Genomic DNA, 144,179 nt, shown 5'->3' with positions numbered 1-144,179 from the left:
TGTAATGTCCCATCCTCCACCATGACTCATGAGGCAAACCATGAAAAGTAAGAACACATTTGAGCTGCACTGGACATTTTCCTTTGACATTTTGCTGGGAAAAGGGCATTTTAAGCGGAAAATGCTAAATAATCTGTTTTTGCAGGAAAAGCTTCCCAATGTGGTGTAACTATAATGTTCATAACTTTTCATTTGAAGGAAGCCAATCTTTTTAATAAAAGGAGATGGAGGGAGAGGAAACAGATCTCAGTTTCCCTTCAAGTCTTTACATCTTGTAAAAGAAAGGATTCCTTTTGATTTTTCTTTCTTAAAAAACCTATAAAAAGGTCTAAATAATAGTGTTGCAGTGCAGAAATAGCCTCATTTCTAAGCTTCCTGGAGAATTTACCTCTTTCAGGGACAAAAATGTTCTAATAAGATTTGGAAAAAAAAAAAAAAAATTAACTGTCAGCTTTAATCATAGTAAGGTTAGTAGGAATTCCTCTTGAGCAACAAAATTCTGTTACACCGCACCTCAGCATTTTGGTAGTAAAATAATTTGTTTTTCTCTTTAGTTATTTGAAACCAGTCTTTCACAAGACATACAACTGATAACACGATTTACTGTAGACAACGCTAGTGGGCAGAAAGAATATTTTGATTCAGGTTCTCATACATTTAAGTGCCTGCAAGGCAGATAGAAACACCTTCATTTTTTCCAACAAAAAATGTATCATACAAGGTAATTTAGGCTTCTCATTTATGTCCCAGGATATGCCTAGGCCAGCTTTGAACAAGTTCTAACCATTAAAGTACAGCATTTTCAGAACACTTGAAAACAATCATAATATTTCTGATTAAAGACCATGTGAGCTTCTTATCTCACATCAGTTGGTGTGAAGCCTAGGACTATAAAAAGAAGAAAATTACTGCAGCCATTATTTTGCAATTTTTTGTTTCTACATTGCTCCAGATTCCTTCAATACACCTTATTAGTGGTTAAATGTTTAATAAGCACAACATATTCCATGAACGGCAGTAAAAGGACATTAAACAGCTTTATTTTCAATGACCTATGCCTCCCAAATGAGAAGTATAATTCCACTACATTCTGAAACCAGAACAACTCATTTGAAATCAGTGGAACCCTACTGTCAGAGAGAAAACTACTGTTCGTGGGAGAAACCTGTTGGGGTTTTTCCAGGACACATGAGTGCACTTGGAGATCTTGGGAGAAAGGAATAATGAAACTACTCTCTACTGCTACCCAGAACAGGTATTCACAGAATCTCAACTTACTGAAGTATCCTACTGCAAAGAAGTGTTTTTAGGTCCAAGTGGGGCATGCCAGTTGGCATCTACTACATTCTTAGAAGTATTTTCTTTCTAATACATGTATAAATACGAAGTTACCTGATATTAGAAATGCAGGAAATAAAAATATATACATTTCTAAAACAATGAAAAGTCTTTCCAAGATTCATGAAGCAAATAAGCAAGTACAAACTGGAACACAAACTATTCTCAATCCAAATTACAAGGCAACGTGTTGTACTGGGCAACCAACCTGATTTCTCATCCCAGCTCTGCCCTTTACATACTGTTTTCTTTCAGGTAAATTGGTTCATTTCTCTGACTCAAGTTCTTACATCAATTATGCATTTTTCTTTCTATATTAAACCTACAGGTTGACTGTTTTGCAGATGAGAGTTATAGAAGTTAATCCGAGATGAAAATTTGAATGTTGAGCTATCTAAAATTGTTGAGCTATCTAAAATTGTTATTTTCTTTGGAGGTCTCACAGCACGTCTTACGGATCACCTCCACAGATTTTAAAAACATATTTTTGTTTTTCAGATTGAAGCATCATGTTGGAGTCTCTTAACATCAAGATAAACAGACCAAGGGGAAAAACGATGAGTTTTTGATAGTTTTCCCTTGAAACTCAACATTTTAATATGTCTGAAACTTTTTAAAAGAGAGTTCAGATGTTATTTTAAAATGAGGAATTGTAGGCTGAAGTAAGTCCTGATCCTGTAAAGATACACTACATGCTTAGCTTTCCATGTTTTGAGACATTTCATTGAAATCAATAGGACTATTCACAGGACCAAAGTTGAATTTACGGTCAAGCCTTGGTAAATTTAGGTCTCTAGATAAAGGGAATGTAGTTTCTTTGTGACTTTGTTAATATCTTATCTTTTTTCCACTTTTTCTCTTTTTAATAATTACTAAATAGTTCGTTTCAGACCTGACCGGGTAGATTAGAGTCCTATGGGATATTGTTCAAGTAGGGTTGGCAGATTTCTTTTCTCAATTAATTGAAACTGTTTTTATGAGACTGTATATTTATTACTGGAGTCTTATATCTCAATGCAATTCCGCTAATTACTGGATAGGAACATAATACGAGTAAAATCAATCACAAAGGAGAGAGATTCAATGCTTCTATATTCCTCTTGTAGTTCTGTTCATTATGCTCTGTAGAATGATGAACTACAACTACAATTCAGTCAACAACATGCATCGGTGCAGTTGCTGGATAATATTCTGGAATAGCTTTATAGCCAGATTCTACCCTAGACATATGCAGACAGGGGCCTCCCACTGAGGTCCATCACATCCAGAAAGAGAATTCAATTTTCTTACACTCATGTCATAATAATATTCCTGTTACAAGCTACAAATCTATATCCACAAGCTAAATCTGCTGGTCACAAATTTTAAAAGCATTATATTTTTAATTAAACAGAGACTTTATATCTGATCCCATTTACAGAATTTGCTCTGTTACTTTGATCCAGGCTAGATGATGAGATTGAAAAGAGTGGTAACTGATATAATTTAAATGTTTCTGTCTCTTAAGTTGTCTACATGGCTTTAGAAGATGCAACTTGTTAGTTAACTGCTAAAAACAGTCTTTTTGGGTTGGATCCATAGAACATATTCCTGTTGCTATTAAGAAACCCAGAAGATTTACTGGGGCACAGACCTGTTCAATGAACTTACTTGGTAAGCTCCTTCTCTCCAAAGCTCTTCTCATATCTTCTCTGAATAAGAGTATGGTAACTTTTCCTCAAGCACCAGTCAGATAATTACTGTCTTTCAGGGATCAACAAGGACAGACTGCTTCTGAGGGGAAGATGACTTCAGCTAAGGCAGTGCCTTACAGATGGAGCACAGACTCCAGCACCTGAGCTAGGTGGACAGAGTCAAGCACTGTCAGTAAGTTCAATTGACAGCCCCAGGCACTGCAAGAGGATGAACCATGGCCAAGGTCCAGCCAAGAACAAAAGGGGACTAGGTCAGTAAAGAGGCTGGAGACAAGGCTACTACAGACATCTAAAGGGTCTATCCAGGAGAGAAGCTATTTTGGGCATGGGTCTGAGGTCCATCCAGAGGCAAGGCCAAAAACCGGCAGTCCTGTAACATATCAGGGAAGGAACATGTCCCAGGCCTGGGTTTAAATGGAGCCCTGGAGTAGTAGGTGTGGATGGACTCCCAGGTGAAGCTGGTCAGGGCCATTAAGGCAAATCAGTGTCCTGACAGTATCATTCTTTTCTGGATTCAACTGCAGAAAAATATATGGATTCAAAGTTATCATATTAAAAGAATGTCTCTGATTAAACTCATCCCTGCTGTTCCACTATTGTCTAAAAATGGACAACATGATTACCAGAGGTCCTTCCAACCCCTACCATCCTATACCACGAACTATGGTGGGCATAAATGCTTGCTGATGATACGTTTGCTCCAGCTTGTTTATATTCATTTTATGTTCTTTCTTCTTGTAAATATTAGGAGGGTTTATTTCTAGGAAAACTTCCATTAAGCTTATTTCATTGTAGTACACAGAAAGCTAAAAAAAAAACCACTTTAGAGAAGATGAAATAGAGCAAGAAAGCATTGCTGCTTAAGCTGCTAACTAGAGCTATAAAAAGCCCCCAGATTTAACTGCTTTCTTTGCAGCAAGGTCTGAGTTGGTCCATAACCAAAGACATTAGTAAGGTTGTTTCTTAAATAAATTACTAATATTTAACTGATTAATACTCCTACTTCATTTGATCTGCGGATATACCTGTGGCACATACAGAAGTGACAAAAAATGTTTACTTTGTTCTTTACTAATATAAGGACTTCTTACAATATTGATTAAAGACCCAAGTCACTTCTTCCAATAAAGTTTATAGAAAACTTATGTGAGTGTTGGAAAATACTAATCTTCCACAACTGTAGACAGAAAGCAGGGCTGCAAAGATATTCCTCTTTCCAGATGTTATTCAAGCTCAAAATTGGAAATAATGCTGATGCTCTTTTTGTGCATACCCTAAGAAAGATGTGTGAGAACACTCCCTACTATCTGTGAGTTATATCCTTTTCAAAATGTTCCAGTGGTGCTAGTAGTTTGGCAACACCTCTAGCTATTATACCAAGAATTATATCCCTAATCGATACGAGGCAGTTACTGATAGAGCTTCTTACCAAGGAGAGAGCAGAAAGACTCACATAAACTAGGTTGTGATTAGAGCTGATTATTAAGCTAATAGGGGAAAAAAATATGAAAAAGAGCTTAGGTTGGGTTTTCCTATTGAGCTAGTTCCTAAATCCCACTGAAATGGAGTAGAAGTTTGGTCTATAATGAGCTTATGCTCATTTGAAGATTCTGTTATTGCTGGTCTAAGTAGAAGTAAAGCAACAATCTTAGTCAGCTTCCAAAAATCTAAAAGCCCTGTGGCATTAACATGGAGATAGCCAAGAAGAACTACAGGAATACAGAAAATAAAAATTAATCTTTATGCTACTGTAAGCTGTAAGAGTTCTTTCCGATAGCTGTATTGATTTTTCCATTTTTCCTTAAGGGTGTTGTCAAACTTTTGGAGCCCTCACTATAGTATTTGAAAAACAACCAGACCAGATTTTATGTGAAAAAGTTTTTTCACTGTATTATGCTCAAATCCTCTTATTATTTGCTTGCCAAAGATTCTAGTAAAATTTCTTTACCTCTTTAGGATACATGGAAATCCTTGTCAACCTTTTGGTCCATCTGTTTAATATGAAGCATAATTTTGCCCATTATGTTCAAATTTCCTTGGAAGCGTTGTCTGGTGGAAAAAAAAAAAAAAAACACAAAGGAAAACAAAACAAACCAATGCCTTTTTTATTTTTCTGGTTTTTTGTTTGTTTTTTTTTTTTTATTTTATTGTTATCTTACTTCAAAGAGGCTGCAAACCAGAACAACTCTTATTGCCAGTCTAGCATTTTTTTCCCTCCTATCTGCCTAACCTGTTTACACACTAGCAGTCCAACTATCTGTCACTTCTGTTTAACAACAAAGACACCTGTACAAAGTATATTTTAACTAAGCTGTGCTTTCCTCCTTCCTTCATCTACTCGAGTCCCACAGCACATTCTTTCACTCAAGTCTTCTGCCTCACAAATCAGACTTTAATTGGCAAGTTGGAGATTCAGACACAGAATGGAAAAAATTAGCTGCCAAGACAACATTCTGTGTTTTTTCTGTTTCATACTACAGAGTAGAGTCATCCTAATGTATTTAGCATAGTCTTAACAATAAGAAAAGCTTCAAGAAATAAAAATAAATAATTTGTGTAAGAAGAAACAGATGCCAAAGCAGCTTTGCTTAACAATTGACTTGTGTAGATTTAGTAAGAGACTTTATTTATTTTTTTATTGGTAAGCACTGTCATAAAGAGGGGAAGGCACTGAGGCATTATTAAAAGGGTCCAGCAAGTCTCCAATCATCGGAGTGGAGAGAAAATCTGTATTGAAGAAAGTGTCAAAATGCCATAAAATCCTCCCAAAAACTAACAGAGCACAAACACAAATTATCTATACAAGGTCTGATAAGATGTTATGGCTTAACCTGGTCTTCTTCATGATCTGGAGGAGGCCCTCATGCTGTAGTTCCCAGAGTAGACGCATGGGCATTACTGCCTCTCCTTGTAGCAGCTGCAACTCTTTTCACTGGCAGCAAAGCTCCAGCGGAGATCAGGGAGGAAATAGGTGTACTCCCCTCCTGTCAGCTCAGCAGCTGTAATGAATGGGCTCTCTGGGAAGTAAAGTTGCTTTAGGATGTTCTTGCTGTCAGTGAGACTACTCTTGAGAGATAAGCTAATTAAGCATTGGAAACATTCATGGAGATTAGCCTCTAACCCCCACGATTGCTTTACTCCTGGGTTATCTGAAAGAGGCCGAGAAGGGGACATAGAGCACTGCCGACTTTTTCATCTATCATGGAAAATGTGGGCTTTGGTCCTTACTGAGTGCACAGAGCCAGTGCTCTCTAGACTTACCACTTTCTAAATATCTTGTCATATAAAACAGGGTCTTCATAAAAAAGGTTGCAGAACCAGAATGGCCAGTTGAAACAATTCTTTTATGAAGATTGTGAGAAGCAAGAACCTCTGAATGTGCACCTTGCAATGCCTAAAACAGTGCTGGGGAGCAGCCACAGACAGTAACATATGGAACAGTGGTTACTGCTCACAATGGAGACATCCTGGGTTCCTGGTGCCCTTTCAGTCCCAGCTACTCGTGAAGTCCACAACCCAGCACCATAGGGGCTTGGGGAATGGGGAACTAGAAGAGACAGACTTTACTATCACAGTGCAACCATAATGGCCGTCCTCCAAGTCTCTGAGTAGGAAATGAGCAGTGGATGGTCTATAGACAAAGGAGGCACAGTAGAGATTTGTTAGACCATATTGTTCCTCCAACTAGATGCAGCTATTCAGCTAATTCTTTTAAGCGGAACTGACACTGACAGAAAATTATATGTATCATGTTGTGTCCTCGGGAAGTTTTAGTAATTACCTGAAGCTGAAGTATATAAAGAACAGGGATTAGTTAAGCTACTTCATGGAAAAGTGTGACCAGTCAGAATACCAGTCCAAGTAAAACATCATTAATGACTGAAGCCACGTTGGGCTATTGAGTTTTGAATTGAGCATTGAAAATCCTAGTTAGGCATTCTTGGGATTCAGATAAAGGCTTAGATTGGAGAATTGAAAGGAGGCTGTAAGCTAATCAAATTTATGAATTATTTAAAGGTTGGGAAATGAAACATTAAGTATATTTCAGGAAAGGAATAATAAGAGCCTGATAAATTGAAAAAAATAGATTGGCATCAATTATGTTGTTGAAAAAAGAGGTATACAAGCACTTAAATAGAGACAAATAATGAGATGTGAAGAAACAGTAAAAAATAGAGGATAACTATCTCAACTCCAATATCTTGGATAGTAGATTATACTTCAAAACGGATAACAAGAAAATAAATGCAGACTTAAATGACATTATTAGGTGCACTATGTGTAAAATGAGCAATCAGTATACTTCTTTATTTTACACTGTTAAGGGCCCAAATTCAACATTTTTGTCACACTTCAAAAAGAGAATGGACAAAGTAGACAGTTCACAACCTTGAATGACAGAGAGTGATTAAAATTTAGGAAAGTGAAGCTGATGATAAAAAAGCATGCTTAGACTCAAGAAAAGATAACTCAGAGAAGACAAAATGTTCAGGAAATATCAATAAAGATGCTATAAAAAGACAAGCATCAATTATTCTGACTTCTCAGTGAGGACAAGAACAAAATAGAATGTGCTTAACTTAAACTGCAAGACAAATATTCTCTTTAAACATTAAGAAAAACAATTGCCAAATGCCAAAAAGTTAGCATGTGCTAGATATTATGGTAAAAATGTCATATATCTACCCATAGTCTTAGAGAGAAATCTGAATACCAAACGAATGCTCTGTGAGCATTCTCACTTGAGATTGCTGTTAACATGTCCATTCTAAATGGAAGAGGTATATCTTGTCGCTAAAAGGAAGACTAATTCATCATTTAATAAGCTAACTTTTTAAATAAAAAGTGAGAACAGGGACACATACTCTCTCAATGAATATTTATGATTCATTCAGAAAGTATTTTAGAATTAATCTAGATGAATGGTATATAGCTTTTTATTTGATTGATCATACACGACTTTTATACAGTCTGTTCTAGTTATCTTGCACAGTTGGTAAGGCAAATCTTAGGAAGTTAGTATAAAAAAATCTAACTAAACAATTTCCTAACATGCAAGATAAGTCTGAATTCAAGTGTAACTTGCAAATATTTTTCAAGTGTTCTGAAAAAAGAAATATGATGAGCTGTATTTATTTTAGGGGTGACCACTTGATCATTGGTCACTGCTAATATAACTTCTGCAGGAACTGTATTATTATTTTGACATAAACAATGACAGCCTTTGCTCCCAGTGTGTCCTTTTATGAAACAACTTGGACGCAAGAAGTCCACAGGTACCTGACCATAATTAACAAATAAACCTGCATGATTTCTTAGGAATTTAATACTGATTCTTTTAAACATCAGTTCTATCTAGTATCTTAGCTTAAGGGAATTTTGTTAAGCATCCACAAATAATTTTATTTCCATTCATAATTCTATCTTTAGTGTTGAGGTATTCCATCCTAATTCAGAAACTATATTAAACACATATTTTGTCAATTACATGCCTATATGTGAAGCTACTTCTGCCCAGATACTTAGGAGCACTGCAGTGCTGCAACTTCTAGTGTTGACCTGTCTGTACTTTCACTAATGGCATCGTGACCATATGATGGCTGCCAAAGTAAATGGATTGTTCTTCCTTGCTCATTTCATCTGATCCATGAATACTGGAATGTACAGTATACACATCCATAGAATTCTGTGATTCTATGATTCTATAACGACAAATGCAATCTCTTGAGACCATCATGACCTTGCAGTGATTTCAGCTAAAAGCTTTTCCTTATAATTTTTTTTTTTGTTAAATATTCAACTAATACATCTTTTTAGTTGACAACAGGTTTTACAAAGCAGTATTAATTGCTTTTGACTAAAATAAGTAGCAATGTTTATATTTTCTGGCATTTAGATAACTCTGTCTTCGCAGCGCCTTGCTTTTTTCCCCACAAAACCATGCAGCTGGGAGTGGTTTAAGCTTAAATCCTATTTAGTGTTTGAAATCCAGGATACAATTCCTGAGTGCATTTGTACAATAAAATATGCATGAAGCATTAGGTGGACCAGAGGGTCTATGAAAGTAAGTGAACTAGAGAGGGTCTATGAAAGTTTTGATCTGATGTCACTTTATAATATATGTATCTCTATAGTAAGCAACTGTCCTCTAATGGATTCTCTCTTGTAATGGACTAGTAATTTCAACCTAAGCAGTACTCAGCTGTGCCTTCTAATTTTAAGTGAAAGCCCTAACAAATTCTCAGAATTCCAGATTAATCCCATCCTGAAATGGAGTTTACAAGTCCTAAACACAACTAGTTCAAATATCCAAAAATGTAGGGGGGAGTGGGAATCATATCCATAAATCTCGGTAAAAATTTCTGCAAGCAGAGATTCCTGATCGAAGAGCCATCTTACACCCACAATTGTCTAGAATTAGTTTTTCTGTAAGACTAAAAAAGAAGACTCTCACAAATAGTTTTACCAGTAATTTACAATTAAACAGATGCACTATGTAGCTTACGCACAACTATACACAAAGCTATAAAGCCCTAAATCTTGTTGAGAAGTTTATGCATAGGTTCTGCAATAAGGAATGAAGAATTCTGTGTGGTAAAGCTGTATGCTTTCAGTATCTACTGAGGTATCCATATATTGTAGCAAGAGTAGAAATTTATAAATTTATCAGGCATCAAAGCAGAACAGAAAATAAGGACATATGTCACATGTCAACTATCTAATATTGTACTTTATCCTAATAAGTACATATTCTAAAAATAATGACATCCCAGCAATACATGAATCGTTCTCTCAGCACTTTTTGCTAATCTTAAATCTTTGCTCTGTGGAAGTGAAAACACTGCCAATTTTTTTTGTTCAGATTCATAAAGAATAAGGATTAGCAAAACGTCAGTTAAGAAGGTTATACTATACTTTGTGAGATGCTGTGAAATCAGAAAGGACCATCTGCCATGCTTTGCATAGCTACAAAATGGGTTTGGCCATAATCACCCAAAAGACTGTTAGAAGTCCAATTATAATGCTAAACATTATTTCATTTTGTCTCAGAAGTGTGACTTCCACATAATAATATCTCTTCACTTTTTTTTCACAACTGTGAAATCGTTTCATTGAAATTCTGATTTAAGCATTCTTATTCTTCTTCTTCTTCTTAATAATAATAATAATAATAATAATAATAATAATAATAATAATAATAATATAGGGAAGTATTTTAAAGTCATAGAATGTCACCCTAGAGATTGAAGTTCAGTTTACCTATCATTATCTTTAGGAGAGGCGAGTAACTACTTATTATTGAACAGAATATTGACACCGTATATTCTACTACTGAGACCAAGGCGATTTTTGCAATTAATCAGAAATTGTTATTTTTATGAACATTTAACAAGGTTTTATTAGTTTTATCGTAAACTACTGTATGGTGAACAACACATAAAATTCGTCTAGTCCTTCAAGTTCCATGTAGAAATACTGTGCAATGTATAGGTGCCAGCAAAAATACACAATGTGAGGACCAAACAAGGTAAAATACCTACAAGTTGAAGAAATGACCTGTAGAAGGTTATTAACTATATTCTTTTACTTGCTGATAGAATCAAAGATTTAAGCCATCTCCTGTAAATTTGAATTTGTTTAGTCATCAAATAGGCATATTTCTTTTAGCATCTCACACTAGCATGTCATAATTTACTACAGGAAATAAAGAAATTCTGAATAACACATCTGTTACACCTGCCAGGCTAATTTAGGCAGCATTTCATGCCACAGAACTTGCAGATTTAACCAAGATTTGTTGAAATGTAACAGAGAATCTGTAAAGATGACAGCTTGCCAAGAGCAAGCTTTCTGCTTTGTCCAGAAGCTGACAAATTTCAGAAGCCCCGCTTCTGTTGTCATTGTGCAATGACATTGTTCCAGGCCAGAGGGGAGGGAAAGGAGTCTTTGTTTCTGCATGAGCTCAAGTGTGGACATAAATGTACGATTAACAGTTCTAATCAGAACAGTGGCAAAAACAGTACACTGAAAATTATGTGCATGTGTGCATGCATTTGCAGAACGAGGATCTGAGGAAGAACAGCATATTTCGTAAATCTGAGTCATTAGAGCAAACATATTTTCCCTTCAAAATTCTTCACCGAAACAGTAAGAAAATTTTTTTCTTAAAACAACTGGTAAATAAATGTTCAGAAGGTAAAAATGCAAGTTAGGACATTGTTAAACAGAAGAGTATGAGAATAACATAAAACTAGGATATCATTTTGTTATTTCTTCTTGTTCTCTGACTACCTCAGAAGTGAAGCAGGAGACTGAGAAAACAATAACAATACCTGAAGTGGCTTAATGTATATTACTGAAGAAAAAGAAGTATCCTTGGTGGAGATATAAAGCAAAAACCAGCTAAGAGGTCAATGTGAAAAGAAGCGGATCAGTCAACTCATTGACAAAAAAGGGTTTGGACATCGAGCTAAGAGATTGTCTGTGATCTCACAGTGCTAATAATTCAGCTGAGTCTTCTGTGATTAGGCATTTACAGGGCATATGAACAAATTCAAAGTACCTGGTTGAATCTTTTCTTAGGACATATTGTTCTCAAACAATCCTGGTGGACTTTACCAAAATCTAACTTTATTCAGATCAGCTACCAACTTGTCACAAAACAGGCCAGTGATGCAACCCACCCGACTCTAAGAACAGATGGCTTTTCTTAGGAAGATAGGATATAGCCAAATGTTCCATTTATTATCCATCATAGTTCGGGGATGGGGGAGTTGTATTTATTCTTTCTGTTTCTGTACCACCAAAATTTGATGTGCCTTAAGAGTGAATAATGTGGTCCTGAAAAATCTTCACATTTTTCTTTAAAGAATATACTTTAAAAGACCACATTTCCCACAATGCAACAAATAAGTATGAAAAATACTAGCAACTGCTTCTCTAAAAGCATGGAGGATTTTTTTGCTTGTGGGTCTACAGTAGATAAGTTTTTAGTAAGTAATATTGAAAATCTGAAAAATAGTAGATGCTGACTGAAATTGTCCAAATATTGTCCTTTCTGATTTTTGAATGTGCACAGAAGTTACACAATGTGATCTTGTTTGGAAAGGTTAAAACAATTTGTGAGGTAGCTTACTGATTCTGTAATTTATGCTTTATATATTATAGTGTATATATGAACTGTGTATATTGGTTCACCTATATGACCTGTCCATCTTTTTTTTTGAATGCTGCAATTAATTCAGTCAGGCAAGAAAGGTTGAATTAACAGTGAAACTGCAGATGCATGACAGCACATATATTATTCTGATGAAAAAAAAAAAAAGTTCACTGACAAGGCTTCACTGCTGAATTTGCTTTCCTTACTTGCCTCTGTTTAGTCCTATCACCACTAACTGACAGGCTGGGAATATGAAAAACAAACAAAAACAAGCAGATGAAGACTTCTTTTTTTTCAATTTTATGACTGGTGATGGGTGGTATTTTTGCTAGAATTAGGTGTTACCTTCATAAATTCATTCCCTGGGTGAAATAAAGATGCTGTCAGTGACTACAACTTTTTCATTCTGTCAAACAAGTAAATAAGGAAGAAGACCTCTGATCATGCTAGAATCCTATTTGGTCCAAATACCAGATAAAACACTGGCAGACAGACACCTTACTGATAGGATTTTTTATTTATAAAGTAAAAATTAATAAAATCTGGAGCGTTGATTAACATCATACAGCAAACATACAAAGTCAGCTGCTTTCATCTTATGATCCATATTCTTTCCTCAGTATGGAACTGACCTTTCAAAAATGCTGTCTTTTATTCAGGATTTCAAAGACCACACAAGTTGGCAGCCACAACAACAGCTATTTTGATTCATGGCAGAAATCACTACTATGTCTGCTTGAGACACAATTGTTACAAGCACTGTTAAAGCTAAGAAAGCTGAAAAAAAATCATTGCTGACAGCTAGGCACGCTGTCCTGGTGGCTGCTGAGTCAGGTGCAGTGCTGCTGTCCCCAGGCCACCCCCCTAATCATCTCTGTGCTCCAAGTGAAACCACCATCTCAGACGGCCAGAGGCTGCAATGCAGTCACTGCCTTATCCGCTCCTGTCGAAACACTCTGAGTTAACAAAAGTGCTGTCAATAGTAGCCTTTTGGTTGGCTTTTGTTAAAACTGAGACCATTTTTGTAGAAACTGATCTACAGAGGGACTATAACACATATAGGTCTGCCAGCAGACCAGGGATGTGGGCTAGGGAGAGGATGGGCAGCCTGAGGGACATAATCCTTTAGACTGACTCAGCTGCAACAGGCCATCTGACCACATCCTCTCCCAAGTCTGTGAATATTCCTGGCCCATAAATCTTGCTCTTATAAAAGCCAACATAGATAGGATTACTGAAGAACTACAAGCTTGAAAACAATAATTAAATAGAAGTAATTACCTAAAACCTTAAATTACCATTAAATATATATACACACTATTGTAATTTTCTGCTGGTTTCTGTATTTTTTTCTCCCCCTTGCTGCTCTTTTTCCTCTCCCTCTTTTTTTTTTTTTTGTTTTTTGTTTTTTTTTTTTTGTTTTTTTTTGTTTCAGGTGGCAGAAAAGTGAAAAAAGCTTCATCATTCCTGAGATGGGGCACCAGCTGGAAGTATTTTTCTACCTCAGCATCACTTTCCCAAAAGAAAATAAAAGAAATTTACCTTCTAATGTAGCCTGTCCAACCTAAGATCAGATAGAGGCAGACAGGAGATGTAGATTTAGACCACTTTAGGCTAGTGGGGATATAAAACTAGTATTTCCTTTGCCTGAGTGACAGGGCTCTGAAAACACACTCAGATATTTTTCAAGAGGAAACTGAGAAAGGCAACCAAATCCACAGAATCACCTACACAACTGCAGCTGTTACAATCTGACAAATCAAATGTCATGCACACTCAGATTTGTGAAAGAGGTGGAATTTCAGATCTGTTCCTTCTAGCATGTCTTAGAAATCCCTTCTTTTGGTGTACCTTTCTCATGACCCCTATTCATAAGTGTCTGCTTGTTCCACCTATATGTGTTACTGGAAATTGGATGCTGTAATGTTGTGAATTCTGCTGCAGAACATCAGTACAGCTGTATTATAATAGCCCCTACAGAAGTTATCTGACAACTATGTAATTACCAAAATGTGTGAAATTTACAAAACTTAGTATTTTAAAATGAAAATGGGACTATGGCCTTGATTAAAGAGTTCTTCCCCTACCATAACATTCCACCGGGAATCTGAAAATTCCACATGAAGTTCATAATTCTGCAAACAGCTTCATAACTTTATGCATCTGCCTTGTAAACTTGCCTTATTTCCTTTAAATTTGAAATGTAATTCCACAAAAGATGCTACATAAAGCTGGTGCTGAGTAATAAAGGAATTTTTGTTTGGTTTTCCAAGATCTTATTCTTCTTTTTCATCTTTCTTTCATATACTATGTGAATTCTGAATATCATCCTTATGAATTCAAGTTTCCCTTAAATGTGTTGCCCGATTAAGAATACATGCACTGTTGTTTTCTTCAGGTTGTTCTGAATGAATACAAATGTGCTATCAGCTAAATCTGATGAGGAACACAGATGTTCTGAACTTTCAATTAATATCTCAGGTGGCTGCTGAACTGCAAACAAATCCATTTGATGCACCATAACCCCAGTGGAATAAAATCTTCCCTGATAAATATATTATTCAAAGTCAAAACGTAACTTTCTAATTTCAGCTGAGGACACTATAAAATGTCTATGACAATGAGCTGAAAATTAATAAAATGTCTGTTGTAGAGATTCACTTCTGTTTTCTGAATTTAGAGGTTGCTAGGTGATGAAAAATAAGTTGATTGAATCAGTATAAAATGCTTATGGGGAACTATGAAATGGATTGCAGGGTACAATTCTTTGAACATGAATTAGCATATTGTTATGAGAAAGAAGGCATTTTATAGAATTATGGGGCTGAAGATTTGATAAGAAACTACTAGCACAAGACATGAGCGTGAAAATATAATATATATTCTGGAGGCACTTAATGGTTAGTAATGAAAAGCAATAAATAACTGAGAAAAAAGGAGAATAGTGGAGAAGATGTAAGAAATCAAACAGCCTGGCTGCTTTTTAGGTCTAGAAAAACTGTAACTGAAACCTCTTCTGATGCAATTAAGGTAAAATACTGTTGAGAATATGTACTTATACAGTTATAGTCAAAGGCAAAAGAACATGCCTACATTTCTTTGTTTAAAAAGCTTAATCATCTTCCCTAGCTAATTAGAGGATCCTTACAATGCTTCACTTCTTGAGAATAAGATTATCTTTTCAACGGCAGAGACCAATATAGTACAACAAACCATCAGTAACAGTAGCAGAGCACTTTGTATGTTTCCTGGGCACTATACCACGAAACTCCTAAAAGAACCACTATGCTTTATTTAATTTTACATATATAAAAATCTAAATAGCTGAGTGTGATGATCAAGCTGTACTTTTACACTCTGGAGGAGTTAGAAGCATATTTATTGCCACCTTTCTAAAGTAGTACTTCCTTGAATATATTGGTTTTGTCTTAAAGGTTACATTTCCTTAAAGCCAAGAATGGTCATGGAAAAGAATCAAGGCATTAAGGTAAATCAAGCTACATGGGAGAGTGCTGGAGAAAGTGGAATAACATAGATGTAGCAATGAGTGAAAATGAAATGCAAAAGCATTTGTAGCAATTTTCCTTTAACTTCAGGCACCGTTATAGGAGACTCTTTATGAACCAGAGGAAAGCAAGAAAATACAGGACTGAAAACAATGGAGAAATCTGAATTCTACTTGAGCAAAATCTGCCAGAAAATGCAGCATGTATATGGAAAAATTCTAACCAGATGACAGATACTAAATAACAAGTATTAATGAGACAGACTGTATTGAAACTCAGACACTGTGACATGCAGGATGAATAAGCAGGATTCTTATTCTCTGTTTACTGGAGCGCTGCAACAGTGGCAAAGACCATGGTCATGGATTACCTCTGAAGTTTCTACCAATGAGACAGATCTTGCCTATCTCTTCAACACAGCTCAAGGCTTCTTGGCGGTAGTGTCTTTAAGGAAAATCTGGCCCAACTGCTCGTTCTGTGCTCAAGCTCCACATGAAGTCTTGACTTTCTCTTGGGTTTGCTTATGCCACAGCTTAACTTCAGAACAGCGCTGGGATGCCACCCAGGAATGTGCTTTTGTCTTTGTTAGCTCTCTCAGCCTTTGGCAGGTTTTTGAGCATCCCACTGGCTACTAGTAAGATCAGAGTGAAACAGCTCCTGATTTGAGACATCTTTTTCTTTTTGCCTAGCTTCTTTCAGATTATTTGTGCACTACTGTCAAAGTAGTTTATGCCAACAGACTTAAAATACTTGCCCATACAGTCATAGACTAAGTATTTGTTAACCCCAGGGAAATTTCACGCCAACATTTAAGTGCAGTTCCACTCCACTGGCATTAACAACATTGAGAATTTAGCAGAGTTAGGCTCTTTTTGAGAGTATGGGTCACGGCGTAAAGCAAACAGGAAGCTATGTAAATGCAGTTTGCATGTTAACAACCCCAGACAAACAGTCCCAGGGCTGAGATGTAATGTTCTGTCTCTCTGTAGGGCTTACTAGCCTGGGGCAAGCCCAGTGCTAAACTGCATCTACCTGGTTTCCAGAGAGTTTGTAAGGAAGAGCCTGCAGCTTTCTGAAAAACACCAGCTTTCTGAAAAATGCCAGGCAAACATTCTGTTGAATAAAGTCTATGTTAGAAGAGATGCCTAGGTTAGCTTAGAGTTCCCAACATTGATCCTGCTTCTGGACATCTGGCAATGATGGGGATTTCCTTGAAAAATTATTATAGGCTGGCTGAACATGGCTTAGGGCAGGGTAGTTAAATCAACTTTCCCACAATGAGTAAAGCCTGTTGTGGAGAGAAATAGTAAAGGTGAGAACAGGAACAATTACCCAGTCCTCAGAGCCTGCAGAGAAGTATTTGTTAGTTGGATGAAGATAATAAGTAATTTGTAGTAAAGCAGGACCACAAAGGAAAACAGATCTGGTGTCCAATAAGCCAATTTATCTACAGGCAGCATTGCCACTTTTAAAATCTTTATGTGAATTCAAAAAGACATCATATTTGTATACAATATTTGTATACACTGAGTATTTATAGACAGTGGTATTCCAGTCCAGCTGACTCACACCATCAAAAAGGGCCAGATATCCCCTGATAAATGAATTCCAGTTCCCAACCGAAAACTGATGATATCAGCTCTGGGCCATTCTTTCCTCCCACCATAACCAGTTAAAAGACTCTCAAAGACATAGGCTCAGAAAGAATGTCTACAACTAAAGATTCTCGCTAGAAGAGCAAGGATCTTGGCATCAGCTGGTCATCCCCTGTCTCTGGAAGGTAGAAATCATATCAGATTATTAACATGTGTTTTGAAGAAGAAGACCAATTTTTGGACCACCTGAGTTACTACAAATATTGGGTTTATATCTACTCAGAGGATAATCAGCGCAACATTGTCCTAATCTTATGAAGATGTTAGCTTTTTAATATATTTGCAGTCTGAAGGAAATAAATATATTTAAGTTTAGAAATATGCAGAATCACAGAGTGGTTGAGCCTGGAAGACACCTCTGGAGATTGTCTAGCCCAAACCTCCAGCTCAGAACAGGGTCAGCTACAAGGGGTTGCTCAGGACTGCGTGCAGTTGTGTTTTAAATATCTCCACGGAGGGAGACTCTACGACCTCTCTGGGCAACCTTTTCCAGCTGGACTCTCACGGTATTTTTTTTTTTCCTTAATCTTGAATGGAATTTCAACTGTGTTTTGATTTGTGCCCATTGCCTCTTGTCCTTTCACTGGACACCACTGAGAAGAGTCTGGCTCCATCTTCACTCCCCCCATCAGGGATTTATACACACTGGTAAGATTCCTCCCTGAGCCTTCTCTTCTTCAGGGTGAGTAGTCCCAACTCTCTCAGCCTCTCCTCATACAAGAGATACTTCAGTTCCTTAATTTTCTTGATGGCCCTCTAAGGGACTTGCTCCAGTATGTCCATGTCTCTTCTCTACTGGGAAGCCCAGAACTGGACTCAGCACTCCAGACATGTCTCAGTAGTGCTGAGTAGAAGAGAAGAATCATCTCCCTTGACCTGCTGGCAGTGCTCTACTTAATGCAGCCCAGCAGGCTGTTGGACTTCATTGCTCCGAGAGCACATTGCTTGCTTGTGGTCATCAAATTGTCCACCAGGATCCCAAAGTCCTTCACTGCCAAACTGATTTCCAGCTGGTGAGCCCCCAGCCTGGCCTTGAGCATGGGGTTATTCTTCCCCAGGTACAGGATTTTGCATTTGCCTTTGTTGAACTTCGTGAGATTTCTGTCAGCCCATTTCTCCAGCCCATCAATGAACCGTTGAATGGCAGCACAACCATGTGGTGTATTATTCGCTCCACTCAGTTTTACATCCTCTGAGGGTACACTATGCTTCATCATGCAAGTCATTGATGAAGACATTAAACAGTACTGGCCCCAGTATCTTCCTTGGGGTACACTGCTGGTGACTGTCCTACAGATTAAATTTGTGCCATTGATTACAACCGTTCGAACCTGAAAGTTCAGAGTTTCAATCCTCCTAACTCAATTCACCTCACTTACCTAGCCTGTACTTCATCAGCTAGCCTATGAGGATGTAATGGGAGACAGCATCAATAAACTTGCTACAGTCAAGATAAGCGGTATTCAATGCTCTCCCTCATCCACTGAGCCAGTCAGCTCGTTGTATAAGACTACCATCTTGGCCAAGCGTGGCTGACCTAAAACAGTTGTATTTCATGAGAGATATCAGAATAACAAATACAATTAGCATTACTATCATGGACTGCCATCAGTCTGAGTGCTTTAGGCTGAGATATGTTTTATCCTCACGATTTTCCTGCTCTATCCAGTACTACTCGGTATAAGGGTAGCAAATTCTGGGCAAAAATACAGATGAATAGTGAAGTTAAGTTCTACCTTTTTTTTTAACATAAAGCTTCAGATTATCACCTATTTCAAGAAAGTAGCTTTCCTAGCCACTTCTCTACTGGATTGTATTTGAACCACGAGCGCAAAAGTGAATAATTGTTCACATCAGATACTGTGTAAGTGTAATAAAGGGAAAATGATATATGGTTGTATGGGAGTTGAAATCGTAGCCACAGAATAATTTCTTAATAATTGTCATGGGTTAGGGCTGGGCTGGCAACTAACAAATGACAGACGCTCTCTATTAACCCCTCTCCCTTCCCAGGAGGGGAAGAGAGAGAGAATAAGGGAGAGAGACTTAGAGGTTGGGGAAAAAATACCTAAAACAACTTTAATGAAAAAATAACAAAAAAATAAAAGATCATAATACTAATAAGAGAATAATGAAATATATAAAAATATATACAAAACCAATATTGAACTCCACTGGTGACAATTACGTCACCACTGATGCTGTGGGCAGGCACTGGGAAAGTCCCAAGCTGGACTCTGCCAGATGGAAACCACATTCAGGAGCTGGATTTGGGAACTTGATTCAGGAATGCATGGTTTGGGATCTAAGGCAGAAGAACAGACAGAGTCCTCCATTGACACTGGCCATAGAAGAGAGCTTAGCTCTCATGACCCCTTAGCTTTATACTGAATATGATGTCTACGGAATGGAATATTTTGTTGGTCAGTTTTAGGTCACCTGTCCTGTCCACTCCACCCCGCAGGTGTGACCTTTTTAGTTACTGACGACCCTTTTACTCATGTCACTTCAATATAGGGCACAAGATTCAGCAGTGACCTCAGTTTCTATAGTAGCAAGTATATATCAGCAAGAGCCTTTCTGCATATCATTCCTTGGTAGGAACTATAAACATCAAGTGCTATCACTTCTAGAAGCAGAGACTGTCTGGAAAAATATGCTGTTAACTTCAGAAAGTGCAGTCACTTAGAAGAGACTTAGCTAAAAAGTAAAATCCCTAAACAGAGAATTAGTTCTGTTCTAGCTCAAACCAGGACAATAATTCATTAGAATTAGGCAAAATTAAATTCCAGACATCACTATAAAGCAGTGATGTTACTCTCCCTTAACAGATTATGTCCTTCATAGTTTGTGTTCTTTTGTTTATACTTTAGCGGACTTACTGTTCCATGAAATTCACTGTTTTGAATAAGAAGTTTTGTGTGACATTTTCAGAAGTACCTCATCTGGCCTTTGGCATTCAGGAAAGCTAACACCACTTTAATAGCACCGTGTCCTTTCTCCGGGTACTGTTCTAAAGTGTGGTAGTAATATCTATTTCTGCCTGCTTTACAGTTCTGTCAAATAATTTCATGTCTTCCAAATGGGATAATAAAATCAATTGATAGCACTAAACGGTTTTATTTTTTCTCACACAGATGCTTATTCAGTGACAGTTTGGAAAAAAAAAAAGTCTTCAACCACTTGTAATACATACAGCTGAGATCACCATGGCACTCTAAAAACACCTCTGTAAGTAGGTAGCAGGAAACTGACTGAGTCAGAGGGATACTCTGGTCTAACAAATTTGCTCTCAGCTGTACAGGTTTATACTTGTATGTATTTTTGAAATACCACTTCAAATATTAGAACCCTGGGTATGGTAAATATTTTTAAGATCAGCTCAATGCTGAAGACAGCGAGTGTACTCATTTTAATAAAGCCACATCCCATCCAAAATATTATCAGGTAACCTAAGACGGCTTTTAACTTACAATGACATGTTATCATAGTAGCATAATGTTCATGTATTGTGATATGATATTTGGTTAATACATGCAATCAAATAAAAATACATGTTTTTTAGTTTTGCACACATAAACATAACATCATAATGTCATATTAATCACCAAAATGAGCACCATGGGACTCAAAAGTACATAAAATAGCTAAGATAGAGGATTTATTTCTAAACTTTTTTGATTAGCAGTATTGACTTTGTCAATACTGAAACTTAGAAAACTTTGATATTTTGCATAGGAAAAATAAATTTAAGCATTTCAGTAATAACAAAAATGTCAACAGTTTATTTTTTTCATATGTAAAGGCTGAATAATATTAGTTTCAAAAGTTTGCAGTAATGTTTAAAATTCTACTTTAGGGGAATATTTTTCAATATGTTTTTACAGTTCTTCAGTAGGAACTCTTGCTCATTCTTTTTTCCTTGAGTACATACTTTTTATGGAACTACAGTGCTTAAGTACCAGGCTGTTAACCTATAATTCCAAGTTCACATCATATTGAATCTGTTTTGTATGTAATTAAATAATTTAATGTATAATATATTGAATTTAACAAATAATGACATTTTGAAAAGAGAAGATATTGTCTTCTAATGTAACTGAGTTAGCAAACAGAAAAAGTAGTTTTCTGAAATATGTACATATAACACCCAACCAATTTATTCTAATCATCATATTACGAAGGTGCCTGGACAACTAAAATTATCAAATTGCGAAGCTGTAATTTTTATAAGAAAGTCATAAGTCACTGTTTTTTTAACTTGTTAGCATCACAATTAAACTTGGATATTCAAACCAATGTATAACTATGAAACCACTTTAGGTGGTGCCCATTCTTACTTCAGGAAACCTGTGAGAGTTTTGCTGTTGAGCTCAATAACTGCAAAGTCATACCTCTAGTAAAAGTTTAAAATTAAAAAGCTGAAAGCAAATCCTGGGATTCCATTTTGTAGTTGGAAGACTTGTACACAAAGAAAAACTTATATCCTTCTAGAATTATAAAGTAAGCCTATAGCAAATCCAGGAACATACCTATATCTACCACATGAAATGTATCTAATCATATGAAGATGCAATCCAGTATCCTTAATCACAAAATAACATCTTCCTTTACATTTCTGTGTTTATCCCTAAGTAAATATTACGTATGTTTTTTAAGTCAATAGTTCTGATACCAGACGGTCTATTTTTTCAGTTCAAGGTAATAGTATGGTTAAACAAAAGCATTAGTTTTCTAACTTAAAGCACCAGACTTAATTTGCTATTAACAGTTATGCACTCAGGAATCAGATTGACAATTTGTGAATATTTTGACATTAACTGGACATTCATAGCAGCAACTGAAATTTTGACAGGAATTATCCAGAATTCATTAGCAGTCCTCTTGCTTAACACATCTGTTACCTGCTTGCAAAACCAATACTAACTGGGTGACCATAGACACAAGCACAACAAACAGCAAGTACTCAGCGAACGGTTTATAGGTGTCTAATAGGCTGAATGTTTTCTATGAAAACATTGCAGAAATAGCTGTCAATAATAAATATACCTGGGGCCAAAAGGGGATCATACAAAGATTGTTAATAGAATGATGCAATGTGTCTATAATTTGATTTCTTAACTGAACTTTGAAATATTGGCATTGAAATCAAAATGAAGAAAAGGAAGTGATCTATAAAGAAATACTTTTAGCCCTATTGTCACTGCAGTATCATTGATTCTGTCAGTAGTGAGAGCATATTTGACACAAATCACTACGGTTAGGTCCCCTCACTTATCACAGACTTATCACAAATTGTCTGTGTCAATAAGCAGGGGTCATATGTATCCACTTTCCCAGCTCACTTCTGGGGTTGACTGAAAGAAGATAACTCGTCAAGTAAGACTTTGAAAGTTCTTTTTTCTTCAGTACTGCAAGACTGAAAAGTTCAAGGTGAGGAACAACAGTATGAGTGATGTTACAGCTAGTACAGACTTTATATGATCTCATGTAGCTGTTTAGTCATGCATAATTCACTACAGCAGTGCGTGCATCAGTACTTCAACTTATCAAGGTATTGAAGTTTCTGATCAAGCTAGTAAGTAAACTTATTATTGTTAACTATAAGGAATAATACAATGGCAATCAGAAGTTATAGGTGCAAACTTACCACCTAGAGAATCAGAACATAGCTCTTAATCAAAATTGGAGTGAACTAAACCCATGAAATTTGTACAATTCTTCACAAAGCAAGAATTTTTACCACATAAAGTTGTGAGATTCAGATTTTCATCCGAAGCAAAACGCAGGAAACCTTTGCGTGCCACCATAAATGACTATTTGAAGCCCATTTTCCATCAGGTGAGTGACATTGGAAGTCACACATACAAGTCATTAAAAACAAAACTGAAAATTATAGGAGAATAACTTAACAGGATCTATATTGTAGTGTAAATATGTATAAACTTGAGACCTCAAATATTACTGTTTATATGACTACAATGAAAAGATTCAATGGAGTACCAGATACGGATTAAACCTTAAATGTACTACAATTAGCCGTTTTAGAAACAAAGGAATAACACAGACTCCTGCCCTGCCCCTCATTAGTGCTAGATGAAATGTAGGCCGTTGAGAGTCTTAAAATATTCTTAAGTGCTTGCATTTTTGTTTGTTAGCATTGGTAGGTATTTAGACAGCAGAAAATACATTGTCTTTACAAACATTTCATAATTTCTCCTAAGTGGATGGTGGAGTTCAACTTGAACTTTTCAGTCAATATCCAAGTAAGTTCAACATTAGACAAAGTGAATTCATTCATCTCTTCCTTCATACCTTCTGGCAAATACAGCTTCCAGCACCACAGCAAATTGTAAATTCATACCTGTGTGTTCACATGTGAAGGCCCTATTCAGGATTAAATAATACATAACTTGACAATATATTATTTACTTCAGGAAACAGTGTGATTGATGCAATCAGACACAATATGCAGCAGCACAAAACAGAACAGCTGAAAATCCAGGAGAAAGAACAATAATCCACAAAATCCCAAAAGAAACCACTTCTATTCCTGAAACAGGAAGAAAAAGATAAGAATCAGATTTTCATGAAAGAAATACAGGCAGCAAGAAATGAAGAGGTGAAGAAAATACTCATTCCATTCTTAGTTTGTTATAATCAGTAAACATGACCCCGTTCAAGTGGTTTTTTTTCCAGTTTACCTAGCTTCAGTTTCAAATTATTAATTTTTCTCAACTTATTTTGCTGTAGCATATCCTACATTTTCTTCCTATGAAAGTATTAACACACTGCAATCACAAGTTTTTGTTCTATTTATTTAAAAGAGTGTTATTTTGTGCATTTCTCTGAGCACTTTTGAAAGTTAATTATTGGTCTCATCTTTCTGAAATTTAATTTTTCTCCAGTCATGAAAAGCTGGGCCACAAAAACAGACACAATATTCCAATATCGTTAGAATCACCGCCCCACACAAAGGTAGAAAAGGGAGACCTTTCTTCTGTTTTCTCAGTGCTCCCTCAATTCTACAACCATAGATCACATTACAGCCTCATTTGCCACACCATCACACATAGAGATTACGCTGAATTGTTTATCTCCTCTGATCACAATCTTTTTCATATTGTCACCTTGAAGTAGACTCTTCTTTCTGCTCCTAACCGTTCGTGTAGGCATTACCTGGATTATTTGTTACTATGTATATAGTTTTGCTTAATATTTTTTTTCTTTCAATAAGCTTAATTTACCTCTTATTCTAAATGGTTCCTTGACCTCAATAGCTTAGCTGTCCACCAAGCTTTATAAGTCACTTTTAAGTGATTCTATATTTACTTTGGACTACTGAAAGAATACTAAATAATGTTAGACCTATTATTTATCTCTTCACAATTCTGCCAGAAAACACCCCCAGTGACAACTAATTTTGAGTTCTGTCAACTAGCTAGCTCTTAATTCATTTCACATGGGCTTTATAGATATGAATAGTGCTATTTTCCTATCACAATGTTGAAAGCAACTATATATATACACAGTTACCTTTATCCATCAAAATTGCAATCTTAAATATTGAAAATAAGTTTACATCACAAGACATATTTTGCATATAGTGTATTGAATATTTTTTACGTTCTTTGGTGCTTTACCAGTTTGGGATGGTTTGGTTTTTTTTTTTTTCCTTCTTATTCATTTCTGGTGTTTTCCTAGAACCCTATCAGATTAATCAGTTTACAGGAGGTTGTCTTGCTTGCTTTCCCTGAAAAAAGGCACAACAGCTTTATGGGGCTACCTCAGTATATCTATTTCCGTAGATATATTAAAAATTGAAAAAATTTAAATATATTTTCAGCCAGTTCTTTCGAGAAAACTTGTACATATACCAATACAAGAGTTTACTCATATTTAAGCTTATTTTAAGGGAACTCAGTCCTACCCCAAATTGAGAAAGAGAGAGGGAGTTCCATTGCAGTTTTAAGAAATATCATCCCTGAAAGCACAATTCACAAGACCCCACAGTTATTTAGCCCCACTTACTTAAAAAGTTAAATCCCAGCAGGTGCTTCCTACTGTCTGCTCTTACTAATGGACTAGAAAGTGCTTCAGTTTTGTCAGTCACATTACCAGACACACCTACATACTTTCAGAGCTTTCCAAATAAAAAAGGATGGTGAATACCTGTGCCTTTTCTACATTGTTATTCAAAGGTTCAACTTCTCCATCGGGATTCTGGCTTATGACCCAGTAGGATATATTATATTCCAAATATAGTTCAAAAAACCCCCACCCAACCCACTATTTTATTGATTTGCTTTAAGAGCCACGGATTTATTTCCTGCTATCTCCAGCTTTTCTTGTCAAATTTCTACAGTTTCAAACTTCTAATTTTTACTGACTGTTATTTTCTTATCTCCTCTTTCCTTTGACTATATGATACTTTTTAGTAGCTATTTCTTCTCTTCTTTTCACCCTTTGTGTTGTTCACTGGATTGAACTACACAGAGAATATGTGGTCTTAGCAAAGGCCACAAAAAAAAGAATGCCCATATAAGTGGGAAAAGAACACAGGCCTGGAATTGGTACTGTAGAGGAACAATTTCACCTCTGTACAAAGATATTTGTGTATCTTTTTTTTTTAACATTTACCCTTAATAACAAAACAAATTAAAAACTGCCTTTCATCACAATTTTGTAAGCTGGAGTTTGTACAGGATTTGTTTATTTCATGTTCTCTAGGATGCTTCTGCTTACCTGTCACTGAGGAGAACAGTGCTTTCCTATGAGAACAAGCTGATCTGCACATTCAGCTGTTTTTCTTGTGAAAACACAGTATCCCCCAAAACACACACACATGATACATACAACGATTCACCTCTTGAATTTTCTTCCGTGTGTCTCGTTTATGAAGTCGTAAACCCATCTGCAAAGACACTTCATATCTTTCTCCTATGCAGTTGCCTTCCGAGCTCACACTGGAAGAGTTTTTTTAACTATGCAGTTTCGTGTGATTCCATATCTTAGTTATAATAGATACATAAAGTTCTGTAAAATGGCTTTATACTTCTGAACCTTGCTGTTACGATTTCGATTACGTAAAGAGGACTTATTTCATTATCTGTAATACAGAATTCTTGATGAGTTCTTGGTTCTGTAACATGCTTGAATAACTTCCCTTAGTACCTGCTTCTTCATGCCAAATAATGTTCACTAAATATGTTCTCTGTAACTGTGTTTTGCCCTTCCAAAACAACTATCTCACTGCATGATTCATCAAATCTATGATAAAAATGTAGAATTCCTAGCTAGGTAGAAGGCCTCCTACCTCTCCTTAGCAGTGGGTTATCAAATCACCAATCTGTTTCATTTTCTTTGTAGTGTTTCTGGCAGGGATCTCAAACTATGTCACCTCGAGAAAAACTTGTGTGTAGATATTTTCATTCCAGATGACTAATCTTCTTCTTTACAATTATCAGATTATACTTAATGCTGTTGCAATCCCTTTTTTCGCTTTGAAGCATTTTAAGGATGAGGCCTTCATCAATATGTAGGTTAGTGGTTGAATCCTTACAGACAGGGAGATGGAGAGATGAAGTGAGAAGCAGAATAGAAAACACAGCCTGTCCAAGGCAGCTTAGTCATTGCATTTGATTACTCATTACCTTCTTCTGTTACCTGCTGCAAAGCCATCTGTTAGTGGAAGGAACTCTACTCTGTTTCTCCAAATTTGCTCAAAAATCCGTTGTTTGTCATTCTGTTCAAGCAGTTTCCTGGGACTATTTGTACACATAAAGTTAATCATGTTCTTACATGTTTGTATGAACAAGGCAAGGTCAAATGTTTGCCAAGAAGATTAAGAAGTTGCTGTTGTTTTCATTCTTGAATGAATAGAAACATTATCAAACTCCTACAAAGAAAACGATGTTAAAAAAATTACATTCTTCCATTTTTTTCCCCAGATGTTGAGGTATTTTTCACTGAACATATTTAATGAAATAAAACAGCTACAACTATTAGTCATTTCAGCAAATAATTCAGGACTTTTTTTTTTTAGATACCTCACCTGGGCCTCGTTGGGACAGATGGTGTTCATGTTCAAGCTTTACAGTATTGCACATTTTAACTTTGCAGTACATTGAACCAAATTTCTCTTAATGTTGAAGCAATGAGTTAACTCTTAATCCAATGTTTTCATTTTCTTGAATAATACTGTTTGGTATTTGTAAGCCTGTTGGTCAAAAAACAAATAATACATAATAATTTTCCCCATAAAACTCAGCACAGTAAAGCATTATTACAACAGCTATAACATTATATGATTTTACTGACTTGCTTTACCACTCACAGCTATTCTAAATTTTGCATTGTTTTTACTCTTGAAACTAACACCTTTAATATTCAGACTTTAATATCTTCTAGTATAAAGTACCAACTTGATTTATAGTTAAATACTTAATTTGATGTATCTGACCACCTGCAAATAACGGGCTCATAAACAGAAACACAATATCTATTTGTTTGCAGGTATTTTTAATGACATACAAGTATTATTTTCTTATTAAGAGCTTTCTTTCCATAAATATTGTTAATAAATAGGTAGATAAATAGGGAAAAATTAGTAATATTTAATCTGCTTTTGTAACAACATACATCTGCAGCGAAATTACAAGGAACCGTGCAGCAGTGAAAGACGTTGGGTTAAATGTTGCACTGTAGAACAGTTTTTCTAACTTTACATTCCAGACATGCTAAAATGGGAATTTCAAAAGGTCAGTGTTGAATTTGATAATTTTGTTGTGTCCAAAGAGTATTTTTGCTTGACAACTTGATTTTATCTGGCATTTTATTGAATCAAAAATTAACATCTTGTATAAACACTGAACTTATGAACCATTCCTAATGAGTAAACCGTGTTGGATTTTTCCTCATCAACATCACAAATTGCTCATAAAAAGGTATGTTTCTAAATTTTGTCTTTTTCAATACAGGTTTTATAACGAATTGCTTGTTTAATATCTTCTAATGAGCAAGTTACGGTAAAAGATCAAATTTTTACTAAGATCCACCTTGTGCTGTTTTTCATACCCATCTTTGAACTAACTTACCTTCTGCTGTTCAGGTCCCCAAGTGAGTCTATTTTAAGTGAGAAACTGCAGTATTTCTTCCAAAGAAAATCTTATCTATCCCTTCTTATTTTTTCTACAGACTACTTTTTATAGTATTCATGGCATACACTAGACTCATAAATTGTTGAAGAAACTATTTGAAAAATTTATTTTCTAGATAATAATGCATGAATTAATAATAGTGATGATTATAGAAGATCATTTGAGTGTTCTATAGGGGGAACATTTTTATGTAACAACAAAGGTAAAAGAATGGAACAGCAAGCAGTTTCTCATTGTTCTTATTAACTAACCAGAGAGTTTAGATGCATCAAGGCACCATCCTGTAAAATCAGGGGAGCACTAAAACCTGGAATATAAAAGAGATTTACTCAAGAGACAGTTCAACTGTATATTAAACCACTTCCAACTGAAAGGTAAGACAGATACAACACCCTAATCATCTGTTTCTACATATGTGCAGGGTTTTGGGTATTCACAAGAGTTTTTGATTCTCAGCTGTGTTGACTAGTTTATATGCTATATTTGATTTTCTAAACTTCTGTAGTATTGCACTTTTTAAATACCTGAAAGAAATGCAATCCAGGGAAGCTCCTTCAATTTTCTAGAGTAGCAATCTCACTGAAACCTTTTGCTCAGCAAGTTTACATCCAGATTCTGCTTGGAGTATACAAAGTACAGCAACTATTTCAGGTTTACAATTTAATTTGTTTCCTTTTGATGGGGTGAAATGTCTATTTTAGTTGTCATTGTTCACTAACAGCAGAGGTGAATATGTTCCTATCTGATAAATCTGGCAGTTCATGAGATGACTTTAAAAGCACGCAGACATTTCACTATATATTAATGTTAAGAAGAGAAACAGGTGAATTAAAAAAAAAAAGTTGCAAATTGTTGACATTTCTAAATCATAGTAGTGAATTGGGTTTAAATTAAATAAGACATTGGGTTCCAACTGTCAGCTTTCATTTAAGATCATTTTGGAGATGATTAACTAATTTTAAAGCTGCAGTTCTACAAATTCAGATCATCAGGGCTGTAATGACTTAGCCAACATTGACCAAAAGCAGAGCATTCAGTGAAAAAGTTCGGGTTTTGAACTTACCCTTAGATTCCAAACAGCCATAGCCAGGGATCCTTTGGCATAGCAAACCAAAGGTCATGATTTGATCATAAGATCATTATTTCTCTGTTCCCTAGATTGGAGGGTTCACCTGCATCAGGATATGACTTTCATAGTAATGGTAAAAGAAATCAGAGAGTATTATCATCTAGTTGGTGACTATTATCCTTTCCAAACTTGTTGAAATTTTCCTTTAATATTAACAACTTCTGTAAATTCTCTTTCCTTTATACTTTATTTCATCCTTCCTTTGGCTCCAACCCTCTGACTGTACATAAAGTTCTATAAAAAAAACCTGCTTTAGACTCCCCTTACCATTGCACAGTTTTTCTGCTTTCTCACATCTAACATACCCGAACAATTTGTTCCAACTGTCTGAAGACATTGTTCCTTGAAAATGAGATTCCATTATTAGGTCTAAGAAGCAAGAAGGAAGAAAAAACATTTTTACTTTTTACTTGCTCTGTCTGCTCTATTCTCTTCAACCATGTTTGCTTTCACAATTCTGCATTGACTATTGTCTTGGTTTGAAAAGACAGGTGTCTGTGGAGGAAGGCAGGAGCCTCCCTTGAAATGGAGAGTGCAACCCCCTTCCCTCCAAACTATTATAATTTTGAAATTAACGGGCCTTCAGGCAAAGATATGGGGAATAGGAATAACAGTTCTTTACTAATATATATATATATATATATATATATATATATATATAACACAAGGCAGAGAAAAAAAACAAACAACCCACTGGTTTACACTGACAGAGTCAGGAATACAACCTGACACCCTGTTAGGGTGGCAGTAGCAGTCCGATAAGATGGTGGCTGCAGTCCTTCTGAAGTGATGGATGTAGTTCTGTTGAAGCAGCGATCAGGTAAAAGAGTCTGGTCTTCCACCGAAGGTCCAGTGGTAGGTAGGTAGCTCTTGTCCTCTGGAACTCCAGTGGGGTGAAAAGCTCCTCTGGGAATCCAGTGGAAGAAGGCTGCTAGGGTGTTCAAAATCTCCGTTTTTATTTGGCATGGACTGCTTGGCTCCTTCCCCCCCCTCCCCGGGCGAAGCATCTCACAATGGGATGGGGAGTCGTGAGGCAGTTCCTTGATGGGCCATTAACAGGAGATAGCCCAGGAGTTACCGATGGGTCAGGCGATAAGGCATTGTTGTGCCCAGTAACAGGAGATAGTCCAGAGGGGGGAGGCAGGGAGCACCGCCCCACCTGGTCTCAACAGCTCCTGAAGATGGTAATAGAATATATTTTTTTTTCTTTTGGCACATTTTACACTGTAACCCAGGACAACTATGTCTGTATTTTTACTGACAATTTTATTCTCCCCTGTCCCAGGCTTATTCAGTGGCATGTCCTGCTGCATCTTAGAAACAGCGAAGGCCAAGTTGTTGTTAGAACTTTTGACCAAAACCTCCCAAATCTTCTTGTCTACGAACTCAGTCTTTCTTCTTTTCAGCCTCACATCTGTTTCTCACATCTAGCCACCAGCCCAGCATGAAAGAACACCAGTTGTTATCCTTAAACCCTGACATCTGTCTCTGTTTCTCCATCACGTTAATTTTTCTTTCCCAAGCATGAAAACCTTGTAATATACCAGATTGCTCTATTTTTTTTTCAGCCACAGTCTTCATATCCATAATGCAAAGATATTTTGCCAAGGATTTGTCTCTAACATTGCCTGTTTAACTTCTGAACAAGTAAAAATATCATAAAGATGTTATCAGTTGTACTTATTGGCTCATACCAAAATTGACATGGCTGGATGAATAACAGACAAACAAGCAGAAGCAATTTGGGGGAAACTAGCTAGTGAAAGTTTAAAAAGAAATAATAATAGAGAGAAAAAAAAATGGATAAATGTTATTTGCATCATATTCACTTCATTCTCTCCATCATTGAATGTGAAATATGTGTAAGGCAATCTAGAAGCAGGATTTTGGTTGTGTTTTTTTGCCTATGTAGTGGCTTACATTGTGCACCCAAGCTCTGCTATCAAAATAAATTCTGAATAATTCTGAAATTTTTGTGATACTCAAATACTCCTTTCCCCCTCCTCCCATCACATCAACACCTGCACAAGCTTTTCAATGCAAAGCTTCCTATGTGTTGTTAGTAGGCCTCCACAGGCATTATAGATTTTCAGTGTTGAGAGAAAAGCAAGACCACCACCAGTAGCTAGTGACAGACAGTGTGCCACTTTCTCAGGTGATGTGTTAAACTTGAAAGGTACTACTTACAAAATACCGAAGTTCTCCAAGCAGACTGTTATTCCACGTCTTCTCTGTTCATGACATTAATTTCTTCTCTTATTTTCACCAAATTATCATTAGTAGGATGAGGACAATGTTTATCCAAGATAGTAAATGACTAACCCCAACTTCCAGCAGGAGCCCCACCTCCACCGGCCATCACAGGCACTCTCTCTTTTTCTAAAGGAGTATAAAAGTATGGGTAAACATTTTCTTTATGTGTACACTGTGTAAATACATTATAAACATGTGTATATAGCTATGTGTGTACATATATAAATATATATTAGATAAATATATATATATATAAAGTCTAGGTACATAACGTATACAACTTCCTTTAGTAAGAGCTGAAGAAATAAATACTTAAAGTTTAAATGTGAATAGAAAGAAATTAAACAAACGTAAAAGGCAGAGTCATGGCCCCTAACTTTACAAGGTTGCTGAACAAACCCTAATATTATGGGGTGGGGTTCACAAGGGTGAAGAGTTCAAAGAAGTGGGGAGGGATCGTTGGAACATGTGCAGGGGCTATGGACCTGCCCAAGGAGACCACCAAGGGGCTTTGTGCAACATCCACACTATGCAGCCGGTGCCACCCAAGCAGGGCGTGAGCAAAGCTGGAGCTTAAGAAGAGCCTGAAGCTGAGTAAGGGCGTGAGCAGGGCACAGAATGGAGAGGGATCCAAATCAGTAGATAGAGCACGGGCAGTGCTGCTGTGTCAGCATGACCAAGAGCGAGAGCTGAGTCAGAGATGAAGAAAGGGAAGAAACTGATTACAAGCTTAAGCACAGCCTAGAGTTGAGTTGGAGCCTGAGCAGGTGCCAAATCTGAGCAGGGGCCAGAGATGCGAAAGACTGCTTTAGCAGGACCTGGAGATGAGATGGAGCCCAAGGAAGAGACAGAGAATGCCTAAGGTGACATTCTTAGCTGAGTCAGTAGTACTGTGGCAGCCCCAGAAGGGGATGGAGATGACATAGCATTTTGAGCAGGGGCTGTAGAGCTGTGGCAGCCAAAGCTGGGTCCCAGCATCCAGTTGGAGTCAGAGCAGGGGCTGGAGCTTGTAGCAACCAGCAGCTGGACCAGAGCTAAGTGAGAGCTTGAGCAGGGGCTGGATCTGAATTGGAGACAGAGTAGGCTCCAGATAACAGTGTGTTACCATGTTGCTGGCAGTAGGTATATTGTTTATCACATATAGGTACCTGGATACAGCCCTGATGCAACCATGCATGCTGACACACAGAACATACTGTAGTCTGGTAGGACAGATGTCACTCAGTGGCTCCAGGCAAAATAGCACAGGATGTTTCACTGTCTTGGTGTGTGAAGACAAAGTGTTGGCTGTGTTCCTGAGTAAATAAAAATTACAATAAGAAAATAATAAAAAAAAATATTTGGTATATTTAGATTTAGTTGTAAGTATCTCTATAATCAGTTAAGACCCTCAATGTTGTTGGTATGACTGTTTTATTCAAAGCTTCTCGGATGAGATTTTTCTTCTTTTAAGCTGTCTAAAGTTATATTCATTCCTCTAAAGCAGTAACATGTGTAGATAGTGTATACCTATAAGCCTTCTTCTACCTGTGTATAACTAGTGTATACCCTATACACCATTAGGTCATCTTGAACTTTATAGTAGATTTATGTAGCTTAATTAAAGTTATTTAGACATATTATATTGAGTATCCAGATGTATTTGTATACGAATGTTTTTATTATTTACTCCCTGCAAGATATTCTTTTTGGCTTCCTGAAGTTTGAAACACTAAGCCAGAAGCAGAATAATAACCTATGATCACTTTCATTTAGTTGACTTCTTTCTAATTATTTTTAGAGTTTTGTTGGATTTAATTTTATGCATCTTAGTTCAGTCCATAAAATTAAAACATTAATAACTGTCTCTAAGTGTTTAATCACATTAACTATTTTTTTAAATGAAGCTGTTCATTAAGCCGAGTTATTTGCATATTACATGACATGCTACTGGGAAAGAGAGAAAGACGCATTCATATATGATAATGCTCATTCTATTATGTCTGAGACTTGTGTCAGCACTTCATTTTCAAATTCTATTTTTGCTAGTTTGTAGCTTAGCTGTATAATCTTTCTGTGGGCTGAAACTTGAGAAAGAATATCTCCACTCTAGAGTCCATTTGAGCATCAAATTTCAAAAAAAAACAGGTTTACTATTTCCATAAACTTGTGCACACATGACACATTGTCTGTATTCTTCTCAGCTCTCATATGCTAAGTAGGGTCGGATCTTTGAATGAAAGATCTCCTGGGAAAATCCAGGCCCAGAAAAATGATTTTGGTAATTCAAGAAGCATAGATCCTTTCAAGTTGGTAATGAATCTATACTGTTTTGGTGTCAACAGGTTATCAACTGCTATACTTGACACTTATGGATTTAGAAATGCCTATATATTACCTACCATTGATGATAACTCAAGATGCTTGTTACTTCTAAGTTCATAGTGTGGCAAAATACTGAAATACACTGTTAAATAATTTTTTTGCAAGTAAAATATATATGAGTGCATACATACACATATAATGTGTAATTATAGATTGTTAAATTCAGATCATTATGGATTAAAGTTCTACTCAAAGTTCTGTTTTCATATAAAAACTTGGTTATGACTAAAAATCACATGATCTCAAACTAAGATTTTATTACCTCAAAAATCTTGGTCTTTTCATCAATTACCAACTTTCAATCAAGTTCACTGATCATCAGGGTCACAAAATGTAGCACTCCAAAAAGTGCATAACTTTATTTATTTGTTCTTTGTATCTGTAATACACAAGGTGCATTGCAAACATTGAAAGACAGAAATCCAGCTTTCAGGAGAACAAAATCTATGGACAGGTTTGCAGTTTTGATGGGAAAATGGTTTAACTATAAATCTATATTTGAGCATGGAATTATGATAAGAGTTTAAAGCAGTAATAGAGAAATAAAAAAAAGTATAAAGCTTGTGCACAAATGTATTACAGAGTATGTCTCATACTCTCATATTTTGCAGGTCTAACCTACAGCTGAAATGGGTTGAAACTGGATGATATAATTCCATCTTTAGGGTTAAACCTGACAATCCTAGTCATAATTTCTATCCTTAGCCATAAAGGAAGCCAGTTTTTAAGGAAGTGACTCTGAAGTGACTCTCAGATAAATTTCACTTAAGTCCCTGAAAAATGATAAGTAATAGTGAATAACCATTTTTGATACACCATCTCCATATAATTTATTTCAAACCCATTTTTTATACTGTTCCTACATACCCCCTTCCCCTACCCATTGTTCTGAGCCATACTGCATTGAATCTCACATCATATGAAAGTGATTTGATGCCTTTATTCATTCTTGTTACCCTTTTCTGGATTTCTCATTCTATCACACATTCACTGCATTCAGTGTTCAAGAAGTGGGTGCATCTTGACTGTATATGAGTTTAGACAAAGTTTCATAATTACGTTTTCCATTTTCTTTATTTCTTTCCTAACAATTCCTGACATTCTTTTTCCTTTCTGACATCAGTGAAAATCGATATTTTTTCATTAAACTATCCACAAAGACATTTTGAGTCATAACATTCAATTCAGAGCTTATCATTGTATTTATGTAGATGTAGTTGTTCCTGCCTCTCCCCCTATATAGCTGATTTCACAGCAAACATTAAAATGGTAGATCAGGTTCATCACCATGACTTAGCACTAAAGAGATCCTTTCACAACACTTTATAATTAGTTTTGTGTTTTTACTACCTGGAATAATTGTTGCCATTGTCAAATTTTGTAATTTCACTATTCATATCACCTTTCAAATTACTGAGGAAGATATGGCATAGTAAAGAAATATGGAGGAAGATACGGCATAATAAAGAAATATGAAATGATCCGTCACTGATTCTTCCAGGACTCACTGGTAACTTGAGCCCACCATGTTTACATAACTTTTTTCCATGTCTTTGCAATGGTTATTAATTCATGAGTTGATCTCTACTTCTGTTAATTTAGTTTAGCCAAGAGATTTAAGGAGGCATACTGTCAAAAACATTTATGAATATCCTAATTCCTAAAAACAGCCAGGTCACCTTTATTCCATTTTCCAACTGTGAGTTCAGGGAAGCCTAATAAAATTTCACAGATGTGACTTCTTTCTTACAAAAGCAATGTTGACTGTACGTCCATTGTATCATACTTGTCCATATGTCTTATAGCTCTGGTTTTTATTACATTTTCTTCCAATTTATCCACTAGATAAATCAGATTTTCTGGGCTACTGCTGTTGAATAGACTCTCTTCCCCTCAACATAAAAAAAAACAGTCACACTGCGTCTACAATTCTCTGTTCGTCTGGTTGTGAGGCTGATTTGAAAGCAACAGGAAAAACACAAAAGTTCATAGGTCAAGGAAAATTTTATTAGCTTTGTGCATATATTATCCAGAATCGTAAGTAGTTACTACTCTCAAACTTTTGCCATTGACACTTCAATTTAAAATAGTTTGTGGTATTCACTCCCACTAAAAATATCCATGGTAACTTCCCCAAAGCACACTAGTAATGGATACCAAACAATTCTTTCTCCTTTTCCTGTTTCCACCTTGCTTTCCAAGAGTGCTCCTTTCATTTCTTGACCATTTGTTGACCCTATCAGTTCCGTAAAGATCAGTGTATTTGGAAAAGAAGTTTTATCTGGGTTTTGGGTTATTTTCTTTTAGTATATTTTGACCTCCTCAAGCTCTGGAACTAGTGACACAAGAAAAAATAAGTATTTGATATAGAATTGGGAACATTACAAATACCAGAAATTCTTCAAACCTGACTATATAACTATATGGCATATGCTGCTGTTTCATAGATATAATTTTTTTTTTCCTATGATTACATCTAAAAAAGGTTCAATTTTCAGTTCTAAAACCATTTCAGCTCTTCGAGAATCAGTACTTTTTTAAAAAAAATTGAGACCAAATTAATGACATAAGAAAATGCTTCGGTGTTTTCATCAATCGGGAACAAAGTTGTCATGAACCCCTGCAGGATTTGGTTTTGCATCTAAGTACACTTTCACAAAGTGTACTTCAGCAAACCCTTCACAAAGGTTTCCAAGAAACTTGTAGACAGGCTACAAAATTTAAGGACTCCACACAGAAGTAAAGCCTGCTGAGTCCTTGAACACCACCTGCTCTTAATGTCTGATTATTTACCATAACTTGATTAACCATGATGCTGTTTTGACACTGTCAAATTGGAAACCTGCAAACCCACGAATCTCAGAAGTTCATAACAGAGGCCTCCAAAATACAAGAAGAGGACGATACTGGAGTCCTCAGTGGTATAAACACAAATCACAAAAGCCTGTTACTAATAGCTGCAACACAGGGTAGTATTGGTTTTAGAGCGTAAGTGGAAATTGCAGAGAACTGCACAACAACAAATGCTGATTGTGGCTGATAACACCAGCAGAGACACACCTTTGGGATGCAGTTGGGAGGGGAAGGGGAAAAGAAAGGAGAGGAAGGAAGAGGAAGGGGGAAAGGAAGAAGGGGGAGAGGAGATTGAAGTTATAATTTGCAATGGTAAGGCTCATTTCTGGAACTTGCAATAGATTTCTGAGACTCTGACACTTTAAAAAAACTTGGTGTAAGGCTTTTGGAACTGCTGGTGGTGGCATGCAGAGCTTCATCCTGTACATTGTTTTGTAGTCAGAATATGTAACAAAGAAAGCAGATTTTTTTCAGATTTCTGGCTTTGGCACTCATTGAACAAAACATGCATGGAAGTATGGAAGTCAGAAGGGCTCCATGGAAAAAGGTGAACCTATATTTTTATAACTGCAGAGTCAGAATTTGTGCTGTCACAAATTTCTGGAATAAAAACTCTCAAAATTCTTACAGTGCTTTTCTTAATAGATCTATAGAGACTGAAAAGCTAGTTACCTTACTAGAAAATGAGCATAGTTGTTCCTGTCTCAGTTTTCAAACTGTAATTATTTTGCACCTGTCTAGTCTTGAGTGATCTAGAAGGTCATTAGATTCCTCTCTCTGCGCCTGAAGGATCTAAAAAACATGCCTTTTCAGAAACAAATTATCTACTTAAAAAGGAGTATTGGTAAGACAATACTGAAAGTTTTAGAAAATCCTTCCTATACTTATTTTTAGGATTAAGGAAGAAAAGATTAAGTAACTTAAGGGTTCAGGCAATAATTTAGTGACCGTAGTAGAAGGGAATTTTGGTCTCTAATGACTAACCATAGCCTTCCTGACTAATAGTGCATGGATCAACACTGAAAATTAATTGTATTATATCTGCTATTATTTATTGTATTTTAAATCTGAGCCCTGATAACCAGACTGCTCTTAGTCTATTCCACTTACAGCATGAAAACCATTCTCTCAGACCAACTTTAACATCTTTAAAAACTACTCGTACTATGAACTCCATAATCTAATGTGTTTGATACTTTGCAATTGGATGGACTAAATTTGCACATGATCAGTTACCACAGTATCTACTAATGAGCAGTAACTTGCTAATGTGTGGTAACTCACTCACTTTCAGCATATGCTTACACGCTAAGAAAATATTCAGAACTACCCCGAGCCTTTTCTAGGTAAGTCTTCCAGACTGCCACCCATCTGCTGCTACCAAAAATATGAACTCAGTGATACATTTGATTAAATGGGTATCTGCTGCCACCATTTCATTTGAAGTTTTGGTGAAAACAACAGACAACAGCTTTATACTCTGTAACACTCCAGACGGTGATAATTCTTTTCTAAGCATCCTAGGACTGCAGGTAGAAGTATGTTGACAAAACACATCACTGAAATTTTAACACCACTTGACTTTCAAAGTTAAAGCAAGTATTTTTATCTTTTTCTAATATTTATTACTGTCATACACTCTTTGTTGGTTGGAAGGCAGTTGGCATTGTTTTGTATCTAGAGAGGAGACTATCAGTACTCTTTTCTACTGTCACTGACATATCAATACCAAAAGATGTTCAGTAAAATCTAAGAAAGAATTTTGCTCAAATAGCAATAATATGGCCTACAATTTCCTCTGGCATTAGCATTGAACAATAGGTCACAAATTCTACTCAAGGAGGTAGTTACAGAATAGAGTTTTGGTCTTACACACCACGCCGGTGCCTTGATCTATATATGGCAATTTCCTGTAGCATACTGACCTGATGAGTTATTCAAGATTTGATGGATCCTATGAATAATACAGCATGAATATAACATGGCCTGTAAGAATGGATCCAACTCTATTGAAAACTCAATTTTAAGTTTTGTAATAGGATGATTAAAAGAACCTGACATAATATTTCAACAACAGTTTAGTGATACCTTGTTCCTAGTTCTGCAGATCTTTCAGGTGGTTTTGATTAAGCTCTGATTCTCATTTCTGTTAATTCAGACCCACATTCTCAATTTGTCTGGGCCTATTTGAAGTGAGTAGCAATGTGGTTTGCATTTGAGTTACTCTAATATATTTTTATATTCTTTAAAAAAAGCAGCATGCAGTTGGTGAAGGTCAGATATACACAATGTTTCTAAAAATGGTCCTTTTGTTAATTGATTAATAGTGGCTTAAGTTTCTTACTAACTTTTTCATTGTATCATTTCAAATGAAATTTACACTTAATTATACTGATTCTTTCATATTATATTAAGGTTAAAGAGTATAGCTTTTTCAAATCTTCATTACTTGGTGCTCCTTACAAAGAGTCCACTTTACTCTCTCAACTTCCAATCTCTTCAGGCCCAGAAAGTGAACATAGTCATACAGCTCTCAAGCTCTTCTCACTGGCTCTGGTATGGCAAATGTCCCTAAATACGAGTGCTACTCGCCCTCCCCTACTTACACAAATATTGCTGGGCATCTGCTATGCAGATGACAGACATTCTTCTTAAAGGCTAAAACATACATGTACGTTGGAAATGTACAGTCTACAACTGTGCCAAAGCTGGCAGGCCCAACAGCAACAGGTCCAACTTTTCTGGTGTCAGACCTACAATACACAACATCCATTTGTCCAGTGTTTCCAAGTATCTACAGCCTGGGCTGCCAGACTTCCCCAAATGCAGCAGATCATTGCCAAAGTGGTAGGGCAGTAGATTACCACTCAAATTGGTTGTTTTGTCTCTAAAAACCTCAGCTTACTACACATATCAGTGGAGCTGGCAGGTCTGAGTGAAGAATGAATTTCAGCATTGACAGTCCTCCAAAAAGCATTTTACACATAGTTCTTCTGTTAGTGGTTTTACCTAGCTCTATATCTTTACAGGACTCATATGCTGCTCTGCTGGCATAGCAGATCTGCATGTATGTGAACCCTAGGCCTCTGGAGGAAAGGAAAGAAGTCCTTTCAGTTGGGGACTAGTATTTGCCATTGTTCAGCGTAAACAAATCCCAATGGGACAGTGCTGTCAGGAAGAGGCGTTAATAGTGCAGGGGCATTGACACTGGCAATTTTTCTCTGGCACTGGTGAGTTGTTGAAGTCGAGTCTTTCATTAAAAAAATATCTGTGTTTCACTGCAACATATCAGTTAAGTTTTTCTCAGAATCTTAGCTGACTTTTCAAGTTGAAAGATGAGAAACCTCTCCCAAATAGCCAGGGTTTTGGAGCATTTGACTGAAGGGATGAGGACTAGAAACTACATCTCCACTCTGAATTTGGCAGATGAGTTGTCAGCTGTCAGTTGATGGATGCTTCCTTTTAGTTCCTAAAAGATACCATTTTAACAATCTTCATCTCATTCTGATGCAAGATGGAAAATTTTCAACTTCAAAATGAACTGGGAAGATCTATCGAACAAGAAAAACTACTTCTGAAGAAGATCAAACCTTTTTCTGAAATGCTTAGCTACATGGCCTTGGAGAAGTTATTTCTCTCCTACTGTGAAAGTAGAAATAACACAATTGCCTAGCTTATACTGTTATCTTGAGGATCAACTAATGTCTATAGTATGCTTAGCAAACTTGGAGTGCTCTAGCATTTCTTGAGATCTGGAACCAGTTTCATAGCACCTGTGAGAGGAATGATGTGTGATCATGGACTTTGCAGTCTGCAGAGGACAGTTCATTTGACTAAAGGATTAAACTGAGCTTTAAAATTTTGCGTGCAGCAGGAAATATCAGAAGTAAGCAGTGAAAGAAATCTATCTCTGCTACACTTTTTCTCAAAAAACTTTTTTAAACCAGTTTTACTCAGAGGCTAAGGAGCGTGCAGTCATTGGTAAGGTTTTACAGGCACTCTGATACAAAATTCAGATGAATTAGGTATTTAAGGGGTCAAGACTTAGAACGTGATAGTAAGGATTTGCTTCTTTATGGATTTAAATCCATATCACATTTAACTGTGTATCTATTACACACATACAGAAGTAAATAGATTACTCCTTACCGAGTTCTAATTATCCAGTAGGTTTGGCAGTCGAAGGAGAAGCTGAAAGGCAATGATTCCTTGACAAACTAGCAGAGGTAGCTGCTGTTTTAAAACACAGTGAAAAGTTGTAAAACTACAGTGCTATAGACCATGAAGAGAACAGCTTTCAGCTTTTACAAAACAGTGTTCCCTTGATAAGATTCTTCTTTAAATTTAGGAGAAGAGACATTAAATTTTAGCTCCATTTTTAGAGAAACAGCTTTTTCATCTTCCTAATTCTATGCATGTGACTAATTCCGATGACTTGATGGGTTCTACTCACGTACTTAAAATTAAATGTGTACTTAAGTGTTGGTATGATTAGCTTCTTGATGACTGTATGGTGGAGTCATGTCCCATTCATCTTACACCAGACGCATTTTGTAAGTTATTTTTATGCTAAATATTGTATGCTATGCTGAATTTAAAAAACAAAAAAAAAATTACTAGAAGACTGTTATAGCTTGTTGCCGTTACTACTTAGACAGTTGCAGAGCACCTTTTCAGGCTACTATCAATGTGAACTGTGGGACTGATGTTCTTGTATAAAACTGACTCATTCTGCTAATAAGAGTGGGTTCATTTTAGAACTATCTCTGTGAAAGTAGCCATTTACCTCTTGACACCTACCTTATAATAATATTATTTTTTACAGTGGAATATAGTTATTCCAATGACTGACACAAGCTGTACACCTGTATATCAAAACATTTTTAAAGTACCTAAAATGGTCTAGTTATGTTTTTTCATTATTTTTCTCTTATCCCTTAAATGTTTCTTTACTTCTTCAGTGAAAAGCATGATTAATATTTGAAGATCTTTCTGATGAAATATGATGATGTAAGTTACAAAATACAGTTTTTAGGGTATGACATTTGATTTAGACCTTTACATTGCCTTATCAGCAATGAAATATATATAAAATAGTACCAACAACATCCCTAAAGAGTTACTTTAAAATCATGCTATAAAGCCATTATTTTAAAACTTTGCTTACAGAAGAGCATGACATGGAAGACTGAGTCTAATCTAAGAATACATTCCCAAATGAATAAGACAGTGAGCATGCACATAAGTCTCAAACTTAAGAAATAAATTCTGCTCTAGCATTATACCGGGGAAAGGCACTTCACGTGGAAAGAGTGATTCCATTTAACATTCTGAAACCCTGCTCACAGACTTATAACCTTTGTCATGGCTAAATGCTGAGGGGAAAGTTTTAACTTTAATGATACACTAGAATGGGTATCACAGCAGAAGCCATCTTTCCAGCATGCCCTATTAAAAGATTTCTAGTATTGCTATAGAAATCACTTATAACTGCAAGATATTGCACATCATTAAATGCACTGAGTGGGCTGTCATACAGGGTCTACTGAATGAAATGCTACTCTGTCATTTTGGTAAAGAACAGCATGGATCAATATCAGTATCGTTTCAAACAGTTTTTTAATACATTTTAGTCACATTCAAAGCTACTTTTTGAAAAGAGTATTGGTACTCAGTAAAATTTACTGGTGGCTTGTCCGCCTAATAATCACCTACTTTTGTAATCTTTAATGTTTCCTATTAGTTCACCAACTGCTGCTTTTTATTATGTGTCACAAGTGTCACTTATATTTTCTCTACAGGTTGTCTTTCGTATTTACTGGATAACCTAAACCAGCAGATGTTAACCTTTTCATTAAAAAAACACAGGCTAACTAGACAGACAAAAAATCAGAATGACAATTATATACATTCACGCTCCAGTAGTCTCAAAAATTAAGAGATCTTTTTCTTTGATACTTGTCATTTCAGAGGAGTTGTTGAAACCTTAAGCATTTTCCTATGAGATTTGTCCTGGTTTGAGCTAGAACAGAACTAATTCTCTGTTTAGGGATTTTACTTTTTAGCTAAGTCTCTTCTAAGTGACTGCACTCTCTGAAGTTAATGGCATATTTTTCTAGAGAGTCTCTGCTTCTAGAAGTGATAGCCCTTGATGTTTACAGTTCCTACCAAGGAATGGTATGCAGAAAGGCTCTTGCTTATACTTGATCCTATAGAAACCAAGGTCACTGCTGAATCTTGTGCCCCACATTGAAGTGACGTGAGTAAAAGGGTTATCAGTAAGTAAAAGGTCACGCCTGCAGGGTGGAGCAGACAGGTGACTCAAAACTGACCAATTAAGTATTCCATCCCATACACGTCCTATTCAGTATAAAGCTGAGCGATCACAAGGATCAAGCTCTTTTCTTCTATGGTTGGCATCCAAGGAGGACTCTGTCTGTTCTTCTGTCTTCCATACCAACAATCTGTGCATTTCTGAATCCATCTTCTGTCTGCCTCTGAGTTCAGTCTGGGACTTCCCTAGTGCCTGCCCTGCGGTGTCAGTTGTGACATAATCATTGTTGGGGTTTTGTATATCTTTGCATGTATTTCATTATTTTTTTATTAATATTATCCTCTTTTTAATATTATTGTTATTTCATTAAAGCTGTTTTTGGTGTTTTTTTTTCCTAATCCATAAGTCTCTCCCTTATTCCCTCTCTCTTCCCTTTGTGAGAAGGAAGAGGGGTTAATAGAGAGCATCTGTCATTCGTTCAATGGCCAGTGCAGCCTTAACCCTTGCCAGACATTATGTGTAGCAATCCATAATACTTCTGTTCTTTTCTACCTTTTTTGGTATTAACAAAGCAGTAGAAGTAAACTAATTTGGTAACTTTTGAATCATAAGACAATTATATCAATATCAAGGAGAGAATAAAGTATTTTCCTAATTCTTCACCTAATTTTTCAAAAATTATGTCAGAATAACAGTGGGTTTATCAGAATATAATTTGGGGTCCATTTTTTTGTGGGAAAATAATGAATATTTACAAAGAATCCAGACAAGTGTAATCCTTTGCAAGACGCCATTTTCACCAGACTGAATCAAAATGATAGATAATAAAGCTAGGATTTGTGTGGGTTGTGATTTTTTTTTACTAATTGCTCTGTTCTCCTCACTACTAGGTATTTTTGCTTTTCTCGATACTGTGCTGTTGCAAAGGTCCTTTCTTCCAATTGCAGACATCATGGTTAGCCTCCCTAGTTGCTTCTATATCCCAGAGAATGTGTCTTTCACAAGCTGGCCATAGGTTTCCCTTTATGCTTTTGCCAATATTTAGGAGGACTGGGAAAAGGCAAATTCTGAACAAAGACCCTGTAATATGCAAGTGGAAGGCCAGCTTGCAAACTCTTAGTACCAAACTTTCCAAACCAAAATTTGTACTGTACTGTACAAAGTTGTAGTTTGCCCAGAGGCGTCAGGCCTAAAAATCTGCTTTGACTGTGTCTTGGTTTGAAAAGACAGGGGTCTGTGGAGGAAGGCAGGAGCCTCCCTTGAAATGGAAAGTGCAACCCCCTTCCCTCCAAATTATTATAATTTTGAAATTAACGGGCCTTCAGGCAAAGATATGGGGAATAGGAATAACAGTTCTTTACTAATATATATATATATATAACACAAGGCAGGGAAAAAAAACAAACAACCCACTGGTTTACACTGACAGAGTCAGGAATACAACCTGACACCCTGTTAGGGTGGCAGTAGCAGTCCGATAAGATGGTGGCTGCAGTCCTCCTGAAGCGATGGATGTAGTTCTGCTGAAGCAGCGATCAGGTAAAAGAGTCTGGTCTTCCACCGAAGGTCCAGTGGTAGGTAGGTAGCTCTTGTCCTCTGGAACTCCAGTGGGGTGAAAAGCTCCTCTGGGAATCCAGTGGAAGAAGGCTGCTAGGGTGTTCAAAATCTCCGTTTTTATTTGGCATGGACTGCTTGGCTCCTTCCCCCCCCTCCCCGGGCGAAGCATCTCACAATGGGATGGGGAGTCGTGAGGCAGTTCCTTGATGGGCCATTAACAGGAGATAGCCCAGGAGTTATCGATGGGTCAGGCGATAAGGCATTGTTGTGCCCAGTAACAGGAGATAGTCCAGAGGGGGGAGGCAGGGAGCACCGCCCCACCTGGTCTCAACAGCTCCTGAAGATGGTAATAGAATATTTTTTTTTTTTTCCTTTTGGCACATTTTACACTGTAACCCAGGACAGACAGAGGAAGACTTGCCTTTAAAAATTACATCTGTATTTCCTATTGCTACATTTTCTAATATTGAAGCTACTATAATCTCAACATCTAGAAGAAAGGTGGGGGAACAAAGACACAACCATGGATGATTTCAATGTTTTGTCCTAGACACCTGCCCATTGAGTGCCCCTACACAAAATCCAGTGCAGTCACTGGAGCTTGCCCATCTTCCATACACTTCAGAGCTCCACCTCATCACGTCTCCTGTCTACCTTATGACTATGAGCCTCTCCCTTCATTATTCCTGGATAACAGCTCCATTACCGCTCATACATGCTGTCCACCTGGATAGCTGCCAAAGAGCTGCAGCCACATATGTGCCCCTCTCTACTACTCCCAAAAGAAATCTTGAGTGTATCAGCCCAGAGCTGGATGACAGACTGATAGGAAGTTGGCTACCTACCCTTGCTAACTCTTTAAACCCAGCGTACCCTAACATGTGCTGAGAGCCATGACAGAAAGATTCTCATTTTGGTGGCAACAAAGACCTGCCCCTTCTGAGCTCCCTGTGACACATGCAGCAAAGGGGCTCTCTTAGCATGGAACAGTGAAAGAAAATATTAGTTGTTTATAAAATTATAGTAAATCACTTTCTTTACAGCAAGCATTTGTGGATTTAAAAATAAAGCATGTAGGAAAGTTCTAGACCATCTGCATTGCAAAAAAAAGCAGCAAGCGAATTTCTGAGAATGAAGGGTCAAAAATTCAGTTGGCATAGTCCTTGTGATTTTGTCACAGCAATGCCACTCACTTTACAGCTACAAAGAGACATGTTGACAGATAACATGTAAACTTCTGCAGGGAACAAAAAAATAAATACAAAGTTAACAAATATTAGATGAGCTTTGAATTGGGGAAGAAAGAACTGCTCAGCTGAGGGAGTGTATAAGGTTTCAGAGAAGAGATGAAGTTCAGCCCAGATATTTTGCGCTTTGTTTGTTTGTTTCTTAACATCAGCATGTGTTCCCTTGCTTTGGAAATGAAGGCAGAATCTTCGTGTGGTGGGCTAAAATGTCCACAGAGAGCAGGCATCTTTCTTTTAAGTTTCAATATAATACTTCTTTATCTAGCTAAAAGATGCATTCACAAATTCACAAGTTGATCTTCCCAATGAGCGAATATAAGCAAAAGGAACGTAAGCAGCGGGAACAAAGACTGGAAACGCTGAAAGAGAGTGTATACAGATGGAATTCCAACCTAAGCCTGACAGAGGCAGCAAATTATCTCTGTTGCTGAAAGGTTTGAATGACTTTGAGACAAATAGTTTTTAAATTGCTTGTCTGTTCCAAAAGTGCTTTTTCTTTGGAGTAATCTATCCCAAATCACAGAATCGTAGAATGGTTTGGATTGGAAGAAACATTAAAGATCACCTAGTTCCAACCCCCCTGCCACGGACAGGGACACCTTCCACTAGACCAGGTTGCTCAAAGCCCCATCCAACCTGAACACTTCCAGGGAGGGGGCAGACACAGCTTCTTTAGGCAACCTGTTCCAGTGCCTCACCACCCTCTCAGTGAAGATTTTCTTCCTAATATCTATTCTAAATCTACCCTCTTTCAGTTTGAAACTGTAACCCCTTGTCCTATTGCTGCCTCTCTCTCTGGGGACTTCCTTCCTATTTTTTACTCAGTAGAGGGTCCAATGAGCCATCTCTGCCCAAAAATTATGCCATCATTCCCTGCAGCCTTCTGGAATTTGCAAAAAGAGTGATTTAAGAAGGGCATCTGTGCACATGGATGTCTGAATGGATACAGGAGAAACACGGCTTTCGACAGCTCCCTTTGCAGGTCAGCCAGACTTGGTTCCGCCATTGCCAGGGAGAGCTGAGATGGAATGGCTGCCTGTACTACCATATCCCTCTTAAGGCTGCAAACCACTGGAGCGAATTTGCTTGTATAGGAACATAAACTAATATCAGAAAGATTAATTGACCTGTTTTAATAATATTTGTAGCACTGGTGAAATCAAGAACATGGTGAAATGTGTGGCTATTTGCAAGCAGTTAACTGCAAACAACTGTAGTAAAGTTTATCTCCTTGTGGTTTAGTTCACCTGTCATTCTCACACTGTCCACGTACTGATGCACTGGCAACTTCGTCCTCCTTCACTATCCTGAACAGTTTCAACTCACTCTAGTCCTGTCACAGCTCATTTTTTTTCACCTGTACGTCGCAGATTTTTAGAGCAATCTCTTTATGAGGTAGCTGCTGAGCACTTTTGTCAGATTTTTCCTCAGATTCTCTGAAAATCTCAGCCTCCTGGACTAGTTCCATATTTTGAATGCCCATGTCTGGCCATGGCCCAAACAGAGAGCATTTGTCAGCTCAGACAGGACATTAATATTCACATTGTGTCCCATCCCTTACAGCTAACATTTAAGCCTTGAGAATACCAGAAAGATGCCTGGGAAGATGTGAAAGGTTATTATTTTCTCCTTTAAATAGAAAGAAAAAACATATGATATAGGAGCTACCAGCACACTCAATGATTAATTTTTAAAACCAGAACTCCCTAGGTTGTATTAAGAGCCACAACAGTAAATATTGCATGTGCAGTTGAGTATATTTAATAGTAATTTTAAGTTACATAGCTACTAAATTATTGAAATAGGCATTTGTGCTGTTCTAAGCATATGCAGACACACATAGATTAATGAATAATTGTCTTTCCTTTCTGAACAACCTGTCCCTTTTCTTCTGATGCCTGTCTCTGAATTGATTAAGTTTGATGAATGGATGAAGACAAATTAATCTCCAGTTTTTGTCTGAGTAAGTTAGATTTTATTTTTTTTGTAAGTGGGGAAGTCAAAATAGTTTCTGCTGAGCACATCTTAGATGTTCTTCATAACTGTAATACATCTGCAGTTAAATTCATACCTGAAGTATTTCAGGAATTTCCTGCTGTTCCATTTAATTCCTTTTCTTGATTCCTCTTTTCAACTAAATGAATGTTTTTCTTATATGAAAATGGAGTAAAAACAGTAGTATGATGCACTATATATTTATGGGACAAGTAAACACACCTGACCCTTAGAAAATGACAAAGTTTATAATGCAGCATTAGCCTCTTTCAGCTAACATATCTCTTCCAGTCTCTCTATTTTTTCAAAAATAGATTTCTTGCATATGTATAACATTTTATTCTGGGATATTTTAGATATATTTTAATATTTTAATTTTTTTCCTCTTTAAATATTAGTAGCCTGATAAAATTTGCAGTAAAATAATTGAAAACATTTCTGTTAGCTTCATCAGGAATTGATCAATTGGGATTAACAACAGAGTGAATTTACAACAAGCCTCAGTGAAATGCTGAGATATTGCTTAATACATTACAGTATTTATAAATAAAATTTTCATCATGACCAACTAAACAATTTGATTATTATTCTGGAAAATGGGACAAATTATTCTGAAAGGTAAAAGTAGATTAACATTCTGCTTTTAGAAAACTTTAAAGGGTACAGGGTTGAATTTATTTGTTATGTATTGATAGTTTACATTATAAATAAATATGGCACTAGGGAATGATCCAAGAAATAACCAAAACCTCATAGCCATGCACGTATAAGCACTGGAGTTCATCCACGGTTTAGCTTGAACAGCTGAGAAGTCCTGAAGAGCCACTTTCCCTTCTCAAGTTTCCCACAGATTTCTAACAAGCTTCATCCCTGCTTACTCCCAAAACCAGCCTTTTCTGTGGTGGTAGGTAGCCGTGCTTCGCTGAACAATGAAACCTAAGGTCCACTATGCAGATGCTTTTGGGACAGAGTTCTGCAGCCAAAGGCTCTTGACACTATGCTTTTGTCTGAAATATTATACAAATCAACACAATATGTTTTAGTCTTTCAGGAGAAACCCAGCTGTTACCAAGAAGTTACTACCTTGTTTAGATGACAATGATTTTTGCAAAAGGTGACCAAGGGTACCCAATAGTGGCTTCTGATAGCAATGAAAGGTTCTGTTAACATTACTGGAAGCTAGTCTGGATCACAAATCATTACTGTACTTGATAATTGTAGCCTTTCTTTCATTTGACAAGATAATAAAAATCAGTGATCTGTTAGAGTGTAATAAGAAAGAACAAAATTCATTTTATGCAAAAATGCGTTGTGCTACAATGCAACAGTCTTACATGGATTTCTTATTTATAGATTTTTCTTTAAAAGGTGATAGTTGTCAATATCTTGCCACTTTACATGAATATGTAGATTTATCCTCAAAAGACCTCTAAAATATGGAACAAATGAATTCAGTGTCATGAGGTGACAAACTGTGGCTGAGGAAGTCACGTGGGAAGCCTGTGGAAGAATCAGAATCTGTGACTATACAGAAGAATGAGAAATTCAGGGAAAAAACAAGATTCAACATGTTCTATGTTATTGGGAATGGGGGAAAAAAATCCCTCTACTAAATACCCAACACGAAAGAAATATAAAGTACATTTTAACCATAAAGGATCTTTTATGATGTCTTTCTTACGGTAATCTTTCATAACAGAAAGTTTTCAAGTTGATATATTTTTCCTCACACAAGGAAAAACAAAACAAAAACACACACACACACAAAATAAAAATAATCAAGCTTCCTTTAAAAATCAAAGCAGCAAGAACAGTCATAGTAGTTTTCAATCCTCAGCCTGCAAGTAGTAGGTTTCTCCCTTCTCTTCTAGTTTTATTAGAGTGATTCCATTTTCTTGTCAAACTAGATATCCACTTTTGAAAAAGCTGGCTGTGTTTGCTTTAGACCCGAGGAGAGTAACATCCCACAAGAAGCTTTGTCATACAGTCAAAGCTCATGATCTACTGCAATAATCTTGAGATGAAAATGAAGTATCATTCTTGTGAAATCTCTTAGGACTTCCACTTTTCTTTCACTGTAATAAATATCTGAAAGAGATGGATCCCCTGACGTATTAGCATATCTCCTCTGTGTTCAAAGGACCTATGTCTGTTTACACAAAATACAAATTCAGCCCCCTTGATTTTTTATATGATTGAAAAATATCATGAATTTTATAATTAATAACCTTATTAATTGTCTATCTGCATATAGTTTTCCTTGTCACAAATGTATCTTTAACTAAAAAAAATCTCTTTGAATTTTAGTGCTCTATTTGTGATTACAAAGCACAAAGGATTTCATGTCAGGAAAATTTAGAGATTCTTCTGTAACCAGTCTCCATACCTGAAAAAATTAAATCTGAATTTATTCCATTTCATATTTAAACAGTGCAATCACTCGCAAATGTGATCCAAGAAGCCCATTGTCTTCATGCATTGACTTTTAATATAATTCAGAATACTACATTGCTCTTAGATGTGGGTAAAGCAGCCTGAAGGCCTAGCAGGTAGAATCCAGGCTGGCACACAAAATAAGAGGAAATCATTAATCAGAGATTAACCTAAAAAACATAGGTCTATGTTATTGTTCAAAGTATATCTCACTCTCGAGACAGATTACTTTCAGAATAAGATCTTAGTTTCATTCAAAGAACTTCTATTTGTGGCCTTAGAGGAACCTGAAAGTTCACCAAATGTGGGAGAAAGCAAAACATTTACCAAATCCCTGTCCACAAGTGAACATTATGCATTTTGGTAACAGAAAGATACATCACTCTGTTCAGTTTGGATGTCAGGCTTTATTCCAGTGAAGAAAAATTATGCTATAGAAAGTTATATAGATGGCTTACTTGAGTTTCAGAAACAAACAAATGAAAAATTGCTCTGATTCCATTACAAAAACATCTCTCTTGCTTCTGGAACAGCCCCATATTTATACAAATACAAGAAATAACAAACACGGATGATGTAGCAAGGATAAATTTTTGTCTTTAACTTTCTTGTTGCCAAATACTGAGTGGCATTAATCGGTACATGCTTTTGCCTGGTAACTGCATATCGTCCTGGTTCTTGAACTTGTTTGTGCTTGGCTGTAGAAGTGGGATACTGAAGCCTTTTACCTATGTACTATCAAGCAAATACGTGCAAAAAAAGGAAGACAATTACAGTTGTGTTACATTTCCAGTGAATTTCTAGAGCATTTGTAAACAATTCTGTGGCAGGCAACCAAGGAGGCTTTGGAAACTAAAAATTATAGACCAGTTTAACAATCCATTTAGCAGTAGAGAGAGCAGTGTAATTGCATATGAGTTCTTCAATTCAAATGTAAATTAACATATAGACAACATATTTTAGAGACGCAGATGCAAGTGATTTGCTTATTCCATTCTGTTTATATCATAGTTAGATATAACACAAGTTTAACAAAATAAAGGGTGTCCCTGGCTAAGAATCTAAATGTTGATGTATCCAAACTTCCTGAAAATGTATGTGTATAATAAAAATAAGATACAAACACACACACAAAAAAAAAATAAGGAATTGAAATCTACTGATATCTTGCTTCAGAAACATCAGAAACATTGTAAAATAAGTTTGGAATTGTCGGCTTCTCATCTGCTAGGCAGAAGCACAGGGCAGATCTGGAAGCTTAAAGTTTCACAGTTGTCTCCTGTAAAATAAAACTAAGAGAATTACCAGCCAGTTCTACCAGTGATCTTCCACTAGCAATGAAACTAAAGAACTAAGTGCCTGCAGCTACCTCAATTTCCTTAGAGTTCATGGATGCAGTGGATGAAGTCTTTTCTGCATTCAGAATACATATTTTACATTATAGGATTTTAAAAGTATATCCCTGAGGGTGATTTTTTTTTTTCTTAGTGCACAATATAGTGAAAAGCCCTTGCCCTTGGGAAAATCCCACTATTACATTATTTCACCTGTTATTAATACAACAGAAATGTATTCATAATACTGTCTCTCCCAAATCCCGTCCAGTGAGAAAGTTCATGATGCTAGGAAATTTGCAGTTAGAAGAAGAGCTCTAGTAAGCATATGACCTCTCATAAGTTACAAACATTTCCAGCAACAGATCACTACTATTTTCCCAGGCAAAACCTCAACTAAAAGACTCAGTACAAGAGCACAAAATTTGCTTGAATAGTGGGTAGAGAACTTTATTGTGAGAGCTAAAAAAGGTGGAACTGTAATCAAAGGATTTTTTTTCTCAACTCTCAGACTTTTTATGAAATATCTTAAATCTAAAGAGGGAGGAGCGCTGATGTGATATGTTTTTGCACTCAAAGGGTATATTTTGTAGATAGGACATTATTACTTTTCAAGGAAAATGTGTACTTTAATTCAAATAGAACACTGACATTGATTTCTATTATGCATTCAAAATAAGCATTGTTTCTCCTGGAGATGTACATTATCTTGAAATTCTTCATTACTTCATGTTAATGTGTTACAGTGCTCAAGAATAAAAAAGTATTCCAACTGTGTTTATTCTTTTGGTAGCTATTTTTAATGCTCCTGTGTACTTAAAAAACAAAACAAAACAAAACACAAAAGAAAGAACTTCCACACCAAAATGTAATTAAACCATGAACCTCACTGTCATAAGAAAGTTCAAATTGTACTTACTCGCCAAAATCAATACATATAACGTCTTTCCTGCAGACTGAAGTCTGATTCATATCAAGCAGCTTGTCTGCATATGAAAAGACTGACCTTTAAGACAAGAAAGAGAATCAGATATTAACAAAATGGGTTTTTTATCCGGTGTGATGGTTCTTGCAATGGAAGTTGCTTATAGAAATCTAATATCATGTATGAAAGGTAAGATTTCATAGGAAGAAGTTCCCAGGGAAATAATTACATTTTTCAGTATTTTTATATTTTTATACTCTTTGGTAAAGGGGAAATAATTTCCTCTCTTTCCTTCATACATCAAGAACCTTGGATAAGATTAGTTCCCACCCTGAAATAAAACAAAATTGAACAGAAGTGATTCCTTCCCAGTTTTAGACAGGTATCAGCTTCCAAGGACTGTGGACATTTACTAAGAAACTGTTATTTTTATGTGACCAACATAATTATAAAAATATTAGAGAGACACAACTTGTTGAGGTGGTTAGGTGATCAGCTCTGTCAATAAGAGTGGATCATCAAGAGTTATCCACTACATAACTGTATAAAAACTGTATGAAAACAAGTATCTCCTGCAAATAATATTTTACAATTTTTTCCCTTCTTTTTCAAGAAAAAATCCCTTAAAAAATTGTCACAAATGGATGTCATCATGGATGATATAGCGAAGGAGACAATTTTTAAATATTCCTTTTTTTCATCTTCTTCTTGCATTCATTTTGAATAGCAACTTTGGTACCATGCTTTGCCTGTTTTCCATTTAAAAAAACAAACAAATAAAATCCAATTTCCATACCCTGCAAGTATTTGTGGCATTTCACCAGACACAGATTTTGCAGGCTGATCTTGTACCCATGCACATCATAACCTTTTTCCTAATCAGCTAATTATGCTCAGGCACATCTCAATTCTCATTCCATCGTTTAACTCTTGAAACATGCCCTCTCACATTTACATAGTTGGAAATCTTCCAGTTCATGACTGTGTCCATAATACTTCCACATGCACATGTACGCCTAAGCCCCTTCGGACTGAGTTTAATGAGATTAAATCTCTTTGGGAGCACAAATTCGACTCACCTGCCTTGCTTCCATTTCTGTATTTATGCTGCTTGAGTACCCAGCTTTGATTTTAGTCCTAGCAAAAATCAGCATGAAGTATGTTAAGTTTCAGAGAGATTAAAAGGAAGCAGGTTGCAGCAAGTATGGAGTACTACAAATTAAAAATATTTTGATAATCAACTACAGCAATATCCAGTTTCTTCTTGACCTGGGTAAAAGCAACTGAAATGTAGTACAAACACTAATTTTAAGGTTTAGCATTGCTTTTAATTCAGAACAGGATCTAAATTACCATCTGTTTCAGACTCACCTCCACTCTGGTTTTACCTGATCTTCAGTTAAGTAGTAAACAGCCTGGGAACAGGCTGTTGCTTCAGAAATTCAGAAAGAAGTAGTGCTCTTCCATTCTATTTTTTTTCCTAGTTGCAGGAAGAATGATAGAATCAGAGAATCATTAGGTTGAAATAGACCCCCGAGATCATCAAGTCCATCCATCTACATAGTACCTAGAAACACTACATTTACATGGGTTTTAAATACCTCCAGGGATGGTGACTCCACCACTTCCCTGGGCAGCCTGTTCCAATGTTTGACCATTCTTTCAGTAAAGAAATTTTTCCTAACGTCCAGTCTAAACCTCCCCTGGTGCAACTGGAGGCCATTTCCTCTTGTCCTATCTCTTGTTACTTGGGAAAAGAGACTGATCCCCACCTCATTACAACCTCCTTTCAGGTAGCTGTAGAGAGCGACAAGGTGGCCCCTGAGCCTCCCCTTCTCCAGACTAAACAACCCCAGTTCCCTCAGCCGCTCTTCATAAGACCTGTACTCCAGACCCTTCCCTTACTTTGTTGCCCTCCTCTGGACACGTTCCAGCACCTTAGTCTCTTTCTTGTAGTGAGGGGCCCAAAACTGCACACAGTATTCGAGGTGCGGCCTTACCAGTGCCAAGTACAGGGGCACGTTCACCTCCACGCTCCTTCTGGCCACACTATTGCTGATACAGGCCAGGATGCTGTTGGCCTTCTTGGCCACCTGGGCACACTGCCGGCTCATGTTCAGCTGGCTGTGACCGGCACCCCCAGGTCCTTTTCCACCAGGCAATTTTCTAGCCACTCATCCTCAAGCCTGTAGTGTTGCGTGAGGTGTTGTGACCAAACTGCAGGACAAAGAAGTGAGACTAGCCCCACAAAATAGACTTTGCTGCTGACTTTTCAACAGTTTATGAATCTCTCCTCTCAGATCCTTTCTTGCAAAAGCTTTGTAGTTCTGAATTTCATACATTGGCCATGAGGAATGGATGAACTGCATCTAAGTAATTTCACCACCTATTTCATAACACAAACAGTCATGACCTGATAGAAAGAAGGTACCCTTTCATAGTAAAATCCTTATTTATATAAGCACCAGAAAGTGAGCACTGTTCTTGTTATTCAATTGTTTTGGTGCATAAGGAGCCAATGTATTTGATGTATTACAAATATGTTACTCTTGGAAAAGTATTTTTAATGAAAGAAAGCTGCTTAAAAAGTCAAAGAAAAAAAAATGTCAGAATAGGTCTGTGACCATCCTTATTTTCATTACTTTAGTGAAAAAAAGAGAGCATATGCGCTATCATTGAGCTTATTGCACTCACAAGTCACATATTCAGGCACAGACAGAGATGGCAAATTATTTCACCTCAGATGAGCAGCTATATTCTCCCAGCAGATAGAGAGCCAAATTTTGGACAACAGCCCAAGCTGCTGTTGAATTAATGAAACAAAATCTGCTCACTCAAAGTTTGAAAAAAAAGGATCTTGTCTTGTATGCGAAATAGTGAAACTAACCAAGGATGATATTTGAGGTGGGACAACTTTTTCAGGATTAATATCTACCAAGGCTTTCATTATTCTAGCAAAAAAGAATAAAGGCAAGTAATCACTGTAGAAGAACACTGTACAAAATCTTTTTCAATGAGATGTATTCTTGGTTTTTCTGTTCTGTAAAATGTTTTTAATCTTCAAAGCTGACTATTTGACATATTTCATAATAACAATTTATTTAAAATGGCCACAAAAGTATATGCAATACTCTGTCATTTGCAGAACTGACTGTTTTCGCAAATTGTTACTATTGCATTCAGGATTGATTTATAGACATAGGAAGACTGCCAAAACAGACTTTGTACTAATCTGTTGATTTCAGAGTTACTCTAAGTTTAAACTGGTGCATTCAAGAGCAAAATCAGATTATGTAGATAGAAAATTATACTCCTTTTAGACAAGAAAAGGCTTGTAAATGCTAAATTTATTTGTATTTGAAAAGGTATTTGTGCAGGAATAAAATTTTACACTCAACAAAAACTACACAACAGGGAAATGAGGAATATGACACAAATAAGAAAAGCCAATAAATAATTTCAAGTGCAAAACACTATATCATTTTATCCGTAATATGTGAGTTGAACAAAGATTTACGTGTTACTTATAGAGCAGTTGATGTAAGTATGTGAGAAGAGCTCAGTTTCAGGACAGGTGTGATGTGCATTTCAAGCTAAGAAACAAAGCCTTAGAGAGGTACTGCTTGTTTCTATTATTTGTCACCGGACTTCTCACTATAAAAATTTCTATTCATACTTCAAAAAAGAAAATATTCTTAAAGCAGGCCGTGCAGTTTTATTTCTTTTTTCAAGACTTAAATTCAATTTCGTTATGTACCCTCCTCTTAAAGAGCAGATCAGCAAGCCCGTTTCTGTTCAAACGCATGCAAATTTTTTGCTGTTTTATCCCTCTGGTGAGTGATAAAACCCACATGACTGTGCAAGCATATGAGAAAGTGGTTGTGCACTTCCCTTTATACACAGTTTGGGAGCAGTCAGGAAATAATTTAGTGAAAACTTTTCCCACCTGCAATAGTGGAGGAAAAGGGAGTACAAACTGAGCTCAGGCTAGGTAAATCTGGTAATAGGATCCAGTACAAGATCTATTGGAGCCCCACTGATTTCACTGGGTTTTGAACTGACTGCAGTAAAGGTAATTCTAACTTTCAGCAAAAGAAACTAATTTGCAACTTGTATGTCATGAAGCTGTTTGATGTTGCTTGCAAGCCTCACAAATTATACAAGTTACATTTGTAGTTTTCTACTGGCAAATTATACGGTTATCCTAACCATATACCACCCATACGATAGCACAGCAGTAACACCCTCCTTATCTGCTGCATGGTGGTTTGTTTAATACGCAGTTAGGCAGAGCTGGCTTTTGAAGCCCATAATGTCAACAGCTGCACATACTTCTCTCACAAGAAAGTGAATGCAAATGAGAGCAGAGTGGTCTTCAGAAAAGAAAACACCTTTCCTTTCCAAAGAAAATTGTTTTGGATCTGGAGTGGTGGTAGTTTTCCAGGCAAAATTGGGTGACTTGGTAGATGAAATACCGAGATACCCCACGGAATATACATATGAATGCATTTGCCTCTTTTGATGCATTTTATGCTTTTATGGTCTCCATGAATAGCTGGCAAATATTTTCATAACATCAGGTAGCATTAAAAAAATTAGCATTTAATTGACTGGAGTTTTAGAATGAGAAGAAAGATAAACAAGTGTGGAAAACACTTAGTTTTGATAGATGTTTTACAATTACCACTATGTACATAAAAACTGAAAGTTGGCTTAGAGGGATTTTTGGCTTTTCTCTGATTTTTATACATAAGAACAAAAGAATTGCAGGTATTGCTTTAAAAGATGCTTCTTGCTGCACCCAATTGTCAGCACAAATCAAACAACTGTATAAAGGACTGAACTGGCCTTCCAGAATAATTTCTCATACCTCTCTCCCACTAGAGATGAAAAGTGAGCAGAAGGCCTTCAGCTGTGATAAAACTGAACAATCCCATCACTAGTATGAGTGATCCTTTGGTCAGTAAGGGCTAGCCTGGTATTTTCTGACTCCATGTGCAGAAGTCTGTCCTTGACTTCGCACTTAGACAGGGGGCTTAGAAGAAATATTTTGGTCTTCCTTTTCTACGCTATTGTTGACCTAAGTCAGACTATTGAAAAAAAGCAGAATACTAAGGAAATAGTTCTCCCTCTTTGCATATATAGACTACAAAGGGAGGAATAGATTTTGAGGATCCTGAAAGTAAAGATGTTTGAAAAAATAGGTTAATTTCTAACAGTGTACATAACTGCAATCATAAACTGTGGTGTCTAAAAATAATACCAGATGTGGTTTTGCTTCAATATGCTTTTGCAACAGAAGACATGATTATTTATCCATTCAGTGTCATACATTAATTTAAAAAAATAAAATAATACATATAAACTTCTTGGAATACTTAATTTCATTTTTTTCTGAGGACAGACTAATGACCATTCCGCAGCATCAAAGAGAAAAAAATAACACGTTCAGTTACGTAGAGGAATTTACATCACAGTACATTTGCTAAGCTAGCTATGTCAACAGAAGAGCAGATGAGCTTTTTCTTCCCCAACTACATCTTGCTTCAAATCCTTGTCTAATCCATGAGTGCAGCCTAAGAAGGTCCCTGAGTTTAGCTGTTTTGGACCACTTATACTTGAATGCTGGAAGAGCCTAAAAACACTGTCATTGTATACAGTCACTATGGTTATTTCTATTTTCATCTAATCCAAACCAAATAACTGGCATAAATCCCTTCACATTTTATATGCCACTATATTAAAAAAAAAGAAAAAAATCAAAATGGACCCCCAACATCTTTATAAAATCTGTAGATTAATTTTAACTGTAATGGTTTTTAAACGTCGTTTATAAATAAGGAAGTTATCCAATACATGTAGGGTTAAATAGAGTTCATATTCAATAGGTAAAAGAACAGTCAGGTATTTGAAGGTCTTAACTAATGAGTAAACCCACTTTAAAAAAAGTAGCTTTCAAAGCTCATGAGTTTATGAGATTTTAATTAAAGTGATCTGGTTTTACTTTAATATATACCCTAGATACTCAGGTATTGAATTAAGCAGATTTGAGGCTTTTTCAATTTTTTTCGATTATCATTATTCTTCTAAGTGTATTTGCATTGCTGTGTTAGATCTTCTCCACACGGACACTGTTTTTGAGAGCAACAGAGCTAGATTTATCTCATTGCTCAAGGCACGGGTTCATTTATACCTGTTCTTCTGGACATGTAATAAAATTTCAATTAAAAAAATTTTTAGATTATTCTGTTGGGCTTAAGTTTGATTTTTAAAAAACTCTTCAAAAAACTAAGCAGCAAAGGAAGAGTGGCCTTTTAATGACAAAATAAAATTTAATTTTTAGGTGTGTCACCATATCCTTTTTCAAGGATGAGCAAAATCAGTAGAACTCAAAATTTTCAACTTCACTGAAGTTTACAAAATATTGAATGTCTTATCATAAGTATTTCAGTAGGAATTGCTGGGTGCTGGTAAAGTGTGAAAACCTGATCTCCATCAGCAGGTACTGAGCACTTCAGGCCTCAATTGTCAAGGAATTACAAGGTTTTTCTGTCTGTTCAACATCTGTTTACATTCAAAAACCTCTGCAGGAATATGTTTTTCTGTAAATTCTACCTTAGTCGGAGTTCAATCTCAACGGCAGAATGTAACTTTTATTAAAAATCATAAATTGGTGTTATCTTCATTAAAAATCATAAATTGATGTTACCTTCCATTTAAATTTAATTTCCATTCTCATGTTTGTTATTTCAACTCTTCCTCATATTGAAGATTTGATTTATCTTGTCTAAGAACTTGTAAATATGCCCTTGAGAGTATCACAGGAGGCAAGAATTTCATATGAACATGGGGAGAATAGCCCAGAGGATATGTGCAATAACATTTCAGCAAAACAGAGCTTGTGAGGAAAGAACTATCACAAACCAAATTGTGTCTTTTAAGTCATTTTAAATGTCTTAAAGTATCCTTTTATTTTATTTGAGGTTATATACCTTAATGACAATGATTTCCTAGTGCTTTGTCTAGTGTATCATCAGGTCCCTTAAGTATATTTTCTGCAGTCTAAGCATTTCAACCTCAAACTATTTCTCTTTGGATTCTGTTTAAATTTCTTCCTTTCCCTTCAAGCCGTTACTCTCAATTACTCCTTTAGTAAAAGGCACAACATAAGTTCCACGACAGTTAATAATTTCCTCTTAAATCTCAGAGCCTACTTGGTAGAGAAAGGACACAATCTTTTGGAATTCAAGATTTGCATGCCTGATCACATCTTTGATCCATGAGGTTTTATAGCATAATGATCATGATGCTGCAGAAGACAGGAAAGGAAGAAAATGGCATGCATTTGTCCTTTTTTTTATTATTATTAGAGGTGATTTTGGTAGCAATGTTACTCCCTTGGACATAGATATTTGTGGTTGAAATTCTTGGGAAAATAGCCTGTCATTCCATTCTGTTTGATGATCCTTCTCTCAGACATTTAAGTAAAATGAGTTTCATTAAGAGTATATCCAGACTACATATCAATGAATTTTTCTCCGTGGCAAAATCCCTGGAACTGACTGTCTGACATACTCGGAGGTATGACAATATGTCATATTGAAACACCAATGTCAAAGGAAAGAATAAGTATAGGCAAAGTTAGAAAATAATTTGCCTTAACCATTCCCCACTAGTTTATCCAAGGTAGTCTCCTATGTATCTCTAGGAAACAATGGGATCAAAAACCAAAATAGATTTGGATCCAATGTACATCTGCAAAAGACGTAACACCTCAGCCAGCACAGATGTCCCTTCAGAATATCTGCCAATACATTGACAGAGAGACCTTTCTAGTCCTATTCTCTGTATCTTTCTGAACATGTTCTTCATGATTAAAACCAGTAAGAAATTATCATAATTCACTTTCACAATATGCGGTAATCTTTACCAAGAGATTTGTGGCACATGAAGATTTTCTGATTTCTCCTAGGTTCAGAAGGAGAGGGAAAGTGGAAAGGCTTCTAATCTTATATTGCTGAATGGCCCTCAGCAATACAAGCAAAAGAAACCAACTCATCAGTGGCAATACGAAGTCATTGCTTAAAAAACTTTCTTTTTTGAGGCAGACAACTGAGCCTCAAGTGGTGATCCTTAATACCTGCTGTCTAGGCAGCAATTGTATGTTATGTGAATAGTCATTTTCCAGAAGCTAGCAACCTGGCATTAAAACTCCTGTGCCAGTATCCCAGCAGCAATCAGATTTCTCTCACTGGTACAGCTCACTAGCTACACTGTCTATACATGCTTATTAGCTATAGAGAGATCACTCTTTGATTAAAAAAAAAAAATCAATCTATTCTTGGTCATACAGAAATAATTGACTGAGTTTGTAGACAGACTGAATCAATAGCTATAAGAATGTATACTTCCCCAGCTGATTCAGGGTGAACTACTTAGCAGCTGATGCTTATATTTAAAATTTGAAACTGTCCAATATTTAGCATCTCATAAAAATTTATAAATGAGAAAAAATAAAGTATAAAGAATGTTACAAAATTTATTATAATTGGTACCTTTCTCCTTGTGACTAATAGGTAGCTTATACAAGAGCTATAAACTTTTTTTATTTTAGCATTAAATTTTCAAGCAAAAGAATTTCAGAGAATACTATTATAATAGCATTTCATTAAAACATTAGAAAGAGGTTTTGGAAAAGACCTTTTTTTTAATCTCAGTTTATGTACTAACAACTCTGGAATTTACACATCCACTGTTGGAGTATGGTCCAGAAATGTCCCAATGCATTTGCAATGCTGGTGGTCCCCTGTAAGTGACACATGGCGAGTTCTTTAATCCTAACTCTAAATTAAACTTGTTTGAATTGTGTGATTAATCAATTTACACCATTATCCTTAAGACAAATACTTCAGGCAAACTTCTACTAACATTTGTCTTTTCTTTAATAACTAATTCAGAATATTTTTTTTCACATCTTCTCATTATTAATCAGGCTTTATCTCCATACATATCTGACAAGAGAACAGAAGGACAAGATGTAAGGCAGTACTGCAAGTACTGACATAAGCCCTGAGAACAGGACAGATTAATTCCTTTATCCTTTTTAATATAGCTCCTGTAAATAGGCTATTTTTCTTCTTCATTTGCTGCAGTATAATGGGAGATACCTGAGCTTCCCAGAATAGTCTTAAGTCCTCTTATTAAAAGTTTGTATGAGTTCGAAGTTCATAAATATGAGTTTAGGTTACCTACACACTAATATTGTTACTTATATTCAATTTCAGCGGCTGTTATAAAAGCCAATCTGTTATGGACTGCCAGGACTCTGCCAATACATTTAAATACCAATTAGAGATTCTCGCATCTTCTGTATTTTTTATTTGCAGAACTTCTTTAGTGTCATCAGCAAACATCAGTAAATACACTGTCCACTTCCTTCTTTAGCTGCCAGACTTGCTGCTTGGCAGTATAGTAGTTTTCTATGGCATCTGGCTTTATATCTGTATGAAGATAAAGCAGAAAAACTATGTTAAGATCACTATTTTTTTCCCTGAGTGTTTTTTATTTTGTTGGTTTTCCCCCAGTTCAGACCATGCTACTGACCTAAGAAGATACAAAAGAGGAGGGTAGAATGGGATTTGGAGCAGCACGCTAAAACATGGAAGTTAGCGATATAAAGTAGTGCATGTTGTCCTGGAGAGCAAAGATGGAAGCTGAGGAGTGAGTACATCAAATACTTTTACTAATCTATTTTTAAAAGTACATTAGAAAGGTCACGGGCAGACGTCTACACATCCTAGATAGATAGGTGAAAGGAAGACAGCTTTATCTTTTATTACACTTCTATAAAATAAATAATAGTGTTAGTTCAATCTCTGTATACTTGCAAAATATTGCTGTCTGTTCTATATGTTAGTATTTCTCAAAATGAATTTCACTGGAATACAATGTATATCCAGTAGCAAATACACATATGCTAACTTGCTAGTTAGAATCTACACCTTCAAATGGAATTCTGAGACATCACCTCTGAAAGTGGCTGTAAATTGTTTTATGCTAATACCAGTTTACACAGTTCTGATGTGTAATTAAACTCAGCATATCTTAACTTTCCAAACATATACACAGTATTTTTTCTTCAGGTCTTTAATAACATAGCAGTCAACAAGCCCTGGGATCTATGCACAGAAAGGGCCAAACCACAGAAATACACTTTTAAAGATGTTACAGGTTTTCTTCATGACGAAATGACCTGACTCAAACTAAATAAAAGTGATATCAATCATAACAAATCTCTTCTCTCCATGAATAATATCAAGAAGGAATTTTTTTTGTTTCCTTTTGCTTAGCCAGTGTATATAGTTTATGCCAAGACATCGTTTCTTACAATTTTTTTTTTTTTTTTTCCCCTGAGGTCTCTCGGGTCACATTGTTATCTAGAATAAAATGACACTGCTCTGTTTATTCCAGTGCAACAATGCTATCTAAACCCACCCTGAAAGATTCATGAAAATAGATTTTTTTAAAATGTGTTTTGTCAATATCTTTTATTTCTTTTTTACTAACTTTTAAAGAAATTTAGTAGGCATAATTATCCTTTCAAGAAGCAGTATAGGCTTGATCTTCTTATATTGTTTTCCTTCCACTATTATGGAATATTTAACTTTAATACACCTCATTCTATTTCGCATCCATTTCTGGTGAAGCATAGCAGTCTGCAGTTCCTAAAGACTTTCTAAACTCCCAATGTACAAAAAAACCAAAACAAACAAAAAACCCATCGCTATTTCAGCTACTTTTAGAAACAGTTGCTGTTGATTTACCGGATTAATTTTTCAAGGGTTGTGACATATCCATATACTCTCTGTGGCCTAATGCATATAACAGACATGAGATAAAGCACACTGGTACAATTTGATGAAACTTTATAGAAAGCATTGCGTAACATAAGGATATGAAATGGATGAGCAGGAAGCAGTATTTTTATACTTCAGATAAATATGCAGCTTACCAGATTTCAACACTCAGAAGCTTCTCTTACTATTAAGGTATTTTTAACTTATTTTATAAGAAAGCATTACATGCAGTTAAAATGAAGCAATTATACCTTAACGTCCCTTTAGTTGGGAGCTGGCTATTTTAATGAACAGTCCTCATGGAATTTTATTTCTCTACCTTTTTCAGCATATGTTGACCATTTGCAAAGTAAAAATCTTACACAGAGAATATCAATCTGTGGGAGGTTACCTAAATGAGAAGTGAAAAATGAATCTTTTAGCAGGTGAAGTTAACTGTGACAAGCAGGAGTTCTGTAACTGGCACCAACCCTGTGACTTCATCTGTGAAGCCTGCTGCACTTTTCAATAAGTCAGATATACATCTCTTTTCATTAACTCATCCTGAAAAGTTCCTTCACATGAAGATCTGCCTTGATATACAGCCCTTCAAAAAGGACCTGAGGTGGTAGCAGATTCCAGCAATCAGGATAACATTCTTTCAACAACTAACTGACAAATTAATGTACTACCTGAAAACATTAAGTAACAAGGACTGTTTTGGGGTTTTAAAATTTTAAAAAATATTTTAAATTTATTTTTTTAAGTTTGTCTATAAAGCAGTGGAAATAAGACAGGTAATACTTGTAGCAGTGATTTCTGTGTTAGTAGCTTACACTTTATAACTGAAATAGCTTTATTTGATCTACGCAAGATCATCAGTATTTTGCTTTCTATAATTAGCAGTCACAAACTAGAATTATTTATTAGAACTTATGGTTTGATTTTGTTTTGATTTACTGAAGATTGAAAAATAATAAACAATTCATAACTGTTCATTTATATTCTATATGCAAAACAAAATATCATTTCTCCTCAATGTGCCATTGAAGCTAAATCTCTTCATATGAACAGTGAATACAAAACAACAAACAGGTAAAAGGGTTCCTGATCTATCTGTGTAGTACTTTCAGAGGCAAATTTTATTTTAAATTCATTGGAGAGAACACTGCTTTCCTGGGATGGTCTCAAATTCATTCTTAATTGGAGGAAGGAAAAAAAGTCAAAAAATAGAAATATTTTTGCCCAGGTTATTTGACAGTGCAACTCAAATGCGCCAAATGTGTACATGTTAATGTGTGTGTGTAAAATTTAACAACTGCAATGACATGAGAAAGAAGTAACAAAATTAATTGTAAGGTTGCTTTTATTGTAATGGTATGAGAAGGCAAGGAAACCCTGTCATTTCCATGCTATACACCTACAGATTTTTAGTCATCTGCACAATCTACAATTTCATTGTAGAAATATGAATTTTACAACAAGCAAGAACACCCACCACACTATCGTTGTGTAATGCAGGTGTGAATGGCATGCCACTGTATGACCAAAGTGCCTGGCAGCCATACTGCAAACTGGAAGAAATGTTAGAAGACTTTCAACAATGATGTTTACAATGTGTCTTACAGATTCAGTTAAGTCAGCATATATAAACAGGAGAGAGGTAGTTCATCACACTGGGTAGGTGATGACTATCCAGAAAGACTAAATGAAAAGAGAATGATAATGGTGTTGCAAAGGCTGTGACACACACACAGAAACTCTTAACAGACAGGACGAAAGTCTGGATGAGCTGATGGAGAGGCTCACCTAAGATAACACCATAGGTTCTGTTTCAGACACCTCAACCTCAGATGATACCAACTTTGTTTTGAAAACGGCAATTTCAACTTTTTAAATGCTGTGAGTAGGATGAGGCCTAATGTATAAATTTTGTGAAGAAAATTTGTTTTGATTTAGTAAGAAAAATCATCCTAAAGTAAGAACCACATCTAACCAAAGCAACAGACTCAGAGGCAGCACAGGCAGGGTCTCCTAGAAAAAATCTGATTGTAAAAAGTCAAAGAATACTTAGCCTTTGAATCTGAGATTTTCTTAAATGACTTTTTTTTTTTTTTTTTTTCAGTTTTGTTTTCTTTTTTTACTTTTCTTGCAAATATTTGCAGGTGAAGATTTTGTAATAGCTGATAATGTACAAAAACCCTCTCTTATTTATCTCTTATCTCTCTGCTGAGATCTTAAAAAAAAAAAAAAAATCTGTGCAAGTATACTGACAGAAAAATATGTAAGCAAAAAAATCCAAACCAAAACCACAATTAAATTAGCTAATGAGTTGCTAATCTCACAAGTATTTTTCACCACAACAGTTCATACCCAAAGATGAATTTTCCTGAAGGAAAAATTTCAAGCGAACCTGAGTGACTTCACCTTTCAAACATTTGAGCTGCTTTTGAAATTAGAACTTGTTACATTTATCATTTCAAGTTTTCAGAAAATCTTAAAGTCATCTTGAACAAATAGTTAATTTAGATAAACGTATCTTTGAAAAATGTCTTCTGTTTCAGATGAAGGTGTCTTTACTGTGTTCTCAATATTAATGCTGTAATCTTAATCTTAAAGAGTAGTAATCTTAAAGAATATCTATAGGGAAGACTTTCTCTATGTGTAAGTACCTTCTCTGAAAACACTGTATTTCCAATGAAGCAAATATTATTTTTTTCCTTGTAAAGATCATGTTTTTACCCGAACATTTATCTTGTCAACATGCCTTTCCTGTACTTATCCACATTTTTCCTCTCCTGTTTTTGCTAGAGGACAAGTGCAAGGTCCTGCATCTGGGTTGAGGCAATCCCAAGTACAGATATAGGATGGGCGATGAGTGGATAGAGAGCAGCCCTGTGGAAAGGGACTTAGGGGTGCTGGTAGCTGAAAAGCTGACTATGAGCCAGCGATGTGCATTTGCAGCTGAGAAAGCCAACCATACCCTGGGCTGCATCAAAGCGAGAGTGGCCAGCAGATCGAGGGAGGGAATTCTCCTCCTCTACTCTGCTCTCATGAGATCCCACCTGCAGTGCTGTGTCCAGCTCTGGGGCCCCCAACACAAGGAAGACATGGAGCTGTTGGAGTGAGTCCAGAGGAGGGCCACAAAGATGATCAGGGGGCTGGAGCACCTCCCCTGTGAGGACAGGCTGAGAGAGTTGGTGTTGTTCAGCCTGGAGAAGAGAAGGCTCTGGGGAGACCTTAGAGCGACCTTACAGTACCTAAAGGGGCCCTACAGGAAAGGTGGGCAGGGACTCTTTACCAGGGAGTGTAGTGGTACGACGAGGGGTAACGGTTGCAAACTGAATGAGGGTAGATTTAGATTAGATATTAGGAAGAAATTCTTCACTACAAAGGTGGTGAAATACTGGAACAAGTTGCCCAGAGAAGCTGTGGAAGTGTTCAAGGCCAGGTTGGATGGGGCTTGGAGCAACTTGGTCTAGTGGAAGGTGTCCCTGCCTATGGCAGGGCGTTGGACTAGATGATCTTCAAGGTCCCTTCCAACCAAACCATTCTATGATTCTATGATTCTGTCACAGAAGGTTCAGGAAAGCCTTCATATTTCATAACAAAACATCAAAATCAATTAATTCATGTAGGTAAAATTCGTGTATAGAGCTGAATTCAGAGGGGGTGATGAACTAAGCACTTAGTGAGACATGTCATATGTCAAGTATTAGAATTCTAGATATCTTGTACCAAAATTTCATCTTTTGTTGAAGAATAGGGAAGAACAGTTTTTCAGGAAATGTTACGCCATTTTAAACCTCCTGTCTACTCTTTCTGAAATCCTGCTAAGATGTCAAACTTTCCTGCTTAACTTTCAAAGATAGAAGAGCTATCTACATTGAAACCTTCATTTAATGTTCAAGAACCAGCTACTGAGCAATATTGGTAAAAGACATATTCTGTTCCTGAATAATGTGGCCTCTTTCAGCTAAATTGTATGGTGTTAAACTTATCAAGGGCCATAGGATGATTCAGATTGGAAGGAACCTCTTCAGGCCATCTGTTACAACTTCTTCCTCAAGGCACAGTAATTTGCAGAAGCTCAGCTTGTACTGATATCTCTATATACACATAATACACAGCACACATTACCAAGTACACATTACTGAGTCCATTCTGCACTTCTATTGTAGAACCCTGAAATAATTTTCTCATTACACAGGTGTGCACAGTTATATTTGAAAAAGGAATCAAAATTAAAATTCTTCACAGTTTTCCTCATTTTAAAAATGGTATTGCTGGTATTAGCATATTATAAATGATTTATTGGAATACTTTGGGATTAATTACATTGCTACTTGAATTTTAAAAGAGGGTTTTTTTTCCTGTTGTGATACATTTTCTTCTATGGGATAAAAAGCCCAGGATTTAGCTGCTAGTGTACTGTAAAACCCAGAGGGCTTTGCTCTACTCTCAATATTGTTATATGAACCAAAATCCCATTATACCTGGCAAGGTAAGCCAGTTTCATTGCCAAGCTCTTGGTATATTTTACTGTATTTATAAATATAAGCAAATAAATATGGGTGGTGACATGAAGTGTTCTACACAAGCAGAAAGTAAGCAATGTGGCTAGTATATGAGTGACAGCTACAGTTTGCTTTGATGCAGGAAACCCTTGTTTTCATAATCATTTTATGAGGAGAGGGGGAAAAGGATAATCCTGAATATTTACTGTCTGCCACACTGTATCACAGTCTTTCCTGTGAAATCCACAGTTTTTGCAGCATTCGTATTCTTAAGAAAGTGTCGATACATGGGTTATTATTTTTTTCCATTAAGAACTATCTGTGCAAGAGACTAATTTGTAGTATCTGACAGTGAAAAAGTAGCTCTCAAATGCTTAGCGTTGTTTACCTGCAATATATTCCTGTCTTAGAGACAGACTGATGCTCTATATGACAGTTTTCCAAATAAATCTCATTCCATTCTGTCTTGTAACAGTTGCATTTCTCTGAGCTGTCTATTAAGTCTTGTTAAAAAAAAAAAAAAATCAATTATTTTCAGCAGAAGCCATGCTGTGTTCTGATTAGAAAAGAAATTGTAGAGAAATTAATGGTTTTGAGGTAATAAAACCAAAAATCCTGCTCATACGCTATTGCATTAATCAAATCTCACTTTTTAAGACATAATTCAGATAATTAGTTGTTACTGGCTGCATTCAGTACTATCACTGTTGTATCCTTTATATTAAAAACAAATATGTTTTTAATAAATGATGGCATTTCAAAGCTTGACTAGTGACAGTTCTCTCAGCAATTGCACATAATTGGATAGTGATGAAGTGTAGTAAAGACTTTAGTCGAAATTGCCCCTCTTCACAGAGCAAACAGCACTCAACTATGAATCACTGAAGTGTTGTGCTCAAGCCCCTCAATTCCTTTTATTTGCATTCTCCATATAGCTTCTCATATGCCTGAGTTTTATACATCACTTTTAGCTTATCTACCTCAGTAAACTGTGACCATCAGCGAAAACAAAAGTGTACTGAAACAGAGGTACTGATATAGGTATGACGAATAGTCAGGATTTGCTGGAAATCAGAAAGATAATTTTCCAGTGACTTCAGCAAGTTTTGGGTAAGGGTCTTGTTTTTAAATCTTACACTAAAATGTTATTTTCCTGTTTTTTAGTATTCTCACCAGTTTCTAGAAAATCAAAAGTTCTAAAAAAGAGGGATGCACTTTTAAAAACCTATCTTGTAGAAGTTTTTGTAATAGCCATGTAAAACTGCAAAATATATCCACAGAGATGTGAGAATAATTTTTCCTCTGTATTGGGCACAGGTAGGAACTCAGACAGAAGTACCACAGATTCCTGGAAGAAAAGCCAACCAAACAAGAATGACTACATAGGCGTATGTAGATTCATACAGAATCAACTAGCCAAGAGGTAATGGCAGTCAGGAATAATTAAATCCTCTACTTTCTTAAGAAAGATGGCATGAAAAAGGCTTTCCTACAGGTTTACTCTGGGTCCAGCATCTAGCTAGGTATGTGCAGAAGGAAGTATTATTTAACTATGTAGACTAAACAGAACAGATTAATTAAGAAAGAATCCTATCAATTTAGAAATTGTACACGAGACAGAGGATTTGAACCTGAATCCTTCATACTGCAGCAGATACCTGCTGGACCACAGAAATTATATTTGATAATCTGAAGTGTAACCTCCTCTCTTTCAGTGTAGATTCAAGTTTGACTGAAAACCACCTTCCCAACACAACAACAAAGAGAAAATCTAAGAATTTGGAGTTTGGTGAGCTACATCACTTGTAAATTTCTGAGCATTTTCATTATGCTTCCAGATATCAACAATCACAAGGAGGGACCGCAGCTTGAGTTCCCACCATGGAATTCATAGAAACCAGACAAAAAGATTCATTCACACTGCATGTCTTATAGCCTTCTTGAGGATACTTGCTTCCTAAACTTCATTTCCCATTTACAGGAGCAGCAGGCCTACCTCTGCCTTTCTGAACCACCAGATAAGAATACAAATACACATTTTGCTCCAGCAGCCTCCCTTTCTTTTTTTTTCTTTTTTTTTTTTAATTTAATTGGTTGAGAACTTATGATCCATTTTGTACTCTCCTGGAACAACATAAATTAAGAATTAATATGGCATGTAGAAATAGTTATCTAGAGGTGGATTCTTACTGCCTCTGCTCTGTAATACATAAGGTGTCAGACCTTTGCACATGGCAAAATAAACATTGCACTATTTCAGTTCATCCTTTCCTTTATGAACTTGGTCAAACAAAGCACACTTACGGCACAAATACTGAGTTAAGGGGTTATGGCTCAGTCTCAGCTGCTTGTTGCTGCCATCAGAAGGCTAATGCTGCAGATCAGCTGGTTTCGCAGCAGATATGCAGTCCCTGCCTGCTCCAGTTCTGTCAAATGGTTTGAGTTTAAAAAAAAATAACCAACCAAAAAATCCCACAGATGGAATGAGAGGGAAGCAGATGCATAGTTAAGCTGTCTGATCCAAAGGGTGATAAATTCCACCTTACAAAGGCAGAGGGTACAAAGAAGACAGCAACAAACCACCCAAGGCAGAGATCTAGTGAGCTGCTTGGCTTCAGTCAGAATAGCATCTCTGACCACATCCTTAGATGTGCACTTGTGTGATTTTGCCGCTAGATTTCTAGTCCCGTGTGATAAGTTTAAAATTTGCAATATAAGGAACTGCATAGTTCACAAAGGTGTAAAATACACCTATGCTCTATCTGTATCCATGCTATCATTTTTTTAATTGTATTCTTAAACATATAAACTGGGATTATTTTCAGGATAACAAATTAATCAATAGGGTGAACTGTGTTTGCAGTACTGGAGTTGTTAGAGCCATTATGACTTACAGCCGCTGAGATTTTGTCCCATAGTGAGTATGAACAACTGTTAGCAAATTATTGAACACCATACAGAGAGAAAAGATAAAAGTTTCATTTATAAAACTAAAGAAGAAATATGCCTCATCTACTTTTCTAGACATCAGGAAAGCTTTCTAAACCAAAATGATGACTAAAATTATTTCCTGTGTTCCATGTCTGCTTCCCCTTGTGTATTAATTACACTTCCATGCTTATCTGATACCAGTCTGCTTTTAAATCACTAATTAAAACACGAAATGTGGAAAGCTATTTTTAAACACAGAATTCTATTGTTTCATCAAGCTGAATTAATCCTTCTATATTCAAAGAAGTGTTACCATGCATTTCAGATCTTAGGGTCCAAAATGGAACAGAAACTGAACAGGAAGAACTAGCTCTCCCGTCGCTTTTCAGAACAAAGCTTTATGCTCTGTTTGCAGTCAGTCTCAACAGTTAACCAAAATCACTCTCCTCTGGGAACTATCCTGATCTAATTAGTAATGCTGGAGCACGACCACAGATACAGCCACGTTAATCTCATCTGCATTCAAAACGCCAGGAAAAGTGTGTTATTGGAAAGAAAGATTCCTTCTATTTCTTGTCCCTGCACAATTCTCCTCTGTCTCTACTCTGCTTAGCTGCTTATTCTGGGGGTTCAATTTCTCGTATCAAAAAGACCTCCATCCAAAATGCATTCATGAAATACTCTTCTATGGGACCTTTCAAATCACACTGCCATACGCTTACCCCAAATGAAGAGTAGGTGCTCGGTATTTACTAATAAAGATAAGTCTAAAGGGTCTTTCATTAGTATTTTTGCAAGATCATATGAACACTTTCTAAGCAAGAGATTATAAAATATATAAAAAATCAAGTCTGAAATTTGTACTAAGCATTATTTTAAATCTACTTGAATGTACTGATTTAAAATAAAAATAAAAATCACCAATTCACTGCTGTTTAACAAACTCAATATTCACAATGGGAAATATACATGGGTCATACACCTATCTGGGCAGAAGATCTGATCCTGCCTCAATGCCATTAAAATTATCTACGTAATAATTTGTATGTATAGGATACACAACCTATATCCCAGACTTCAACGTTATGAAGTGAAAATTGTGTCAGCACCTTCAGCAATACTAGCATTGAACAAGGAGGTACTTTTCCAATACCCTCCATGCTGTTAGACATCATTAAACTACTTGAATCATCTTTTTTATAAAAGATCATGACCTGTTGTCGACCTTTTTTTTTGGTGCTATACTGAAATATTTTAACCAAACTCCAGCTCTCAAAAAGATTTTATTTCCCTCCCTAAACTTTAGCATGATAACAATACTTACAGTGATAACTGAACACACAGAAAACTGGACTTGATTATATCTCCATCACAGAATGAAAATTGAGAATCTGAAAAACAGAGTCTTCTGTATTCAGTTTTAATTTTGTGACAAGAGCTTTCCATTGTATGAAACCTAGTAAACTAAACAAGGGGAAATTCAGCATTTACATCAGATTCGTTCTGGGCATGATCAAAAACAGCTTCTCATGATAAATCTCAAAAAATGCAAACTCAAGTAGATCCAGAAAGATTTCTTTTCTAGCTGCTTATACTAGAGAAATATGTATAACTCTACAAGTTCCCACCTAGTTTTCAAACTCACATACCCAGATGTTTTAAACTTCCTGTATACAGTACAGCTTTGCACACTCTTGGAGCTGCAACTTTTCATCAGAGTATCAAGGGTTAGTGTAACAATTCTTTGTACAAAAATCAAGGCTACAAAGAATTCAGCAGAAGGTACTAAGGACAGTGTTACTGCACACGTGCAAACATATCCAGTCTATATATATCTGCTGATTTGCTATCTTCAGTTTTCAAAAAATAAAGTAAAATGAACAATGGTAGTTATTCAAAAGGATGTTATTGATTTGTATTCACTGTTCAAAGGTGGCCATATCTGAGATGTGAGTGGAGTAAACTCACGTACAAACTCGTACAAAGCCTTCTTCACATACTTTCAGGTTGGCTGATACCCTCCCAGCCACTTGCGGTTATACTGGTTACACCTTAAATGAAGAGACTGGAGGATGACACTAATCCTTTTGTTTCCTTTTCAGTTAAAAATAGACAGAAAAAGTAAAAAGGAAGTATTTTACAAAGATCTCAAACATAATTACATTGTATCTGTAATTTTAATTGTACTCTGCAATTGTACATTCTAATTATAATTACATGGTAATTTTTTTAATTGCAAAAATATTTGGGAAAAAAAAAAAAAAAAAGAAAAAGTTCCTTACATTTATTTGACTGTCTCTAACAAATAAAAAGGCCCATTTTTTGTGCTTAGTATTACAGCGGTACTAGAAGAACTGAACCCCACTCAGACACTTATAATGGGTGTTGAATATGCCTATGATGAGGTATTGAGCTGAGATTTAGAAACATTTAAGTAAAAACACAATGTTTAAATAAATAAAATGTAAATTAAAGCAAACACCTCCCCATTTGCTTGTAACTCACTATATAGTTATAAAAAAAAATCAGAAATAGTGTGGTGATGTGTTTAAATGTAGGAGAAGATTATGAGAAAATGCACTGACCATAAATTGTGGAATTCAAGATCCTTAGGGCAGCAAGGAGGGTGCACAGCAAGCTTGTTAGCTTAGACTTCAAGAGAGCAGACTTTGGCCGCCTCCTCAGGGAACTGCTTGGCTGAGTACCCTGCTTGGTGGGAGACAGCCCTGGAGGGAAGAAAGGCCCAAGATAGATGGCCAAATCAAGGATCACCTCCTCCAAGCTCAGGAGCAATGTATCCTGGCAAAAAAGGAAGTCAGACAAAAAGTCCAGGAGGCCTGCATGGATGAAGAGGATGCTCCAGGACAAACTCAAGCAAAAAAAAAAAAAAAAAGGAAGTCTACAGAGGATGGAAGGAAGAAAATATTCTATGGGAGAAATACAGAGAAATTATTCAAGCAACCAGGGATCAGGTCAGGAAAGCCAAGGCTCTGATAGAATTAAACCTGGCCAGGGATGTCGAAGGCAACAAGGAAAGCTGCTAAAGCTGTGTCGGTGACAAAAAGAAGACTAGGGATAATATGGGACCTCTCCAGAAGGAAATGGGAGACCTGGCTGCTCAGGATATGCCTAAGACTGAGGTACTCAACACTGTTTTTGCCTCAGTCTTGACCAGCAAATGCTCCAGCCACTCCACCCAAGTTGAATTGGGCAAAGACAGGGGCTGGCGGAATGAAGAACTGTATGTGAGGATCATGTTCGAGACCAACTAAGCAATCTGAAGGTGCACAAGTCCATGGGATCTGATGTGATGCATCCACGGGTCCTGAGGGAACTGGCAGATTAAATTGCTAAGCCACTATCCATCATATTTGAGAAGTCGTGGCAGTCCGGTGAAGTTCCCGCCAACTGGAAAAGAGGAAACGTAAGCCCCCATATTTAAAAAGGGAAAGAAGGACGACATGGGGAATTACAGTCCAGTCAGTCTCACCTCTGCCCGGCAGGATCATGGAGTGGATCCTCCTCGAAACTATGCTAGGGCACATGCAAAATAAGGAGGTGACTGGTTACAACCAACATGGTTTCACGAAGGGCAAATCATGCCTGACAAATTTGTTGGCCTTCTACAATGGGGTTACAGTGATGGTGGATAAGGGAAAAGCAACCAACGTCATCTACTTGGACTTGTAAAGTGTTCAACATTGTCCCGCACGACATCCTTGTCCCTAAAGTGGAGAGACATGGATTTGACGGATGGACTACTAGGTGGATCCAGAATTGTCTAGGTGGTCACACTCAGAGTCACAGTCAACAGCTCGATGTCCAAGTGGAGACCAGTGACGAGTGGCCTTCCTCAAGGTTTGGTATTGGGACCAGCGCTGTTTAACATCTTCGTCAGTGACATGGACAGTGGGATTGAGTGCACCCTCAGCAAGTTTGCTGACAACACAAGCTGTGTGGTATGATCAACGCACTGCAGGGAAGGGAGGCCATCCAGAGGGACCTTGACAAACTGGAGAGGTAGATCTGTGCAAACCTTGTGAAGTTCAAGAAGGACAAGTGGAAGGTCCTGCACCTGGGTCAGGACAATCCCAAGCACAGATACAGGCTGGACGATGAGTGGATCGAGAGGAAAAGGACTTGGGAGTGCTGGTAGATGAAATTCTGAATATGAGCCAGCAGTGTGCACTCACAGCCCAGAAAGCCAGTCACATCCTGGGCTGCATCAAAAGAAGTGTGGTCAGCAGGCTGAAGGTGGTGATTCTCCCTGTCTACTCTGCTCTAGTAAGAACACTTGGAGTACTGTGTCCAACTCTGGGCCCCCCAGCACAAGAAAGATATGGGCCTGCTTGAGCTTGTCCAGAAGAGGGCTGGCCAGAAAGATTAGATAGAGGGCACTTAGACAGGAAGGACCTCCCTTATGAGGATAGGCTGAGAGAGTTGGGGTTGTTCAGCCTGGAGACAAGAAGGCTCTGGGGAGACCTTATAGCGGCCTTCCAGTACTTAAAGGGGGCCTACAGGAAAGATAGGGAGGGACTCTTTATCAGGGAGGATAGTGATAGGATGAGGGGTACCAGATTCAAACTGAAAGAGGGGAGATTCAGATTAGATATTAGGAAGAAAATCATACTGTGAGGGTGGTGAGACACTGGCACAGGTTGCCCAGAGAAGCTGTGGCTGCCCCCTCCCTGGCAGTGTTCAAGGCCAGGTTGGATGGGGCTTGGAGCAACCTGGTCTAGTGGGTGATGTCCCTGCCCATGGGGGGGGGCTGGAACTAGGTGATCTCTAAGGTGTCTTCCAACCCAAACCATTCTGTGATTCTATGATAAGAGAGAGAGAACATTAAAGTAAAGCTTAACACTGCTTTCTCCTCAGGTCCTGGTTGTCTCCCATTATCTCCTCCTTCTTCCTTCAATTAACTGCCTCTTCCTGCCAATGATTTTCCTCGGAATTATTTGACTGTGTTCGTTGTATAGTGGTTTATTTTCTGGAAGCAATACTGCTTAGAAATGATGGATTATACTAGATTTGGGTATGCATACAGGGTGAAATCCTGGCCTCAGTGATCTGCTGTGGACCAAAAGAAGTTTAAGTGACCACGATTTCATGGACCCCAGGGGACTTCATCATGGATAAATCTGTACTAGGATTAGGACTTCAATACATACTACCCAAATTTCTTCCTGTTGCCTTTATTACCAAAAAATCCAAAATTGATACAAAATATTTTTGAGAAGCAAAACATTTGTATTTAGTACAACAATTAACTTTATAATATCAAGTCTAATTTTAAATCTGTTTCCAAGTTTTGCTTCTCAGCTTATTCACAATAACTCTATTAACATTCAATATGTGACCCAGCTTTGAGCTCTGTGCATTCATTACTGTGAGCGGTAAAATGTATATCTCTTTAAATCAACTATATAAAGGTCTCTTGAGGCAGTTTTGCCAAAGAAGCAAACTATTTCTCATGTCGTTTTGGAAATTATATGAGACTAGTACTTATCTCCCATTCATTGTCTTAACTCAAAGTGAAGGAGATCGTATCCGAGATTCACTACTATGTTTCCAATCTTCTTGTGCAGGTGGTAGCATAAGATTACTGCAACTTCTAAAAAGTTACTTTCTTCCTTGTTTCAGGAATAAATTCCACTAATATTGCTGTTATTCTTGCTTTCCATCTTTCTTCCATTTCATATCCTCTCTATAAATCTCCCATTTCATTCAGCTTTCTACATTTATTTTAATATTTTGCTTCCGCATCTCCCTGATCTCATAATGTTGGCTATCCAAGGAACACATGAAAGCTTTATCATATGTGAACTACGTACATATATACATATATAGATATACAGATACATAGATATATAGATATATAGATGTACAGATATATAGATACATAGATATATAGATAGTTCTAACAGCGACTCTTGAATTACTAACCCCACTTCTTATAATTCCTGGCTATTTTTCCTGGATCAAAGTAAATACCTGATACAGGCCAATTAAATCTGTGTAGTATAAGCAGACTAACATTTATGATTAGAAATTTGTTAAATTTAAATATTACTTTAAGAGAAAATCGCTCTTTTCTGTGAATCTAAAAGACTCACTGCATTATACAACTATTAGGGAATAAATATAGGTTTATAATCACATTTTAAAAGCTGCATACTTGCCTAAATCTCTTGCTACTTCCTCTGTTTTTCTTCTGACTTGTGTCTGAAGTTTCATCACCCAGGTAACAAGTACATATAAAGAAAAGGAGAAGTATGGTCAGACATATTTCTATGGTAGAACTTATGCAACATGTATAATTATATATATAACATGTATAATTTTATATATAACATATACATTATATACAAATATATATAATATATAAAAATATAAAATTATATATTATATATATAACCAATAGCATTCAGTCAAAAAAACCATCTCAGTCGAAACTATTTTCAAGTAGTCCGTTTGGATTCCACCTACCAAGTACCTTTTTCACAAGTGTGAATTTTATGCTGCATTTAAGGCTTTAACCAAATTCCAGTCAAGAACAGTGGATTCTGTCCACTGATTTGAATGGGCTTTGGATCTAGCTCATGCAGGGATGCAATTAGGCATTTGAATAAAAATGCTCTCAAGTTCCGTGCTGTTTGGGACTACAGCTCTCACTGACTATGAGAAAACAGCATAGAATCAAAGAATGGTTTGCGTTGGAAGGGACCTTAAAGACCACCTAGTTCCACCCCCCCTGCCATGGGCAGGGACACCTTCCACCAGATCAGGTTGCTCCAAGCCCCATCCAACCTGGCCTTGAGCACTGCCAGGGAGGGGGCAGCCACAGCTTCTCTGGGCAACCTGTGCCAGTGCCTCACCACCCTCACAGTAAAGAATTTCTTCCTAATATCTAATCTAAATCTCCTCTCTTTCAGTTTGAAACTGTTACCCCTCATCCTATCGCTATCCTCCCTGATAAAGAGTCCCTCCCCATCTTTCCTGTAGGCCCCCTTTAAGTACTGGAAGACCACTATAAGGTATATAAGCATATCTTCGTCGATGGTTTTAGGAGCTTTGCTGTATATTTCTGAATTCTAAAACAGCAATTTTTTTTATTTCGACTGTTTTACTAAATAATATTTACAATTTTACACAAGTACTTTTGCTAAATAATATTTACAATTTACACTCCTTTAATGAAATGGAGTGTAACTTTAAAAAATATTAATATCTCAGTTTTTTCTACTTGTGCAAGAATATTTTCTGCTTAAGAGCTACGTTTTAGGAAAGAAAATCTACAATGACATATTCACTGCAACATCAATTCAAGTCCCAAAGCACACTCCCTTGCAAGAATGCATTACAATATCACATGGACTACATGCTGGAGCTCCAATAGGTCAAATCAAATACGATGTAGCAAATGCAAAGCAGTTTCATTTGGATGCTTGTAGAGTAGCCCAAAATACTTCATAGAGACAGAAACTTATATTATCCTCTGGGCATCAGATAGCACAAGCACTTATCCTGTCACTCTTTCTCTGTCCATTGCACTCCCTTTAAACTGCATACTCAAGCTTCAAAAGGAGATCTCCTGTCATATCAGAAGAAAAAATTATTTCCTTATCCAACTGACTCATGTCCCCATACCGCATTGTTTTACTTCAGGTCATACTGAACCATATCAATTTACAGGCTGTCACGCACATTTGCAATATGCTGCATCACATCATTAGCCAACGCAGACATTCAGACTAAGGACAGGTTTCTGTATATATATATGTACATAGAAAGGTAACTGGATCTGATTGCCACAGTTCACCCAGCCATGGTTTGGTTTCATACAAATCACTCCGGGGATATAGAAATACAATGGAAAAGATCCGACACCGTTTGATCTGCCTTTGTACCTATCTGACGCTGACAACTTGCACAAAATCCATCTGCACAGAAATAATATTGTATCTGTATCTAACTTTGCAAATTTCATTTTAATAATACAGACAAGCACAGAGGTTTCAACTTTTTAGAGTCTTATTCTTTTCCTCTTGTTGTCATGGATACTACATCTTCTCTTTCCCTTTTCTCTCTTTCATCATATTTGACTTTTCTCTGTTGGTGTCCATGGTGACATCCTGCTATCAGTACACAATGCATGTCCCAACTTCCACATTTTTATAATGGGCTCAGGTATTTAAAGACATTTCCCCTATGTGACTGACATTATTGCATCTTAATCTCCCTTTAGTAGCAAGAAAGAAAGAAAAAAAGTCAGTTTCTGTGTACTTACAAGATATTTTCAGTTTTATTCACTTGGATAAACTCATAAATTGCAACATCTTATTTTCAGGATGGCCTCTGGGAACAGCTGCCATACATTCAATCCATCACAGAGGCAAACAAGGATGCAGAGCAATCAGGGAAGTGTTTATGCATCAAAATATAATTGGCTAAGTTTCCGGAGATGCAGAGCTTCAGAAGTAGACCGTGTAGGCAAGCAAGCAGTGTAAGAAATTTCAGAATCTTGGAAAACCGAGTTAGTGTATTTAAAAAATACACATTTCCTCCTATAAGTCACAGTTCCTTTCAAATGATTTACCAACATCCACCATGGAGGGGGGGGGGGGGGGGGGGGAATACCAACCCCAAAAAACCCCAGTACTAAACTGGTGCACAGGTTTTCATTATTTTATTACTTTAACATTTATTGGATGCTCTTGTAGAGGATCCAGTATACACACTCAGTGGAGGGACAACCTACCACTTAGGGCTGGCTTCAAGATGCTTCTTGCACATTTATCTCATGTGAAGGCACACCTTGTAGTAATGAGTTGGGATTTAAAAGATCTATGCAGGGTCATGTTGGTCCTGGCTTACTATATAAGGACGAGACAGATTTGACTTACAAGAAAAAAAAAATAAAAAAGGTTTTCTGATATGATCCTGTATACAATGGGCAAACTCCTGGCCCCAGTGAGTCACTGGCAAAACTGTCAATAGCTTCATTAAGGCCAGGATCCCAAATGGCACTTTTCACAGTCAGTGAAGTGTAACCTGGGCATGCAAGCTCCAGGTTTACCAAGGCCCCAGCGAAGCTCTGAGAAACAAAGCAGAAGTGAATCACTGTGTTGGACTTTTCTTGGCAGCAGCTTTCAAACATTTCCATGAATATTTGGTGATAAGGATCCTGGCATACTGTTGTCAACAGGAAAAGAAATAATTCAGATTTGTCTTGGTGTGATAAAGGAACCCAAATAAAAGATGTTTACAGCTGCATGAAATTTTTATTTGTCAGGGCACAAGTGTAGAAATTTTTAAGTTTATGGTATTCACAAGAAGTGTCCCCTAGTACCATAAATCACAGAAATTCAACCATACATACTCTGAATCACAGACTTGCTAGTTCCTCCCCAAGACACAATCCAGAAATGTCTCCCTAATTTCCTTCACTTCTTTTTTTTCAATCTCTCCAGGACACAGCTATTCTAACTTGCTTGCTTAGCATACTGAGATCTGAAAACTGGCTGCTAACTACCATGTGTTGCGATTCTCAACTGAATTGGTGATCTGGGAAATCAAGCCATGGTCTCATATGTACAGTAAGATCGATAAGCTGCCACCTAGAGTGCTGAGACACGATGTCAGTATTCGTTTTTATATAGTACATCCATGCTCTGGTTTGCCTTTAAATTCTAATGATCATATGCTGTTAAATTATTCAGACTGTGTGGTCAAATTCACCCTATTCTGGAAAAAAAAAAAAAAAAAAAAAAAAAGACCAAAAAAAAACTCAAAAGAAAAACCAAACCCCAAACAAAACACTAAACCATGAATGTGGACCTAGTAGCTGTAAATAGCTGGTCCCAGTATAGCCTCTACATTATGTATAAAAAAGGGCATAGTTATTTCAAACGGGGTTTCCAGGTGATCTGTTTTCAACTTTTAAAAAGGGAGGAGGGAACAAACATAAATTATGGCTATTTCCTTATTTAAAAGTTGATAGATTTTCCTGCCACAAAAACAAGCTATACAAATAAGGTCTGTGGAAATAGCTTTTTTACTCATATGAGATAGCAGGTACAGGTCTATTGAATGCAATAGAGTTGAGCAAATTCACACAATTAGCAACTCAGACACCCTTCCACTGCATGTATCCTCAGCAACTGGTATTTAACAAATAATGAGGAACTGAGATGCGGAAAAATACTTCATCATGTTTATGTTTAGATTTCTATAGTTACAGAACAATCTTTACACGTACTTATGAAACTTCCAGTTTTGGGAGGACATTTTCACAGCCCACAGAAATAGGTAACCAAAATAAATTTATATGTTGAATTACCTACTTGGTTTTACAGAAGACAAAAAACAAGAAGAAAAAGGGCACTTACAAGGCAATACAAAATAGCTCCCACATGACTGAAGTCGAATTAAACTTGCATTGGACCAGATTTAACCAGGTTAAAATTTAAATACTATTGCTGGCAAGCAGAATTTGCAAAGGATTGTACAATTATGGACCAAAAAGGCAGTTTAATCCATTTTCAGTTTCATAGTTTGTGATAATGTCTTGATTTTTGAGGCGTTTTCTGACATTACTCAATTCGGTTGTGATGCTTCAAAATTAAAATCCTTTATTTGTAGTCTCTGTATCTAATGTTAAAACCTTAAGCCTCTCTAACGCTATGGTCATTATCTGATCCCTCCAGTATATCCTCTCTGAAACCTTAAAACGCTTATCTAGGGATATCTTACAGGGACACACATCTGTTTAAAGACATGATACCATTGACTGAAAAAAAATAACCCTTTTACTGATAGTCCTCTTCATCACCTGTAATGCTTATGCAACATTATCCATCAACTTATTCTTGGCAGTGGTGTACTGGCTTTGGTGGGTACCCCTTGTAAACACAATTGTCACAGGCACAATTAGAGAGCAAAGCTGCAAGTCTGTCACCAAAAAAGAGGGATAACAATTTGCTTCTGTGCTCTTATAATAATATCTGTTAGTTTAGGTTTAGGGCATATGTGTGACACTCAAAAAACATAGAACAGCAACTTGATTTGATCAGCAAAATAAAACTTCCCACAAATTACAAAGTGTTTTCTTTCTGTAGTTCTCTATATTTGATCATTACCAGTGGCCCAAGATCTGTCCGGGGAGGGCTTTTTCTTTGCTTCTGGTTATAACATGAGAGCTTGAACAGACAGTCAGCTCTAAGTAACTTATGCCTATTAGGGATCCAGGAATGAATTTGCCTGTTTACTTAGGAAGGATGTAGTAAGGCCTGATGGAGTGCAGCATGGGAGAAAACCAGCATGCGTACCCATTCACCTGCCTGTGCTCAGATCAGACCCTCTGGAGCTTTTTGCTATGCTGCTTCTTTGCACTGCAGTAATTGGTGCTGGTTGTCTTACCTTGTGTAGGACATCCACTCTGCATTCCCCTCCAAGGAAGCTTAAGCCACTGAAACAGCACTGGGAACCATGGTTGAAAGTCATTGAGTAGCTACAGATTACAGCTTCCTGTTGTGGTCTATCCTCAATCTATATATAACTGGTACATGTATTGGGCAAGCAGAAGGACACAGAAAAATAGGATGGAAACTTGCATCAATGACTTCTCAGCTTTGATGATTTCTTCTTCTCATATAAACAATTTTCAGTGATTGAGACCTTAGGAGAAACAGGTATACCTGGAACACAGGTGAAGGCATGGCAAAGGTAGCTCCTGTTTCTCACTAAGGGGCAACTTAATGTCATAAGCAGGTCACTGCAAATCTCTTCGCTACTATTTGTTTCCAATCCAATGTCTCAAAATTCCATCCCCTCCACTCATATACACACACACAGCCCCCACAGGTACTTAGAAATGCCCTATGAGGAGCAACAAGAAACACAATTCACCCTCCTTCAGTTTTTCTTCCTGCAGACTTCACCACAACTGCTCTCCTGTCAGTGGAAAAGGCTCTGTGAAACCACCGGTAGAGGAATGACTGCCATGGCCGGGTATGCTTTCCTGACAGAGCAGATACAGGTAATTTCTAGATCATGTCTTGGCACATACATCTTGTAACATCTTCTGAGATAAAATAAATTTGAGATCAAGTATTTCCAGTCAGCTTGATAAATAGCTTTTCAGTAAGAACATCAGGTTCCAACTCAAAACCATTTTTAAACAGAATTGCTAAATTTCAATGGATTTATTTTTAATTCATAAAAAGATTTTTCCCAACAGAAATATACAATCATAATACCTCATGGGATCTATTTTTCTGCTTCTCAATATTTCTGTTGTCTGCAGTGGGCTTAGCTCCCATTCATGTATTTCCCACAATCCACTATAATCACAAACTCCTTATGAGGACTGACAGATAGATACCACAGGAGATATAACCTAACCCAAGACCATAATAGACAAGAGAATGGAAACACTATTTCTGAATTACAGCCTCAGAAAGCACTGAGGTAGCTATTCAAGGTGAAATATTTTGGGCTTAGATATGTCACAGGTCTTTTTCTTGGGGGAAGAATATCCAACAGCAGTATTTTAAAGATATGTAGAGCAAAAGCACTGAAGGAGAAGTGGCTTTAGCAGAGCTGAGAAAGGTAGAATTCCTTTTTTCCTGACAACTTTTTAGTTGTACTTTCTGCCTGTATTTTTCCTGTCCATGAGAACCATCTCTGGGATTTTTTCACCTCCTTCCTTTTGGAAGATAATCAGCCAAAGCTAAACTCCCTATCTGCTCTGGCCAGATGGTGATTACTGGTACAAACTTGTTTTGAAACACCTCTAGTTGAACATTACAATGGCATAGATCTACTTCCTGCAGAAAGAGGCAACTGCTGGCTAACACAAAACTTCAACTTTGGCTTACAAGCTTAAATGAAGGAAGCTAGGGCACAAAACGCTGCAGTGAATTAAGAAAAATACAACACAACATTAAAAAAAGGGAAGAAAAATCCTAAGAATTCACATGGAATTCTCATCAGGGCTCTTAAGGTAAACTTGTGAACCGTAAATTTGTGTACTGGAAGTGCAAGCTTGGAGATAGTTTGGAGCAGTCTGTCATCATATCATCTAAAGCTTCAAAGCTCTCTTCCTGTCTTGTTGAACTCTTGCCCAGTGTAGAAGATACTTATATTCAGGCAGAACAGAAGCTAACTTGAAGATTTAATGTACAACTACTCTTAGTAATAAAATCCTTCTCAAAGCATTAAGTGTGCAAGAGCATTGTAACAAATGAAAGAGCTTTCAGGGTCACATCTCTGATTTCTTTGTATTTAAATGCCTATTGATGGTGCCATAACTACATCTATCTAATTAGACCTTGTTTTAGAAACTGTGTATACTGCTGCCACAGCTCTTAGCACTTCCAAATGAAGCCTGAGGTTAACTCAGACTCTCTCCTCCAACTGCACTCATGGCCACAGTAGTGTTCAACAGGATTTTAGAGGTTGCCATTTTCAGTCCTAATTTGGGCTAAACCCCTTGATTTTTCCACATCCACCAATATTTATGTTGTACTTGTATTTATTCTTTATATATTTCTTTACTTTTCAAAGGTAAACTTTAGTATTCCAAATTACAAGGTAGAGAGAAAATATTTATACAAAGCTTGAAATGGTAAATCCAAACAACACATAGGGCTAATACAGGACTCAGAACTAGACAAATTTTCAAGGGAAAAGTTAATATTGGACTGTAACCATGGGAAATAGGAACATTTTTATATTACTTCCTGAGGAAAACAATAAAATCTGCAAACTTGCTAGGAAAGAAATAGGAAGAAAAAGTGAACATTTTCCCTCACTACCATCCTTTCATAATTTCTCAAGAACACCTCAGTGCAGATTTCTTCCTACTTAAAATTTAAAATTTAGGTCTGAATATAGATATTGTAAAAGTCAAAAATCACTATTCTATCAGGCTATGCACAGATATTGTGTACTGTGTTTCTTCCTGCATTTTGAGATTTGGCAAAACTTAAGCCTCTTCTCACAAATGATACAAAACAATTGCTCTGAATGCATTAACTTCTTGTGCTTTAGATCTTCCTCTTTCTCTGTTTTTAAAGTAATTCAAATATTTATATTTCCAGATTTCAGTGAAAGAATATTATTTGCTTTTATTAGCAATTTTTCCCTCAAGCTTGTTCACCTTAATTGCTATACCTCGAATTTTCATACTGAAAGTTTGTTCAGTGACTTAGAAACAAAGGCATTCATACATGCTGCTATTTTAAAAACTACTTTCCTCAGAAAGAAAAGTCAATATTCTGCAGAATTCATCAGAAAAAATTCCAAAGCTAGCATTTTCAAAACCACCAGATTGGTTATAGAATTATAGATTCCCTTCTAACTGACCGTGTTCAGAAACTGATAATTTTTCAGTGCCTATAATTAGTTGAAATCTTGCAAAGAAAACATGCGTATGCTGTTTTGTCTCCATACAGATTACCTGGTTGTGCTGGCTACTATCAGCCTGTTGGGCTGAAATAAATTATAAAAGAGAGCTCTTCCTAGTTAGCTACTTACTGAACAGGAAGAGACCTGTTTTTCCATTTAATAGAAATCTTATTTCTCTAAAGGTTTATTTATGTGTGGAGAGACATGTTTTTCCATTTAAAAGAAGTCTCATTTTTCTGAAGGTTTATTTATGTGTGGGGATGGCAATTCTGCTGATGTGTGTGTGTCCTTTTTCTAAGCCTACGTCTCTTAAATAACCTGAAGTCTGACAAATTCATCCTTCCTGAGACAAGCAACTGTGAAAAAGAACAGTTGAACTAAAATCCTGCAATCCTTCTCATTAAGTGGAGACACCTCCCCCTTTCTTCATACCTAGTCCTCTGTCCTATGCTCTTACAACTCTCAATTTCATCAATCGGCCATAGGCAGAGATCTAAGCTGACAGCAAGCTGAAGGTTATTTTATTGTGGTCAGCTTTTTGGAGTTGGTATGATTCCTGAAGTATAACAAAAATGACAATCCAAATGCAAAATTTCACTTAAAATCAAAAGTGATTAGTGGGATCTGGGAGAGTTACTGCTAACCTTGGCTTGAGCGTCATTATTCATACCTGTCACACTGTTCATTCACATGCCAAATAGCTGCCGGAATTCTAGGCAGTATATAATGCACCATAATTTCTAAAAGCATGGGAGGTTTTTTGGTCTTTCTCATGGAAAAAACAGGGCGGGACTTCCTGTTTTCCTGTTTTAAACTAGTTTGTTTCCTTCCCTCCCCACCCCTTTACTTAGTCCTGATACCCTGTCCTATTATTAAGGGCTTCCAGCTGTGTACTCTTACAGACTGACTGTGTGATGATGGTTTTATACAGAGACTACTCCCAGCATGGGATTGCTGCCCATGATGGTCCCTCCCAGGACTGTCTTTCTTTTATGCTTCTGTGCTTTATGTTTGTTTACATTGACCATACTAAGGCTATTTGCGGTCATAAAGTAATAAAAACATTTTCCACCAACATTTATTAATCCATTGACAAATGATGTCAAACATTAAAGCAGTTTATAAAACCCACATGCTTTTCAAGCTCAACTATCATGCTAATATATAACTGTTGCTTTACTTTTGTTTCTTCTCTTCTTTTTCCCATGGGCAGCTGAACCACTCAAGGAAATTCACATCAATCCAAAAAGAAAACAGAAGAAACCTACCTGCTAGCAATGCTTCATTAGTATTTATTCATTGATTTTCTTTACTTTAGAGAACAATGGGCCAGAAATGTAATAGAGATTTTTTGAAATTTAAATTCCACTTTAACTGGTATATTGCTTATTGTGTTCCATCACCAATTTCAGTTACTGTTTGCTGGCAAGACAGCTCTTCACTTGAAGGGGATTGTTCCAACTGTGACCTTGGATATATAAATCAAAGATGAAAAATTATGCTGTGAGGAGCTTTTCTTTCAAAACACATGGTGAAAGCAAAAATTATCTGAGGGAGCCTGAATCTAAAGTACAAAGTAAAAGTCAGATATGGGATGAGCCCTGCTGCAGATTTGAAAACAAAAATAATTTTAATGATTTTGAATGCAATGAAAATATTTTGCAGAGTATTAACTGAAAAAAATTTTTAATTTGTGGATGAATTAGTAGAAAGTCACTAGGACTTAGGACTCAAGTATACTGAATAACTTTTTTTCCTTCAAGCTTCTGATTGAAAGAAGGATATTTGAAGGAATTTGGTTTTAATTGGCTTTAGCTTAACTTTTCCATTTTCCTTCTTGCGAAAAAAAAGTCAGAACAGAGTTCTATTGAAAAGGCATCTTATTTTTGTATTGCAGATTAGTATCCTTTAATCTTTATATAATTAATTTCTCCTATTTTCTACATTAAAGGTCTTCCATGTAAAATTCATATTGAATCTCAAGGATTTTAAAGTTGAATGTTTTGCTTATTCTAAACTTTCTTTTTTTCCCCCAGACAGGGTTTTTTGTTTTAAATTCAACTTGAATTTATGAATTATTCAGCCCTGCGTCCTGCATTTTTCAGCACTCAAAAAAATTGACATATATCCGGTGAAAACTTTAAGTTTCTTAATACCTTTTGAAAATTTAGACTCAAATGGTTTTTGAAACCTTTATCAAAATAAGGGTTTAGGGTATGATAACTCAATGATTAGTTCTAAGTATCAGATCTTGATAATGGGCACATAAACAGTTTGGAAAATACCAAGATCATTTCAAGTGCTAGCAGGGGAAGATGCTGCTTCGTTGCTGCAGTTTTGCTGAAACTTAGTGGCACCTCATGCTCAGCCATGCAGAGAGGTTTTGTAAGTACTCGGTAAACTACTTCTATACCCAAGCAGCTGACCTGCAAATACCTGTTTCACTGGAGTGCACTGACACTACTTTAGCTGGATGGGCTGCGGAGGCTCTGGTAAGCAGCAGGAAGATGACATGACATCTCCCACTACTAGAGCCAGAATCAGACAGGAGAGCAAGAGACATCTTTGGTAGCTTTTTTATGCCCCCTCCTCACCCCACCATGCCCCCATCATGCAAATGCAGCTTGAATGTAGTTGCTTTGTTCTGGTCTGGCATGGCATACCTCCCCTAATCCTAGCAAGGGCAGAGGCTATGTTTTTCACACGATTAAAAGCCAAGAAATAAAGGAGCTAAGACGCAGTTTTTCCTCTGCTTCCCCTCTTGTTTCAGAGGACAAGTCAAACTGCTGGCTCATACCCATACAAACTTTTCCCGTTCACACAAACCACACGTTCACCTCAGTCTGTGAAAATTTGAAAACAATGTTATTGAATCTCCATCCTTTCACACATAACAGGAGGCAGCCCAACAGAATTTGCTTTTCTACAGACTGATCAAATAGTAAATTTTATATATCTGTCTATATCTTAGACACCTTTCTACCCCCAAGCAGCTTTATAAAGCAAGGGGCTATGTTAACCATTCTCATCAGACCCAAGCAATTAAGCACAGACTACTCAGCTCAAGAAACTGTGGTGACTTGTGGTAGAAGTAATATGTTCATTTACCAGAACTAGATTAACTGTTGAACCTCAGTTTCCCAGTACACATTTCATATTTATTCTCTTTCAAATATTTTGTTAGACTTTGTTCTAAATAATAGATATGTTGAAAATTCTCAACTTCATAAATTACATTTAACCGCTTTTAATAAAAGTTGAATGCATTCTCTATATCTTCCCTTTAAGATCAACTGCAATGAGAACTTTTGCACGTAAAGGAAAAAAAAAAAACAACCAGAGAAATTTTTAGCAGTTACAATGCTGACTTTATCTTCTAATATCCTTTCACTGATTCTCTGTGCTTTCTGTGGACTTCTCTCTTTGGTTTCCATCTGTAGTAAAGATAATTTAAAAGATTTAGGTATTTCTTTTGTCACCTCCATCCCCTCTGGTATTTGCAGAGTTGTCTACTCTAACCATGAATAGTTTTTTTTAGAATAGGTTAATTATGCAGGTGCATGAGTGCACGTGAATTATCATCTTCTGTATTTTTTTCCTGAATAGTAAGAGGTTTTGGCTGCATTAATTGCCCTCATCACAGAAAAGAGCCCTACTGTTCCCTACGAAAGGAAGTGCGCTAGTGAATAAGCTCAGAAGCCTCTTACGCTGTCAATGGATAAAGTAAAACAAAATGCATCCTTATTGTAAAGCCTGGCAAAGATTTCTCATTAATTCCTCTGCCAGAAGATGAAGCCAAAGTTGCACCATTCTGTTGCTTAGCTTATATGTAAAAGGTTTTTGGACTTTCTGTTGAAAGTGTCTTGAAAACAGTGAATACTAATCTTGCCAGTTTAGTTTAAATAAATCAATAAACATTGCCTTTTCCTCCTTCTGCATACAATTCAATTTTAATGCTGCTTGTTTTGCCAGTTTTATACCAGTGACTTGCTGGATAATAATTAAATGCTGGACTTTCCTGATTACAAAAATGTATTTGCAATATATGCAAATAGTGTGTGCATGTATACATATTTGCACATAAAATAGGATTTAAGTAATAGATTGCTTGAAAACTTTACAATAACACCTCTGCTACAATGCCTGCAATTAGGAAGCTTGAGTTTGCAGAAGTTTCAAGACAGTGGTGACGTTTTTCCTTTAGACTTATCAGACCTGCATGCACAGCAATGCTCTCAGGTACTCGTCTTCCAAAAGAACAAACCCAACAGGTGGTAGTATCCTGAAAGAGCCATATCCACCACTTTTGAAATGAAGGCCATTCAGTACATTTAAGATAGAAACAGTTCGTTTGTAGGTCTCTATGGTTCTTCTGCATTCCTGGACACAGGCAAACACTGGGGCCCTGCGTCACTCACCAATATCTCCACAACTTCTGCTTATTATTTTAGCCTTAGAGTTTCAGACTGCAAGTATACAAGCAAATACAGAATTTAGCCTGGTAAATTAGCTCCCTTCACATTGTATCAGCCCTCCATCAGTGCAGCTTTATGACTTTATTGTTACTATAGTGTCTTATTACTAGTGTAAAGAGATTGACAGTCAGACCAGGGTTAATGATTTTCTTGACAATGGTGAAGTGCACTCTCTCTCTCTTTTTGCCTCATTGACTCTGCAGAACTAACAGCAATAAAAAAGTCAAAAAGTTTATTGCTCACCAAAACAATATGAGATTGCTTTGAATACAGCTATGGACTATTACTTTGGAAGAAAGAAAAAGAGAATTTTACTGTTGTTTCTAACTTCCATTACTTTTTATAACACAGACATGCAGTTTAAACTTGTGCAGCATTTATAAAGTCCAACTTTCAGCTCCTTTTTTGTATTTGGAATTTTAATTGTCATAACAACATAAAGCCTTTTTAAAATTGTTTGATAGTGTTCAGTCACAACCATTTCTCAAGCCTATTTGTTCTTTGATTTCACAGAAATACATTGAGCTGTGTTTTCCTCTGAAATGTACAATGGGTAGAATGCCAGTAAACTAATAAACAGTCTGGAAAGAAGTAACAAAAAAGGTCATAAACTCCCATTGGAAGTCTTAGAATTGCACAACACAAAAGTAGACACAGCCAGCTATTAAAACTCAAGTAAACAATTGTATTGACGTTCAGCAGCTCATGATCATAATAAAATCTTCCTATTTTTAACCCATTAGCAGATGATGTGTGGGTATTACCAAAACTAAATCACATTCTATCTTCTGGAGAAAAAAAATCCCTCATATGTGTGATATACCTATACAAGTACTACTTCACCTCAAGGAACTCCATTTTATAGACTACTACTATTATGATCTTTCAAAGTAAAACAGAGATCAATTGTATCTGATAATTTTTCAGAGGTTATAATGCTCCAGAACATGAATTTTGACTATTTGGTGAATATTTGTTTTCAGCAATTCCCAAACACAATTTTTTCAGTCACAAATAGAAAAGTAGGTTGTCCAGCTGCCAGCCAAGTGCTACGATCAGAAAGCTGGATAGGTACAGTCATGGCCAGATATAGTCACCTGAAGTTACTAAACAACTCTCATGCCATACAATCACCCTCCTTCACAAGCAACCCCAAGTATTTTCTTGCACTCTCACCACAGCATCTTCTATTTCTGCTGTTCCTATTTAAATTTTCTCTTTTATAATTTTTTTCTTTTTTTATGGTGCAGCAAAATATTGTTATTGGTACCCTAGCAATGTATAAACTCTGAATATGATTCTCAAACATACTTTTACCTAAACTAGAAAGGGGAAACAATTATTGTTTTCAGTGAAATCACAACACATGCACTCATCAACCAATGGAGTTGTAATTAGACTTTTGTTTCCCACCATATCTCTACACAAAGAGCATTTGCTGCTGGTCCTTGCTTCAAGCATCTGATCAGAATTCAAGTTTTTCCTTATCAGCTTCTCCAGACAACATAAAGGTTTTTTGTAGGAAATATCATGCCTTTAAACTGAAGCATATTGTTTTACAAACATACATTATAAATACTTTGCTAAGCATTCTTACAGGGCACAGTTTATATCGGCTGCATTCATAGACTTAAAATACATCTTAAATAAGTGATTAAGTCAGCTAAGATAATTTTGAAAGGTTTTATCTGCATTTACTTTACATAATTTCATCTGGACATTAACCTGGTGATGCAATGGGAGTTGCATAATAAAACAGGAAACATTCTTGCTTTATGCAGGAAAATAATGGCTATTAATAGTACGCATTTGTTAGTACTTCATCTGGAAAAATATCTGAGACTTTCTAGCTACTTTGCATGAAAAACGGTGAAGAAATATGTTGTAATTTTAGACATTAACGCTGTGTTAATTAGCATTAATATCCACCATTGCTTCAGAGAAATATTAAAACTGAGGATCTTTTTTTTGTCAAGTTTTTAGCAGATCCACTTTTCTTAAATAGTAATAATAACTTTAGCTATATTGTGTTAAGCTATATCTGCTTACATGCAGGGAAGATTCTTAATTTTTAAATTATAAGTCAAATACCAGTTTGAGAAAGAAATTAGCAACTGAAGATCTCAAAGATACCACTTTTGTGAGAAAAGGCTCACCCAGGTAGGGGGCCTTCATGAGCCAGGCTTAGACTGTAGCAGTTCATCTTAATCACTGGCTGTTCCTGTCTAAATACTAGTAGCAAAGCAAGAATTGACAGTAATTGTTAAGGGATTCATAACTTCTGCTTTATGAGTTGGTACAAAGGTTATTAGCAGGAAAAGAGCAAGAATAGAACACAACAGCTACGGTACGTGAGATTAGTTATTTTTCTGGTGTTCATGGAAACTGGATATCCACCTACAAAAATCAATGGAAGGTGACAGATCCAAGGATTAAGAAAGTACCATTTGAAAACTACATGAGAGTTACTTAGTAAGGCTTCCTACTATTTTGATTACAAGATTAAAATTTCCCTGTTGCATATGCCAAGAAAAGAAATAGTGACATAATCTAACTGTCAAGCCACAGAGGCTTTGGTCAGGAAAGCAAGTAACTTTGACACATCTTTCCAATGTCTTCCCTGTTCCATCTTATGTTAAAATTTATGAAATATGTTAGGTATTGCAGGTGTTGATCTTCAAAAAAAAAATTTGACTGCACAATGGGCTATTCATAAAAAAGGAATACATAAAGAGGAAAGATGGTAATTCTGCTTCCACTCCCATCAAAGATTACAAAAATAAGTGGAAGGAGGAAAATCTAAAAGGCAGATTTTCATGCTGCTGTTTCTTTGCACTTGTCCTATCCAATGTACACTTCCATTTGTAAAATTCTGACCACCATTTTCTAAAGAACACTTTTCAAATAGCTGAAGATACATATTTTTAGTATACTCACTACAAATTACTTCCTTGAAATATCAGAAAGAAATTTTCTGTGAATAAGATTCTGAATTTAGTTATGAATTTCTGATTCCAGTAGCAGCTGATGCACAAAAACATGAGAAATGAAGACAAAAAATGTATCTTTAAGTGGGTAGAGGGGGAGAAATACAGTACATTCGGTACTTTCTTAATGGAAAATACAAAGAAGATCAAAGTACTTGGGACACTCCATTCCCCCCCTACCCTACAAATGTTGTTTACAAACTACATATAAACATGTAAGAAATTTTCCAAAAATCTTACACATCAGGCTGGTGCAAGAGTTGCTCTTTAAACCATCGGGATTACCTATCAATTATCACACATTTATGACTTAAAAACCAAATTGCAAGTCAGGTAAAATTATTAAAAATTGATGCAGCTATGACAAGGTGTTTCTTTAAAAGCCATGATAGCAGTCACATGCCAATAGAGGTGACCAAGTCTAGTGTGAGGCATCACAATTCTTTGCTATGACACGATGAAGAGCTACTTTCAGAATTAGATCTGCTCATTTGCTAGTCTACATCACTTTGAAAATAACTGGGATTTTTGACTTTAAAATCCTCTTGCAAAGCAAGTCTGCTGTCCATGGAAAGAAATCATATGTTGACCATAACAGGTGATTTCTTTTTCCGAAGGCCTCTACCGCTTTTCTTGAAATCAGTCTCCTGTCTCTCAATTTTCATTTGTAGATCAGGAGAAGAAAGTCACGTATAGATGGACAAATGGGTTCATTTCCATAAGAACTGAAATGAACATTAAATTGAATTTTCTTTCCTTTCCTCTCTCTTCACTCAAGAGAAAGGACAAGATTAGATTGGCACAGTAAAACCTGGAAGTTTTAAAAAGGACAAGTCAACATAGTACAGTTATGAATCCATGGAGATGTAATGCTTCTCTGAGCATGAGACACTTTTTTATTTGAAAGCTTGCTTAAGTACAGGAAGAGACTCCAATTAACTTGAGCAGCTTTGGGATTGGAAAGGGATAAGAAATCCCAGTGAAGATTAACAGAGTTGAAACAAGGACATGTAGTGAGGTATGGGCTATATAGGTTTATAGTACTTTTAGCCTAAGGCAGGAAGACTGAGAATAGAAACTATCACAGAAACAGGGAGGAAGAGGAGGGTGAAAACAGTGCACATTAAGAAAACTAAAAACAGAAAAAAGGAGATCTCCCAATTGTGGTATCTTGTAGTGCCTATATGGCATGATACATCAGCAGTATGGAAAATAGGAGCCCATGCAAGGCAAATAGGAGCAAGATGCTATTCTGAAGACAGCAGTGCAAACTTTTGTTCCACATTTATGTACTGAGTTAGCACTGCAGGCTTTCTCTGTTCATTAGGGTCCAAATCAAGATAGTTCATTGTACATACATTAGAAAATGGCAATCACTTTCATTCTCTGCACAACAACCAAATTCAAAATAGTGGCTTGCTGATAAAGAATTAAATATTGGCAACCTTTAAACTGTTGCAACTACTGTCTTCACAGATATACCATTTATTGCACAAGCAGCAGCATTCTCAAAAGAACTAATAATTTTGGTGTGTGCAAAATGGAAATAGCAAAGAGAATCATTATGCTACAACATAGCAACATCGAAAGAAAATAATTCCAGCTTTAAAAAAAACCACTACTGGAATATTTGTTATATGAATTGTCATTTTCACCCTTCCTGGAAAAAAATAGCAAAGAAAAGAAAATCAAGGACTGTTCCTCTTAACTAACAATATGTTCACATACATGAAAACTGTTCTTGTGCATAGTAAAAAAATATAGTCTCTTGTACTTTTTTATAGTTTGCTATTTCTGTCCTCGAAGTACACGATAGATGGTTCATATTTGTCAATTTGGACCTTAATAGCACTACAGAATTTTCACCTCAGCCGAACATATTTAAAATAAAACAAAACCTTTTTTTGTTGAATCTTGAATTTTAATGATCAGAAGTCACAGCCTGCAAAGACAGATATGCATTCCTCAGAGAGGCAATATCGTGCACCAACGAAATTTAGTGTTCTTTTTTGTACACACAATAGGAATAAAATGGCTCGACACCCTTGTTCCAAAGACAAGTTATCATTGACTGTTCACTGTAGCAATGTTACACTAGAAATAACAGCTATGTATTCATGTTTAAGTTAGCAAAAACATATTCTACTGTGTAAACCCAAACAAAAATAGGATCCAATGAAATGCGGTTACTGCATTTCCAGCTCAGATTTCTCTTGCAATATGGGAACATTCTCAAATACGAAGCATCTCTCATTTGAGTTTCCAGCTGGGCCCATTTCACAAATGAAATCTAATAATAGATACAGGAGGTATTATATTCTAGAAATTCTGTGTTTCTGGTTTCCAGCTTTTATTTGAGATCCACCTTTGAGTTAAATACACTGTCCTTTTGCATGTATCAATCTGGTGTCTTATTAAAGTAATCCTGTACTTCAGATGGACAAAAGTCATACAGAGAATGTCAACATCCTTCAATGGAAAAGAACTAAAAAAATTGACTCAAAATTTTCTGATAGTACAAATTCAAGACCTGGAATTTACTTTCCCAAAGACTGTCCTTCGCACATACAGCGCATTAAAAAGCTTTTTGAAGTAGAAACAAGTCTCAGTTTTGATTCAGTCCTTTTTCTTATGTGTATTTTCCCCCATCTCCATTTCTAAAATTTTTGTTTCCTAAGCCATACAAGACTGCTCTTCATTGTAATTATTTTATTTTCTCTGCCAGTTGTTCAACCACCTCATTTTGTTGGTCTTGAGGAATCACCCATCAATCTCCTCTGACCCTATGCAGGACCTGTCCTCAGGCCTTGCAGCCACTGCCCAGCAGGGATCTGTGCACTTGGGCCAGTGCATACCCCCCACACCTCATCTTCCGACAGAGCCTGTATCATCCATCACAGCACTTTGGTCACGTAAGCTGCAAAACATGCACCATGCCACTGCAATCTCAGTGATGACAGCTAGCAGGTGAACATAGCTGTGAGTTCCTCCTGTTTCTTTCCCTACTGTACAACAACATGTGATCTAAGCAGGGGGGACACAAACAAAACCAAACCAAAACAAAACAAAGACAGCTAACATTTTTTTAGACCATGTGATTAAAAAGGATTAGAACTTCCTTTATTGCAGAGTAGTTTTTGGTTTAGTTCTTTAGTCCAGCACTTTGTCCACAGTTTTCAGAAGCAGAGGTTTGCATTGCATTAATCCTCAGTTTTCCTGAGTTACTTAATATAGAATTCAGTGTGTAAATGTAACAAATTAATTTTTCACAGTGTGTACTAATTTATCTTTTTAAAACAAGAACGCCACCTGTCATGAGACTTCCTCCTGTGCCTGACATATTTATGATTCTCCCCAAAACTTCCTTGGGGCTATTTAGATTCTGATTATTCTGAATAATTTGGCAACTATACCATTCCGATGAATTCCCTTAGGACATTAAGGATGTAGCTATACCTACATATAGCACTCATTCTCCAAAGAGTTCTTTAAATAGCCAGGCATCTGAATACAGAAGCCTCAAATCCTAATTTAGATCTTCATCTCTGACCTTCCAGGGACAGTGGACCAGTGCATAGGAAGAGTGATCCGGTTCCACACAAGGATACGTGATTGAACAAAATCACCAAGATGTATGTGCAGAGTCCTTGATCGTAGGAAAACTGCACAGAAAATTGCTGCTGCTCAACCCTACTGCCAAGGTAACGGGCTTTCAAACGACACATTTTTCCTACTCCATATGGAGAAACATCCAACTCCAGGACAAGCACAGCCCTTGAGTGAACTTGCATGTAAATAGTACAATTTTGCACTGAAATGAATACACGTTTGCAATAAAAAGAAGACAGAGGAGGAAAAAGGAAAGGATTGTTAACACTTCATTGTCATTTGCCATCTGGCTGAATCTATCAAAGAAGGTTTTAACACAAATCCAAAAGTCTAAATTTAGTCACTAAAAGACAAAACTGAAGACCTCTCTAGAAATGTAACAACCCCCTTTAAGTTGCTCATGACAGAAGAAACAAAATTCTTTTTTATTGTGCTGGATGAGGCAGTTAAAAATTGTTTATTCCAGATGTCTGGAAATGGACTGCATATAAATGTTTTCCTTTTTTGAAACCAAAAAATATAAAATGATTTTATAAGGATACAAGGAAAGAAGAGGAAAGTTTTGAAGTGTACTTTTTAACCTTTTTTCAGTTTGAACCTGTGGAGATATTTTGTGTGTTCAGATAGTTTATAAGCTGGCAAAAAATAGTCTAAAAAGAAAAAAATAAATTTTTCTCCAACATTTAACTGTAACATCTTTAGGAAATACCAAAGTAACACTCTTAGAAAGAAAGCAACTGTCTGGATCATGTGTATCTGTCCTCTTCTGTTGCAAGAAACCATGTCATATACTATTCATGAATTTGAAAAGATCTATCTTCAGTTATTTTGGGTTTTTGTGTTCTCTCTTTCTCTTTTCAACACTTAACAGTTTTGCTCTGGAAGTAACACTTTCACTTTTAAATGCTAACACCTCACAGTGTAGCTTTTAAAATGTGAAAAGTACGGTTTATCTAAATTTCCATGTCATTTTAAGCAGAAAGATACTGAGAATTAATCTAAGGGTGTTGGAAGCTGGGGGCTGGAGGCAGCATTTCATCAAAGTCTGGGATTTGCCATGAGAAAAATTAGAATTTTTCAGCATCTATATTTTAAAGGGAGATCTTTTTCCCTCCTATTAATAAATAAATAAATAAATAAAGAGTTTGGTTGCTTTTAGGACTGATATAGTAATGAATTATTTGCTCTACACTGCAGAAATTCAGTCAACTTACCAGAAGTGAGATGTCAGGAATTGTATGTCTAATATATTGGAGCAAGATAACCAGGAGACGACTACAGAAAACATTACTGTTAACACTGCTGAAGATAGGAAATAGGTATTTCCATTATAAAAGATGAATCAGTAATGATGCCTGCTAATAGACGCATTAGTAATGATTTCAGGATACTAATGCATTTTCTGGGAATTACAATTTAAAAATACATATTTAGAGTCAAACTTTACTACTCTTTAGCCAGTATGGGGAAAGGCACATTCTAAATTGATCTTAACACCAAGCAGGCACGTAAATATATACTTTAAAATAAATGTCCTTCATGGAGAAATACATATGGAAGTGCACTACACACAAATAATTAACAGATAAATGTGAACCCATATTACCAACCACAACGAATTATAACGTATCTAAAGTCCTATACCTAAACAAGCATTATCACATCAGATCATGTGAAAAGGTAAAAGAGGTTCGTGAACTGTCCAACTGTTAATATATACTATAACCAATACTATTTCCCCACATGAAAATAAAATGAAAGTACTGCTGAAGAGGACTGGACTTTCCCACGGAGCGCTCTACAAATGCATAATCAATTGCTCATTGACTTCAATAGTACATGTAATGACTCATTAAGAGGAAAATTAGAGATCCGTCATAAAGGGAGAAAGTGTTCCTACCTTTTTCACAAGACTCTCCCAGGCAGCGGTGCTAGGAAAAATGAAGTCAGTAATCAATTTGAAGCAGACCTGTCTAGAGATTTAAGAGAACTTCCAAAAGAAAACCTGAGGCTTCTAAGTTGACAAAACCCATACATTAACCGAATAGTCACAAAAATACTTTTTAAATAGAGAAAAGTCAAAATTATTAGGAAAAAAATATATAACAGCTAAAATACAGTTTATTCCTTTGCAGACCCCGTTCCTTGCTTCTAGGCTTGGTTTCAGTTCACTCAATGCCTCTGAGTGACAGCAAGCCCTGCACAGGCCGCCTGAAGTTTCTGCCTTTCCCCAAGAAGTCAGCCCTGTTGCCTCCTTGACCTTCTCCACACTCTTTTAGGATAAGCCTATTGTAAGGAGCCTCAGGCAGGAACACAATCAAGGACATTTTGCCACCTAGACTGGCACATCCTGGGGGAATGCAAATAAACCACCAAGATAAGGAAACTGAGGAATCTGAAAACAGGGTTATGAGGCAAGATAAGGTTATACATGGAAGAGGGGCTCAGATTTCATGGAAAGGGCACCAAAAGACACCTCTTCAACGGCCACCAGAGACCACCAGAGACCACCAAAGACCCCGTGATGGGCCCTCAGAGACCTAGGCCGAGTGTGTAATAACTGTGTGACTACCACACTTAGTTCCAGGAAATAGAATGAATATGTATAAACTTTCCTGGAAATCTAATGCCTGTGTATGTAACAGGGGTATAAAAATTTTAGTGGATGCCACATACGGGGATGCACGTTGGGTGGAGTGTTTCCCCGTGCGTGCATTAAAAGAATGCCTGCCTTGTAGTGCTACGTTGGTTTCAAGAGGTTTATTCCCGATTTTGGTGACAAGTCTACATAGCAGATAATTTGGTTTCTACTTCCTGCACATTGAAACCAACACAAGATAAACAAATAAACATTGGTCCTGCTTCAAAACAAGTTGTATAGCTAATGTAGTTACAGCTTTATTGTCTGTTTCTAAATGTTTCTGATTTTCATTTTTGCAACTCTGTGCTGTAGGTCACACCTTGACCCCCCCCAAGATCTCTCAGGGCACCTCTCTTTAGTCCCCACTTCCTCAGTGGGGGATCACACCTACCCTCTTTTTCTTTAAATAACATAACTCCTTCGGGAAAAAAGTCAAACTGAAAACCAACAGTCTCTCACAAGAGCTCAAGAAGGATCAGGTCTTTAACAGATGCCCTCAGAAAAGCTCTGGCAGTTTTGCAGTGCCCTTGTCTTTCAGATCTTTAGCACTAAGGTATAGGGTTTTGTACTTATGTTGCAAATCTGCAGTGGTAAGAAAAACTTATCTACACAAATTTAGATAAGTAGAGATGTCCTTTATTAATGATGTGCATCGTGCGCACCGGGGACATGGGATCCTTCCCAAAGATGTCCTCCTGCACATTGCAATCAACAAATATTTATATATTAAATTCACACATATTCAGTCTATACAATGCATATTCAATTTCATCCTCTCGATGGTTGGTTCTTCTCGCTTCTGATGCAATTTAGCACACAGCCTCTGTCATAGTCTTCTGTTGTTCTCTTTTGAGTAGGTGGTGTAATTTGGGTAGGTGGTCCGTGAGTCGGAGGTCTCGACCACTCCTTGAATTGACCATGTTTGATCAAGGAACATGTCCTTGGCTGACAGGCTCTTGGCTCGTACCTACTTGTGTCATTATTCAAAGGTTATACACAATGGACACAGTAATAAATCCTGTCCTGCAGACATCTTGGACTACGACATACTGTCCTTGTTTCTAACCACTAACAGATTATTAGTTAATGAAGTAGGTATGAAATTTTACAGGAGTATGCTAGCAGCATTGGCAATACAGAATTTATTTTATGTTTGATCATTTATTCCATTTGAGACTTATTTTCCCAATATACTCATTAGTTTCTCCTACTAATATTCACTAACAAGAATTCTTGATATTCAAATCAAGATGGGAAAAGTAAGGGGATTTCTAAGCAGTATCCTAAAATCCTAAATCTGGTGAGTTCTGCAACACTTATGGCTCGTTAGTTACTTCTATTATAAATTATGGACATAGATTTAAGATTGAGAAGTTTGTCTTCTTTTCCTCCATGTGAAGAAAATAAATATACATGTAAAAACTCACATTTCATGTCTAAAGAAATGTTATTAAGGATGAAAAAGGTGCTAATACAGGACTGGAGGAAAAAAAACGCTTTGGCAGAGAATTCACATGAAGGTTTGCCTGGTTGTTTCATTTTCACGCCTTGTCTGTGTGATAAACATTATCTTAGTGTTTTTGTTTTATAATAAACTGCGAAAGTGACCCTCTTCCAGTAGCATCCATATCAATTTCTAGTTTAAAACCTTGTATTTGCATACAAATTGTTCCACAAATATGGCAGCTGCTTGACAAGGAGCATGGAAAGTTAATGCTGTCATACCTTCTTTAATACTGTGATTTATGGCTTCTGGGGACTTTAAGAAATGGCACAACTCTTTCACTTGACTGATCTTAAAACTTACTTCATTATCACCTTTTGAATAGACCATACATATTCAGCAATTAACTTTTATTACCAGTTTATATTTGTAAATAAATAAATAAATAATATTAAACAGATAAACTATATAGTACGGGCATTACGCCCTGTATATGAAAATAAGATGCTGCTGCTTCAACATGATTTTTTTTTTTAAATTTCTTTTTACATCCCCAGCTACTTTTTTTATTACTGTTATATATAGGGGTGCCTTATCTAAGTTACGTAACAGTTATTTGAACAGTTGTTTCAAAACTGACTTTGACCCTGACCTTGGCTTATGCCAAATTCTGCTTAAGACGTGCTTTTAATACCAAAGGACTAGGTATTGGATATAGGTATATGTAGTAAAGAAAGTAAAGCAAAACTATGATAGGCTAAATCACTCTTTTTTATAAGCCCATTTCTCCAAGCCTTTTCATTTGGTCTGGTCCCCTTCAGTTTTCCCTCTGTGGACCAAGCTGTTAATTGTGTTTCAACACAGGAAACAGCCCATTAAAGCACTGTAGTCAACAGCAGTCAAGCACGAGTTTTAAGTGCATGGTCTGAGTATTTGCTGTCTCTGTTCAGCTAACCGCCTTCTGAAAATCCATCTCTAAGGGCTATAACTCTTCCTCTCCACTCTAAGAGGAGACAAGGTAGCATAAAACTGCTCAAGACTGAATCCTTCCAGTCTCAAATAAGAACAATTACTACACTGAAATCACATAAATGTATCTTTGTGGTAGCAGGAAGAATTAAGGACAAAGATTATGTAAAGGGTAGACGTCCTAGCTTCAGAAAAACGTTGAATGTGAAGGTAGACTGTGTCCATGATCTAATGACAAAGTAGCATGAATGAGAGACTTGATTTAATCAGCCTGCAACAACTAGAAACAACTGGGTACATTAAGAGCAGGTATTTTTAGCTCACACTTTCTTTTCTTTATTGTTGAGCACAAAGCTACTAAAGAAGTGACTATGATTAAGGCATTTTCAAATAGGAATTAGAGTAAAAATGGTGGTACAAAAAGAGGCTGTATGTGGTACGTACAGATGTTTCAGAAAAGAATCAAACAGAAAATGTTGCAGAAATGCAAAGTCTTTCTTTTTCTTCTGGGAGCAGATCACTGAAGAGTGGAAAGCTGCGGAATGTTTTATGTTAACTTCAGTACTTAAAAAAGAAACAAGCACAGCCTATTGAACACAGAAAGCATGCAAGTTCCTTTGACATTCGTTATTCATGCAGATATTTCTGACAAATATGACACGATAAAATATTAGTAATTTAACATTAATGTATGACCACTAGGGTTAATTTGAACATGTCATAAGGCAGTCTTCTAATACATGTTTGAATTTTAAAAGATGGTGCCATAATCAATATTTTATTGGTATTTTCTGTTCAGCACTAGGGAAAAAACCAAAACCAAAACCAAAACATGAAACCTGACTATTTTTCAAAATCTTTCCAAATGTATTCTGCTTTATATTTTCAATTTCGATCACATATATTCTTAATACATTTTACCTGGGGTCTGTTGCAGCTACACAAACATTTGACACAAAATTGCTCCTTATCAGAATAAAGATTCCATAAATCATTCATAACAATAGAAACACTAAGACCAAAAGTGTTTAGGGTAAATAGATTTGTCTCAAAAATGTACATTCCATCTCTCATGGTTACTTTTTTTAGACAGTCTAAGTGCCTGGAAAGGTGAAGGTTCCTTGAGTTAAGTACAAAAAATTGCAAACAAAAACTGAGAATGTAAACAGTTTTCTAATGCAAATATCTTTTAATATCACCTTGTGCACATATAAGTGAAGGAATTATTAAAATCCTCAAGTTCTGCCTGACAGCTGCAATGCAAGATTGCATGGGATAGCTTGTGCCTCCCATGTCAGGAAGAAAAAAGTATTTTTCCACCTTAAAACAATTATAACAACACATTTTATCTAACAATTGGATCAAAACTACTGAAATTTTTATTATAGGAGTGATACAGATAACCATCATAACACAGCAGACTGTAGAGAGCTGCTAGATATCCCAAAGTCTATAGTCAACACCATCATCCATCAGCTCCATCTAGACACTCTCCAGAGAGCAACAGGAAGCTGGTTTAACGTCATTCGGATGAGATCTGAATAGCAGTTCAGACAAAGCAAATCTGATAGACATCAGTCCTGAGGCCCTGCAAACTCAGTACAAAGTTTACAGCCTCATACTGACAGCAATAGTGCTGTATTGATGGATTACTTGACAACACATTTTGTCCAACAGTGTTTTGTGGATATATTTTGTTCACTGCCAAGTCATACTCTTTCCACTGTTAAAAAAAGCTAAAGCTTTCAAAATTTCCCCTTCAAATTACTACAAATGATGACCACATGCCACAGTATATTTTAAATAGTAGCCAATTCCCAGTTCGCTTTGTTATTCCAAAAATAGGCTCACTCTGCTGAATTCTGTTATCTGCTCTTGTATCATAAAAAGTGTGCTAATAATGTTTTCACTACAAACAGATGCCAGCGCCTACCATGGAACTGAGCAAACAATAAATGAGGTCAGATATCCTGTGTTATTTCAGATATAATCAGTCATACAGGTTATAGCACCTCTACTCAGAGAATACAGCAACTACTTTGTTTAGGCATGAGTAAGTGTTGCAGTTTTAATTCTTACCCTTCCAAGATCTGTCTTTTGGAGTGCTTAGCCCCACAAAGCAGGCAATGTAGACTACAGACCATATAAAAGAAATTGTGCATATCTGGAAGGGCTAGGAGACACTCTTTAGGAGCTTCTCAATGATGGTGCAGCTCTGCATAAATCCAGTCAAAAACTGCACCTTCGGGGCGCTAACGATCCTGTCAATAAGACAGGGAAAAATTTTAAACCCTGCTATGACTACAAGCTGTAGAAGAGGCCTGTAGAGAAATAACCAGTGGGCTTTGCCACTTAGTTGAGGATGAAAATCCGAAAGTGTTACGCAAATGAATTTTTGGAAGGGCAGCTTATGGAAAGTAAATTTACATAAAGGATATTATTGCTAGTCTAGAGTAGTGAGCAACAGATGATGTTTCTTTAAGGGCTTTAGGATTAAAACCACCTAAAGTAGCATTAAAACTAAAGCTGTTTAACTGCTAGGTGTAGGGTGCTTAAGAAAAAAGAGGAATACAAGAATATTTAGTTTTTACTGAACTTTACTTTTATGAAAGTGAACAAATTAAATGACTGCTAGTTGCAAGCTGCTGATTCAGAACTGGGTGTAGAGTACGTTGGATCTTTCCTGTTAAGTTAATGGGCTTCAGATAAGACCCATGAGGGATATGGGCAGCAATGTTGACATCTTCTATCCACTGAATGCCACAAGCATCTACTGTATTTTTCATTCTGTAAAACTATGTTTTCCATGCTTAGCCTGCTCTTCTCTATAAAGTTTTGAATGCCTGTGTACTAAGAAGCATACTGAGAAACATGCACCTTTCAAATATCCAAACTAAACATCAGATTTACAGTAATAACAGGTCTACTGACCTATACAATATTTCACTGGATTGGCAAAAACCAGCCACTTACCCACTGAGTCTGACACCCCCTGACAAAATTCAGAGCTTTACTGAAATTCTGTAAAGATTACGGGGCTCGTGTTTCATGACTTAAAATGTAGTTTTAAGAGAAAAAGGTGTGTTTGCTTGCAGCAAAGTACTCTTTTTCCAAAAGAGTAATAAAAGTTAAACTTACGTGTATTTCTGTCCCTCCAGGGGCTCTGCAAATAACAGGTCTCTCAATTTATCAGCAAAACTGAAAAATTTGGTCCACTCTGGTATTGGGCAGTAGACTCTAGCCTTTAATTCAAGGACTCCACCATAAATGATGTCCTAAATGAAAGCCTTTTGAATGGACAGTCAAGATTTCTGACGGTTCCTCTATTTCGCATTGCAGAAGTAAATGTTACTTTGCAGAATTCCTTTCAGTAGGGATCACAGTTTTTTGTACTTTAATATCTTTCTAGATCTGCCTTTCTCAGGAACAGCAAAATAATTTCCTCTGCATATCGACAGCATCCTGGAGGATTTCTGTAGTGCCTTCCAAGTTTCTGTGGAGTCTATCCATTCTAATCACATATGAGATCTTAAGAGGCAGAAATGCAAACAAGGCTGTTGGGTGTCTTTATCATTCACCGAGTGTGGGCAGTTGGCATAAATATGTTAATTGTACGGATGCCTGTGATTGGCTGACATTTGGTAAGTGCCTGTGGGTAGGATGAGTTTAGTCTGTGGCATGGCTTAAAAGAGGTTTATGTGAGTCAGCACACTTTGATCTGTAAAAATCTGGACCTTTGTTTTTAGGACAATCTTTTCTGAATGAATAAGCTGCCAACAATTTGATCTAAGAATTGTCTAAATCATCTTGTGTAGTCACACAAATGAACAAATATATGTGTAGTGATAATATGGAAATGTGCCATTTTGCTTTAGATAGAAAGTTGTAATAATATCCGCTACAGTAATATGTAGTAGGGCAGAGCAAAACCTTAAGCATCTGCTTCACTCTTGCAATAGTTCGCTTTTGTTGGTTGGTTTTGGTGTGCTTTCAGGTTTTTTTAAGGAATGGAGATGGGAGTGGGTTTTTTTGTTTTTTATTTCAGCAAGTGTTTCAATCACTTGGTAACACACACACACCACCACCACCCCCCTCCTCCCCCCAAAAAAGGCAGAAAAGTGAAACAAGCCAATAATAACTTCTACCAACAATTTTCAAAAATGCAATGAGATTCCAGAAATTGTAGCAGATATCATCTCTACCTACATGACCAATGAACAATTTTTACTGGTAACTCTGTTGTCACCATGTCATTTTACCATTATAATGGTCATTTACTCCAAAATCTTTTCTGCTGTACCATTTTGCTTTCATTGGCTCTGCATGTTTGCATATCTACCCCAAACGCTGACCAAAAAAGTTAACTCCTGTTATTTATACATCACTGTAACCTAATGTAGAAAGTATTATTTCAATAAAAATAGAGAAAAAATAATCTGTTAAAAAGTTATATTTCCACATGAATGTATCAGTTATGACAAAGCCTTCAACAGAAATTAGATTTTCTGGCTAAAATCAAGGAGCAAAATTACTGTTCCCATATCCTCTGTGGGGTTCCTACATATCTAACTATCTTGAAGGATTTTCTGCTGTTCTTTTCCACAGTTTGAAAATTCCTATCCTGATGGAGAATAGAACAAGTTACCAAAACTTAAGTTAGCATATTTATTGAATTCCAAAGCACTTCGGCAAATTTAAATACCAATATGTGAATTTATGCTAATGTTGCATTGTTCCTTAGTAATACGGGCAGAATTTCAGTGTATAGTATTGAAAACATCTAAAACATATATTTATATATAATTTATTCAACTGTTTATGAGGAAAGCCTGATGATAGAATAATTTTGTATAAATATTTTACTCATAGATTCAGCTAATTTATAAATAATAAACTTTTTAATATTTTATTCAATGCAAAATGCCAAAATTGACTGGAAAAATTATATGCAACACAACTCATATATCTGTAATTGCATGTCACCATTCAAGGATTCAAAAGGGTATTTTTCTGTGCTGGTATTGAATTAGTAATTAATTAATTTATCTGCTTTTTTTTTGTTTGGTTTGGTTCTATTGCTAACCTTATTGTCTTCATTGGATGGGGGCTTTTACCTTCTAGCAAAGAAGCTCCTTATATAACTAGTAAGTCATGATTCCATAATCAGAAATAACAGCATCTTTGCCTAGACGTTTGCCCTAACTCAGAGAACAGTAAACCAGAAATGAAAAATTAGCAGACACTTAGCTGATGGTAAAAATGTACTCGTTCATATAAACTGTGAGCAATGAACTGTACACATTAATAAAGAAGATTTAAAATATCAAGGAAAAAATCTGTCACTTTGGGGGTTTGGACAACAAGGGATTTCAGCATAGCATAAACATGGCAATTATGTAAGCTTGCAATACAATGAGAATAATAAAACTGCCAACAATAACACAGGAGAAAAACATTGAGTAAATACTTCCTGTATTTTGATGTAGGTATTCTATACCCTCATTCCGCAAATTCATAAAGTATTTTCAATTGAAGATAGGTATAAAATTTATTATATGGATAAACATCAAGAAATCAAATGGGGAATACCTCTAATAGTCATAAAAATGTAGCTGAGGATATCTGATGTTGTGAGGTTTTTAAAATAATTCTTGAGAAACTGTTGAAACCCAAACCCCTGAATAAGTGTTAATATTGGGCCAATGTTCACGACAAACAAGTGAGCTAATCAATATAGGCTGACTAGTTGTTTTCAGTAAAATAATTCTGATTTAATCTTCTGATGTTTGTAGAAAGTTACTTTTACTTTATAAAGCTTTATATATATATATATATATATATTCATGAGCTTCTGTATTTGATATTGTACTACCTAATATTCCAACTAAAAATAAAGAAGGATGCATCATCAATACACAGATTACAAATGACCTAATAACTCACTAATTCTCAAATGTAGTTTCCAGAGGGGAATGACATGGAAGTTTCAACACATTTCTCAGGGACTCATACAAGGTTTCTCACTAGTTAACATTTTCATTGAAGTCCTGGACTATTCAACTTTGTCTATGACACAGAGACAACAGAGCCATTCACTTTATTTGGTACCTAACTTTTCTGAGATTTTGAATGTGTTAATTAATCTATGTTCAACTATTTGTAAGTTCTGTAAGCTTTTCAAAACAAGTGAAGATTGTAGTGGTTTTATGTTCACTATTGACAAGAAGTCTTGGAAGTCTTGGTCATTAGCAACATACTATTGAAGCTCCTACACAAAATATCTTTTGATATCAGATTTTACCAACCACTGAATAATCTTTATCTTTTCATTTTGAGAAACCCATATTTTACCTGCTGCAGATGGATCTTGCCTTAACAGACGCCCTTGACCCTTTAATCTATAGCCATAATTTTGGATTCAGGTTTAGAATGTGGAACAATACTAATCAAATTCCCCTCTTCGGGGAATTAAAATCTAGTTTAAATCATATATAGAAGGAACTTAACCTGGGGTTAACTCACCGCCTACCAATTTTGTCTCCTTTGTTGAAGTAGTCTTGCAGAAAGAATTTATTTTAACTTAAATGTGGCTCAGAAAAGTTCTGAAACGCTACAAGCTATTCAGAAAGTGTCCTTCTACGTTCATGTATATCTTACTAGCATTATGCATTTCCTTTTCACATTAATCAGCACTCTAACATATAAGCATTAGAGTCTCAACTATAGTTTAAGCTCTGTTGTGCAAGGTGCTGTATGTAGATCATAAAGAAAGGTTCCTGCCTGAAGACGTGTGCAGGCCGAGACCTTCACCCTGCAAAGAGTCATTCAGAAGATCAGTTTTATTAACTGTGAAAAAGCTGACAACAACTTACAAGCCTGCCTAACTCATCTGTCTAAATTCTTTGTTAAAGAAGTGGTGCCAGTGATCTCAGTGGAACTGCCCACAGAATATTATAAATTTAAACGTCAGCATATGTCTTTGAGAGCTCAAGGTCATACATGTGGTGTTTCCTTCTTTTTACATTGTACATGATTTATGCTTTTTCTAATGGTGTGTTGTCAGACAAGAACTGCTGTAAAATGAATTATTGTTCAAAGTGTTCGTCTGGTCCCCCTGGCTATATGGTATATTATGAAGTGTTGGCTTTGAGTAGTTCAACAGTCCACCTCTTATTAGCTTGCTTCTAATGTGACCACACTAGACTGCCTGAAAAATAAGTTAGCATTTCTGTACACAGATACTGCCATTATCCTTCCTCTGATTGACTCTTTGGAACATTCTTGTTCTTTTATACAGTAATGAACCAAATGGAAAGCAGAATACACGCAAGTTTCATAAGGAAGATAAGGGAAAAACCCCTTCTGTTAAGATGACAATTTTTGAAGTCCTTTGTTATACATGACATGACATCAGTTTGAATAATGTTTCTTTGAGTCATAAGTCTAGGCCTGAAAGAGGCTGGCATAAAATCTGATTATTCTGGGTTTATTCCCCCACATATTTGCCACATATTGTTATATATAACTGTACTTCAATTTTCTTTCTGCCTTAATACTTTGTAAAAAAAAGGATTTGTGGAATAAAATATCTTTTGATCACAAAAATTCTAAAAAGTTTTGTAAAAATCTTTATTTGTTAGCTTCATTAAAGGCAGACGCCTGAAATTAATGTTTGACTTTTACCTTAAGCTTAAAAAAAGCATTAAATTTCTCACATAAGGAGGTTGATAAACACATTTTTTACCTAATTTGCAACGTTTCCATTAACTGTAAAATTTTGCAATAGAAGAGAAGTGCATGTGAAAAGTGCAAGAAAGGCCAGGATGCAACCCAATATATTTAGTGGTGGTACAAAGATTTCTGCTTGTGGAGTACAACTTAGTACCTGAATTTTTCACCTACATCCGAAACAGATCATTATTTCTAGTAGACACAGTTTGTGCAGTTGATCCTTCAAAACAGAACAGTCACCTTGCTCTGCACAGTACTGATTCTCTTATCACTGGGGTATAAAACCTTTTTCCCAGTATCTGCTTTAGTCGTTACAGACAGATTATAGACCACTATTTGTTTATTAATATGGCCTCATCATATTTAAGTTAGTTGTGATTATAAAGTGGAAGGTAAACTAAAAATCAGAGAATGTAGCAGTCTGCTTTTCTTTCCACAGGTCTTGCTGTATCGAGTAGTTGCATATGACGTGAGCAACATCCATTTTGTGTTATAGCTGTAAATGATAAACTGCAGTGCTAGATTTTCCCTAGCAAAAAGACTTCAGGTTTGAAGTTCCACTTCTAGATTTATGACAATGAAAGCCCAAACCATATGTTCATATTATGTTATTTTAATACAAGCTTCTGAATACACTTCTATTTACTTGTGTTTCATGAAAGGTCCAAAAGAATGTACAACTAAGGTGAAGCCGGTAAGAATTGGTGTGTAAATATCTACCGATACATGTTAATATTTGAGACAATCATTAAAAATCGTCTGATATCAGTGAATTTAAACATCTGTCAGTATCTGCTGTTATTTGGAGGTAAGAGAAACACAAAGAAATAAAAAAAAATCCAAACTTTCTTTTGCAATTTCATCAGCCTATGAAACCTGTGAAAATTTTGATTAGCAATTATTCACAGAGATAAATTACTCAAGTGCTACTTAAAATAAGCTGTCAACAGGAAAAGGATAGATATACTTGGCAGACTCATGAAATAGGGTTAAGACTTTAAATTAGCAGTGCAATTCAGCATTCAGATTACTAGGGATGAAACAGAGCAAACAAAACCAAAATGTGGTATGGAAAGAAAAGGAGCAATTCAACTGTGGAAGAATCATATGAGTTATCTATGATATTTGGTTATGTTACTTGCCTAATTAAATAAGCAGTAATTTCAGTCTTCTCTGATCTCATGTAAACACAAGAGAGACAGAAAAATAAATGATCTACTTTTCTGGTACAGATACAATATAGTATTGCAGTGATATAATTAAAAATACATCTTACTACACTATACTGTTTATACAACAATATATAGTTAGGGACATCGCATACACATTATCTGGACCATTCTTCAGTATGGATAAGAAAGCTCAGCTTCATGCAGGACTCCAGTTAATTTATAGGGCTATTAATTTGAGTAAAGTCTCCAAACCATCCCTCCAAAAAGGAAAACAACTTGCTTATTTGTAAAAGGATTTTTATCTCATCAACTTTTTCATAGCAAATATGACCATGGATTTCCACACCTTATTTCTACAGGACAATTTTTAGTGCAAATGTTCCATCTTCATAAAAGCATGACATTTTCTGTCTGCTGCTCAGACTTTGTTTCAGTTGTGATCATTGCCATGCCAGTCTCTGCAATTATACTGCAAGGATTCCAGGGTGGGGAAATCATAGTATATCCATTCTGTAGCAGCACAGATCTTTGCTACAGCCTCCAGCTGTTTATGCTTAACTCAGGCAAACATATCAAGTCTAAAGTCTACCTATAGCACACACCTTTAGGTGGCCTAACTCAACCAGCAAGATTAAGGTACCCCACTTTCTACGCTGGATAGCTCACAGCACGCAGTTAAAGGAAGTGATTAGCACTGCTTTACACAGCCTGATGCACTAGCCGGAGCAGCAGCAAGTGGTTTTCAATATGAGATTCAATACAACAGTGAGAGAAAGTACGAGGACCCACACACTGCACATCTTTTTTAGACTTTAAACAAAAGGAGAGCCTTTCCTCATTTAATCTTTAAATTTTACAAATGTTGTAGTAAGCAGCTCAAACTTTGAATTAAGTAAAATTGAAGTATACATTACCACTGCCATTTTTCAGTGACTTCAAAGACAACCTTTTTTATGATACTGAAAGCTTTCATATGCACAAGCACACCATGTTCCTTCAGCCTATTTCTAAAGAAGTCATGGGAAACGGACAAGTAGTTCAAAACCAAAATATATCTCTCAATTTCAATGTCACTAGCAGCTTCTAAATCTATTGTTAATCTTGTTCAGGACACATAAGCCAAAAAAAATACTACAAAAGAAATAAAAATAAAGCCATTTAAGAATTTTCTGACAAAAGTTTCTGGTTGGAAGGATGTCCATCTTCTGAAACAGGTGCATCACAAGAGCATATCATCTATAATAAGTGTGGTTTTGAAGTGGTTTTCCAAGTTCAAATGTAAATAAGTCAAAATGAGAGCTATCCAGAGCAACAACAGCCTTGCACTCATGGATTTCAATTGAGGGACAACCAAGAGTGGTAGACCAAGATTTCACCTCAGAAAATGAGCAAACAGATAACTCTTAATTGCTCTCGTCTCTCCTGATTTCCTCCTTCTTTCTCTTTGTTTCCCTAACATCTTTCCTCCCTCTCAGCTCCCCCCCCCCCCCCCCCCAAAAAAAAAAAAAAAAAGTAGGTAAAAATTTGTCCTTGAAGATAGTTTTTTTCTGGGTACATAAGAACACAGTGCAGGAAGTACAAAGAGTCCCTAGCCCAGGTCGAGATTTACATATTTTGCCGGAAAAACAGGAGGTGGCAGCTGCTGGCTCTATGAATATATATTTCTACTAATTTCATGTCTTTATTTTGTGTCTCTAATCATATTTTGAGGTGGTTTTTTAATAATATGTAATTTTCTTGAAAGAAATTTAGTTGCATGCCATGAGTTCAACACTGGCAACAGACACAAAATCTGGCCGTGATTATTGCCTCTACCAGTTTTGATTCCCTAGATGTCTCAGACCACAAAAATCCATGTGTAATAAACTAAGGTCTGTGACATTCCTTGATATTTTTATGGTGTTTGGGGAATCTACATAGACTGCATAATAAGTGTATACTACTCTTATGAAATGACTGCCCAAACTAAAAAAAAAAAATATATAAAATTGGTTGGGTTGGAAGAGAACTTTAAAGATCATCTAGTCCAACCCCTCTGTCATGGGGCTAGGATGTCTTTCTCTAGATCAGGTTGCTCAAAGCCCTGTCCAACCTGATCTTGAACACTTCCAATGATGGGACATTCACTACTTCTCCAGGCAACCTGTTCCAGTTGCCAGTTTCTTCCTCATGTCCAATCTAAATGTGTCCTCTCTCAGTTTAAAAACACTGCCCCTTGTCCTGTCACTACAGGCCTTGGTACAAAGTGTCTCTCAATCTTTCTTATAAGCCCCTTTCCTAAATAGAAAAGCTGCAGCATGGTCTCTCCAGAGCCTTATCTTCTCCATGCTGAAGAATGCCACCTCTCTCAGCTTTGTTCATAGTAGTTTTCCAGCCCTCTGATGATTGTTGTGGCCTTCTGGACCTGCTGTAACAGGTTCACGTCTTTCTTGTGTTTGGGACCCAAGAACTGAACACAATACTTCAGGTGGTGTGTCACAAGAGCAGAGGGGGAGAATCACCTCCCTTGACCTGCTGACCATGCTTCTTTTTATGCAGCCCAGCATACAATTGCCTTTTTGGGCTGCAAGCACACCTTGCCAGCACACATCCAATCTTTCATCCGCCAGTATACCCAAGTCTTTCTCTACAAGGCTTCTCCAAATCCATTCATCACCAGGGACTTTGCACTTGGCCTTGTTGAACTTCTTGAGGTTCACATTGGCCTAGTTCCCAAGCCTGTCAAGGTCACTTTGGATGGCACCCCTTCCCTCAGGTGTGTCAACTGCACTGCTTATCTTAGTGTCATCTGCAACTAAATAATGTTTCTAAAATTGTTTCTTGACCTTGCTTCACAAGGATTAAAAAATTACGAAGACCTTGGCAGAAAATATACCTCCTGGCGATATACTGTTTAACATCACTTGGCTAGATACATAATGGCATAGCAGATGAAAGTGAACCTATCTCCAAAGACTGGGCAACACAAATACAAACCACCAGAGAACATTCTGTGTTCATTACCTGAAAATACTTTGCCTTACATAGTAAAAGAGGCATTTATTAATATTGGTATTTACAGCCTAAATGATTTTTTAAATTAATACCAGTATTTTATGCTTTTATTTAGTAGTAAAAACAAAGGTGGTTTGGTATAAAACAATTCACAACTCATTATGCTTTCTGATCAATACAAATACTTAATGAACACTATCTCTTTTAAAACAGCAAATATACTTACTACAACTGGAAGAAAAGTTTCATGATCACAGTGAAATAATAACCAGCCTGCATCAGAAACTTACTTTGAAAATTGAGATGGTTCAAATATGAAACCATGTAAAGATTAACGTAATTTTAGACTAGCAGGAAGATTTCCAAACAGAGACAACAATGTGGAATTTGCATCCAATAAGAATGAGGCCCATAAATGTAAATTATTTGGCTATGTTGTCCATCAATCCCTTTTTCTGCCATTGAAAAAAATCACCCTGTTTCCTTCTTTTTATTTTTAAACCTCATCCCTGTGCTTATACCAGTACGTCCTTTCCTCCTTTAGTTTTCAGACTTGTACTTTATAACAAAGAAAAAACAAGTTTCCTGATCACATATTCCATAATCACTTTTTAACGATTTTTTTTTTTTCATTTATAGAGCTGTTGGTTGTCTTGTAATCATTGTTTTATGAGGTCTGGCAAAGTCAGAATAACATCTTTCTGATTTTAATGGACATTTTCTTTCTATGTTCATGTGCTTCTAATCAGATCTTCTGCAGTTTGATTCATGCAAAACCAGATTGCAGATTCTAGTCAGATGTTTAATGACATGTTCTACCACACAACATTTATTAACTTTCTATTTAATAGTTTATGACTAGAAGCATCATTGATGAATACTTTAATTACATTGCTATGTTTGTTGACGACCACAGGAATTTGATACAGACACATTCTCAATTGCTGTAGTTTAAAAAAGTTACATACGTATTTACAAGACTAGTGTGAATGGCTGTGTACACACAAATCAACGAGAACTTTCTTCAGGAAAATAGACTACAATTTTATGAAAAAAATAGAGGCATAACATTAACATGTAAAATTTTTAAGTGGAAAAGCAGATGTATTACTGAATTCAATGCAGAGAGAACAAATAAAATGGCTAATATTAGGATTGCCTAACACTTTCTATCAAAGTAAATTATTCATATTAGTTGTGGTCTTGGCAAGCTTCCATGACTCAGGATGAAATTTTGCTAAGGCAGTTAGTCAGTTTGTCACAAAGAAATATGTGTTCTTTCACCAAGCTAAAGAATCAAGAAAATCTAGCACTCTGCTTTGAAACATAACAGGGAGTGTCCTAATTTCAGGTAAGCCTTGTGTCACTTATCAGTGATTACCATTGAAGAGTTACACAATATGAAGGACCCAAACTAAACAGATTGTACAGCTCCTGACAGTTCTGGCACCTTTTTTCCTCTTGTTTTTAATGGACACACTAAAACATCTTCATAAATTTCTGAAAAAGTTGAAGTTTTAACGTTTGCAAAACCCTCAAAGTTTCAATGACAGTAAACATAAAATCAGAAAAAGTTAGTTCAATATTTGGATTTAGACACAATGAGTAATATATTAAACTGATTAAGTGAAATCTTCTGCTTTTGTATGAATTTTGGTTTTGCTAAAATTTGAATTAAGGGTTGTGAAAGTATGTGAAATTTCGGGTTGTGAAACTCTGCATAGTCTGTTTGCTGATGAAAGAGGAATGTACAGAAACTGCATGAACCCGGGAGCTCCCTCTAAGCTATCTGTACATACCAGATAGACATCAAGGAGACATTAAGCAGACATCACTATCTACACACGCCAGAGTTAAGGAGATGCCTAGCAAACATCTACACTAACCGATTGTTACAAGAGGTTGCATCAGAAAAGGGGCCCTGGCTCGTGCTCAAGGAGGATTCAACTAGAGGACATCATGAGGAGAACTACAGACAACCACTAGAGACCATCAGGGGACCACCGACCCATTTAGTTCTGCTTGATAGAGCATGTGCAAGTGGGAAGGAACATACATAAAACATTTCTGGGAAATCATTAGAATAACATCGCCTTTTTTGAGGAAAGACCATGAATGTATAATGAGAAAGGTCTATAAAGGCTGTAACCACGCGACCAAAAAGCGCGCTCACCTTTGCAAGATGATTTGCGGGTGCACCTAGCGCTGTAATGGAAGAACACCTTGCTTTCTAACACCTACAAATTGGTCTTAGAGAGTTATTGATACAATATTTCAATAACAAAACCACAGGAACAAATACTGAATAAACATGTCATGCTTCACATCTGCCCCTCATGGAAGGAATCCCAGCAATTATTAGCATAAATTAATCACTAGGGCAACTACTCTTGCACAAAAATCCTTCCCAGAAATTGCCTGAAGACTGGGGATTTTTCTTCTTTTTAAATATCTTGTATTTCTGGATGGTTTCACATACTAGGGTATTTGCTTTTGTTGAGATATCTACTTGCCCAAAACACTGACTACTGAAACAAGCACCATATGCTTTGCAATTCTATTCTCAACTCAAAACTTCTAGCGCTCTTTCTGTAAGAGATTCTTCCTGTATCTTCCAAATAATTCCTCATCTGACTCATACTGGGGAAAAGTTTCTTTTTTGATTAGACCCAGATGTTCATACAGAAAACATATGAATAACAATATAGAGATCATTGACTTAGGAGAAATTCCTTTCAGAAAGAGCTTGGAGAACTCAAGAGTTTCTCATACAGCTGCTTAGGGAGATAAACACATTTCAGTAGGCAAATCCATGGGTCAAATCATCAAATAGAAATATATTTCAGAAATCACCACCTGTAAAGTAATATTTCTAAAGTGTGCTAGATAGGAAGAACAATTTACACCAGAAATTCGATAACTTACTATAGCTTTACATAGCTGTGCCTAATAACCATGAGATAAACTATTGTTCCATCCCACTTTGGAAGTTCCCAAGAGGTTTAACATCCTGAATGGTAACTAAAGATTTTTGTTTTGGTCAACCGACTCTTACCACAGGTGATCCAACAATGAGAACCATTCCAAACATCTGCTCCTGATCTTGACCAAGTTATTCCCGGAGCTCCTTTGGACTCAAAACAATGTTATAAAAGTTAGCACCATTATTTACTCTTTAAAATCTAAAGCAGAAATGGGAGAAATTTGGACTAAGTCACACCATAACAGAAACAGGATCCACATCTCCTGTATCTGAGCCCATTAGATTGTACTACATGACAAAACACTATAATTTCTATTCTATGAGAAAATTTTCATTCCAAGCTGAGATCAGCTGTTATTCTATTCAAGGAAAGTTATAGGCTTGTCATTTTCGAAGGCTAAATTTTTTTCCCGTCCTTAAGGACTCTATTTCTTTATCAAAGACACGAAGCAGAAGAGTGCAGCTTCTATGATTCTCCACATAGGTAAGAGACTATTACAAGAGACTCAACTTCTGAAGACAATGTATGTGAGTGGACGGAAATCTGCTACAGCTATCAGCAGTAAGTCACATACTTTGTTCTCAAGTTAGAGAAATCCAAAAGCATGATAAATGCACAAGTATTTCTTGTAGCGTGGTATCCTAAAAAGAAACAATATTGTGACAATCAGAAGCAAAACTAATTTCCTTCTCAATGGGCCAGGATTTGTATATGAACAATAAGGTAACTCCAAAATATCTGATGAGATTTATCATATTTAGACTTCAAGATCCTCAAAGCAACAGGCACAAGAATATGATGTTGAGTAATCTTTTATTTATCATTAAAATCCCACTTAAGCAATTTCAGTCTAGTCAGCTGCACAGAGAACTTTAGTAGCTGGTACCTCTGGAAGCAAAAATCTCACGTGTCTGTCTTTCTGATTACCCTCAGAAAAAAACCCCTACCTTTCAAAAACAAGCTCTTCTACTTCTGGCTCACATATATGGAAGGTTTTACAGTCTTCCACAACGCCTTCAAAAGCTCTTGATTTATCAGAAGGGTAATTTGATAGATATTCTTTATAAATATTTTTAGAAAGTGGTAAAACATACTAAGCAGTCACACAGTCTACAACCTGATATAGCTGGTCATAAACCAATGCATTTTCAAGCCTGCTTAGAAAGCAAACTTTAAAGAGTACTCAGTAAGATTTTGCCATCTCCAAAATCTGTGCATAGACAACAGCAAACATTTGAGTAATTTATTTTGCTACAATAGAAGATTTTACCAAGTTTATTTCTTTCTTCCCTTATGTTGTTTCCTTCATAATGAGTTGTGTGAGAATATCAGACTGACTAAATCACAAAAGGTCAAAAGTCTTTTTGTAATCCTATCTTATCATATCAGATACCGTGATTATATTACAACATAGCAGAGAAGATTTTTTATTATTTTTATTATTATTTAATATTCAAGCTGCTTTATCTCTTACTGACAGACTGAAATATTTTTGTCCTATTCAGAAAGACTTTCATTTGTGCATTTTAAAATTTAACTTTTTAAAATTACTATCTAGTGTTTTCCTGGATCATCTGTTTTAAACTTTAAAAGGCGAATACTTAAGAAGTTGGAAGGTTCTTCACTATTACTTTTTCCAGGAAACAGTTTTATTAGGATTAGTCACCAGATCTTTCAGTCAATGTGAAGGTATATAACAGCTGACCAATAGATATTTTGCAAATTGCCATTTCAACATAGATTTGTTATTCTGTTTCCACCACGTGCACACACTCTGACAAGCAGTATACTAAAGTTTGGCAGGCTTTTGATTTAACTTTGCTTCCAGAGATGCAATGAGAAATCTTAGTAAACTTGGACTTTTTTGGAATAAAATATGACAGTGAACAGTGGCCAAAAAAAGCCATCCCTAGAACAACTGTTTTTGTGATGTACTTTGACTTCCCCATCTTTCATTTCCTTCCTGTCATGTAGGCCATGGGCTGACCGCGAACAGACCTTCCGGGTCAGCCTGGCAACACATTCTCTCCCTAGGGTCACAGGTACACCTCAAGGTACAGTCTGACCATACCCAAACCAGGTTCTTGTAACAAAACTAGCCTTGATGGTAAGAGAAATCTTTTGAAGAACATTCCTCACAGCATTACTCTGACAATTAGGCATATACCCTACGCATTATTCTTGAAAGAGTACTGCAGTAAAACTAATTTACTGTTTATGAGCTGGGTGTCATGGAGCAGTAAGAGAGGCTGCTTCACAAGGAGGGATATGAGCTGGAAGCCAAGGTGAATCCAACACCACCCTCAGGTGGTAGGGAAGGCAGTGTCCCTACAGACCCACAACACCTGAGCAGGATTAGTGAGAACAACAGGTCCAAACATCAAGGGATCATAAGGCAAGGTGAGGTCCAAAGTCAATTGAGGAAAATCAAGCAACAACTCAGACCAGAGAACAAGACTGAAGATAACTATTGAAAGAGCTAAACCCTGACAATTCCTGACTAAGGCCTCACTGTGATCTGTTTAGTTTCACTTGCGTCTTTGTTCCTGAGTTTTCCTTCCGTCACAAGGATGTTTTAGCTATTTGATGAGCAAAATTGGTAAATAGATAACATCTTGCCTAACACCAAGGAGACAAAACTCCAGATATCAAGGAGCCATTAAGGAGACCCCCAGCAAACATCTACACAACTGCTTGTTACAAGAGGAATTTGCATCAGAAAAGGCTTGCGGTCAGGAAGGAAGATTCAATTAATGCGAGGAAGATTATGAGTGATCACAAGAGGATGAAAAGACCCTAACCCTAAAATTACTGCACAAGCTTGGACTATGTAAATGAATCCCGGGAACTTATCACCATAAGACTGCCCTTCTCAGGAAATCTGATGAATATGTATGATTTTTGTGTATATGAACTGATGTGTTTTGCTAGCCCGTTGGAGCACTCATGGTGGAACATCCCCAGTGCCGCCCAGCCCTGCAATAAAGAATGCCTGCTTAATAACACTCTGTTGTTATTGAGTTTTCATCTCGTAATCCTTACCCAGTCGCACCTAGCCTCCCACCTCGGTGAGGAGTGTTAGAAAGCAAGGGGGTTTGGAAGCTCTGAATTTTGTATCACTGTAACTGGAGCATCACCCAGGAAAGGAGCAAATTCCCCAGGCAGAGCTTAAATGGAATCCCTGAGCACATGGGAAGGGGGTGTGGGGGCAGCCCCAGGTGAGGCTCATCAGGACCCTTAAAGCCTGATAGTGCCCCTAGAACCCTGACATTGAGGAAGCACTTGTCAAGGAGTAAATATCACCTCAGAAGAGACAAACAAATGGTTTAGACCTAAAGCATAGGGAGGAAACTGTTTGGAGCTCACAAAAGATATGATTGCTACCTGGACTTTAGGTGATCGAAATAATTTATAATAAAAGTTAGATTCTGGCTCTAAAAAATCCTGCTTTTGCATTTCCCCCTTCCTCCTGTGACCCAGAGTCAGCCAGTGATTCAGTTTCACAACACAGAAAATACAACGTAGCTTCTTACAGTGTGTTAACTATTCTTCCCAGATTTCAGTTGAAAGTATTTGACAAAGAATTATTAGTTCAAGTGTATCTTATTTTAAGTGAAAATGCTAGTGCAAAAATCCCAAGAGCTGCAAAAACATGCATCATTCAAGGACAGCTATTTTGGTGCACAGGCTACGTGAGGTTAATATGCATCTCCTGAGCGAGCCAGAAGTGAGAGAAATGGCTTGACTGCAGGCCCTGTGGGGGTTTCTGGGCAGTTTCGAAGTCCTAGAAGGCCATCACAAATGGAGAGTCCCCTAGGATTGCTCTGATTTACAACCTAGGCCACAGTCACTGCCTTGCAGCCCTGAAGAAAAAATACACAGAACTGCCCCGATCTCCCCTTCCTATTGGGCAGGGTCCCACTGCCCAAAAAAATACAGAGAGGAACTAGCTTGTTAAAGGATTGATTTTGTTTCAATAGAATTAATGGTAACAGAAACAAAAAATAAATTAAAATATCTCTCAACTAAATTCCACTCAAAGCTACAGGTTTTCTGATCTAGTTTTCATTTTATAATCAAATTGCTTACACCTTCCTCTGGTGATATCAGAGGAATGCAATTAATTTTTTTTCCCATTCAAAAGGAACCTTGCAGAGAAAATTCATATAAGTTGTATATATTTCCCCCATCTGGCATCAGAAATCTTTGACTGAAATCACCAGTGTCTCAAGTATCTCTCCAGTGAAGAAGATACTTCTGCATCTTCTGATACTTCTGAAGAAGATACTTCCTGTAGTCAGGAAAACTGGCTACAGGGAGAAACAACACTGCCCCCCTAATTTGCAATATTTTAAGACCTTGCAGGCGTACATCCTGTGGGTCAAAACCACTGACAGTCATCAACAGAGGAACACTGGGGTTTTCCTGTGACGTTCCCACTTAAGAAAGATTTACTTCTGGGATGCCAGCCACAGCTCGTAGTTCTCCCACTCACTTCCCAAGATCAAGATTTATTTCCCAGGGTGTCTTTCAAAATGTCAGCATTTCAGTTGCCTGAGGTTGTGAGCTGCTGCACACAGAGTAACACTGGGCCAGCAGTAGCCTCTGTTTGTTTGGTGGTTTTTTTTAATTTCCCTTATGTAATTAAATCCAGGCATTTGGACTCAGTGGCGAGTTTCTGGTGCTTATGTTTGTGTGATGGCATCCACATGCTACATGGCCTGAGGGCTCTCAGGGGTGGAAGGGCAGGGCCTGGTACTGAGCACCTCTCTGGGGATGGGTAGAGGCCAGGCCGGGATGTCAGGCTGGCATGAGGGGGCCTGTGGCCAGGCACAGCCAAATGGCTGCTGGAAGCATCTCCCCAGGACAGGGACTGGCCCTGGCTGCAGCTGCCCCACAGGCCTCCATAGAGCATCAGGCGCAGGTCACTGAGAGGGATTCTCCCAGGGCCTTACAGAGAGGCCAACACCAGCACTATTGCACAATGAATATTCAGAAGAAATGGACTAATTATATAATGTACAAAACAGAGTCATGAAAAAAAAAAATCCACAAGCAAAGGCTAAACAGTTTCCAGTGCGGATACTTCTGCTAGGTATCCACTGCAAAGTGAGCAGAAGCTAGAAAGAAAATTAAGATTATGGAGCAGGTACAGCTATCTGCAGCTGTACAAATGGCGTAGTTAAAATAATGGATTTACACTGCATGCATTTGACAGTCTTCTACACTTCTACTACTACTTCTACTTCTTTGAGTAAGCACACTTGATTTCCCTCTTTCAGCAATTCCTTTTACAGCAGAAACATCAACCCGTAGAAATTTCTTCTAGCACAACTTGTTAAGTAATACATTTCTGGAAAACTGAAAAGTTCAAAGGGTAAGATAAGCCGGTGCTGTCTAACTTTTGCCATAAGCCATTGTACCTTTGATGGTACAAAACCCAGATAAGCTCATGTTTTACTAATTAAAATATTTTAAATAATGTAAAGTCTATTAAACAAATTCCCTGATACATCTTAGCTGCTTCAGCTCATGCCTTCAAATAAATTGTAGAAAAATTGCATCCTACTGTTTTCTGACCTGTTCCCCAGTAACACATCTTATCAGGAGTTGAAGAAACTGTCAAAATATGCTAAAGGGAAGAATGGAACATGTGAGTTCTACCAAATCCACAACACTTTGCTGAATGTACCAGATATGACCTATTACAGTTCACTCTGAGAAAGTGTGAGGAACTTCAGAGTGTCTTGAAAAAAATAACTTAATGCCACATGACGTTCGGTATTGATAAACTGAAAGTACTGCATACTCAAGGGAAAAATATAAACATACAGTTTCTGGATGCTAAATATAACAGTGTTTTTTTCAGGCTAAATTATTTAAATTATACTCTCTGTTTAGAAAAATGTTTTGGCCAAGTGAATATACCAGAAATATCTGTAGTCATCTATAGAAAATATACTATACAAGTTTGCTTTTAGCTGAGCTACTGCGGAATGTCCTTCATTCTATCTCAAAAAAAAAAAATAAAAAGAAGCTGTGAAAAAGGATCAGTGGCTGGCAGTAACAATAATTATCAGCCTTTGAAAATTCCTATTTGAAAAAATGGCTTAAGGCTTGGGATTACTTGCCTTAGAAAGGTAAGGAGTAAGAAGGTTCATGACAAAAGCATATAAAACGATAATTGGTGAAGAGATGATAAGAGAGAGACTCTAGTTCTTTTAACAGAGGAACAAGGAATCACTCAGTGAAACTGAAAAATGGCAAGTCAGGATGAAAGGAAATACTCTTTTTCACAGAGTATGATTTTAGGCTATGGAATTTACTGCCACAGGATGCCTTTGAGGCCAGGAGTTCAGCAAAATGTCATGAAGAACTTGTTATCTAATTGGTAAGAAGAGTGTCTCAGGCTTAATATTGAATGATAAAATAAGTTTCAGAAAAGTTAAGCACATTCTCTAGGTAGAAGACTAAATAATGGGCATGTCCTATTCTGTATTCTTGTGTTTCTATCAAAAATTTGGGTTAATATTGTGCAATAACCCCTCAAGAAGTTTTAAAATCATTGAAGCGTTGTATTTTTGGCTATTTGCATAAGGGTATGTGTTTTTGAGAAGAAAATAAGGATAAAAGCATGATAGAAATGGAGAAGTACTGGCTAAATATCAGTTCTATGACATTTTCAAGTACTTTAGAAGGATATTTTTACAGTGCAAAACTTGAAAATCTAGAGATCAAATGGTTTTGTATTAATAGAGAAATTTTTAGGGTAGTTTCCCAGGTGCAGTATGCTTGTGAAGCTTTATAGGCTCTCATATCTTGCCATTTTGATTAATATAAAAAGCTTTCTTCTTTATTTTAACAAAATCACAGACCTCTTGTAGTCATCAACCTTATATACTACTGTAACTTGTAGCACATTCCTTCTATTCGTCTAGCACTGAAGTATGCAGAAATCAGGCTTAAGTTCCTTCAGAATTTCTTACAAGTGTTGTGAATTTCCAGATTGATTTGAAAGGTTTTCTTTATTGTTTATTATTTAATATTTCTGCAAGAAAATATCTCATACTTCTTTTCTAAAATGTTCCTAAATTCCAACACTGATTTGTGATAAAATACATTTATATGTTAAAATGGTGAGTCGGTTCTAACATACCCACTACTCTTGCATTATACTTTTTTCTTATATTTATGAATTAATTTATCAAAGCTTTTGGCTTTTATCAAAGTTCACAGATGCTTCTACTTCTCAGCATAGTTGAAAAATATCAGGTACCTAGTGCAGCAGCACATTTTGAGAGCTGGAAAGGAAAAGAAAAAGCTTGTCCTCTTTCTAAATATGCATGACTGACTGTGCCTGCCCAGGGACTGAGTATTCACACTATACATTCGCTTCAGTGACTGAAAATGCCTAGGATGAGTGCTGTATGGCTTCATTCTGCTCCAGTGAAATGAGTATGAGTTTGCTTTTGATGTCAGTGAGATAGGAGGAGAGACTGTCTGAGCACACAAGGAAAAAACACTAGCTTACCACGACTGGCTATTTTTGTTCCCTTTTACAAGATATCCTACAATATAATACTATTAAAATCCAGTTTCTGTAGTTTTCATTGGTTCTCATGTACCTGAGTAGATGCTGCAAGACCACAACACTGTGGGGAATCAAGATGCATATGAGAAATATTTAAGAACTGCAGATGACCTGCTTTTCATGACAATTAACAAAGTAAAATACCTGTAAGAATAACATGATCAAAACAACGCAGTCATACATTTTTAAACAAAATAAAATAGTCTAGTGTGATTTCTAATGTGACTGATATTTTCATGGTTGATTTATAAGGTCGTATGCCTTATAAATCATTAATATCTACCTCAACATGGATGCATAAAATATGATTCAATGGAAAGATAAAATCTGATCAAATACTAAATAGAGTTGAAATTCATCCCATCAAGATGCTGAATTTATTTTAGATTTAATCTATGTATTCAATAAAATTACTAAGATCTAAAATTTCTTTGAATACTGATTCGTCTGATTAAAATAGTGAACTAATTTATCCCTAAGCAACCCAAACTAGCAGACAGTTATATAGGGAACAGAAGGATTGGTCAAAATACTGTTGTAGTATTTTCAGTGTATCATCTGTTTAATTATTTTTCTTGAAAAAGTTAGAATCGTAAGAAATATGAAAATAGAGTCATAGGTAGATTATTTATCATGCTTAAACATTTTTGTTCCTGACATATGTGTATTAGTATCACTCAGTAACAGTATTTTTGGAACAGTTTTATTGCGGAGTTGCTCACTGGGAATTTTCCAGTGTTATTAAATTTTTTTACAGAAACGTTGTATCATATACATGGGTGTTTTATGACAGGTGAGGTACTGGCATTTTGGAAATGCATGTGTAAGTACTGAATGGTTTAATGAAGAAGCAACCATTTATTCTCGAAATCTAACAAACAAATGACCCCTAAATCACCGATGATATGGCTTAGGAAATAGTTTTGATGGCAATTTTATACAACATTTGCCCTGGGTTCCATATCTGAGTGCTTGTTTTACGGATGGTGAATTATCACTTATCAGGGTGCAAGAACAGAAGAAAAATGAGGACAACCTTGAACAATGAAAGATAAGGCCAAAATGAATATGAACTCAGAAACAAATATGTTGAAGTTTATGGTACTATCATTTTGATATGAAGACAAACTGTTTTCCATGGATCTTTCCCCACTCACACTCTAGATGCAATTTCGAATCAACAAGCACACAAAATCTATACAAAGTTAAACAACAAGCTGCTATATTTGAAGTTGTATGTATGTAGTTCTGTGTTTGATTGATAACAAATTCTCTCTGATGGAATTATACAACTAATTTTGAAAAAGGGTGATTTAACAATGTAAGCTAGCAAAGAGGACTTTTATTAAAATACTGATGTGGTCTACCAAGATATTTTCTTACCTGAGCACATTACAAAGGGCAGAGTATTCTCCAGTGTGGATAGCCAGCAACAAAATACAGAATAAATTTTAAGTGTTTTCCATTCAAGGTGCAAAGCTGTCTTCCAAGCCGATGCAAATCTTTTGACCAGTTTTGAATTCAGCATAAAAGGTTTTCCCTTGCAACTGAAATCAGTCTTTTGATCACAGCTGAATCCAAGCTTGAAATACAGCTTTAGTAATTGCAGTAATTAATACTATATAACACTTTTTTTTTACGGAGTATTAGTGTCTATGCTGAAGCTTAAGAAAGATTCTGATTGAGCTAGGTAAGGAAAGCTTGGGAAAATCACTAGGTTTCGTGAGCAAACCAGATCAATTAACTGAGACTTTAAGACTTTAAGTCTTTCCTTCTAGAAATGTCTGAGAGATGTACCATGCAAACAAGTTCATGTAAAAAGGGATTCAGACCACTTGAGATGGATGGAGTCATTCTCTATGAAACTGGGATTCTAGTACAAGCTACTAATGATTAACCAACTGACGATAAATTTGAAGGAGGAGGACTCTCCCTCTAGAACTAAGCTGGAAAATACTAGTTAGCCAGGTGCATTATGAACAGTAATAATCTAATGGTAATGAGGGTTATTCAGTTTGGATGGGGTGTTAACAGAAACACACTAGGATTTCTAGTTCTATGGGAAAGAAGTCCATTAACTCCTCTTTACAAATGGTGCCCCATTAAGCTTTATCCATAATACCATAAATTATATATAAGTACATTCCACTAACAGCACAAAAAACTGTATCAAAACTGCAATTTAATGAGGTATTTTAAACATTTGAATGATCTTACTGAACTCCTTGAGTCTACAGGCATTCTCAAATTTAAGTATATGGACAAAAATGTACAAATCTCTTCCCATATAAGCACTCTATTCACCTTTTTGCTTCCAGGTATTATCATTAATTTTTTCTTTCGGTCTTCCCCCCACAGAGAGTTTGTGTTCCTTAAAAAAGTTTCTGGTCCCTTTTAATTTTGTTTTTTTCACACCGCCATCCTAAAAGAAGAAGCTGGCTTTTCCTCTCTATTTCCAGAAGCTTTCTTCAGCTCTTAAAACAGCTGAAAAGGAGCAGGAATAGCACATTATCATTACGCACTCCTCAGCCAACCAGCAACAGCTCTACAAGTCTTCACAGAATAACAAAAATAGTAAAGAATTATTAAAATTAAGTTAAATAGATTTTGTGTAACCTAGAAGACACGCATCTCTTTCAAATGGCAAATGCTACAGTGTTGCAGATTAAAAACAAACAAAAAAAATCAACCACCACCGCCACCCTCAAAAACCAAAGCCCCCAAAGCTGTATCGCTTTACTCAGTAAGCTGTCACTGTTTTATCGTATTTTCCATCTGGATTAAAAAACCTGAGGAGGTCAAAGGCCCATTGCTATTGGTTCTTAAAGTGTATAAGACAAAAAATATACTAGCTTCCAATCAAATAACCTATCCATTACATCATACACTAGAATCAGAATTAAAGTCACATGATTGTACTTGTTTTTTTTTTCTTTAAAATAAATAAATACATAAGAATTTAAATATTTTATTTGTATATTCCTTGGCATAAAATATTAAATATTCTAATAAAAAATAAAGAACAAATATACGTACTTGAAAACCATTGTTTATAGTAAAAATATTGTCTATGATAACAGTTTTTCTAAGCACAGAAATGATCCCTTTGAAATTATTCCTTTGCCTCACTAATTATCTTTTCTACTCCCATTCATTAGGAGCAAAAAGTTATTGTTGTTCAGTAACCAAATTTAACTCGTTGGATGCTTTTATTCTGCTTTTATACACAGAAGAAATACACGTACCAGATTTACAGACAAATTAGTGGATTAAATGGAATTTTGTTTAAAAGGATTACATATCAGAAATCCAGAGTGAATTCCATGTTCTTCGGCAGAAGAGGGAGGGTCAGAGCCTCTGTTCATGAGAAGCAGAAATTTTCAGGAACTTTGAACCGGGAAGTTATTACGCTTCTGCAGAGTTTCCACTCAAGACCCGGAATTAGAGGAGTACATCAGGGAAAGGAAGCACAGGGTGTGATTTAACAGGTGTGAATGAGCTACGGACCATTCTGGGGAATGTAACTACAACTTCAGATATGTTATTTCTCCTTGACTTTTTCCTTCATCTGACAGAAATGCCTGAACCAAGGATTTTTGTTACTGTGAAATGCAGCTCCTTGTGCAGTTTCTTCTGTTGACACTGTTGTCTTGAGTTTAAAATACTTGTGAAACTGCAGTTTTAGATGAATGTCCCTTCTATCTGTGATTTATGAATATTCAATAAGACTGATTTTTACAGGTTCCTTCTGACCTCGCTGTCTTCTAAATAACTGCAGAAAGTGAGGAGACAATGATTCATATAGCTCTATTTAGTTGTTGTGGTAGATACCAGCTTCCGAGACCATGTATTTTCTGTACAGTCTGTAAGAAAAGGCAACATGCTCCAAGGGAGATGATCAAGAGTCTAGATGTGTCCTGAAGAATACAATACATCAAGAGCTTTCATGCTGCTCTCTTTTATTGAATGTCCTTACTGATTTGTCCTGACAGCTCTGGACTCCATGGGACAGTCTCAAGCAATTCCCACCCTCTGTTAGCTGGGTATGAAACAGGCAACAGTATTAAATGATAATGTTATCAACTCACGATGCAGTCTGTTAAAATGGATACCTGGGGTATTATCTGTGACTTCTTGTTACATTTAGGCACTGTATTTTACTGTTATATTGTCACATAATGAGAAGTCGGCCAACTTGATGTTTTAAGAAGTCAGTCGACTTTGCATTTTGAGAATGTGAAAATGAATGTGAAACACTTCTCAAACTGTGAAGTCAGCTGACTTCCCAAAGTGTGAAGTTGGCCTAGCAAAAATAGTTAAAGCTTTAGTGTTGTTTTACCATCCAGGCCAGAAATGAGGTAAGGTCATCGAAATATGACTCAAGACAGTTCTTTCCCTTGGCTGAGCAAACAACTGCATGGCAGCTCACTTCCAATGATTTTAAACTATCAAGTTGTCAGGCAAGAATTTTTAATGTACAGTTAATGAATTTGTAATTCCCATGCTTTTTCATTTTTCCTTGCACAAGTGAAGATCATCCTTGATGTGACATTTTTTTTTGTCCCTAAGTGGTTTCATCAGAACCAGAGGTAGACGAGGCTGCAGTGGTAGAATGGACAAACCTTTTCCTGGTAAAGTTATGTCACAATACATGCATATATGTGACTGTCTTTCCTATGCACCACCCTTTGAATACTTCAGGATATGAAAGTCTTTTTCTTCCCTTCCCCACATATCTTTGCTGATTCCATCACCTTTTATCCCATCTTCATCCTTCAAACTTGTCAAAAGCCTTTTGTAGAGTACCATCCAGATAAGCTGCAGTATCTCTGTTAGTTGTATCTGCATCACATCATGTACAGGGACCCACATGCTCTCTTCCCTTAGCCACAGCTCTGACATTCACAGCAGTTCCGTGTATCGGAACGAAGTAGCAACACTTTCTTCCACACTGATCTGTCTTCTTGCTGGGAATATCATAACTGAAGTGATAATCACAGACACATAACTAGCACAGACGACAGGTACTGCTTAGGGTCTGTCCTCCTCTGCTGGGTGGACAGGGAGATCCTTACTCCTGCAGCAAAGACTCTGCAACTATTTCCTTTCCCTAGTCATTCCACATCATCTGACAGAGACTGTCTCTTTCCTAGTTGTAGCTTAACCTTTTGTTTCTGTCTTTAGTGGAAGAAAGTAGTCCAAGTATTATTTGGTTTTTTTCAGGAATATTTGACAAACTTTTCACTTTAGTCTATGTAAAATGTTTCATAAAGCCTGAGGGTAATTTACCTATTTGTATTTTCAGTACATGTACATAACATGCCCAGAGGGATCAGACCAAAGTCCCTTCTAAGTCCACTGCTGTACCTCTACCAGTGTCCAGAGCTGGCTAGGAACAGCTGGCTAGGAACAGATGGTGAGGAGTGCCATGTGTATGGGCCCTAGTCAGTACATGGGTGCAGTATAGGAACAAGGCAAAGGTATATGATACCTTTTCCCCAGGCTTTAGCAGCTACTTTCATTTAAGAGTCCTACTAATCTGGATATGGTTTCAATGTGTTAAGGATTTCTCCACAGATTTCTCTTCTATGAGCTCATTCCTTCTTCACTTAAACCTATACAAATATGTGGCTAAAAGTGTAGCAGTCCACAGTCACAGAAGTACCTCAGTGTGGTCCCTCCCCATGTTTTCAGCGCTAGGCTAAATTTATATTTTCCATGACTTATGTGGGCTGAGCAGTTGTTTAATGTGCATGTTAGCATTCCAAAGTGAATCAGCAAGCAGATGCCAGAAACCATTACCCAGAAATAGGTATATAGCTTAGGCTATGGTGCCCAACTCAGAAGCACCTGCAATTCAAATCTTTTTCCTGAATCTGACACATTAAGTGGGCATTTTCCTGAAGCACCATGGTGGGTGTGCTGGTTATTCAATACAAAGGTACAGAAATCACATTTCTTTTGACTTTGAAGTAATTTACTTCAGAACTTTTAAAATTATTTGCTTTGAGATTTCAAAAACTTGTTTACAATCTTTTTAGTTGATCAAAAATGGATAGAATATGAAGAAACCCTGTGTATTATGCTCTACTATTTATCGTAGCATTGGACTGTGTCTAGCCATTCCTGCTTAATGACTTATTTGTCCCTTTCTTTTCCCATTTCTTAGCCTGTCCTTGTTTTATCAGTCATTGTCTGTGATAACTTTCTGGCTGTTAAAGGGATAAGTCTTCCATTTCGATGAATCTTCTCTACTTTTTTAACTTTTGTGCACTCCTCTTTCAGGTAGTGTTTTTTCAGGTTACGTTATCAATCTGTGTTTAATGTATTGTTTCAAGGCTCCGTTTTCTTTTACCTAATAAAATTTGGAATAATTTTTTTAAAGGTAGATTTTTGTTAAATCTTCCATTTGTTAAAGCCCAGTGAAATCAGCACGGGCAGTCTGCAACATCTGCCACAGAAAGGGCAAACTGTTCTCTCTAGTACAGGGCAAAATGGCCTTTGTAATGCATTTTAGCAAAGTCTTTACTCCTAATGCACTAGCTTACTGAGGCGTGCAAAAGTCATTTCCACATTAATCTACACCCAAAAAGGCTTCTCTGATAAGACTTGGCCTCAGTCAGTAAATCCTGCTCAGCTCATCTTAGTACTACTGCAAGGCTAATTGCACAAGCAACAATCACATATCTAACCAGGGGATTGACTTAATTTTAAGCTCCTGTTCCAGCTATACTGTTGCACAATTCAGTGCTGATTTTCTGTAGCTAGAGTATTACATATAAAGTCCTGTGCTCAGTTTTTGCTGACTTTATTTCTAATAAAAATGAAGCATTTTCCCCCTTCCACATACATACGCATGCACCTCCAATTATTAACGCTAAACCCTTGTCCATCTGTCTGTGTTAGAAAAGTTTTTTCTAGCAATTCGCTTCTAAATCACTTCACCACAGTCACTCTGTGCACGAGAAGAGCAGCAGATTAAAAGGACTTCTCAAACTGGTGTTAGACAAAAATGCAAAATCTCTGATTTAAGTTAATCCGCGTCTTTAGCTACAGTTCACTGAAATGAGGATTTGTAATGTTTCTGCAGATGACTTTTATTTCTGATACAGAGTGCAGCAAGCTCTATGTTACAGGAAGAGACTGAAAACATGAGAGGCATTTGATTCTGAAACTAGAAGTTTGTAGGAAGGACTTTGTGTGTAATAAACACAGTGCTGGGCTAAAACCCGCAATAATCAAAACATGGTTGCCAGTGAGCCTGGGACAGTGCACTTTTTCCCCTCCACAGAGCATTGCAGTCTTCTAGCATCAGAAAATGCAACCATTTAACATGATGGTTCTCCTAAAATATTGTGATCAGTATCACAAGCACAGAAAATTTGGTTTCTCTCTTTTCTTTGGAAAAAATATTTTTAATTTGTCTTATGGATATCTTTAGGTCCTGCCTTTAATCTTTCTTACACAAGCATGAAGACTTTCTATGTTTAAAAAATAGTGGAAATTTACTGATAATCATTTAGCTCCTGTGGAGGGGATTAAGCAAAAATAACAAATAAATCAAGGTCAAGACAACATTACAAAGGCTGGCAACAAAGATTCTCCTTTAGTTTGCCAGTTCTGCTGGCCGATGTGCGGATGGGAGCCAGAGGCCCCCACCTTCCTATGCTAGAGGTTATACCTGCAGGGACTACAATCATGGCTAGGACAAAACATAACTTGCACCCCTTGAGTCCATGTGTAAATAGAAAGCTATCATCATGTCTTTGGAGCCTACAGTATTCTAATTAAGGAATAAAAAAAACTACAAACTGTGCCTGCTATGCATTCAGGTAGCAAACCACTTGATCTGTGCCATCACATTTTCCATCAGTCTGAAGGCCTGTCTGACTTTCTTATTGGACCCGAGCTCCCCCTTTAAATCTTGTTTAAGAAGAAAGATACCAAGCCATCACAAACATTTTATTATTCGTATGTACTCTCACAGTATCTGATACTAAAGATTTGGACAAGAATACTATAAAAGAGAGCGTAGTTTGGTGTATCTTGACAGTTGAGGCTGTACAGGAATTGGGTGGACTGGCCACTCCTTGAACAGCGGGAGAGTCTCCAATGCTAATATGGGTGCGCAAGAAACTTACCAGGCTAGGCTGGATCTAAAAGACAGTGCTGTTGGTTTGTAGGGTAGAAAATATTCCTCATCACTGCAATTTTATCCATAATGCAGTTACCAAATGGTTGATGCTTGTAAACTATTACCCAGCAAGATGTGATTTATATGTAACATTATTAAGTTGTCTAATGAGTAATATGGAAGTAGGAAGGAAAGAACACACAAAGCAAACAACTATTGCCTACTGCAATCACTTCAGAACAAAAACTGTTAGGCTGCCTTTTTCCTGCAGTTCTATACTGGCTCTGTGGCTATAATTGAAATATAGCTTTGAAACAACCAGATTTACAGAACTCAGAACTGATAGTATATTAGTGTAATTAATGTAAATATAGAATAAATATTAATAGAAACAAATATCAGAGCATAAGTTTTCATGCTATATAACCTCAGGAGATGAAATATTTAACTGGTTTAGTATCTCCAATTTGAATAATATTTTCTCATTCACTGCTCAAAGGAGTTATGAGAATTAATTAATGTCTGCTTTGACCTATAGATTGCTATAAAAGGCCAAGTTTTATGAATAGTTCTGGATTATGGATTTTTTATAGGGCCTTACCTTCATTGTTTTTCATTCCCATATATACAGCATATTTTGCAGTTTTTGCTTTCCTATTTAAAAGTATGTTTCACAGGTTGCGTGTAGTTACAACTACTACAGATGCTCATATGGATATATCTCTTCTAAAAAGATGTAAGTTTTCTCCACAAGAAAAAAGGTTTGCTTTTACTTCAAGTTAAAGCATACATGTCATACACACATATCGGTTCTGTAATGGCCATGTTTCACAAGGTCACTTGAATTTTTGCAGAAGAATGTGTGTCTGCACAATACCAAGTTTTGAACTCAAGTTCTACCCTCCACAGAGCAGGCATGAAGAAAAACCAATTCACACACACAGCATCCCCACACATTTTTAGGTACAACAGGCTCACTGAACACATCATGGAGAAACAGCCTGCACACCTAGATCTCGTATATTAAGACTGTGTATTCCTGTATCCACCAATTGCAGCTGCTTTTGCTTTGACATGGGATGTACAATCTCACAGAATGACAGGCTGGTTAAGATTGGAAAGAATCTCTGAGGGTCATCTTGTCTAACCCCCCCAGCTCAAGCAGAGCCACCTAAAACAGGCTGCCCAGAACCATGTCCAGATGGTTTTTGAATATCTCCAACACTGAAGACTCCACAACCTCTCTGGGCAAGCTGTGCCAGTGCTTGGTCACCCTCATAGTAAAAAAAATGTTTTCTCATGCTCACATTGAACCTTCTGTGTTTTGTTTTGTGTCTGCTGCCCTTGGTTCTGCCTCTGTGCACCACTGAAAAGCGCCTGGCTCTGTCCTCTATCCACCCTCCTTCAAGTATTTATATACATTAATAAGATCCTTCCTGAATCTCCTCTTCTCTAGGTTAAACAGTCCCAGCTCACTCTGACTTTCTTCAGAGGAGAGATACTCCAGTCTCTTCATCATCTTTGTGGCCCTGGATTGGACTGTCTCCAGTATGTCCATGTCTCTCTTGTACTGATGAACTCAGAATTGGGTGCAATATTCCAGATGTGACCTCACCAGTGCTGAGTAGAGGGAAAGGATCACCTCCCTCATATCTCATATTCTTCTGGGGAAGTTTTTTTGAAATAATAGCGAGAAGTAAGAATAATAGTAAAGATGCAAACATGCAGTTCAAATGAAGAAATTTTCTATTCTGTTGTTGAGAAATGCACCTTGCAAGTGGAACTGACTATTCACATGAAATATATTCTAATACGGTAGAAGAAAGACTTGCCACACAGCTCACGCTGTTCCAAGTCATAAAAAAGCTAGGAACCTGGAAAAATAAGAAAAGACTCATATCAAGCAACTGACTAGACAAACACTGTAGACTGCTTCAGAACAGTGCAACCATACTAAAATAGATATACTCTACAAAAATTGCATGACGGAACTCCATTTCCTTCAAGCATGACTTTGTGTATAAAGTGTTCCCTTATAGAGCACACCAGTGATAGCGAATGAAGACCTGATCCTTTCAAATGGCACTCCTTGTAGGAGACAATAAACTTTCTGTGTTTCTAAAACAAGTAGTGGAAATATTCTACTACCCTTTTCCCCAGGGCCTCCCTCCTTTCCCAGCCTTTTGTGTCTTTGTTCTTCTAATCTACTCTCTCGGTCTTGATGCTCAGCAATAAGACCCTAAACAGATATCTGAAAACAGCCAATAGAGTAAGCTGGAAGGAGACAGAGGCACATGCACTGGTGGCAATATAGACTGGAGGGACCTGGGAAGGATATGAGGTCTTCTTATGTTAGCACTGCTTCTTAATTAATACTTTATAAAGTGCATAAAATTATATTGTTTGATGCCACTTCCTACATATTGGAGACTTTAACCTTGCACTTCAGAGCAGTTGTATTTTTCAATGTTCTGTTCTGTTTTTTAAAATGGAACATGTCTTCAGACTAGCAGGTATCCACATGGAATCTCGGACTGTTTTCAGGGGGTCTGGAAAGCCATACAAGAAAATATTGCTATAATTTTGGCATTTTTTCCTTTTAGTCAATTAAATTTCATTCTTAGAGTTTGTAATCAAAAACCTCTTTCTCTTTTGCCATGTTTATCCCATGATCAAACAGTACGTTACTGTGATGTTTCTTATGTTCTGCTTTTGAGTTATAATAACTCTTTGTACCCCTGTGAGGATTAACCCCCCTGGAGTCTTCCTACTGACCTCAGCAATGCTGGGGTTACTTAGCATTATCTTGTCAAACAAAGTAATTCCATTTAGGAACCTCGATATAGCTTTAAGACCTTGGCTTCAGACACTCAAGCTTGAAATCTACTAAAATGCAAACAAAATAATTTTTGCTCACATTTCATTGGTGCCTGGCAAGTCCATTCTATTAACCAATGGCTGGAGGATGTTTGTTTTGAACAGGTGTTTCATTAATAGGGAAAAATCCATTTATTTTTGACAAATCTATGTAAGCTTAAGAGTTTTATTTGTTTTATTACAGTCTCTTGCTTTTTAAAATTTGCATTCAAAACACCATGTAAAAAGATCCCAATTCCTACTCATTTCAATATATCTAGCTACATGTTCAATACCAGGCTGAATAGAAATCCCAACTAGAAATTAGAATTATAAAAAGCAGTGGGGCTTGTATCTCCTTAAAGTATCTCTACTCAGATCTCCAAAAGTATATGAGCACCTACTCTGAATTACTTATGCCCAGCAAAATATACGCTCATATGAACTGTTTAATGATGTCTTGGTAAATCTGATTCCAGAACAAAAGTCCCAAGACGCCACCACTGATGGCATGAATGTTTCCAGTCCATTTCAGTGATAAATCAAACACATTAACTTAAAGCAACTACAGTGGATTACAAGGCTTCACTCAGTTACCGAAGTTTTAGTGTGAGACAACTCAGAAATAACATCAGAAATCACGCCTGATACCACTCAGCTAGATTTGCAAGATCACGTCTGTCAAAGTGCTGAGTTTCTTCATATGTAGAAGTGGCAAACAGGGCTTTAGGGGAATGATCATTACTAAATACTGTTTTAGGAAAAGCTGCCTGTAGTGAATGGGGTCTGTCCAGCATAGGTAACTGGCTAGTTGTCATACGCTACATAAATATTGTGAAAACAATCTAGGTATTTTGAAATTATATTTGTGATGATCTTGAAAGCAGTTCTCTGCTTGTTCATGTTGGCTCATCTCTTTACTATTGTTTTGCATCATCATTTGGTTGAAGTTTCTCATTAGAAAGCCAGAAAAAGTATAGATTTCTAATCCTTATCTACTGAATGTATTTATGGGCATGCACATGTTTCTAGAAGTGCCAGCTCTACAGTCAAAAATTCTTACAATCAGGAAGAAATACTTGATTGATGCCTATTGACTCCAGTGTAACTATTTGAAACTACCCTGAACTGCAGTCTTACCTGCTGGAAGTGTTCTTCATCCTGTTAATAAAGACTGAAACTGAGATATGTGGAGATGGCTCTTCAGTGATTACACTGCTGTTGGCACTACAAAGGAAAGTACTACTTGACAGATTAAATATATAGGATGCCTCAAGAAGCTAACACAAAGTTTATTATTTAATATTTCTCTCTGGTATTGTTTTGAGGCTCCAACCAGGACTGCAAGGGTCTTTAAAATAATTTTTTAAAAAGCGTGTACACACATGAGGGGAATATCTGTGCATTAAGACTACAACCAAAATAGATAGAATGCACAAAAAGAGCCTGAAGACAGCAAGAGTTGTACAACATCACATAGCAAATCAGTTTTAAATTTCAGAACAGCATCAAGATATTCAGAGTACTTGTTGAGTTCCAGTTCAGGAGAACAAACTTTGCGAAGTTTGAAATGTCCACTCAGCATCACTTTAATGTCAAACACACTTGATTGGCCCACCTATTTATTTTTCTGGAGATGATTACAGTATGTACAGTATGTGCTCCATGAGACACCTCAAGCAGCAGGCAATATGGAAATGGGAAAAAAAATTATTCCTTGCTATCCAAAAAACTACACATGAGTTATATTATATCCCCAGATATATGAATTGGGGTTTTTTGTAACAAGACTATTTATAATAGTTGCTATCCTTCCAATATGACCATGCAGAGTAAAAGTCTTAGGATCTTGATTTTTTTATACACACAGTACATACAGACTGGTAGTTTTCATTTTCTTTCCTGCCTTTTCATAGTTAAAAAGGAGATTGTGTGTATCCTGTCTTTTTTTGTTACAGGTGGCACTGAGGATTAGAAGCTCTCAGGATGTGAAGCTGTGCCTATGCCATTACAAAGTGACACAATTACACCTACATGTATCTGAGAAGGCTCTCTCCCTTAATCTATGGATAGACATAATAATGGTGAAATAATGTGGACAAATGTCACTAGTTAACACTCCTGTCCCAACCACTGATTAGTGCTCATGAAAGGCTCCAGATACTTTACTCTGCTAAACGTTCTCTGAACATTCTTCACAGCTGCTGTACTCTAAACCAGAGCACAAAATTTCCGGTGAAAGAGGGGTAAATATAAAATAAATTTCTTCTCCTCCTGCTTGTACACTTTGCATGAACCCAGATCTTGTTCATAAACTACTCTGACCTAGATCAGGATGATAAAAAAAACCCTGTTTCAGCAGACCAAAGAGTCAAATAACAGTAATTTTTCCTTTATATATTATTTTTATTTTTACCTGGCTCATGCCCTTAATTAGCAATTTGTTAATCATGTGTCTTAACCACTACTATAACTTAAAAATGAAGCCAAAACCAGGAGACCAATTTTTATGACTGAGTTAAAGGAAACTTTATTGAGTTTTGTGTTGTGTTTTAATTTTTGTAACATTAAGAAAAAAATCTATGGATGTTAACATGGAATACCAGAGCTCCATTACAAAAATGAAAAGAATGTTATGATGCGATTCACCACCAAATTAATGTCACTTTATCAATAAGTTCATAGCTCTCAAGAAAGCACACATTGCTTACACTGAACCAAATAAACAGAGACACATTTGTTGTGGGTGGTTATTTCTGGAAATATTTGATAGTTATTGCAATATCATCATATTTTTGGTGTTATACTGCATCACTGCCTTCATCTCTGATTATAGTAGGTTGAGAGAGTTGATCATGACTGGACACAGATAACATTTAAACTATTTATTCCAAATTTGCATAAGATTTTATAATTCTGTTCTCCTATGCAATGAATTTAAGGAAGAAGGAGAAGAGCTTTGAAAAGCCTGTTGAAGATTAGGTGCCCTTTTAGTTTCTTTATCACAGTAATGAATCTTTGCAAACTTCATATGGTAAGACAGGAATAGAAGCAACCATATGTAATTTTTTCTCTTTCTAAATGTATACCTATACACACTCTCTATATAACGTATGCTGTAACATATATTTATTATGTGCATAGATGTATCCGGGGTGTGGGGGGAATTAGCATTAATTAAGAATTAATTATTAAGTTCCTCAAACATCAAAAGTCAAGATAGCTCCTCAGTTATTGACTAAATCACAACGTACATTTTGATTATGATATTCAAATGTTCTTGGTACCGGTTTAAGTCTGTTCCTATGAAAGGTAATGGAGAAATCTCCAAAAGCTGTCATAAGCCACTTTATACTTTTTACACATAAAGTAGTACGTAGTAGTAATGTACAACAGTGGTTGAGAGCTAATTTTTTTTCCTTAAAAGGTTAAAAAGTTTTAGACTGTCAGAATGGCCACAAGATTAAAACAGGCAAAAAACCCCAAGCGAAACCCAACCCCTTTCAGCCCCAAGCTCCCACAAAAATTCTATAAATATTCATGGCTAGATTAAATCTGTGACTAACTCAGTAATGAGTCTGAATTCTGTTGGTTGGCTGCAAATGCCAAACATTTTATTAGTGATGTCATTTCTATGGAACACTAATCTTTTTTTTTAAATCTGAAAGGAAGTAAACTGAAGCTATTTGGTTTTCAAATTTGCAAGCTGTTCTCACTGTCAGCCTCCATAAAATGAACAAACCCAGCATGTACAACAGGAAAACCCAAGCCTGTGTGAGTCTTCCTGAACTTAGTCAGTCTAACCAACATCCTCCAATCAAGTATCCACATTTTCAAAAGTGTTTTAGGTGTCCCATGTTCTGGGTCCTGAATTAGAGCCACAGCCAGTGAAAGTAGGACTGCAATGTGCAGCTGTGATCCAGCACACTCAAGGGGCAACAGTAAGGGAGACCTCTCATCACAGGCGTCATCAGCAAGAGCAAGAAGCTTCTCTCAGATGCAAATAGAGATTAGTATTTTTCTTCCTTAATGACACAGTGGAAGTTTTGTCGTTGTTCAGCTTGCTAGCTCATGTGAAAAGGGCAGCATCAATGAACCAAATAAAAGGAATTACAAAAGTATGAAAGAAACCCAAAAGTGTAAGAGCAGAATCCCAGCAATGTTTTCCTTTATATAAAAAGATCTACTTGAGGCCATGGACCTAATTTCAAAGTACAATATTAAGAATCTCTTAGACTATCATGCAGTTCTTCACAGTGGAAAAGAAAAGTTGGTTCAATAATCAAATCCCAAGTCAGCTGCTGTGATTACTGTGATTCCCTTTTTGCTTTTGATAAAACAGACCTTTTTCCCTTTGGGGGTTGTACAAGCCCAAATCAATGAACTAAAATTGGTTCCAACACACCAATTTTGGTTCATCGATTTCCAGGCCAACATTCCTTTTATTTACTAGACAAAAACTTGCAATCTGTCAGTAATATCTCTAGCCCTTTCTGATTGAACTTATTTCAAATATTTTGTCTTCTTTTCATTCTTTTTCTATCATCAGTAATTGTTTCAGGTTACTGTTATATGTTCGGTGTTGGTTTTGTGTGTATTGGTATATATTTAATTATTTTCTTACTTCTATTATTATTTGTTCTTTCAATGTTATTGTTTCATTAAAGCTGTTTTAATTTTCTTTTCCAACCCAAAAGTCTCTTTCCCTTATTCTCTCTCTCTTCCCCTTCTGGGAAGAAAGAGGGGTTAACAGAGAGCACCTGTCATTAATTTAGCGACCAGCCCAGCCCTGATCCGTGACAAACTGAAAGGCTTAATTGAAGCTAAGTGATACAGTTCAAATGTGTATTTTGCTGAGATTGCACCTTATTAGTGTTATGTCAAAGTAAATGAAAAATAATACTTTTCTCAGAGCATAAATGGATAATTTGTTTCACATTACAATGGCACATATAAGATTTTCACAATGTTAAAGATAAATTCTCACAATTACTTGACCCATTTGAATTTTAGTGTGATTTAGCTTTTCCTCTGTAAAAAACATTAGTATTCCCTTGCACTATCATGGCAAGTGTAATATTTATTTGGAAAAGTTTTTGTACTTTGTATATGAAAATACGTGACTGATATAGGAAAGGTCTTTCATTTTGTGGCCTGAATGTTCTTTTATAAAATCAAAAAGGCCAGAAAAAAAAATGATTAAAGCAACAGAAATTATCTCAAATTCCATTTTACACCACTATGTGTACTCAAATTTAGTTCTTAAATTTTATCTGTTTTGAAATACCTTTTTTAGTTGTTTCAAAAGAACTTCAGAGGAAATGCATATTCTGGCTCAGTTATTGCTTTTAAGAGAATATGGAGATAACAAAAGGCAAGTGATCATACATTAATGAACTTGCAAATACATATTTCAATAGATAACAGAAAGATATAGGCATCTGGTATTTTTAATATATTCGTCTTTCTAAAAAGAAGTCAAAGGCTCAATACATTGTATATTACTTTAATTGGTGAGCCAGGAATGCTGCACGAAATGGAAGAATTCCTTTTCTGACTGTTTTTCCCCCGTGGTCAATAAAGTTTATTTCACATCATGGCTGTAGTCCTAATCAGAGAGAGAATATTGAATATGTACCTTGCCTTTTGAAAAGCATGGGGTTTTGTATGCTTATTAACATGCATGTTTTAACAGAGATAATAAATGTGCATCTCCTATATATTCCATTGGGCCTATTTTTTCTTCTATCCGTTCTATTCATCCTTCTACCTTGCCTTTTCATTTTCTCATCATGGCCTGATGCAAAGCTAATAGAAGTGAATTGAATGACTCCCACAGTTTCAGTGAACTCCAGGATGGGACCCTTCAGTAAGTGTTAATGAAGAACTATGTGTATGCTTTTACTTCATGCACAGCATCTGAGCCCTACATTGTAGATATGACTTCATTTTAGTGCTGCTGACTGTTGGTTTTGCTTAGCACCCCTGCCTAAGGCACTCTAAACTTGCTTTTAAATAGTACAATAAAATCAGTTACAAAAATAAGCACAACGAAAGAAGTAAGAAAGGAAAGAGAGGGAGTACAAACAAGGTTTTTTTTTATTTCACCCGAAAGGACAGGTGAAATAATAATAGGAGAGAAGAGACCACTGTTTTGTTAATGAGTTGCTGAGAATAAATGAGCTTTTGGAAGAGATTGAGAGAGCACACAGATGTAAGAGAATGAATTGAAAATGGGAGCTTATTCCACAACAGACAGGCAAGAAAAGAAAGAGTGTGTGAAGTCAGTAAGGATGGGAGAATTAAAATTGCCTTTATGTTCTTGCTTTTTGCATCTCAACAAACAACATTCAGCAATCAAAGGTTAATAACAAGCAACTTGCCATAATTGCATAGCTCTCCTCCCAAAATGGCACAGCAGCAGCAAGGCGAGACATTCACAGTTGCCAGCTATGACATGCCTTGATAATTCTGAAGTAGTACTAAAAAAGCTAGAAACAGATTAATAGAGAGCATAGCAAATGGGAGGAACGATAAATAAGCAGATTGTAGACTATAACCAAAACCTACCCAGAAAGAGTGACAAAAAAGGAAAGGTTCATTGCTGTTACCAAAACTCTGACAGCATATTTAAAGGACTGCTAATATGTGTGACACAGTGGCTACAGACATTGAATGTCTTCAGATAATTTGTTTACTTACTGCAAGTTCCTCAAAACTGCATCAGCCTGGTTTCCTGATAATAGCACATTTGCCCTTGTGGTCATTGTAGCAGATCAAGGACGAGGGCAATCCTAGTGTCTCATGCATCACCAACAGAATTGCCACACCCTTGTTGATTACAGAATAATTATGAATGCCAGTAATATCTGAAACAGAAAGAACAGAGACTTGACCTTCTTATGAACAGTATGACGAATACTATATATATCTTATAAGAAAATCAATAACGGAGCACAGATGTCATTATCAGGATTTTTTTATTTTCTGTGTTGCTTTTTTCATCTTAGTTTTACGCTTGAAATCTGAGGTGAAAAAAAACAAGTAAACATGGTAAGCACAGACAACTGAACTAATAAAAACTCAGTGTGTAAACAACGACCATGCAGCATACTGCACCAAATGCAAGTTGTATAAGATGCAGATCATGTAGTTTGTGCAGAGGGAGAAAAATAATGTAAGCATCACTGTGCTTCAGGTCTCCTTTCCAAGATAAATCTAACCCAAAGATTTCTTGGTAAGTGTTGGAGTGTTTAGGGCAAGATAAAATCTACATAATATTCATAAATTGTGCAAAAAAGTCATAAAATTCTTAGTTTAACATTGTGTCCTGTTAGAAGGATGCACTGCTTCTAAAAGTTGCTAAATACATGAATTTTTGTAAGTCACTTCTTTTAATGTGGTAAATGGGTTTCCAAATAGCTGTATGTAGTATTTCAGTTTCCCCTGGCAAGAGTATTTTTATTTTCCTTCCTTATATTAAACTCTTGTTTTCTTGATGCAGTGATGAATTCTCTGGATTGTTGCCTTACACATGTTTAAAAGAGAGTAGAAGAGAATAAGTAGGTCTTCACAGTGGAATTATGATTTTCTGGGCCAGAAGTATTATTTCCTAGGCCCCATTAAGACATCAATAGGGGTGCAGTAGCCCAAGAATCAAATCCTGACAGTGCAATAAAGCAAACTGATGGTTTTTCTCCTCTCTTCTTAAAGCAAGGATGCTACAAGATATTAAATATTGCAGGAATTCGCCAGACTGGTCCTTCCTGGAGAAAGGAGAGAAGCTGTGCAGCACGAGTCATTTTAACCAATCCCTCTTCAGAACACCTCCTCCATTTTTTGCCCCACCAGAACAGGTCTATCATTTCAGACGTCTTCTCTCAGGGTCGAGCAGACACAACAGTGTCAAGAGCTCCTTGACTGTAAAGCTGGAGGATAAACATAAAGCATCCTTCTTCTTCTCCCTTAGGGAACTAGTCGGTCATTTGCAGAAGACTTCATACCCTGCCCACTGCTAAGGCCAAGAGTTGGATTTTTTTAAACAGACGCAAGAATTTGCTGTCCCTTAGCACCAAAAATCACACAAGAAAGTCTTTGGTCCACTGGTGTCATGGGTAAAACTCCCATTGGCTCAAACTCACTCCTAGTTTCATGTAACAGAAAGTCCAAATCAACCGCTGACAAACGAAGTCCACTCATAAGAAAGCATGAACATTTTTTCATGTAACCAGCAGACAAGCAGGCAAAAAGGCATATTGATCCTGGGAGGTTCAATTTTCATGCAGTTTCATCCAGGGCAAAGAAAACTCAGACTGCATATGCTTATATATCTTTCACAAGGATCATAACATTTCATCATGAAATTTTCCTCTAGAATGTAGCAGGCCACGTTAACTCATTGTAAAGAATGAGAAATTATTTTTGTGTGTGTGATTCTGTGCACTGATGTCACAGTATCAGCATAGGAACAGATGAAAATAGTGGTATCCTGTAGACTCATTTCAAAATCCTCTAGGAAGTCTATCTTCCTCTTTACAAATAAATACAATTAGTCATACTATTCTACTGATTTAATTGTGATTCTTTAATTTCTAGAGTGATGTTTTCACTCTATATATGGCTTACATGACTTTTCTTTCTACAGTGATGGGAAAATGGTGATTTTCAGAACTATACATTGTCTAAATTGTCTCTTTCTGCTCAAATGAAAGACATATAATGAAATACAAACTCTGCACAGTTAGATAGTTGGATAAGAATACATGGTTTGGTGATTTGCTTTCTGGGTTTTGGTGGGTTTATTTTATTTTTTTTTTCCCAAAGGTTTTTTTTTCTTAAATATATAAAGTGCTTAAAAATATTAATTACTGAACTCAGCATATTTGTGTATCACAGTGCTCTGTTCCATTGTTGTTTCCAGCTAAATAAGAAAGGGTATCAGATATCACATGATGGAGGATAATACATTATTATTCCAAATCATATTGATGTGTTTTGTCCATAGAACATGCTGAAATCAGCTTT

This window comes from Leptosomus discolor, chromosome 2 (genome assembly GCF_034619465.1).
Source record: "Leptosomus discolor isolate bLepDis1 chromosome 2, bLepDis1.hap2, whole genome shotgun sequence".
In the NCBI taxonomy this organism is placed as follows: Eukaryota; Metazoa; Chordata; class Aves; order Leptosomiformes; family Leptosomidae; genus Leptosomus; species Leptosomus discolor.
Note: the sequence above shows the minus strand (reverse complement) of the source record.